At 43.0% G+C, this 144,179-nt stretch overlaps 2 protein-coding genes, 1 long non-coding RNA gene, 1 other non-coding gene and 1 pseudogene across 8 annotated transcripts in view; 2 read left to right on the forward strand and 3 right to left on the reverse strand.

Annotated features, from left to right (window-relative positions):
• Nucleotides 1–37,799: 37,799 nt before the first annotated feature.
• Nucleotides 37,800–90,861, forward strand: POLD3 (DNA polymerase delta 3, accessory subunit). 3 transcript variants are annotated; one of them, XM_086678303.1, is made up of 12 exons: nucleotides 37,800–37,965; nucleotides 39,261–39,316; nucleotides 49,671–49,773; nucleotides 58,145–58,184; nucleotides 59,655–59,787; nucleotides 65,494–65,749; nucleotides 67,051–67,123; nucleotides 72,084–72,249; nucleotides 75,089–75,195; nucleotides 82,603–82,715; nucleotides 83,870–83,945; nucleotides 88,462–90,861. In XM_086678303.1, the coding sequence occupies exons 1-12, from the start codon at nucleotides 37,906–37,908 to the stop codon at nucleotides 88,662–88,664; spliced, it is 1,386 nt and encodes a 461-aa protein (XP_086534429.1). In that variant the 5' UTR covers nucleotides 37,800–37,905; the 3' UTR covers nucleotides 88,665–90,861. The 3 variants fall into 3 exon arrangements, with proteins under 3 accessions (XP_086534429.1, XP_086534430.1, XP_086534431.1); XM_086678304.1 differs by lacking the exon at nucleotides 37,800–37,965 and adding an exon at nucleotides 37,988–38,693; XM_086678305.1 differs by lacking the exons at nucleotides 37,800–37,965; nucleotides 39,261–39,316 and adding an exon at nucleotides 39,518–39,775.
• On the reverse strand, nucleotides 57,142–57,788 carry LOC112865050 (GTP:AMP phosphotransferase AK3, mitochondrial pseudogene; annotated as a pseudogene).
• Nucleotides 90,862–114,899: 24,038 nt separating the features above from the next.
• LOC147576750 (U6 spliceosomal RNA) lies at nucleotides 114,900–115,004 on the reverse strand. The gene has a single exon (XR_015241478.1). It is a non-coding gene; the product is annotated as a U6 spliceosomal RNA (small nuclear RNA).
• A 22,834-nt stretch (nucleotides 115,005–137,838) lies between these two features.
• Nucleotides 137,839–144,179, forward strand: part of LOC147576751 (uncharacterized) — an 11,392-nt gene continuing 5,051 nt past the window's right edge. The window contains exon 1 of the long non-coding RNA XR_015241076.1: nucleotides 137,839–137,893. This is a non-coding gene — a long non-coding RNA (uncharacterized LOC147576751). The remainder of the gene's footprint in view (nucleotides 137,894–144,179) is intronic.
• The window catches only part of CHRDL2 (chordin like 2), a 32,578-nt gene continuing 26,855 nt past the window's right edge, over nucleotides 138,457–144,179 (reverse strand). For 2 of the 3 annotated variants that reach the window (XM_086678307.1, XM_025928533.2), the window contains 3 exons: nucleotides 143,742–143,915; nucleotides 139,349–139,441; nucleotides 138,457–138,619 (listed from right to left, as the gene is read on the reverse strand). In XM_086678307.1, coding sequence (XP_086534433.1) covers nucleotides 138,540–138,619; nucleotides 139,349–139,441; nucleotides 143,742–143,915 — 347 coding nt within the window. In that variant the 3' untranslated portion in view covers nucleotides 138,457–138,539. Of the gene's footprint in view, nucleotides 138,620–139,348; nucleotides 139,442–142,867; nucleotides 142,923–143,741; nucleotides 143,916–144,179 lie in introns of all 3 variants that reach the window. The other variant, XM_086678306.1, reaches the window with a different exon arrangement.

Below are 144,179 nucleotides of genomic sequence, written 5' to 3' on the forward strand. Positions count from 1 at the left end.
GTATATGTTGAGTCACATATTTAGACAAGCTAGACTTGCTCTTCTTAAAAGAATAGGCCCTTTAATGGCAAAGACCATTCCTTATACATCAATTCTCACTCTCTCACAGCCTGAGAAAGAGTACACAAAAGAAAAGAATGGAAGAGCTCCATCAGTTGGAGTTTAATCTCAGCCTGGACTCTTAAGAGCTGAGTAGCCTTGGGGAAGTTACTTAACCTCTCAGAGCCTCAGATTTCTCAGGTGTTAAGGACAGGATGGCGGTACTTACACTGTAAGGCAGATGTGAGGCTTAAATGAAATAATGTATATAAAAGTGTTGAGTGTTTACCAGGGACTGGGGGAAGGGGGAATGGGGAGTTATGGGTACAGAGGCTCAGCCTAGGATGATAAAAAAGTTTTGGAGATGAATAGTAGTGATGGTTGTACCACAGTGTAAACGTAGTTAATGTCACCGAACTCTATACTTAAAATATGGCTGAAATGGTAAATTTTATGTAATGTATATTTTACCACAATATAAATAAATAGATAGATAGATCATTTGACAGATGTCCAGAGCAAGAGAAGCCAGACCCCCTTTCCCTCACACAAAAAAATCATGGTCTCAGGTACACAGTGGCCGATTTCTATGTCTGAGTTTCCTTCTTCCTTCCTTCTGGATTTATCTTCACCTGGGTTCCAGGACCATGGCCAAGAGGCAGGATGAGGGAGAGCAGGATGGGTGTTGAGAGAGGAAGTGATTAAATGTTGAACGAGGATCTGGTGGTTGTGGGGTCAAAGCCAGGACGGCCTGCTGGGAAGGCCTGGCTTGAGGAGTCGGGCTGCCTTTCTCCCTGGAAGGAAGAAGGATATCCGGGGGTCAGGGATGACACTAGTGTTTTGGCCATGGGAGAGAAGTGAGATATCCAAATTAAGGAGGAAAGGTGGGTGGGAATTGCAGGATGTCCGTATTGGCCCTTGCTGCAAAAATAAATGCTTCTGGGAGTAACTACTACGTAAATAAATAAGTAGGGTTTTTTTTTTTTTTTTTTTTAAGCGCTCAAATCCACTTTTTTTCCTCCACTTTACCAAGGACAAGGGCAGCATAATAAACTGAGAAGGGAAACAAAGAGAATTTAGACTCTGGCTGCTATGGGGAAATTACAAATGAGGCCAGATGCTATTTTTGTTTCTTTTTCATTATGAAAAATACCTTGCCTGACATGGGCACCCTGCCACCATTGGGAGAACCGTGAGAATCCAGTTTGTTCCCAAAACACTGCCATGCGGAGGTGAGGTCACAGGGAACATGGCTTTCCCCCAAGGCAGACCTAACCAAAAACAAATAAATGAATACATGATAAATAAGTAATGTTTTCAAAATGAGAATCAGAGCACATGGCTCTGATCTAGCGCTTTCACATCCTAGCTGGGTTCCCTGGGGGCAAATCATTTCCCCTCTCTGCATTTTGGTTATGTTCATTTCATTGGGTGCTTCCATCTCTGATACTCTGAGTCTAGGACATATTCTAGGACATATCATAGTAGGAGTTGAAGAGAGGAAAGAAAATGTTGAGCTGGATAGTTGAGCTGAATATCCCAGAGCTGGAAGAGAGGTCGTCTAACTCATTCATTCACGCATTCATTCATTCGTCTATTCAGTATTCCTATTTGAGCAAATACCCTGTGCCTGGCCTTGTGTAGGGAGCTGAGAGCCACAAAAGGCTCAGACTCAGTTTCTACCTTCACCAAGCTTATAGTCTAAAGGATGGGGGAGATGACGTGGGGGCAAGGCAAGAGGGTAAATGAATAATTTTATCACCAGGGCCTATGGGACTATAGACTAAGCATATGGGGTATGGAAGGGTGCAGAGTGGGCAAGGCTCACTCAGCTTCTAGAAACCAGGAAAGACTTCCAGAGGATGAATCCACTCAAAAGACAAGTAGAAGGTGACAAGGCAGATGGAGGGAAACAGCAGAACAGTATATGCATAAGTGACACAGTCATTCCATTTCCAGGGGACTGATGTTCTACCTTATAGTTCTTCAGGTAAAGACATTCCAGAGTTTTGGAGGTCATTAGACCAGAGTTTCTCACATTTGAGTCTGTTTGAGCCTCAGGGCTCATAGATACATATTTTCAGAGCCTAAAATGTGTCTATGAGATCTTTTAAAGGTTATATTACATTCTGGTGATAATCCAAACAAATTAAAATAAACCTGTTCTGAGTTGCTGGAAGACCACCACCTGCCAAGCCACCTTGGCATTTCCTTTATGCTTGTGATCACTCTGGTGCCCAGGAATTAATTGTTAGAGCCTGAGGAATACAAGGAGGTGGACTTAATGTAAATGATGCTCCTGTGCCAAGTGAAAGTCAAATGGGTTCTTGGTGTATTATCAAAATGAAGGTTTTCCATGAGTTTGACCAGAGAAGCATAATGGGGGCTGCCTGCAGTCGCACAGTGCTGTGAGTATGCCAGACTCAAAAGAACTAAGCCCTAGGTGTTTGAGACACAGTCAGGTTTCGAGCAGCAATTTAATTTCAGCACATCAATGTCTTCTATCACATTCAATAGAAATCTTTTGAGTTTTAGAGGTTTTATAGTTTTATTTTCCTTTTGTGTTGGTTTAGAATTATGGAACTGTGAGCACAAGGAACGTGTACTGAGTTTAGTGCTTACAAATATGTAAGTGGTATTAAAATAAAAAATAAGTCAATTTTGGAGTGAATCTGTGAAAATTAAAAAAATATATTTAAAAAATTTTATTTTTCTCAAGTTCCACATAAGGGGAAAAAACAGTTTCAAACAGAGAGGGAGGCAAACCATAAAAGACTCTTGAATGCTGAGAACAAACTGAGGGTTGATGAGGGGGGCAGGGGAGAGGGAAATGGGTGATGGGCATTGAGGAGGGCACTTGTTGGGATGAGCACTGGGTGTTGTATGTAAGCGATGAATCACAGGAACATACCCCCCAAATCAAGAGCACACTGTATACGCTATATGTTAGCAAATTTGACAATAAATTGAAAATAAATAAATAGGGGCTACCTAGGTGACTGAGTTGGTTAAGTGTCTGACTTCACCTCAGGTCACGATCTCATGGTTTATGAGTTCGAGCTCTGTATTGGGCTCTGTGTTGACAGCTCAGAGTCTGGATCCTGCTTCAGATTGTGTATCTCCCTCTCTCTCTGCTCCTCCCCGCTCATGCTGTGTCTGTCTCTCAAAAATAAATAAACATTACATATATATATAACATATATATTATTTATTATGTACATATATATTTATTATATATATACTTATATATATATATATAATAAATTTTATTTTTATGTATTCTCTACATCCAACATGGGGCTCGAACCCACAACCCTGAAATCAAGAGTCACATGCTCCACCGACCAGACGGAGCCAGCCAGGCACCCCTAGTCTGTGAGAATTTTGAATAGCAACCCATCCATTACCTGAGTTTGAGAAACATTTTATTAGCTGTTTGGTGAACAATTCTCATTTTTAAGAATTTCTTTTTTGAGTCCACTGAGAGTCTTTCTCCCTGCCACCTAAGGTCAAAATGACCTCCAAAAAGATGAACCACAATCTATTATCATGTTGTTAAAAAAAAAAAAAAAAAGTGTGCACAAGGCCCCTAAGGAAATAACTCAAATTTAGACATATCTGACATTTATTTTACCATCTTACCCTGCCTCCCTTCCCCCCCCCATACATACCCATACGTACTCATACGTACCCTTAGCAGTATTCAGTAAGCAACTTGGGGAAAGTCCTTAATCTCCCCAAGCTCTACTTCCCTAATCTATAAAAATGTTATATCTCAGTGCTGTTGTAACGATTATTTGGGCAAGCTCCCGGGATACAGTAATAATGGTTCTAATAGCCATCATTAACACTAAACACTTTTCTTACTTTATCTCACTTCATCTTCCTCAGTCTGCATGGAGATAGTTTAATCTGAATTTTATAGCTCAAGAAACAGGCTCAGAGAGGTGAAAGGAATTTGCTCAAAAGGCTGAATTGGATTCAGACCTAACTCTCAAACATGCAAATGGCCTTTGCTGGTAGACATTGCCCAAAATACACTCTGCTAGGTCCATCTATAGAAATCTTTCCTGCCTTTTAAGAATTCTTAACAGAATTAAGCTCTCCTCCTCCTGTGTGCTCATACCTTTTCCTTATCCTCATGGTTTGCAGGAATTTAATCTAGTTTTGTATTACACAAAGTTAGTTTACCCAGGACCCACCCACTGGGGGTGGGGGATGGGGAGAGATTCTTAGGGTCTAGGAACAATCAAATGTTCTCTGGCTCTGAGCCCCCACCCAGTGAAGTCACTTACATCCAGAGCCCCTTCCCAGCAACCCCCCACCACTCCTTTCCCATGGCCTGGTTCCCAGGGGCTCACTTAGGTGTTTGTTATATTGAATGGGATTGCATGGAGCCAGGAGATTTGGGCTCCAGCCTCTGCCCTGCGACTACAGTGTCTGGTCTGGACAAGCCATTTAAACTCTCTGAGCTCACACTATGTAAAATGGGGTAGGGGTGTGGGTGTGTGTAGAATGCTTGGTGAAGTCCTACCCATCTTTAACATTCTGTGTTTCAAAAGTTATAGCCAGAGCATAGACATGGGACCTATGGCAGATAAAGTTTCTTGATGCAGGGTCTTTCCCGAGACTACGTTTATTGTGGTATCTCTTCATGACTGTAGTGAGAAGGGGAAAGATTGGACATTGAAAACAAAATTTACCATAGTCACGTTTTTTCACTCATGCTCTTTCTGTTATTCTTAATTCATTTTTATCTATGTATTTCATTTGTATAGTTTATATTGCTGTCTTTAAATTTGCAAATCTTTTCTTCTATTCTAATCTACTCTTACTCCCACCCAGTGTATTTGTCATCACAGACATCTGAGGTTTTCATCTCTAACGATTTGATTTGTGTCTTTTTTCATGTCTTCATGGCTCTATTTAACTTTTTGAACATATGGAACATTTGGAATTTCTTTTTTTTTAATGTGTATTATGTATTTTTTGAGAGAGAGAGAAATAGCATGAGCAGGGGAGGGGCAGAGAGAAAGGGAGACACAAAATCTGAAGCAAGCTGCAGGTTCTGAGCTGTCAGCACAGAGCCTGACATGGGGCTCGAACTCATGGACCACAAGATCATGACCTGATTGTAAGTCTGATGCTTAACCGACTGAGCCACCTAGGTGTCCCAAACATTTAGAATTTCTGAATGAAGAAATTGAGTCTAGAGAAGTTATTTATCCAAGGTCATTAAAACAAAAGTGGTGTAGGGGTGCTCAGTCAGTTGGGTGTGTGACTCTTGATCTCGGGGTCTTGGGTTCGAGCCCCACATTGGGTGTAAAGATTACTTAAAAAATTAAAAAATAATTTAATTTATTTTTATTGTTTTTTCAATATATGAAATTTATTGTCAAATTGGTTTCCATACAACACCCAGTGCTCATCCCAAAAGGTGCCCTCCTCAATACCCATCACCCACCCTCCCCTCTCTCCCACCCCCCATCAACCCTCAGTTTGTACTCAGTAAAAAATTAAAAAATAATTTAAAAAAAAGAAAGAGGTGGCTTATCTCTAGCACCCATATTTTATGCCATCAAATTGTACTCTTTCCATATATGTAATGTGTTACTATTTTCTCATTTTATGATAAACTGCTATTAAAACTATGGTGTTGTTTATAATCAATGGCAGTTTAGAATAGAGAGGACTCAGGGGAACCTGGGTGGCTGAGTCGATTAAGCGTTTGACTGGCTCAGGTCATGATCTCACAGTTTGTGAGCTCGAGTCCCGTGTCAGGCTCTGTGCTGACAGCCTGAAGCCTGTTTCAGATTTTGTGTCTCCCTCTCTCTCTGCCTTTCCTCCACTCGTATTCTGTCTCTCTCTCTCTCTCTCAAAAATAAATAAACATGAAAATTTTTTGAATAAAAAAAGTATATAGAATAGAAAGGATTCAGTAATTTTAAAAACTAAGGGCAGGGGCACCTGGGTGGCTCAGTCGGTTGAGCGTCTGACTTCGGCTCAGGTCACGATCTAGCGGTCTGTGAGTTCGAGCCCCGCGTCGGGCTCTGGGCTGATGGCTCAGAGCCTGGAGCCTGTTTCCGATTCTGTGTCTCCCTCTCTCTCTGCCCCTCCCCCATTCATGCCCTGTCTCTCTCTGTCTCAAAAACAAATAAACGTTTAAAAAAAAAAAAAACTAACTAAGGGCAGAGAATAGGAGAATGTGAGGTAATACGTCAGCGGCTAGCAGTAAGTGTGGCTAACATTTATCAAGCACTTGTTGGAGGCCCGATGCTTGGCTGAATACTCTGCCTGCAGTACCTATTTTATCCTCACATTCAATTCAGCAAATATTATCTCCATTTTACAAATGAGGAAACTGAGGCTGAGAAAGATTTAAGTAATTGCCCACTATCCCGCAGTGAGATAGCGGCCCTAGACCATACGCAAGTCTTCTGACGGCTAAAGCCGTGCTATGTACCGTTCCACTAAATTGCCTGGTTTGGGAGGTGGAGACAAAAACAAGTGTGCTACAGGATCGTTGTCCTCTCAGAGTTTACAGCTCAGTGGAGGAGACAGGTGTGAAAACAGTTGCATTATATTATTCTTGTTGTCAGGACTTCCGTCATTGTAAGTGACAAAATTCTACTTTGCCCTCGCAGAGTATAAAGGGAAATTTTTCTCAGTGTAACCCTGAGGGCAATAAAGCAGCCGGGCCCTTTAGGACAAGTGGACCCAGAGGTTGGAATCTCCTCAGGATTCTGTCACTCTCTGACTCTTGTCTCTTCCTTCCTCCCTCCTTCAATAATTTATTATAAAAATTTCAAGGCTGCCTGGCTGGCTCAGTCAGTGGAGCATGCAACTCTTGATCTGGGGGTCAAGACTTCAAGCCCCACAGTGGGCACGAAGCTCACATTAAAAAAAAAAAAATTTCAGGAGCACCTGCGTGGCTCAGACTCTTGATTTGGGCTCAGGTCATGATCCTGTGGTTTGTGGGTTAGAGCCCCAAGTCAGGCTTCTCGCTGACAGTGCAGGGCCTACTTGGGATTTTCTCTCTCTCCCCATCTCTCTGCCTCTGCCCTGCTCTCTCCCTCTCTCAAAAATAAATAAGCATTAAAAAAATTAAAAACAATTTCAATATACAGAAAAGTTGAAAGATTTGTACATACTCATACCACCACGTAGATTTTACAACCGTCCCATTTAATGTATATGTATATTTAATGTACAGGTAGCTGTCCATCTATTTCTGCTTTACTTTGCACATGGGATTTATTTTCTCAGAGTTCTTTCCTTCTGACAAGCAAAATTCCCATCTCATACTTCAACCTGAATTCTGCAACTCCAGCTCATAAACTTCTATGGCAGGACTCAATTTCATCTAACGTAGGTTGGAGCTCCCTTGGACTGAGGGGAAGGTATATTGTAGTTGGCAACTCCCACCAGGACTACACGGTGGGCATGGAGGGAGGGCCAGAAAGGGAGGCAAAGACACAAAACCGTACAGGAGTGATCCATTCTGTGACAAAGGGAGTAGCAGGCGATAGTGGGCATGCAAGGGAAGACCCCCAATCCAGTTGGGATAGTCAAAACACAGCTTTTTTTTTTTTTTTTCCAAAGGAGGTGATTCCTGAACTGTCTTAAAAGACATGGGGAGTTATGCCTGGTAAGAGGCTGGAGACTATACAGATCAAGGTGGACAGTAGTGAGAGAGTCTGGGGAAGCATAGAGTAAGACAACAAAAATAATGTGACCTCACACGTGTGTGCGAGTGTTGAAATACTTAATAGTGCATGGCTCGCAGAGCTTGTTGTGTGCATGCATGTTGCAGTTTGAAATTGGCCATTGGTGGGAGTATTTACACCACGGAGATCTGCAAACATGACTCCCCTCCCCCCACCCCCCCAGAGATTGGTGTTAAACATCGAGAGAGACAGAGACAGCATGAGTGGGAGAGGGGCAGAAAGAGAGGGAGAGACAGAATTCTGAGCTGGGCTCAAACTCAGAAAACTGCAAGATCATGACCTCAGCTGAAACAAAGGGTCTGGCGTTTAACTGACTGAGCCACCCAGGTGCCCCAGAGATTGGTTGAACATTTACCAGCACCACTGGCCCCAGGGTATAAAAGCCTGAAGACGGCTATTATGTCTTCTTCTGATGTTTTCTCTGTTATAAAAGCTTCTTTGACAGATTCTGTTTCTGGCCTTGAATTATTTTGTTTTCTCTTGAAATTTCATTCATTCATCTCACAAACCTGCCTAAGTGGTTCCATGCATGTTCTGGGTCTTGACACCACTAAGAAGCCATAACACCTGCTGTCAAATGTTCCCAGGGGCCCAAGGCCAATGCCCTTGTTCCTGTCTGGACTTCGCAGAGCATTTTATCAGGAACTTAAGTAGACAGATTGCTATCAGTAGAGAAAGATTCCTTTGCCAGTGGGATTGTTTTTTTATTTTTGAAAATAATCCATTAACATTGGTGGAGCCATAGCCGGCTCCAGGGTACTCCCGTCTGGCTCCCACAGGAGATTACAATAGGGCTTGGCAAAGTCTCCCAAACCATGTGTAACCATTCCCCTGTTCAGATCTCCTTTCCCCATAGTGCTGTGCTCAGGCTATCTTCACTACCATAATTATTGTCAAAGTAACCACTGAGCTATGTTAAAATAACTAAGACACACTTCCTGCTCTTGAAGGGAGTCAGGACCTATTCATAAATATATAAAAACAAATAAAAAGCAGAAATAAATAAGAAAAGTACTTAAATTAGAGAATCATAAGCATGGAAGGAACTATCTTATGCCTCCATTTTGTATACTTGTTTTTCCTTTTTTTAAAAAAGTAATCTCTCTGTCCAACATGGGGCTTGAATTCATGACCCCGAGATCAAACAGTCACATGCTCTACCGACAGAGCCAGCCAGGAGCCCCTGTTTTCACTTTCTTGATGATATCTTTTAAAGCACTGTTTTTGGGGCACCTGGGTGGCTCAGTCAGTTAAACCTCTGACTGCAGCTCAGGTCATGATCTCACACCTTGTGGGTTTGAGCCCTGTGTCAGGCTCTGTGCTGACAGCTCAGAGCTTGGAGCTGCTTTGGATTCCGTGTGTCCCTCCCTCACCCTCTGCCCCTCCCCAGCTTGTGCGCACGCTCTCTCTCAAATATAAATAAACATTAAAAAAAATAAAGCACCCAAGTTTTAGATTTTGATGATGCCCAGTTTATTTTTTCTTTTGGTGTTTTAGCTTTTTATGTTATGTATAAGAAATACATATATTGCTTTATACAATTGCTTTTTTTAAAAAAATGTTTTTTTAATGTTTTTATTTATTTTTTTTTGAGACAGAGAGAGACAGAGCATGAGCAGGGGAGGGGCAGAAAGAGAGGGAGACACAGAATCTGAAGCAGGCTCCGGGCTCTGAGCTGTCAGCACAGAGCCCGTACAATTGCTTTTAAAATCAGTTAATAGATAAAGGAGAATTACGCATTTATATCGTCTTTTATAATTATAAAAGGTAACATAATTACCTTTACCAGTGTTCTTTGTTTTTTCATTTGGATTTGAATTACTATCTGGGGTGAGTTACTTTTGGGTTGAAGAACTTCCTTCAGCTTTTCTTTCAAGATGGGTCTGCTAGCAAAAAACTCCTTCAGCTTTTTTCTTTGAGTTCTTTGAACTTTGAATCCTGAATGTTGAATGCATGAAACATAATGGCTACTTTGAAGTCTTTGTGTATTAAATCTGACATCTAGGGCTTCTCATAGGCAGTTTCTGATGCCTGTTGTTTTTTTTTTTTTTCTTAACCTGTGTATGGGTCACACCTGTTTCTTTGTATGTCTCATATTTTTCTGTTGAAACTCATCACTTTAGGTAATATATTGTAGTTTCTTGGATCTTGATTCCTTTCTCTCCTCTCTGAGGCTTGTTTTGGTTGTTTGCTTATTTGCTTAAGGACTTGGCTGGACTACTTAATTTTTTAATTTTTTAATTTTTAAAGTTTATTTATTTATTTTGAGAGACAGAAAGAGAGAGAGCATTCAGGAACAGGGGAGGGACAGAGAGAGAGGGAGAGAGGGGATCTCAAGTAGGCTCTGTGTTGTCAGCGCAGAGCCTGATGCAGGGCTCGAATTCATGAACTGTGGGATCGTGACCTGAGCTGAAATCAAGACTTGGACGCTTAACTGACTGAGCCACCCAAGCACCCCTTGGCTGGACTATTTTAGTGAAGTCTATTTCCCCCACAATGTGAAGTCCCTGATGTCATTCCTCAGAGGACACAACCTTGAACATGCACACAGTCACTCTGGGATACCAATAGTTTTAGTAGGGCTCCCTTTGTCTCTTTCCCTGATCTCTCTGTTAAACTGTGTGCCTTGTTTGGTATCACACCCAGATATTAGGCTTCTCTAATTGTTGGCTGATTGCTTTTCTGTTTTCAACAATGCTCTGGGGCATAAATTGCTCTGCAGCCTAACTTAACATCACAGATCTGCAGCCCCAGATTTTACTTCAAGGAGGATTTTTGCCCCAGTTGCTAGGAGTGGTGCCAGTAGACAACTTCTAGCTATCAGTTCCTTCAGGAGTTGCCTCAGGTGTATAGAGAGCTACTTCACCCAAGGCTTTGCCCTTCCTGGGGCATCCCATGTTAGGTGACTGAATGAGGCAGGGGTATAAAGGCTTGGCCATATTGGCCCACAATGGGACAAGGCTGGTGGGTTACAAATGCTCCAGAGGTCCTCATGGGTTGGCTGAAACTTTGTCAGATTTGTATGTCATTTGGGCTTTCCCCTCTGCCCAGTTTTCTTCCTTTTCCTCCCTTTCAAAGATGTGGATGCTTGATAAATATTCTGCAGACCATATTCTTGTAGATATCAGTGCCTGCATCTGGAGAACCCAACCTGCAGAAATTGGTACCAAGAGCAGTCCAAAGAAGTAGGTGGTAAGATGGGATTTTAAAGCTAGATCATTCCTACCACCCGGTTGGCAATGAGGATCTGATCATTGGTGATACATGGAGCAGAAACACTATGTGGCACAAGATGGTAATCCAATTCTTAGTGGTGAGGAGTTAGGGTGGTATGCCTATGGAGGGGAATGTACTAGCTGGTGCAATGTATTTAGCATTTGAGAAGTATAGGAGAAATAGTAACTGCAAGGATAATGGGACTAAGTAACTATCTAAATCCATGGATATTCCTTGCTGCAAGCAAGGAAAGCCAAGTGTGAAAACTTACCAAAAAAGGTTCCATCTCCTGCAGCAGGAGGGCAGAGAAAACTGAAGGCACTGGGGTGGGACTTAATAGGGTAGGAAAGCTCCAGAGAAGATTAAGTGACCACCAAAGGCAAATCTAATATGCCAAGGCTAATGGGACTCTGATACTTAGGATGGGGATATCTGGGTATATTTTGAACTCCCAGACTCCTCTAAATCATCTGAGCATGCAGAAGTAGCCTTCCTCTCCTTTTAAGAGCTAGCATATCCTGCTTTCTTAAAGGTAATGCAGAGAACTCAGACCGTCAAGACAGGGTCTGCCCTGCACCTCCACTCCTGGACATTAAGTCCATAATTAGGGTTAATTCATAGCATAGTACAGCTGGGGGTGTGCTGAGCCTATAGTAGGAAGTAAAGGACTGTTCACCAAAGGATCTGCAAAGGAGCTACAAGGCCCAGCCATCACTTACTGGCATGAGCCAGGACATACACATGGCACTGGACTCTGAAGAGGCTTGATCAAGAGAACCAAAATGTAAGACTGGATAGAGGAGAGTTTATTTTAGTAATGGGCAAACTTGCTATTAGGTTGGAACCTAGAAGCATGGGAAAAGTGAAGGCTCATACTAAGTGAAGCTAAAATGCCAGAAGTGTCAATGCAATGCATTTGGTGGAGGAAAGGATAGAAAGACTCAGGAAAGTGAGTATGTCATGTAGGGCCAGAAGACTCACCAGATAACTCTGCCCCAAGGGAGGTTTACACCATTTACTGAAGTTACAAGGAATATGCTGGTGAGAGGGGCACCCGCTTTACTAAAACTTCAGTGGTGGCCCTCCTTGGTACACCAGGGCTAGTGGTGAGAGAATCTGTTACTAGGCACACTAAGTAGCCCTGGGAATGTTAGAAATACAAAATGATGGAAACCAGGTAGCAGTGCTTAGCCACTAGATTATTTCTGAGTCGCTAGAGACAGCTAGAATCCAGGTGGATGCAATTATCATAATTAGCAAGTGTTGGAGTGTCAGCTAAGGAGGCTTGATCCATTAAGAGTTAGGGACCAAATTAAAATTTGATAATCCCAAGCCACATCTCAGACCAGAGCCCACTGATTGAAGAAGAGGCTACGTCCCCAGGAGGAAGAATCCTATAATGTTCTGACAAGTATGCATGGTAATAATTCCCTCTCAGTCCTTCCCCCCACTGCCATATGGAAAGAGAATGCCAAAATATTTGGGGGACTTTGGGCATAGGGTCTAAGTTGGCATTTATACCCAGATACTCAAAGTATTATCATGGCTCCTCTTTTAGAGCCAGGGCTTATGGGGACCAGATAATGTGTGATTCAATTTACAGAGGGTCCACTAGGTCTGCAGCCATACTCAGTGAAAATATTCCTAGTTCTCAAACATATAATTGAGGTTGGCATACCTGTAGTTGATGTAACCCTACACTGAGTCCTGAGCCTGTAGGATAAGAGCTATCATAGTAGGAAAGGCCAAATGGAAGTCTCTGAAACTACTCCCTATCCAGTCAAGATAGTAAATAAGGAACAATATCACACTCCAGGGAGATGGTGAAAATTAGCGCTACCTTTAAGGATCTAAATGATGTGGGGAAGATGGTCCCCATCATATTTCCATTTAATTTACTTGAAACAATATGATCCTAGAGAATGATAATAGTCTTCACAAATTCAACCGTGTAGTAGCTTCAATTAGAGCCATCATGCCAAGTAGACCTATTACAACCTCTGGGCAGAGCAGATTAACAGGGCCTCAGGTACATGATATAAACCCATTGACTTGGCAAATGTATTCTTTTCTATTCTGATTAGAGAAGAGTGTCAGAAACAGTTCACATACACATTGACAGGGCAACAATATACATTTACAGTTTTGCCCCTTGACAGTGTTATGCCTCTCTTCTCTCCACAGGTGTTGGCCCTAATAAATATCCAGCACATCAGACTCTATCTCAGCATCTGCCTCTGAAGAACCCAACCACCAGCAGCAAGAATCACAGAAGTATTAGTTCTGTTCTAGTCAGAGGTCCTGATTTCCTCAATTTTAACAGTACCAGCTCTAGCTCAGCAGAGAGGGGTGAATACCCCACTAGTTGGTGTGGTTAATTCTTAGTGGAGTTGTATTAGTTTTCCATTGCTGCAAAAAAAAAAAAAAAATCATCAAGGGGCGCCTGGGTAGCTCAGTCTTGATTTCAGCTTAGGTTATGACCCCAGGGTCATGGGATTGAGCCCTGCATCAGGCTCCAGGCTCAGCTTAAGATTCTCTTTCTCTCTCCCTCTGCCCCTCTCCCTGGCTCTTTCTCTCTCAAATTAAAAAGAAAAGAAGAGGGGCGCCTGGGTGGCGCAGTCGGTTAAGCGTCCGACTTCAGCCAGGTCACGATCTCGCGGTCCGTGAGTTCGAGCCCCGCGTCGGGCTCTGGGCTGATGGCTCAGAGCCTGGAGCCTGTTTCCGATTCTGTGTCTCCCTCTCTCTCTGCCCCTCCCCCATTCATGCTCTGTCTCTCTGTGTCCCAAAAATAAATATAAATGAAAAAGAAAAAAAAAAAAAAAAAAAGAAAAGAAGAGAAGAGAAGAGAAGAGAAGAGAAAAGAAAAGAAAATCACCACAAACTTGGTAGCTTAAAATAACAGAAAATTTATTTTCTCACAGTTCCGAAGGCTGGAACTTCAGTTCAGTTTCACTGGGCCACAAGCAATGATTCAGGGCAGAGTCACACTTCCCTCTGAAGGATCAAGGGAAGAATCTGTTCTTTGCCTCTTCTGGCTTCTGTTGGCTGCCAACATTACTTGCCTGTGGCCACATCACTTCAATCTCTGCCTCTTTGGTCACACTGCCCCCTCCTCTTCTATGGGTCATCAAATCTTCCTCTGCCATTCTCTTATAAGGTACTCATGATTACATTTAGGGCCCATCCTAACAATCCATGACAATCCCCCTACCTCAAGATCTTTAATTTAAATTCACATGCAAAAGCCTTGTTTCCGTAAAGGTAACATTTATAGGTTTCAAGGATTAGGAGCTGATATCTTTAAGGGTCATTATTCAGCCTATGGTAGGGGCAAATCTGAGTTTTCTCTTTCTGTTGTTCTAACAGGGAAGGATGGTCTTTGGAAAGGAGTAGAGACACAGAGACTTTGTTTGCATGGTAACACAATGAAGTTATGTTCTGAGTAATAATCAAACTTTAAGAGAAGGTTTTGTTTGTCTTATGGGTTTCTCATTCTATAGAAGCTGAAGGACGTGAAGATTTTTCCAAAAATGTATACCTTTTCAAGGACCTGATGCTCCCTCTTCCATGATGAGGGGACCCTACAAAGAGGTAGAAGATTAAAGAGACTTAGAAAATGGTCGAGGAGGAGAAAAAGGGAGGGAAACCAGAGGGAAGGAAGAGAGAGGATGGAGAGAGAGAATGCCAATGGTAAACATGTTTCCAAGTACTGATCTGTATTCACACACCCTCCCAGACTATATATTTACTCTTTGGAGGGGACAGTGAATTGTTCCTGTGGGTGGCTGTAATCGTAGACAATAGGAGAATGGAGTACAGATAGATAGTGTTAAAGTCAGCTCTGTTTTACTCAGTGGAAAGGACAGATCACTATATGCCACTATTTCACACACTGGGGAGATTTCAAATATTTGGGAGCTGGGGTTTGAGCTAGACTGTATAGATCCCGGAGGATGACAGAAGATTGGAAGAATTCAGAAGAGCCATGAGAAGGGTGCTCAAGCAAGGCCAGTGGCCTAAGTAAAGAAAATTAGAGCTACTTTTTCTTGGGTATCCTGGTGACTTCCAAAATACATTCCTAGTGCCTAGGATAATACACTAGAAGTACAGACAGGGGGTAGGAGATTAATCTACCCTCTCAGTCTGATCACCCAGTTCCAAGCACTATTCGATAAATACATTACATTAAGTAGTCAATAAAATTCCACACAACATTTCAATTTGGTAGGTTAACCATAAGTGTGAATTTTCTTATCTTTCTTTACTGCCTCTGCCACTTTTAATGTCTTTTTAATAGCCACGATCCAAATAAGAAGTTTTTAAAAATTTTATTTTTCTAAGTAATCTCCACACCCAATGTGGGGCTTGAACTCACAACCCTGAGATCATGAGTTGCATGCTCTTCCTGCTGAGCCAGCCAGGTACCCCACCATAGTTTTATGTATGTATTTATGTTTTTAATTATTTTAAAAATATAAATGTGTCATATATGAAATTCTAAAGAAGTCTGCTCATTTCCTTTGAGAAATCTCCTTACCCTTGTACCACCAACCAACTTTATAAAGTACCCAGCTAAGGGGTGCCTGCGTGGCTCAGTGGGTTAAGTGTCTGACTTCATTCAGCTCAGGTCATGATCTCACAGTTTGTGGGTTCGAGCCCTGCATTAGGCTTGTTGCTGACAGCCCACTTTAGATTCTGTGTCTCCCTCCCTTTCTCTGTCCCTGCCCTACTCATGTTCTGTCTCTCTCTCAAAAATAAACAAACATTACAAATAAAATAAAGTACCCAGCCAATTTCTGTTCAGAACAAAAAGTTGGTACATTACTTATGTATTGATCACTTGCTTTATTAGCTTATTAATTATTCCTATGATTATGGGCCCTTAAGAGTTGAAGCTTGGTGGTATTTTATCTTTTTTTCTGGATCCATGGTATAGAACTTGTTAATAAATGTTAATTGACATTTAATACCTAGGTTGGGTCAAAGTAGCAAACTCTTTAATGTCAGGGTGCAGATTTAACCTAAATGCCCTAAACATAGCCTCAGAGTCATAAAAAATCTAACTTTTTAGAAAACCCATTTTTAGTTTACTAATCTTTTGCTCACAGCATAGGCAAAATTATAGAATGCTAGAACTGTGAGAAATTTTAGGGCTAATTTAGCCTAAAATTATCATTTGATACCAGAGGAAACTGAGGACCAAAGATTAAAGTGACCTACTCAGGGTCACACAATGAGGATCTGACTTGGAGTGAAGGGCCAGTTCATAAGGGGCACCAAAACCAAAATACTGCAGGAAATTGAACAAGGTGAGAAAAACTGAGTATATGACAACTCCTCTGGGGCAGAGTACTCTAGTTTTTGTAAGGAACATTTTGATTAATAATCTAAGATGGGGATGAATAACAGTGAACACTTACACAACAGCTTCCTAAGGGGTCTTTTGTTTTGTGGAATGGGATATGCAAATCTGGGTCATAACTGAATCGCCCTGGAAAATAAAGGTGGAGATTAGCACTACCACCTCTGGATGTCCTTCCTGCCTTTTCCCTTTATAGCACTCAACTACCTTCTTCAAGAAAGTTGGTTTGAAGAAAGTGTGCTAGTATCTCTTAGCTGCAAACCTACCCTTCAGAACCCTGGGGTGCTGAGGCTGGGACTCTGCAAGCCACGTTTTCTTTTGCCAGCCCCATCCCTTGTCCACCTCCCCCTACAAAGGGCACTGGAGGAAGACTGGAACACTGGAGGAGGGAGATAGGACTTGTTCCTTCCAGTTTGCTTCCTGTTCCTATCAGCGTCACCCCAGCCAAAGCCATTCACCTTGACAGCAGCAGTTGGGGTCAGTCTCTAGATTTGGGGAGCTGTCTCAGAACGAGTCCAAATTCTAAGCTTCTAGATCTCCATGAACCCCATCCTCTTTCCTCTATTCCCTAATCTCTGGTGGAGGTACCTGCTAATGTAGTTATTCTCTCTTTTATCTCCTTTCTCTCTTTTTCAATTCTCTACTACTTGTTTAACTAATTACTTACATTAAATTCTCTCTGTTAAAATACCTAGTGTAAATTCTGTTTCCCTAAAGACCCAGCTGCTGGGAGGTGCCAAATCATTAATCTTCTCAGGGTTTCTACAAGTCAGTGCAATCTTGGTTGGGGCTGATAAGAGCTACCATTTATTTGAGGACCCACTATATGCTCAGCACTTAAATACATCATCTTGTGGGGTGGTTGGGTGGCTCAGTGAATTGAGCATCCCACTCTTGATTTTGACTCAAATCATGATCCCAGGGTTGTGGGATCGAGCCCCATTTTGGCCTGAGCATGGAACCTGGTTAAGATTCTCTCTCTCTCTCTCTGCACCTCCCTCGCTAGCGCCTGCACATATGCTCTCTTTCTCAAAAACAAACAAACAAAAAAACAAAAAACAAAAAAACCCCACATCCTGTTTAATCCACACAGTAACAATTTACTTTAATTATTTTTCACTTTTTTTAAGTTGATTTACTTATTTTGAGAGAGAGAGAGAGAGTGAGAGAGAGAATGCCAAGCAGACTCCACACAGCACAGAGCCCGGCATGGGGCTTGAACTCACAAACTGTGAGATCATGACCTGAGCCGAAATCGAGAGTCAGACACTTAACCCACTGAGCCAGCCAGGTGCCCACCCCCATTTTAATAGATAAGAAAATAGAGGCTCAGAGAGGTTTAAACAAGTTGTTCATGGTTACCCATCCAGTATATGATAGAATGGGAGTTCAAATTTAGATTTCTCTGGCTGCTTTTTCTTATTCCTTTTAATTTTTAAACATACTTTTTACTTTTTATTTTATTTATTTTTTTAATATATGAAATTTATTGTCAAATTGGTTTCCATACAACACCCAGTGCTCATCCCAAAAGGTGCCCTCCTCAATACCCATCACCCACCCTCTCCTCCCTCCCACCCCCCATCAACCCTTAGTTTGTTCTCAGTTCTCAACAGTCTCTTATGCTTTGGCTCTCTCCCACTCTAACCTCTTTTTTTTTTTTTCCTTCCCCTCCCCCATGGGTTTCTGTTAAGTTTCCCAGGATCCACATAAGAGTGAAAACATATGGTATCTATCTTTCTCTGTATGGCTTATTTCACTTAGCATCACACTCTCCAGTTTCATCCATGTTGTTACAAAGGGCCATATTTCACTCTTTCTCATTGCCACGTAGTACTCCATTGTGTATATAAACCACAATTTCTTTATCCATTCATCAGTTGATGGACATTTAGGCTCTTTCCACAATTTGGCTATTGTTGAGAGTGCTCCTATAAACATTGGGGTACAACTGCCCCTATGCATCAGTACTCCTGTATCCCTTGGGTAAATTCCTAGCAGTGCTACTGCTGGGTCATAGGGTAGGTCTATTTTTAATTTTTTGAGGAACCTCCACACTGTTTTCCAGAGTGGCTACACCAGTTTGCATTCCCACCAACAGTGCAAGAGGGTTCCCGTTTCTCCACATCCTCTCCAGCATCTATAGTCTCCTGATTTAAACATACTTTTTAAAAAAAGATTTTATTTTTAAGTAATCTCTACACCCAATGCAGGGCTCAAACATACAACCCCCAGATCAAGAGTCATACTCTCCATCTACTGAGCTAGCCAGGTGTTCCTAAACATACTTTTTTTTTAAAATAAGGAGTATAATGCATACTATTTATAATATGTCAAACAGTGGGAGAGTTAACATATAAAGCACATGTTAATAATCTTTCCCTAATTCCCTCTAATACCTTCACTACTCCCTCCCTACCATTTTCCACCCCACCCCTAATTACCAATATTAACACTGTGTTGTATAACTTTCTGCACCTTTCTTTTTGCTAATAGAAATATATAAACCTAAAAAAGGGGGTTCCTTTTTTTTCTTAGCAAATATTGAGACATGTGATACACACTACTATGCAACTTGCTTTTTCATTTAATATTCCATATTCATTCTTCCTTTTTGGTATATAAATTTAACTCCTATTTTAAATAGCTAGATAATATTCTGTAATATAATGTAAATGCACAAAAATGTACTCAATAATTTCTCCACTATTGGACATTCAGGTTATATCCAGTGTTTTGTTTGTTTGTTTGTTTTTGACACTGTAAGCAATGTCCCTATAAATATCTCTATCTATATCTGTATCGATATCACTATCAATATATATAGATATCTATAGATATATAGATAAATAGATCAATATCTCTAGATATATAGATATCTGTAGATATTGATAGTGATATTGATTCAGACGTATTTATTTATTTTAGGTACTAATACATTTGCTCCAATAATATAGAGTCTTAAAAGAGAGATTACTGGACCAAAGGGTACATACATTTTAAATTTTAATAGATCCTTCCAGAATACTTTCCAAAGAGATTAGGGTATAAAGTTACACCTTCACCAACAATGTGTAATGATGTCCATTTTCTTACTCTCTAACAACAGCTGGATGTTCTCAGACTTTTAATTTTTGTCATATTTTGTAAAAGTGTGTCCTATTTTTATTTCCATGATTTATTTATTTATTTATAAATGTTTATTTATTTATTTCTGAGAGAGAGAGAGAGAGAGAGAGAGAGAGAGCGAGCACCCAGCAGGGGAGGGGCAGAGAGAGAGGGGGAGAGAGAGAAAATCCCAAGCAGACTCCATGCTGCCAGCACAGAGCCTGACATGGGGCTCAATCTCACGAACCATGAGATCATGACCTGAGCCAAAACCAACAGTCAGATACTTAAGCGACTGAGCCACCCAGATGCCCTGCATCCTATTTTCTAAAGTTTACATTTCCCTAATGACTAGTAAATTTGAACATTTTTTCATGTTTCTTGTCCATTTGTATTACCTCTTCTGTGAATTGCCTATTCATATCATTTACCCATTTTTCTCTGTGGCTTGTTCATCTTGTATATATTCCACATTGCAACTAAAGTGGTCAATAACAGAATCAGGACTACACCCCAATCTCCAAACTTCCAAATCATGATTTTCTCTACTCTGGCCACTTCCTGAACTATCACGCATAGTTGTTGTTCTGTATATTTGTTGTATTATATTTATGTCTCTTCTCTTACAATGTTAGAGTAGATAGTTTGGTGAACAAAGTGAACTCATACTGCTGTAGACAGAAAACCATATTTTCTCCCACCAGTTTCTCTACTGAATGGTCTTTCCTTGTTACTAAATGAAATCTTGGACGGACCCCATTGGGTTCTTTGTTTGCTTGTTTGTTTTGGTCCTCAGGTAATGAGAGCTCTTCAAGTGCTTTCAAATATTATAAAGAAGACAAAATTAGAAAGATACACTGTGCCTGGTCTGGAAGAAAGCCAACATTCATGTTGTAAACTGCATACGGGATGTATTAGTCAGCTCAGGCTGCCATGACAAAATACCACAGACCAGATGGCTTAAACAGCAGAAATTTGTTTTCTCACTCCTCTGGAGGCTAGAAGTCTGAGATCAAGGTGCCAGCATGGTTAGCTTCTGGTAAGAGCTCTCTTCCTGGCTTGCAGATGGCCACTTCCTTTCTGTGTGCTCACATGGCCTCTCCTCACTGCACGTGCATGGAGAGACAGAGAGTATGCTCTGATGTCTCTTCTTGTAAGGACACTAATCCTATTGGATCAGGGTCCTACCCTTATGACCTTACTGAAGCTTAATTTTACCTCCCAGAAGTCCCATTTCCAAATATTGCTCACATTGGAGATTAAGACTTCAACCTATGAATTATGGGGGGGGGGGGAGACAGGAGGGGAGACACAAAAATTCAGTACATAACAAGGGGCCACATGGAAAAATATTGGAAGTGGCCTCTAGGAGCTTAGAGTGGTCCCCAGTTGATAGCCAGCAAGAAAACAGGGACCTCAGTCCTACAACCATAAGGAACTGAATTCTGCCAATGATCAGAGCTTGAAAGAGGATCCTGAACCCCAGACCTGACCAAAACTGAATTTATCCTGGTGAGACCCTGAAGAGAGAATTGAGTCATGCCATGCCCAGACCTTCAGCATACAGAACTGAGATAATAATTCTGTATTGCTTTATGTTGCTAAGTTTGTGGTAATTTGTTACACATCAATAGAAAACCAATGTATCTTTAAGAAAAAGAATCCAAAGTTGTAAAGGGGCCTAAAGGGACCCATTCCAGGGAGGGGTCCGAAAACACAAACTTTGTTAGTTTCAAGGTATACCCATCTCTGGCTCCAAGGGAGGACCACAAGGCATCCACTGCAGTGTAATGCTGCTTTGTGGGGTGGTCAGAAGTCCTAAGCCAATTCTTTCTTTTTGGAAAGCTTTAGCAGGCCTTTTGGAGATCCTCCCCTAGAGCTCCTGCCTGGACTTCCCTTGATAAGGCAAGGCCTCTCTCCCAGGTTAGCCCCTGAGCTTCTAGCAGTCCATCCTCTTTGTTGGGATCACAGTACCCTCCATGCGATTCTTTGAGGGCAGTTCACTTTTAAGAAGATTTCAAGCATCTCCCTTCTTCTAGGTCCACATCAGTCCCTAGGACGGACCTGTCTTTTTCCCATGGCCAGTGGGAGAACAGTTTGTTCTCAGCATAACCATCTCTCTCCTTGTCCTACAGGTTTCTTTCGATCTCTCATCACTAAGTTCCTCAAGCAAGTGTGAAATTATGTTTTATGATTCCCAGACTCCAGAGTCACATGTCAAGTTCTCCGAGTGGCTTTCTGGAAGTTGCCTATCTCCCTTGTCTTAAGGAAGGAGGAGAATATACACCCTCCCCCCCCCCCGACACACACACACACCGCCACCCTGTGCACTGATTGCCATTCAGTAGAAAGAACATTGATGTGGGATTCAGGAACTCTGAGCTTTAGTCTGAGTTCTGTTATTAACTTAGTGTATCCTTGGGAAACTTCTTTTCCATTCTGGGCCTTGCTTCCCTGGGTCAGTTAAATGAAGATGCTGGATTAGATTCACACATTTATTTAGTAAATGGCTGTTGAGCCTCTGCTATGTGCCAGGAGCTGTTCTGGGCACTGGGAAGCTGCAGAGAACAAACTTGATGACCTCTGAGGACACTTCCCGTCCTCATATTCTCTGACGCTCCTCCCCACACAGTTCCCATTCACCCCCTACTCCTGATGGGCAGTCAGTACTGGCCTCCCACATGGCCACCTTTTCCACCCCAGAAGAGCATAGCCTCTTCTTGCTGGGACCTTTGATGGAACTAGGGGTGAGCCTTCTCTGAAGGCAACATTGTTGTCTCTCTGTTACTTCCCATCAGTCTGGTCTGTCTAGGCTGGAAGTGCTGCCTGGCCAATGACAATGGAAAGGTTTATTTGTAGTGATCAGGAAGTCCCCCATGACCCCTTTCTATCCACCTCTGGGACAGGAAGCCCCAGGAGGAAAAAACAAAAGATGAAACACTGGCTGATTTCCCAGCTTCCAAGTGTTCAGTGATACTCTGGTCTGGAAGATCCCTTCTGACCAGCAGACAGTGACCTCCCTCAGAAACTCCTTCCTCGTCATTGGGCCCCAGGACCTCAGTTCCTTCCCAGAGGATCCAGAAGGACTTAGGTGACGTAAAAGAGGTACAAGAAATGAAGACAGACTCTCTGGGAAAGGATGCGTGATGTCTTATCCTAAGCTAAGTCTCTGTCTGGGAGGGAAGGAGGCTTAATTCACAGAGTGGGAAAAATATTCTCAGTGTTTAAGGAAGCAAGTGAGTCACCTGCTCTGACTTTCATCTATGCTTTCTCATGGCCAGGGTAGTTTCAGGGAGAGGGTGGGGATGGAAGAGATTTCCAAGCCTCAATTTTTGCTTCCTGAGTTATTTGGGGATCCTTACCTGTGACATTGCCTTCCATCCATCATTCTTGTCCCAACAGCTTAGCTAAACCTGCCTGGAAGAAAGTTACCATTGATAGGATGTGACCTGTGTAAGTGCCCAGGGCCTGTGCTTAGAAGGGCCTCATGCTTGGTTTAATGTCTGTTGCTGCTACCTTGGAAGTCTTGATAATTTCTGAATAATAAGCCGATGTTTTCATTTTGCAGTGGGCCTCGCGAATTGCACAACTGCTCCTGATTGAGAGTGTCCCATGTGTTCAGTTCTAGGCCAGGTACTTGACATACTTGTGTCATTCCAGCCTCTAACTGTGCTGAGCTAGGTGTTAGCTCCTGGTTACCATTGATGAAATTTAGGCTTAGGTAAATAACTTGCTAAAGGCTACATACCAAGTACAGGGTGGAGCTAGGATTCAAACCCAAGTCTGATTCCAGAGTCAGTGCTCATTCTTGTCCACGGCGTCTACCAGAAGAGATGCTTTTACTTCCACTGTATGGGAGAGCTGAGTCTGGAAAAGCAATTCAGGAGAGTCAGGCAGGGGTGGGATGAAGGGCTTTCACTAAGCTGGAATTCCAAGCAAGCCCTGAGTATGTTTTTTGAGAACAACCTACATGCCTACATGTTCACACAGTCGCACGCCTTCACTCTCACTCCATCTCTCATGCACACATACTCTCACATGTTCACATCTACACACACACCAGCAGCAGCAGCAGCAGCAGCCCAGAGCCTGCCTTCAGAAGCAGTTCAATTATGTGTATCATTACAGAGTCCTAGAGTGTCAACACAAGTACCCCTAGGGGAGCACCTAATGTGACAATCTGATTCCTTCATCTGACAGATGATAAAACTGAACTCAGAGGGAGAAGAGATTGTCTGGGTCACACACATTACTAGTGGCAGAGCTGGGGGCCTTGTGCCAGCCTCCCAACTCTAGAGTCAACGGCATAGCATAGGACAAATTGATGGGAGGTAAAATGGGGCAATTACAGACATATCTGAGCAGAAAGGAAGCATAATGTTGAGGTTAACCAGGCTTTCTTTCCCTCCTGACTGCCATTCCTATATACCTCAAGCAAAATTTGCCCATCAGCATCTGATAAATACTTTGCTTCTGACACTGGCTGGGCACAGAAATCTCTACCTCCATATAAGTGTTTATAGCAATGCTATTGCTCAAGACCCAAAAACACCTGCTTTAAGGGGCTAGATGGTTTGGATTAGCAATGTTGATTGTTCTTTCATTCATAAGCAAAACAAAACACAAAGGCAAAAATATAAACAGGATAAGGCATGAGGGTTTAATTACCCTGTAGAAGCAGGAGAGTTTCTATGAAGTAAAAAACAAAACAAAGAACCATGATCTGCCAGGGACTGTCCTGGAAGAACAGGTGACCTGGGGTTGGGCCAGCTTTTGGCGTTCTCTGGGCAATCTCCCAACGCCAGCCCCTAAGACCAAACTGGGCTTGAGATGGAGTAATGTAGCTAAAGAGTAGGGTTTTGATCCTCTTTCATTCTGAAGATCCTTCTCCTCCCATGTTTCCTCCTGGACAGATCTGGGTTCAAACTTTGACTTTGCCATTTACAAATGTGATTTGGGCATGTTGTGCAATCTCTCTAAGCCTCAGTTTCCTAATGTGTAAAATGGGCATTATACTCAAACCTATGTCCAGGTCTCAGGGGATTCCCAGGATGTAGGACTTTCAGTGCTACACCCAGTAGAGTCCCAGGCAAACTAGGAAGGCTGGTTGCCTTAGGTTATTAGGGAGATAATGTTGATAAAGCATTTATCAAAGTGGCTGGCAATAGTAATTGCTCCTACAGTAATTATTATCCTTTTTTCTTCAAACATTTAAAGAGCACCTTCTGGTTGCCATTCTTCGTGTTAAGCACTGTTAAGATAAAGTAGAAACATTCACAGAGTTCATTTGATAGTTTATAAAGCATTTTCATACCTATTTTCTCAGTTAATCTTTACAACAGCCCTAAGGGGGAGGTAAAACTCAATATCCCCGTTTTATAGGTAAGGTAACTGAAGCTCAGAAAGATGAATGACTTTCTCAAGGTCACTTGGCTACTAGGTTGCTATGGAATGAATGTATCCCCCCAAATTCATATGTTGAAGTCCTAATCCCCATTTTGATGGCATTTGGAGGTGGGGCCTTTGGGAGGTAATTAGGTTTAGATGAGGTTGTAAGGGTAGAGTTCTTTGTAAGGGATTGGTGCCCTTATAAGAATAAGTAGAGACTAGAGCTGTGTGTGTATGTGCGTGTGTGTGTGTGTGTGTGTGTGTGTGTGTGTGTGTGTGTGATGTGAGGATGCCATAAGGAGGTGGCAATCTGCAAACCAGAAAGGGCTCTCCCTGGACCTCACAGCTTCCAGAACTGAGAAATCAATGTTTATTTAAACTAGTTCATCTACAGTATCTTGTTACAGCAGTCTGAGCTCACTGACATGCAGGTGAAGGGCTAGGACACAAATATAAGTCCATTGGCTGCAGAGCTTAAGGATTTTCACATCATATCACACTCTCTCTCCTACTTCCCTTCTCCATCCTCATTCATTGAGGCTGCTGATAGTTCCTATTTCTTCCTACCTTTACCAAGCAGGATTTTTTACTGCAAACAGGAACCATATTCTGGCTTATTTAAACAGAAAAAGAATTGTTGAAGGGATATCAGGTAGCTCACAGAATCTCCGGGAGGACCGGAGAAGCTTTCACCCCAGGAACAACTCCCAAATTCACCACATAGAACTGGCCCAGTAAACACGTGACAGCCACTGCTCTAGGGAGTGGGTTCCACCGCCTACACCATGAAGATGACCAATGACAGGCCTGGACTCTACTACCACAGCTGCTGGCTCTGCTGCTGCCAGCCGTGGCTCATGCTGATTTGCATGCTGCTGCTTCTTTGCCTCACTAGCTTCCAATTCAAAGTGGACCTAAGGCAGGTCTATCTGACTGACAGGGCTTAGGTCATGTGCCATGCCTTAGTTGCAGGGGTTGCTGGGAAAGCAAGTCTGGCATTTTCAGTTTCTATAATGCGAAGCTAGTTCTGTCTACCTCATAAGATGGGGAACTCTCCAAACATGAAAAGGTCCAAAAACTCAGCAGCCCAAAACAATTACAACTATTTGCTATCCCATCCCTTCTCCACTTTCTCCACGCCTCCAGGCCAGCCACCTTCAAACTTCAAATTTTATTTTGTCTCTATATACCTTACTAAAGGTAACCCAGGTGTTGTGAATTCATCCAGAGTGAAGTCCAGAGTTCTTAAAGGCGTTATACTTTTACACAGGTGTGTTAATCCAGGTCTTCCAAGAAACAGAGCCAAGAGGGGATGAAACATGCAAGGATTTTACTCATGTAACAACATGTGAAAAAAAATGAGAAGGGAGAGGTTGGTTGAACCATAAATCCTCCATGCGAGTCTGACCCTAAGTAAGCAGAAGGAGAGGGACAGTTGGGAGGACGTGTACAGTCTAAGGAAGGTTGGGCTGTCATGAAGCCAGACTTAGCTGTCAGAGGAGTCCTTGTCCCTCAGGAATATGTCTACTTAGCCTTCCTGCTGCCCACAGCCCTTGGCTGGGAGCAGCTCAAAGGAGGTGTGGTTTCAGCACAAACTGAGCAGCAGCAGACTTTACAGAGCAGTGTCTGGGGCCATTGGTCTATTACACTCCTATAGTTGGAGACCTGCAAGGCACCTTTTCGTGGCCCCATAACGTGCTCTTCTCTACATCTGCAATGCCTCTTTTCCAGCATTTTCTTTTTGGCTAACTCCTCTTGGTCTCTCTCTTTCTTTTTAAATGTTTTGAGAGAGAGAGAGAGGTGGGGGGGAGGGAGGAATAGAGAAAGAGAGGGAGACAGAGGATCCAAAGTGGGCTCTGTGCTGACAGCAGAGAGCCTGACTTGGGGCTTGAACTCATGAACTGTGAGATCATGACCTGAGCCCACGTCAAGAGTTGGATACTTAACCGACTAAGCCACCCAGGCACCCCCTAAGCCCCTTTCTTATATATGGAGAATTCTGCACCATGGGATTCTTGGAGAGGCAGATCTTGTCTCCTATTATAGAAGTAAAAAAGGCCAGAAATTTGCTTTCCAGCCCACCCTTACAGCTAGGGTATGCACGTATGATTTAGACTCAGTCAATCAGGTACATTCTCCTGGAACTTAGAATAAGATACTTGTATTGCAAAGAAGCAGGGACAGTGGAGAGTTTGGCAGGGGTAGGGACAATGGTAGTAGTGTGTAGGTTTCAGGGCACCAATGCCAGCAGAGTGAGTGGTGGCCTCTGGGTCCAGTGTTCAGGGCAGGGGTCAAGATGGCTTATTGAATTGGTTCTGTAGCATGATAGATTAGGGATGAGGTTGTATCTGTCCTGGCTCCCTTTGTTTCTGCCAATTTTTTAAACATCTTTATTGAGATATAATTCACATACCATATAATTCACCCATTTAAAGTATGCAATTCACTTAAAAAATTTTTTAATGTTTATTTTTGAGAGAGAGAGACAGAGTGCGAGGTACGGGAGGGGCAGAGAGAGAGGCAGAATTCAAGGCAGGCTCCAGGCTCCAAGCTGTCTACACAGAGCCCAACATGGGGCTTGAACTCACGAGCTGTGAGATCATCACCTGAGCCAAAGTTGGATGCTTAACTGACTGAGCCACCCAGACGCCCCTACAATTCACTTTTTAGATTATTCATCACCATCAATTTTAGGACATTTTTATTGTCTCAAAACGAAACCTCACGCTCTTTGACTATCATTCCCATCCTCTACCCCTGCTTCTCCCACCCCATCTCCCCCCAGCCCTGAGCAACCACTCATCTACTTTCTGTCTACAGATTTCCCTATTCCTTTCATGTGAAATGGAATCATATAGTATATAGCTATTTGCGACTGGCTTATTTCATTTAGCATAATTTCTTCAAGGTTCATCTGTGTTTAATCTTATGTCAGTACTTCATTCTTTTTAATGGCTGAATAATATTCCACCGTATTCCAGATCTTGTTTATTCATTCATCAGTTTATGGGAATTTGGTCTTCTCTCCTTTTTGACCATTTTGAATAATATCACTATAAACATTCATGTACAAGTGTCTGTGTGGGTGTATACCTTCATTTTCAGCCCATTTTTTAGCCTAATTCTTCAGTTTTTCTGGTGACTGTATGAGCTTTAGAAGATCATCAAATATATTTCTTATTCAAATCAGCAAGAGCTGACATCTATTCTTTATCACCATGAGGTCTTTACTCCTTTTGCTTGGGGGCCAAGTTTTTAGCCCCACATCAAAAAGGCTATAGTTGGCTAATGTGACATACTTCCCAATTAACCTTCAAAGTCTTGAGTTTAGCTTTCTCTATACTTTGATGTTGATATTGAGGTCCAAAGGGAGAAAGTGACCTGCCCAAGTTCACACAGCCAGTCAGTTGTACAGCTAGGACTGGAATCTAGGACTCCCCAGCACAACTTAATGTTCCTTCCTTTGTACTATGCTTCCTTTCGTCAACTCAAGAAATGTTTGTCAAGCTCTGTGGCAATAGGATATATGGAAGAAGTAGAGGATATAGAGTCCAAAGACATGATTTCTATTCCCAGCTTTGCCACTTCCTACCTTTGTGACCTTGGACAGTTTATCCAATGTCTCTGGGCCTCAGCTAGGCCATCCATAAACAGGCAGAGGAGGTTTGGGGGAAGAGATTGAATTAGACAGAATCTGAAATGCTTACACCCTCTGTAGGGTGATGCTGTTTTACTTATTCTGTTCTATTTTATTCATTTATAATTTACCCCTCTTAATTACAGTTTATAGCAGAAACACTTATCTGCATTAAAAAGAATCAATTCTGTTGATGTTTTAGTCCTTTTTTCCATTTTGTTGCTTTTTCATCTCACATCTTTTCCATCTTCTTCTTAGGTCTTATTTATTTTCATAATAATATTTAGGTTGTATTCTTTAAACATAGACAACACTGTGATTACTTCATTTTCACAAAAACTGGGTTCTTTCCCCCTCCTTTTTTGAAACTTGTGGTCCTCTCAATCTAGCTCTTTCTTCGTTTTGTTGAATACATCGTCAGGAACTATTCACTGACAAGAAAAGAGTTTAAGAAAACTAACAGTACAAATACTTTGACCAATGACAAAATACCCTTGGCAGAAGACGGCAGCTAGATGTTTGGGTTAATAAGACCTAAAATCTGATTTTTAATGTGAAATTCCTTGCCTTTACATTCAGGCAATTAATTCAATTGAAGTTTGGCCCCCAGAGTGTTTTCTTCTAATTAGTTGTTGAGGTCCTTAGTCATTGTTACTCTTCCTGTGAGAAGGAGCACCAGCGCCTCCTAATGGTAGATGACAGAAGGAGAGGGGACTCTGCCATCTGCTGCTCATTGACAGTACCAGCACCACCCTGTGAGTTCCAGCACCACCCTCTGAAAGGGTCAGATCTGGAAGACCTTGTCATGGGCTCCTTTTTTTTTTTTTTTAACGTTTATTTATTATTGAGAGACAGAGAGACACAGGGCGTGAGCAGGGGAGGGGCAGAGAGAGGAGGAAACACAGAATCCAAAGCAGGCTCCAGGCTCTGAGCTGTCAGCACAGAGCCCGACGCGGGGCTCGAACTCACAAGCTGCAAGATCATGACCTGAGCCAAAGTCGATTGCTTAACCAACTGAGCCACCCAGGTGCCCCATGGGCTCCTTTTTTTATGGATGGGTATCAGAGGCACATGGAGGTCTTTCTTTCCAATACCCAGAAAATGCCTAGCCAGCTCCTGGGTAAAACCCATAACCAGAGTATCCTCTGGTAAGCATCAGGGATGTACTGGCACAGAGCACAAAGTGTGGCTGGAAAAGGATGCAGGGAAAGGAGAAGGGATTGGAGCAGGAGATATCAAAGGAAGTTGGAAGCTGTCACAGATCTTCAGGAATGGCTAAGGTAAGAAAATTAGAGAAAAAAATGATTTCAGAGAACAGGACGGAAGAGAAACAGACTTGGGGAGACCTAGGATCCAGAGAATGAAAGGATGGGACTACTAATGTCTGTCAATGAGTTGTACTTTGTGCTACTAGATTAATTTTTATAAAACTTCAATTTGATCATTTATTAACTCCAGCCTGTTTTGGCTTCATACTGAGATCAGACATATAGCAATCTGTCACCACATGGACACTGAATGCCCCTCCCCACACCCAGCCTTCTCCCCAACTAGTCTATCAGGAATCCTAGGTTGGATGGGAATCAAGAAGTCCCAGTGCAAGTCCCAAGTTCAGTTATTTTCTGGTGTATGAGCTTGGGGAAAGTCACTAAACATCTGGGACTTAACCTTTTTCATCTCTAGTATACCCATTTGAACAATGGCTCCCTCTATGGGGCAGTTCTGCTGAGCCTGCGTGTTCACTTGGTCTCTACTCTAGTTGTGAATGTTGTCTGAATTTACTCTTCTTACACAGATACCAGTCTTATGGATTAATGTCCACCCTAATGACCTCATATTAACTTAGTTACCTCTTTAAAAGCCCTATCTCCAAATACAATCACATTCTGAGGGACTGAGGGTTAGGACTCCAATATATGGTTGGGTTGGGGGGTGGACACAATTCAGTCCAAAACAGAAGCCATACACAAATAACTACACGTTGTAGGTTCCATCTATATGAAAAGACAAAATTATAAGGACAGAGAGCAGATCAGTGGTTACCTGCAGTTGGGGGGTGGGATCAGGGATTGATTGTGTAAGTGGGGAATTAAGGCACATGGGAATGTTTTGAAGGTGATGGAAGTATTTTAAAATTGAGTTGTGGTTGTATGTGGTGGTGGTGGTGGGGTAACATCATCAGATCTGTGTTTTAGAAACATCATCCTGGAACTGGAGTTAAAGATGGACCATGGGGTGGATTGGAACCGAGATGAAGCTGGAGAAGATGAGGATGATGCTTTCCTTTATAAGCAGAAAAACAAGTTAAGAAAAATTGACTGATGATAAGGAGAGTCTGAAATTGGACAGGTACAGAGAGATCAAAGGTGTGATGGAGGCATCTTCTCATGGACAGAGAAAGGGGAAATGAGAATTTGTTTGGGTGAAGTTTACCCCCTTGTTTTTGTTGTTGATCTAGAGTCTTGGGAGAAAATACTGAAAGGTAAGATACTTCAGGTTACTCAATCCATGGAGTATTCACTAGATAAATGTGTATGTGTATGAAGTTTATATATATAGGAATGTAGGAAACCTCACTTTGGAGTCTCCAGCAACAGTGCTCTCTGCAATTCTCAAGCCTGTTTAGGACCTGTGCTTAGTCCTAGCTTTTGTCCATAAAAGCTTCCCCCCGCCCCACCCTGTGCCCTCATTTCTGATCTCTGGGCCTTTGAAGGAAGCTGGATTTCCCCAGTTAGCTTATCAGTAATGCTCACCTTGATAACAGACTATGTAATAGTTCAAGTGGTGGAAGGGAAGGTAGACAACACCTTCCACAAACAATATTCTGTAGATCAACAAAGGGATTATAGAACAGAACAATATTTAATTCAGTTTTATCCATCCATTGATTCTTTCAGCCATTCAGTTTCCAGTCAACACATATTTGCTAAGGGCCTACCCTGTGCCATCTATGGCCATGCTGGGTGCTGGGAATCCAAGAATGAAAAGACCTTTAAGAAATTTCCATTCTTTGGGAACCGAGGATCTACCCTACGCCCTCCTCCTGCAGATTCTGGCCTGAAGTTTCTGAGGCAACCCTACTGAGGACATTCTAGATGAAAAAGGCCCCAGAATTCCTGTCCTACCTTTTTCTAAGACAAATACCCACCACCACCTCCCACCCCTATCGCTTAGGCACATATGTTGTAAAGTTCATGACCACCCTCACTCCTATTTCTCCATTTCCACATACTTAATTGGCCAGAGTTGCCTTTACCCTCCATCTTCAGTTTCTTTTCTTACATTTCCTCCCTCCTAACTCACTGCCATCTGGCTTTTGTGTCTCACACTCCTTTTGTACTTCATCAGAGGCCTCCTGACTGTCAAACCCCTATGTGTTCCTCTCAACCCCTATCCAACACCATTTCACATTTTACACTGTTGCAAACTCTCATCTTCAAACTCACTTTTTTTGTTTCCATATGGAAACCTACCTGTTTTCCTTTTCTCTCTCAGTTCCCTTTTTAGGCCTTTCCTTCTTTGCATGTCCTTTCTGTGCTGATGTTCCTTGGAGTTCTGTTCTTCAGCTCTGTCCCTGGGTGATCTACTCTCTCTGATGGCCCAAATAGAATGTTGTGGATCCCCAAGCTAACTCTGCATCTGGGCATCATGTATTCTACTGTATCTCATGTGTATAGTGGGCTCATAGAAGGAATTCAATGAACCATTGAGGATTAAGTAAAAGAGCACCTATCCAAGAGGAACCTGTACATGGCTGGTCAGTATCCTGAGAAAGATATCAATACTCTGAGATTTTAAAAAACCAAAACCCTGAGATAAGCTGAGCAAATCAGGTTCAACCATTTAGGAATTACAGGATGGGGAATTGTCAAAAGCATCTGTAATGATGCGGTAAAAGCTGGAGGTAGTGGTGTAGATGACCCTTGGTAACTTATGGTTGTGTTTAAACTAAAATTGTGAGGAAGTAGAAACTGTGATTAAGCCAAAGTCAAACAGAATAGTCGTAGAGACAGAGAAGCAGTAATGCCAGGAGAGAGACAATGAGGCAAAGAGAGCAGCCACTCCATCCACTGTATGTAGAATGGCCTTTGCCCCTTCTTTACTCCATACCAAAGTGAGGCCACATGACATTTCCTCAGGAAGTCTTTCCAACCAGCAGTGCCGGAAGCCAGACAGCAATGGTGTCTAGAGAAGGATCACGTTTCTTTCGAGCCCTGAATGCCAAGTCTCCCTCACCTTCCCGCTCCCAATTTAATAATTCATAAATGATGTGCTTAAGACAAAACTTCTCATCATCCATTTCCAGTTATCTTCACTTTTACCATCACCCTTCTGGTTTTAGGTAGTTTTGCCATAAACATCTTTGCCACATAACTAATTGGCTCTAAGGCAATTCTGCCATAAAAGAGAAAAGTAACTGGTTGGTAGTTTGGTTTGACAGTTTGTTGGTTTCATCAACTGGTTGAGTTTGGTTTCATTTCTTCATTAACACAGTACTCCCATTTTTATATTATGTGAGTCTTAGCCCTCATAATGGTCTATACAGTGGCACAGAGTTTTGACCCCACATTTCCCTTAGAACTTTGTAACATCTACCAATGGACATATGCCAAGAACAAACAACAGTGTAGAAGGCAGTCACAATGCAATACAAAGTTCAGTTACAAATATGCATCCTCCTATTTGGAAACTGATACCTCTATTAATGAAGGAAAAAAATTTAGCAAAAAAAAGTCTGATGTCCAATGAAGAAATGAATCAACAAGCAAAAAAATATATATAATATTATGAACAAAAGATTTTGAAGACAAATGCTCAGATACAATCCACAAAATAAAGTCAGTTATTTACACAGTATTGCCATGAATCTATACTATATATTTTGAATGCATTCAAATACTTTGTATTTTGCCATAGTGTCTTTTTAATTTTGTTATTCATTCTTCAGTATGTCCTTTTTAAGATCCTTTTTTTGTGATCTTACCTTTTATGGAAAAACTGCTTTTTGGCCAATTATGTGGCTAAAATGCTTACAACAAAAATGCTAACAGCGAAAATAGGGACACACACTCCTCCAAAGCACCCTTCCAGCCCCCAAAGGGATTGAGAAAGGAAAACAATATACAAAGTAATTGCAAGATGGGACCGGGGTGAGATCTTCCTGCTCTTTTTCTGTGTGACTGAGGCAACAAAGGTAGCAAAGTGAAACTGTTGGTGATTGAGTTGAGAAATAAACAGGCTGAGGTGTAAGTTTGGGTTGGGGGTATGGTGGGGTGGCAGTGGGTATAAAACAGGGGAACCAGTGTCTGATTGCCCTCTTGGCTCACCCACTTTGTTTTGGTCACAGAGGGGTTTTACATTGATTTTTATAGAACTGATAAGGTGTGTTAGAACAGCATGTTATTTTACCCTTCCCTGGGCTCCTGCCTCACCAGCTGTCAAGAAGGTTGATGTGCCCTGGCCTTGATAGCTGTACATTCCACAAGACAGCCTGCACAAGGTACACATGTTCTCATAAAATACCTTTTATTATATTGGCTCGTTGTATGTGTTAATAACCGTGACAGCACTCTGATTTCCTATACATTTCACCTAAAGTAAAAGGAAGGATTACATGCTATCTAGTCCTGGATACCTAAATCCAGTTTTCTCCACATTTCTTCTGAGCTCCAGGCGGGGTTAGTTGCCTCTGCCAGGTTCCCATGGCACCCTGTGCTTTCCCCACATTGTATTGCTATTTACTCCCCACAGACTAAATTCTCGGAGAGGAAGACCATGCTCTGTTCCCAGTAGTCACACAGGGCCTGGTAGACAGGAGGCCTTGAGTAATATTTGATGAATGAATGTATGAATGATCTAATGCTAATAGCATGGTATTAATAAGTTCTGGGTCCCTGGGATCTGGAACAACCCTTGGACAGTTATGTGGCCCCTAAATTATAGCTCTTAATCTTGTATTCCTTGGTTCTGACCTGTTCTTCTGCCTGGAATGCTATCTCCCAGAAATCTTCAGGAGCCCTGTAGCCCAGTTCTCTGGTGGGACTCCTGAGCTGCTCCCACAGGCCCTGTTTCCTGGTCAGAGGCCTGGTGTCCCTCCCCTACTCTGAGTCTGGGGTCCTGCCTGCATATAGGTTGACCACTCCTTATTCTCTTCCCGATATTGATTGAGTCCAGTCTAGATTCACCATCCCATGCCTCGTCACAATCATTAGCCTCTCTGATGTTAATCATTTCTGGGATGAAAAGGAGGAAAAAGAAGGATTAGTCTTCTGTTTCTAATACCAACCTCTTTTGAAACATGAAGGCTGAAGAGTCTTGATCCTATGGCTCCCACTTCTGGTATCAGCTGACACTGCCATCCCCAAGTTTTGTCTGGCCTCATTTGTTTAGAAATACTTTGGTTGATTGGTTGTTCAGATTCCTGGAGAACTGCTATTGTTTTTGACGTTTTTATTAAGCTTCATCTATAAGGAACAGGGACTGAATTTTTTTTTTTTTTAAGAAGCAGCATTTAAGGTAGAAATGGTGGTACTTTTCCTTTTTGGAGGTTTGCCTGTTACATTTCAAATAGGGAGAATGTTACAGATGCCTAGAATAAGAAGATGAGTTAATTTTACATTGCTAAACGCGCCAGGCACAGAACCTGCCCAGTTGGGTCTGCAATTGACAAGGAGTGGTAGGGCTTGAGAGCTCCCCCTGCTGGCCTCCCAACTCCATTCTAAACTAAGTTTCCTTTTTTTATCTTTTCACAAGAGCCATTACTAAAAATTAAATTATATAAATTTACAACTAAATAAATAATAGTAAAAACAAAGACAATATATATTTGAATATCATCACTTCCTAATTACCTTACTGCCATATATGCTCTTGAGGTTATTTGTTTATTCTATGTGTATTGAGGAAATAATGGTGTGATCTCATGATCTTGTGTGTCTCCACGTACTTTGCATTCAGTGACATCAATATCACTAGCTAGAAATCTGCCATGATGGGAGTATTCACACCACATAAGTTTTCAACTCAGGGCTATTTATTTATTTTTGAGAGAGAGAGAGAGAGAGAGAGAGAGAGAGAGAGAGGCTGCATGTGTGCACACAAGTGGGAGAGGGGCAGAAGGAGAGAGAGAATCTCAGGCAGGTTGCATGCCCAGCGCAGAGCCCAACGGACAGTTCAATCTCACCACCATGAAATCATGACTTGAGCTGAAATTAAGAGTTGCGTGCTTAACTGACAGAGTCACCCAGGAGCCCCAAATCAGGGCTTTTTAAGTTTGGTTGTTATACATTTTATTAGTACACCAGTTTATTGCTCCTTCTTTTAAAGATCAGGAAACTGAGGGCTAGAGAAGTTAAGTTGATTTGCCTAAGTCCACACAGCTAGGAAGTGGTTAAGCTGGGATTCAAGCCCAGGATTTTGTTTGCTTGCTTTAAAGAAAAAAAAAATTTTTCCCCAAAGCCCACATGCATTCCATTCAGTCCCTCACCCCTGAGGTAGGAATGTTCAAACTGGGTAGGCCTCCCAAGGCTAACTACTAATCTGGCTTTTAAAAGTCACACAACCCTTTTAACATTGACATATCTAGGGCCATGTTGTTTCAGGTATATTATCATCTGGTCCCTTAGGTGTGGGGGTAGTGGCAAGACTCTGGTCAATCATCTTACTTCCCATCCCTGTGAAACAATGACAAGAAGCTTGAATTCCAAACCTAGTACTACTACTCAACACTGTGACCTGGAAAATTCATCTCTCCTCTCTTAAACCTCAGCAATCTAATCTATAAAATATGGACAGACACAATTCATTTGCAGGGTTGCTATGGGGATTAAGTGAAATCTCACTCTCATTACTATACACCAGGCATAGTATATAAGTATATAGTAATGTAATCCACTGTTCATTGTGTATAGTAATGTAATCCACTGTTCATTGATTTTATTGTGTGTAGGTATGGTGTGAGGGATATATATATATATATATATATATATATATATATACACACACACACATATATGTATATATACATACATATATATGTATATATATATTCTCGTTTATAACTATGACTAAATAGAATTCTTTGATATTCTTTGATATTTTCATCTGCCCTTTCTCTCAGTCTCCCACAGCCAGTAGTCAAAGGCATCACCATTTGCCTAAATATTTAGATTCCAAATCTAGGTACTTTCCTTCATTCCCACCTTTCCCACACTCTATTCATCTACTCATCAGCAGGTTTTGCTGACTCTAAAAAGAAAACCCAAGTCATTCAGTTCTTTCAATTTCCCACTATCCTATTTTAAGCCCTTGCCATCCCTCACATATCTTTATGAGAATGTAAGCTACATGTGAACAGGCTCTGTGTATTGCTGACCCCAGCACCCAGAACAGTGCCTGGCCCTTAGTAGGCTGTTGCTATGTCTTGAATCAGTACTTGTTGCAACAAAACTTTGAAGGGGATGCTATTATTATTTCTATATTATAGATGGGGTAAAAGGCTTGCAGTGGTTAAATAACTTACTTAGGGTCACACGACAATTATCAACACCAGGATTCAAATCCAGCGTCTAACTCTAGAGCTTGCTCCATTTTCCACCATGCTGCCCTCTTGAACTACACTGGCTTATGTGGAAGTCAGTTATTAAGGGTTCTTTAGCTGATGTAAGGAGAAATTTTAGTTGAAATCTCCCGACCTGAAACCTTTTACTGAGAATCAAGTTCATGTGCCCCTTCACATAGCCTTGTACGTGCAGCATGATTGGCCTTTTCCCAAGTCTCATCTCTCCTCATTGCCCTCTTCTCCCAACATTCCAGCTGCAACAAACTCTTTTTTTCTTCCCAGCAAATGTTCCTGCCTCTTTCTGAAACATTTCTCTTCCCATCCCTTCTTGAAAACTATCTCTAATTTCTCAATTTTGAGGGATTATAATCAGCAGTACTTTATCCCAGCTGGCATCATTCTACTAAAATTACTGGTTTATTTCTGTCTTTATCATTCACTCCTGTGTCCTCAGTGCCTAAGAAGTGCCTGGAATAGGTACTTGATAAGTATCTGTTGAGTAAAGGTATGAAAAGGCAAGGATTATTTTATCAATTTACAAAGTGGAAAGGCTGTGATTCCCAGAGGTGAGGTATTTTGCCCTGGGTTAGTCATTAAACTGCAGATGGGAGATTTGAAACCACAGCTCCAAGAACAGCCCTGACACCTCACGCGCACGCTCTTAGCTCTACACTTCCGCCTGCTCCAACTTACTAGCTCCGCCTACTTGAGCCTGCGCCGTCTCGGAGACTAGTTTGACCCTCGGGCGGCCGCCGTAGCGCGTCGGATTCGTTGCTGTGGGAAACGACCCGGGACCTGGGAGGGTGGAAAGACGTTTCCCGCCGGCGGGAGCTGCGGTTGTGGCGGCGGGGCTCAGCGCCGCAGCACCATGGCGGACCAGCTTTATCTGGAAAATATAGACGAGTTCGTCACGGACCAGAACAAGATCGTGAGGAGCTAGGACTGGGGAATGTGGGCATGCGATTGAGTCTTGGGCCAGGCCAGGGTTGCGGGGGGCCTTGACCCCTCTGCGCGTGGCCTGGTGGGGACCGGCGGAGGGGAGACAAGTCCCCACGCCTCGTGCCCCTGGGCGAGCGAGGACTCGCGGGGGACTTTCTCTGCCGCGCGCAAGTCCGCGTCCCTTGGGTGGGCGTGCTGGGGACTTTGCTAGGAGCCGGGGCTTAGAGGACAGGCGCGGAGGGAGGGGCACTGGTAGATAATAATTGTAAGGCGTTTCTTCACCTGTCTGATAAGGTGGCTGGCGTTTAAAGTCCCAAGTTTACTGTTGAGGAAATTGTGCCTTAATTGGGTTAGGTGACGAATTGTTTAGCCTTTCAACAGTCGATTTCCTCCTCTAGGAAATTTAGTATTAATACTTCATAGGGTTTGAGTAAAAGATCAAGTGAGCTGATGAATGTGAATGGACTTTGCAAACCGTGATAATTGAGTGCTGTGAGCTTGGGATATACATGACTGCATTTGATCTTTACAGGACCCACCCAAAGGGCGGTGGAAGTAACCCTAAAAAAAGGAAGTTGAAGCAGACGAGCCAAATAACTTCTTGGTAGTTAGTAAGGAATAGGCAGTTTTCCAACCTACGTCTGTCTCTTTTGCTATTGCTTTCGTCTATGTCTTAATTATTGGAAACTCAGCATTTAGAATTGAAGACTTTGAGAGGTGAGGAGCATACAAGGAAGTGACAAATGACGGGAAGTTCAAGGAAGGGTGGAAGGAAAAACAAAGCTTAATGCCTGTAGTTTCCAGTCTAACCCCAGATACAGTATTCATCCACTTTTTTCATTCCTGACCCCTACACCATCTGTGCCTGTTAACGTTTGTATGGCTGCAACTTTCCTTAGAAGTTTATGGTATACACTTCAAAGTAATCTAGCTCCTGGATGAGTTTTAGATATTTATCAGTGGCGGCCACACAAAAGGATGGAATGTGAATAAAGGGCACTAGTAAAACAGAATGTAAGGAAAATGAGAGCTTTTTCTTTGTATATTCAGCCCTTCTTTTTAGACTCTTGCATTAATTAGCCTGTGAAACAAATTTTTTAATATTTGTAAGATAAATATCTCAGTCCTACCTGCCCAGATGGATCGTTCTTGCCAAAACTAGGGTGGCAGCTACTGTAATTTATAAGGCATTATCATCAGAGTAGGAATCTCTAGGAACCCTTGGGACTGACCTGCACTCTGGAGTTATCTAATAAAATGTTAAAAAAAATTTTCTTCTTGTAGGTGACATACAAATGGCTGAGCTATACACTAGGAGTTCATGTTAACCAGGCTAAACAGTAAGTCCAATTTACTAATTTTATTCACTTTGGAATTTTTTGTTTTGTTTGTTTTGCTTCACTTTTATTTAAAAAATTAAAAAAAAAATTTTTTTTTAATGTTTATATTGAAGCAGGCTCCAGGCTCTGAGCCATCAGCCCAGAGCCCGACGGGGGGCTCGAACTCACGGACCGCGAGATCGTGACCTGAGCTGAAGTCGGATGCTTAACCGACTGAGCCACCCAGTCGCCCCTAAAAATTTTTTTTTAACGTTTATTTATGAGAGAGAGAGCGAGCACTTGCACAAGTGAGCATGAGCGGGGGAGGGGCAGAGAGAGAGGGAGACACAGAACCCAAAGCAGGCTCCAGACTCAGCTGTCAGCACAGAGCCTGACACGGAGCTCAAACTCATGAACCATGAGATCATGACCTGAGCCGAAGTCAGATGCCTAACCCGCCTAGCCGACTGAGCCACCCAGGTGCCCCTGTTTTGCTTTGTTTTTAGCTTTACAGTTAGCCTTGAGGTAATTTTTTCTTCCCCTGGAAAATGGGAAAGAGAACTATTTTTTATACTTTTTACTAATTTTGCCTATGATTTAGGAGATAGGTGGACTTACCTACTTATATACAAATGTGTGGTGATACATTTACTGGATTTATTTGTAGTCTTGGCTTCTGATGAACATCACTTTGTCATTTCAAATTTATTAAATGGGCTAGCCAATTCTGTTTATGTCTCAAATTTATATGCCTGTTATATCTTTGTTACATTTTCACACCTGTTCCTTAGGCCCACATCTGGCTGTTACTGAAGTACTTTCACAATGAGGTCAACAGGTGTTTGATACAGGCTGTGTAACAATATAAGCCTGGGGAGAGCTATTTAAGTGAAAGTAAAAAGGGAGTGTTCAGGATGGCACAGGGCATTGTCCTTGAATTTTGCTGTATCTCCTTTGCTTGCTGAAACTTGTAGTCCAACTTGAGGCCAAAAGGGAAAAGGCAAGGTTTTGAATTAACTTAAAAATTTCTTAACTTAAAAATGTTGTCTCTGTCCCAAGGGGAGGAATTGGTGAACAGGCTGAGAGAACGTATATTGAATTAAATGCCCATTTAGTTCAGTTTATTCCTAAAGATGGTCTGATTTTTTCCCCCATTCTTTGAGTCATAGAAGCTTTCTTTGAGTTAGGGAATATTCCATGAGTCTTAGAAAATTCCTGATATATAGAATGGGTCGGTTTGGCTTTATGTGGGCTGCTGTTGGACAGATCTAGAATCTGGTTTTGACTGTGATTTTTATGCCTGCAGGACCTGAAACTCTTGGCCTAGGGATTGATTTGGATTGATTTTGACTCTCTGAGATTTCTGTTGCTAATGCTAGTCAGGCCCAAACCCAAGAGTTTCAGGTAACTTTGAGAATGGACATATATAAGAGTAATTGTTATGGTTACAGATGTTTATGAAATAACTATTACGATATAAGCCTGTTGGGGCTTAAAGGTGCATATTGAGAGCTGGAGATGAAATAAAGTTGCCTGCCGTTTTATTGTAGTTATCTTGATGATCTGTAATTTTTATAGAATCAGCATACTGTCTAGCCCCTGTCTCTCAAACAACTTCATCCCATGCTACTGTCTACCTCACTTGTTCCTCAAATATCCTGGGCTCATTTCCACCTTTGGACATTTGCACCATTCCTTCTATCTGGAATGCTCTTCTCCCAGCTGTCCTCATCCTTCAAGTTGTAGCTCAAATGTCACATGTTACTTTTTGCAACAACCCTTTATAATGCTCTATTTCAGGTATCCCCACCCTTTCCTAACTTTCTGTCGTATCAATCTGTTAGTTCTTTTCTTCAAAAGAAGAAAGAGATATAAAGAGATATGCTTTATTGAGATATAATTCATATACCATGTAATTCACCCATTGAAAATGTACAACTTGGTAGGTTTTAGTATATTCACAAAGTTATACAGCCATCACTATAATTAATTTTAAAACATTTTCATCACCCTAAAAAGAAACCCTGTATCCATTAGCAGTCACGTACCACTTTCTCTCCATTCCTTTCTCATCCCCCCACCCTCTTCTTCCCAGTATTAGGCAACCACTAATATACTCTCTGTCTATAGATTTACTTATTCTGGTAATTTCGTATGAATGGAATCCTGTAATATGTATTCTTGTGTGTCTGGGTTCCTTCACTTAGCACCATGTTTTCAAGGTTTGTCCCTGCATGTATCACTACTTAAGTCCTTCTTAGGGCTGAATAATATTCCATTATATGGCAAGTTAGTTTCCTAAGGCTGACATAACAGAATGCTATGAACTAGGTGGCTTAAAACAACAAATTTATCTTGCAGAAGCTAAAAGTCCAAAATTAAGGTGTCTGCAGATGCTCTCTCTGAAACCTGTAAAGAATCCTTCATTACTTCCTAGATTCTGGCAGTTTGCTGGTAGTCTTTGGCATTCTTTAGCTTATAGCTCCATAACCCCAGTGTCTGCCTTTGTTGTCACATGACATACTTCTTGTGTGTTTATGTCTTCACATGGCCATTGTATAAGGATACCAGTCATACTGAATTGGGAGCCCACCCTCTCCGGTATGACCTCATCTTAACTAATTACATCTGTAAAGATCCTCTTTCCAAAGAAGGTCACATTCTGAGGTACTGGTGGTTAGGACTTCAACATACCTTTTTTTGGGTGGGGGGGGGACACAATTCAACCCATAATATTGAAAAAAATTTTTTTTTCATTTTTAGAGAGAATGAGCTTGAGAGCTGTGAAGAGGGGCAGAGGGAGAGAGAGAGAGAGACGGAGAGACAGAGACACTCTCAAGCAGGCTCCATGCTCAGTGCAGAGCCTGATGTGGGGACTTGATCCCACGACCCTAGGGTCACATGACCTGAGTCGAAATCAAGAGTCAGATTCTTTTTTTTTTTTTTTTTAACGCTTATTTATTTTTGAGACAGAGACAGAGCATGAACGGGGGAGGGTCACAGAGAGAGGGAGACACAGAATCTGAAACAGGCTCCAGGCTCTGAGCTGTCAGCACAGAGCCCGATGCAGGGCTCAAACCCACGGACCGTGAGATCATGACCTGAGCCGAAGTTGGACGCTTAACCGACCGAGCCACCCAGGCGCCCCAAGAGTCTGATTCTTAACCGACTGAGCCACCCAGGCGCCCCAACCCATAACATACTTAAATAGTACATTTTATCTATCATCGTCAATTGATGGACATTTGGGTTGTTTCCACATTTTGAGTATTATGAATAATACTACTATGAACATTTGTGTACAGATTTTTGTGTGGACATGTGTATTCAATTTTTTTGGATATATATACCTATTTCTGGGTCACGTATAACATTTTGAGGAACTGACAAGCTGTTTTTTAAAGTGGCTACACTAATTTAAAATCCCACCAGCAAGGTATGGGAGTACCAATTTCTCCACATTCTTGCCAACTCTTTCTATCATTTGTCTATTTTAGCCATCCTAGGGTGTGTGAAGTGGCATTATGGTTTTGATTTGCATTTCCATAATAACTAATAATGTTGATCATCTTCTCACGTGCTTATTAGCCATTTGTGCATCTTCTTAGGAGAAAGATCCTTTCCCCATTTTTTCACTGGGTTGTTTTCTAATCTTCTGAGTTATGAAGATTATTTTATATATTCTGGATACAAGACCCTGATCAGATATATGACTTGCAAAAAATTTCTCTCATTTTGTGGGCAGGTTTTGCACTTTTTTGATGGTACTTTTTGAAGCACAGAAGTTTTTGTTGTTGATGAAGCCCAATTTATTTTATCTTTTAAAAAATATTACTTTAAAGTTCTGTGCCCAACATGGGCCTTGAACTCATGACCCCCCCCAGATCAGAAGTCCTATGTTCTACTGACTGAGCCCGCCAAACACCCTTATTTTTTTTTATCTTTTATTGCTTGTGTTTTTTGCCCAACCCAAGGTCATGAAGATTTACTTCTATGTTGTATTCTAAGAGTTTTGTAATTTTAGTTCTTAACATCAATAATTATCACATATTCAAGGTTTCTACGTATGCTTGTTAACATATAAAAATGCTTGAGTCCTCATAATACAAATACACTGTAGTTTTCAAATTAGGTGTTGGCTCAAGCTAATTTTAAATTCCTTTTTTTTAAAATGTTTATTTATATATTTTGAGAGAGAGAATCCCAAGCAGCCTCCATGCTGTCAGCTTGGAGCCCAATGTGGGGCTCGATCTCATGAACTATGAGGTCATGACCTGAGCCAAAATCAAGAGTCAAATGCTTAACCAACTGAGCCATCCAGGTGCCCCAGCTCAAGCTAATTTTAAATGAAGCACTAAAATGTGTAAATAGGCACTTTTTCTTCCAGGAATCATTTTGTATATGGTGTAAGGAAAGGGTCTAATTTCATTTGTTTGCATGTGAATGTCCAGTTGATCCAGAATTTTACAATTCTTATTACTATCTGACATTTTCTAGGGCGCCCGCCCCAGCTATCATATAAACTCCATGAAGGTAGAGAACTTGTTTACCACGTTGATCACTTTTCCAATTACTATTGCTGTATAACAAATTATCCCAAAATTTAACAGCTTAAAACAACCATTTTATTATGTTCATAGATTCTTTTGGCTTAGAATTTGGGCAGGACACAGAATGGTTTATCTCTGCTCCATCACATTTGGTGTTTCAGCTTGGAAGCCTCAGTGGTGGGGGCCTTATCATGTGTGGGCATCTTTATGCACGTGTGGCAGTTGATGTTGGCCATCTGCTGGGACTTCAGCTGGGGCTGTTAATCAGACATTGCATGTGTCTTTCTATGTGGGCTGGGCTTCCTCAGAGCATAGTGTCTCCAGGTGGTTGGACTTCTTTTTTTTTTAATTAAAAAAATTTTTTTTAATGTTCATTTTTGAGAGAGAGAGAGGGAAGGAGTGGGGTGGGGGAGAGGGAGAGGAGGAGAGGAAAAGGGAGAGGAGAGAGAGAATGAGCAAGGAAGGAGCAGAGATAGAGGAGACACAGAATCCAAAGCAGGCTCCGGACTCTGCTGTCAGCACAGAGTCCAGTGCTAGGCGCAAACTCCCAAACCATGAGATCATGATGTGAGCTGAAGTCAGGCACTTAACGGATTGAGCCACCCAGGCGTGCCCAGGTGGTTGGGCTTCTTACATAGCAGCTCAGGACTCCAAAAGCTAGTGTTCCAGCACAAGGCAAAAGCTGATTGCCTTTTCCAACTAACCTCAGAAGTCAGGCAGTGTCATGTCTGCTTTATTTTGGTTAAAATGAATCACTAGCCCTCATATTCAAGGCATGGGGATGGACTTCACCTCTCTATGGGAGGGTGTAGAAGAACATGTGGGGTGGGAGATGTTGTTGTAGCCATCTTTGGAAAATACAGGATGCCACAATCGTCTCTTCAGCGTCTGGCTCATAATATGTGCCAATAAATATTTGTTGAGTGAGTATTAAGCACTATGGTAGGTATTTTCACATACATTTATCTCACATAATGTTGTCACAGTCCAATGTGATGGGTGTTATCAACCTCTTATAACAGTTGAGAAAATTGAGACTTAAGTGTCCTGTCATATTTAAAAATTTTATCTATAGGGGAAGCATTTTAAGTATTGGCGAAGGGCCCCTGGGTGGCTCAGTTGGTTAAGCATCTGACTTCCATTCAGGTCATAATCTCACAGTTTGTGAGTTCTAGCCCTGCATTGGGCTTTTTGCTGACAGCTCAGAGCCCACTTTGGATCCTCTCTCTGGTCCCCCTCTCTCTGCCGCTCCCCTGCTTGGTGTGTGCACTCACTCTCTCAAAAATAAATAAAATATTTTTTAAAAGAATTATTTGTGGTACTAAGGGCAGTGACTAGGCTTGGATGTTATTGATTTGCTTGGATTTGTTTTAGATGTTTATTCATCTTAGACAGACAGAGCACGAGTGGGGGAGGAGCAGAGAGAGAGGAAGACACAGAAACGGAAGCAGGCTCCAGGCTCTAAGCCGTCAGCACAGAGCCTACCTCAGGCCTGGAACCCACGAACTGTGAGATCATGACTTGAGCTGAAGTCGGATGCTTAACCTACTGAGTTGCCCAGGTGCCCCGGATTTCTTAAAGGAGTATTTTTTTTCATCTCTTATTGTTAGCATTATTTTAGGCTGTGTCATAAAACCGTAAACCTAACAGATTAGCTCTTTCTCATCATTGATTTAAACAAGATAATTTCAGGGACACCTGTGTAGCTCAGTCGGTTGAGCATCTGATTCTTGATTTCAGCTCAAGTCATGATTGGCTCAGGGTTGTGGATTCAAGCCCTATGTTGGCCTCTGTGCTGAGCATGGAACCTGCTTAAGATTCTCTGTCTCTCAAATTAAAACAAAAACAAAACAACAAGATAATTTCAAGTTGTAAAAGTGCTGTAAAGAATGAAGATAGGTTTGAGGGGCGCCTGGGTGGCTCAGTCGGTTAAGTGTCCAACTTCAGCTCAGGTCATGATCTCACAGTTCGTGGGTCCGAGCCCCGCATCGGGCTCTGTGCTGACAGCTCAGAGCCTGGACCCTGCTTTGGATTCTGTGTCTCCCTCTCGCTCTGCTCCTCCCCACTCATGCTCTGTCTCTCTCTCTCTCAAAAATAAACATTGAAAAAAGTCGTTTTAAATTTAAAAAAAAGAGACAATAAATTTCATATATAAATAAAAAATAATAAATAAAAAAAAGAAAAAAAAAGAAGACATCATATTGTGACAGAGGAAGACTAAAGTGAATTTAATGACAGAATTTAATGATGCTTTTTCATCAATAAACACCATGTAAAGTGAAAAAAAAATAAATAAATTTAAAAAAAAGAATAAAAATAGATTTGGGAAGGCATTATAGACTATATACTGTATTCATTCTAGGGAAAATTAAAATGGGAAAGTATAGTTAATCATGTGTAGGGAAGTGTATCGTTGATATTTAAGAGTATTTTGCATATTTTGTCAGTAAAGGTAAAATGTTTGGTGTAATACAGTTAGATAAACATATCTTAGAGACTTAAAAGATATGCAGAAATTATTGTATTTGTAAAGATTTTAAGTAATCTCTATATCCAACGTGGGGCTCAAACTTACAACCCCAAGATCAAGAGTCACATGCTCTAGTGACTGAGCCAGCCAGGTGCCCCTGGAAATTATTCTTTAATTTTTTTAAAGTTTATTTCTTTTATTTTGAGAGAGACAGAGACAGTGTGAGTGGGAGACAGGCAGAGAGAGAAGGGGAGAGAATCCGTGCTGTCAGCACAGAGCCCAACTTGGGGCTCGATTTCACGAACTGTGAGATCTTGATCTGAGCCAACATCAAGAGTTGACTCTTGACTGACTGCGCCACTTGACTGACTGCGCCACCCAGGCACCCCTGAATAGGGCACATTTTTGTCCTTGGGGAGCTTATAGTCTAGTGGGGATGGCAGATATATAATGAAGTAGTTAGAATATAGTGTGATAAGTGCTCTAATAGGTATGGCGTAGGTTCTGTTAGAACTTAGAAGGCAGGGATACCCTGCTAGCCTAGGTGGTATTAGGGAAGGCTTCATACAGGAGGTGATAACTGAGCTGCTGTCTTGATGAGGAGTTAGGTAGATGAGGTCTGAGAAGAGCATTCTAGGCAGATGGAGGGCATACCAAAGAGCAAGGGGGAACTGCAGAATGTTTCCTAAGGTTGAAAATAGTGAGTGTGGGAGAATGGTGAGAGATACAGGGGCCAGAACAAGAAGGGTCTTACCTGTCATTGCTAGAGTGTTGGAGTCAATCCTTAGGGGCTAGGAAAAGACTGAGAACTTTGGAACAAGGAGTAAGATTTCAGACAAGAGTATCCAATTACCTTTCAACATCACTTATTGACTAATAGGCATTTCAGATTTAACATGCCTCTAAACCCAGCTCCTAATTTCTCCCCCAACACCTATTTTTCCCCATCTCAGCGAATGACAACTTTATTCTTTGAGCTGCTTAGTCCAATCATCTTTGACTCCTTTCTCTCATACCCCACAGTCAATCCACCAGCAAATTCTGTTGTTTCTTCCTTTAAAATGTACCCAGAATTCACCCATTAATCACTACCTCCATTGCTAACGTCCTGGTCTGAGCCCACCATCACCTCTAGCCAGGATTACTGCAGTAGCCTCCACACTAGTCCCTCTGCTTCCTCCCTTTCCCCTCAACAGTATATTCTCCACACAGCAGTGAGGAATCCTTCTAAAAGGTGAAATCCTGTTATTTCTGTTCTAAAGCTTCTAATGACTTCCGTGCTTAAAGTCCTACGTAGGGTCATAAAGCCCTGCAAGTCTGGCACCACTCTTCTTCCTCCACACTTGCCTCTTTTCTGTTCTTGAACTTTGCTTACTTATATTCTTGCCTCAGAGCCTTTACATTTTTAGTCTGTCTGCCTGGAACATTTTTCCCCAAGATATCCACATTGGTGGCTCCCTTTCACGAAGGGTTCTGCTATGAGGTCTTCCCTAATCATCTTATATAAAATCACAGAACTTCTCAGGCTAGTTATATTCTCCTTACCTTTATTTTTTTTTTCATAGATTCACTACTGCCTGACATATATTTACTTATTTGTTAGTTTATTGTTTGTCTTTCTTTTCTACAGCGTAAGGGTAGGAATTTGGATTCCTCTGTTCACTGCTCTATCCTCTAGAAATAGAACATAAAGTAAAATTTTGTTGATCAGATTATTTGCATTTTTAAAGCTTCACCATGGTGGCCTTGTGAATAATGAATGGGAAAGGGGCAGGGCAGAATTAACACTTGAAATAGTCCAGTTAAGAGATTTGGAGCCTGGAGTCAAGAATTACTTAGGAGGAAGACCTAATGAGATCTGGTAACTCACTAGACAGGGAGAAGTGAAGGATAATGACTCCAGATTTCTGGTTTGGGTGGTTTGAGCGGATGATGTTGTTGTTAGGAATAAATGAAACCATGGGGTGAATGAAATAGACCAAAATGAGAATATGTAGTTAGGTGACCAACCATCCTGGTGTCCCCAGGACTGTCTGTCTGTTTTAACACTAAAAGTTCATGTCTCAGGAAACCCCTCAGATCCAGGCACACCCAGATCATTGGTCACTCTAATTTTTAGAGGGAAAAGATAGCTGACAACAGAACTCCAGCAGCATGGAGTAGGAGGAGATGGTCAAGTCTGTGCAGGAAATGGGGCAGAGGCAGTTGAAAGGGGTAGCAGGAGACTCAATGGGGCATGGGATCATGGAGGCTAAGAGAGCAGATGCTTCAAGAAGTGTGGTCAACAGTGTAGGTTGAGTTTCCCTTGGAATTTTTCAGTATTTAGCTGTCCTTGGCAGAAGTGTGACATATCAGAGGCACAGTAAATGTTTCTTGAAATAAAAGACACAAATGCTATGCCTCTGTTGTTTTTGTTAAATTATTTTGTTAAACTAAGTTAAGGGGAGTTAACTTCGGATACTTGCTGGGACATAAAGATAAAACTTAGTTTAGGGATACTACTAAAAGCAACATTGGGGCATCTGGGTGGCTCAGTTTGTTAAGCATCTGACTTCAATTCAGGTCATGATTTCACAGTTCATGAGTTTGAGCCCCGCACCAGTCTTGTGCTGACAGCTCAGAGCCTGCAGCCTGCTTAGGATTCTGTGTCTCGCTTTCTTTCTTCCCCTCCTCCATTCATGCTCTGTGTCTCTCTAAAAAATAAATAAACATTAAAATTAAAAAACATTAAAAGTGATTTTCTACACTGAGTGGCAATTTCAGGTTAATGAATATTCTGAATACTGGGCAGTGTGAGTAAGCTGTTACATTCTGCAGTTCTGAAACAGCATTGTGTCTGAGCGAACATAAAATTTGAATTTCAGAATGAGACACTTATGATCATCTACATAGTGGTTCTTACTGTTTTAGAGTAATCCCTTTGAGAATCTATTAACCCTGAACTGTCTCCTTCCAAAAACACATGTGTATCTTGCTTTCAGTTTAGGGAGTGGAGGGTTAGAGATGGCCACAAGAATCCCAGGCTAAGAGTCACCGATTCCCCTCGTTTTATATCTTAGGGTTAAGAGGCCTAGAAAAATTAACTTATCCAGGATAGTTAGTGACTGAACTTTTTCTTGATTCATTGTTGTATCCACTGTGTTGTTGTTACTGTGCCAACTCCATACAAGTTGATCCAAACCTGTACGTCCTGTTTAAAGTCCATTTTTTTTTAACTGTCTATGGGATGGATCAAAATATTCTGTAAAAATTTGATGGACCATCAGATTTTATATATTTAACTCTTAAGTCATGAATTAAGAGTTGATGGGGTAAAAACTTACTAATAATGACTTGTGCCTTTTGTTTGGAACAGGATGCTGTATGATTATGTTGAAAGGAAGCGAAAGGAGAATTCAGGAGCCCAGCTGCATGTCACCTATTTAGTGTCTGGCAGTCTCATTCAGAATGGACATTCTGTAAGTTGTCAGAATCTTATGAGCTGGAGTATGTTTGAGTTATAAACCATGTTACATAACATAACACAAGGGAAAACAGTAGGATTCAGTATTACGGAAATTTTAAAGGGAAACTTCAAGATGCTGATTATTTTGGATTTTTAGACTGAACCTAAAACTCTAAGTTTGGGTAATATCTTGGCTGTGATGCAGAGAGAGTATCATGATTATTCAGTTTTCCTAGGCAACAAGATTAGGAGACTGCTCTGCTATTCCTTTCTTCCTCTTCAAAGTGTACTGGGGACAGTGATGGTTAATTTTCATCCTGTTCAGATGTCCAGCCACAACTTGGGTGTTCAGAAAGTCCAATTTTATTTATTTTTAAACTGAGTTTGATTTCAGTTTAAAATTTTGAAAAATTTCATTTTGGTAGGCTTATGTCTGAGTGGCTGAGGGACAGAGGTGTTAATAGGGGACTGAGCTAATGCAGTGCAGAAGCATAGGCCAGGAACACCTTTATTCTCCTGTATCTATTTATAGTCCCATCTGGTATCTGGTCATTCATCAGCACAGGTCACTGCTGTGTTTTTATCATCCAGAGCACAAAGCTTTTTCAGGTCTGCTGACTTCTCTTAGCTACTTCCCTGTCCCTCTTGAGGGCTCAAGGATCATTCTATTCCTGTCATGCCTGGATGAGGGCATCAGAAGCTCTGCTGAGATAACTCGTTCCTTCTTCTTCACTAGACTGATCCTTGGGAACTTTGATAATTTCTCCTCTCTGTCTTCCTCCCAAAAGTAAAGGACACCTTTTCTGTTCTCACTTCCCCAAATCTCGAATCTGAAAGTTCTTTTGCTTCCACTACCACCACCATCAGCTCCATAGAACTTAGCCCAAGGATTAGATTTCCTGCTCAGATATCCACTAATGTTTAAGTTTTTCTCTTTCTTTTGACTTTCCCTTAGAGCCCTCAGCTCAGAAAAGCCTGATTTATCAATATATTGACTGGGGTCATCTTGTAGCAAGAGTCCCAAGCATGTGAAATTTAAAACTTGGGGCGCCTAGGTGGCTCAGTCGGTTGAGCATCCGACTTCGGCTCAGGTCATGATCTCGCAGTCTGTGAGTTCAAGCCCCGCGTTGGGCTCTGTGCTGACAGCTCGGAGCCTGGAGCCTGCTTCGAATTCTGTGTCTCCCTCTCTCTCTGCCTCTCCCAACTCATGCTCTGTCTCTGTCTCTCTCTCTCTCTCTCTCTCTGTCAAAAATAAACAAACATTAAAACTAGATTGGCAATTTAGTAATTTATAAGGAGAAACAACTGCTATGGGATCAGATCCTTCTATTCTGTGACCAGCATATTCTTTCCTCATTGGTAAGCTATTTGGCAAGCCAGGTAATAACAAGGTGTTTATAAGTGTAGACAGAATCAGATGTCGTTATATATCAGAAACACAAAATTAAGCAGACCTGATTTATTTGCTTTCAGAAATAAACCTGCCACCAGAATCCTTTCCACACATAGCTTTAGAGTGAATACTGCCCAAGTTTGCATCTGAATGTCTTCTTTCCTTTTGTTTCTAGGTTTAACTAACCCCCCCTCTTTCTTTTCTTTTGTTTTTTCTATAAGGCAAAGCCCTTTTATTTATTATTTTTTTAAATGCTTATTTTTTGAGAGAGAGACAGAGACAGAGTGCAAGCAGGGGAGGGGCACACAGAATCTGAAGCAGGCTCCAGCCTCTGAGGTGTCAGCACAGAGCCTGATGCGGGGCTTGAACCCACGAATTACAAGAATATGACCTGAGCCAAAGTCAGACACTCAACTGACTGAGCCACCCAGGCACCCTGCCCCCCTCTCTTTCTTTAATTAGTTGTTGCCTTCAATCTAGTCATGTCAATTTTTTTTTATTTTAGAGAGCATGAGCGGGGGAGAAGGGCAGAGAGAGAGAGAGAATCTTAAGCAGGCTCCATGCTCAGCACGGAGCCCAACATGGGGCTAGATCCCATGACCCTGGGATCATGACGTGAGCCAAAGTTAAGAGTCGGATACTCAACTGACTGAGCCACCCAGGTGCCCCTAGTCTTACCATTTCTTTACCTTAGAATAATTGTGTTCCTTTTTTTTTTATTATTACTATTTTAATGTTTATTTGTGAGAGAGAGACAGAGAGAGAGACAGAGTGTGAGCAGGGGAGGGGCAGAAAGAAAGGGAGACATAGAATCGGAAACAGGCTCCAGCCTCTGAGCTGTTAGCACAGACACCAATGCAGGGCTCAAACTCACAGACCATGAGATCATGACCTGAGCTGAAGTCGGATGTTTAACCGACTGAGCCACTCAGTCACCCCTTGTGTTCCTTTAAAGCAGTGGTTTTTATTCTTTTTTTTTGATCACTGATTCCTTTGAGAATCTGAAAGAAAAATATGTATGTTGACATATTCATAAAATTTTGAGTGAGATCATGACCTGAGCTGAAATCAGATGCTTAACCTACTGAGCCACCCAGGCACCCCACCCCTGTGTCCATCTTAAGAGGAACCCACTGAGTGGGACAAGGTGGCCGAGTGGTTAAGGCGATGGACTGCTAAGAGGAACCCACTGAATCAGACCTCTACCCTGGTATGCATTGTTTAGCATAAGCAAGTTGGCATTTCAACTGCCAGTATCCCCTCAGGCAGCATTTAGCCACACTGAACTCTCTAGGCCGTCCACATTTTCTCCTGAAGGTACCCATTTTTGTTTGTAGGGCCTTACTTAGAAAGTTGCGTAAGTTTGAGTGGTTAATTCCTAATGCTGCTTTTCTACTTAGCTCTATAATTTTTTTGGTACAGTTTTACAGAACCTAACATTTTTTGGAATGACTTTTTTTTTTTTTTTAAATGTTCGTTTATTTTTGAGAGAGTGAGCGAGAGAACAAGTTGGGGAGGGGCAGAGAGAGGGAGACACAGAATCTGAAGCAGGCTTCAGGCTCTGAGCTGTCAGCACAGAGCCCAACATGCGTCTCGAACCCAAGATCATGACCTGAGCCGAAGTTGGACACTTAACCAACTGAGCCACCCAGGCACCCTGACCTTTGTTTTTTTAAGGAGAAAATGCATTATGAAAACATACTAATATACCCAGTTTATAAAAATTACACTTTTGAAAAAAAAATTTAGTTGATTTTATACTGCTTTTTACGGGGCGCCTGGGTGGCGCAGTCAGTTAAGCGTCCGACTTCAGCCAGGTCACGATCTCGCGGTCCGTGAGTTCGAGCCCCGCATCAGGCTCTGGGCTGATGGCTCGGAGCCTGGAGCCTGTTTCCGATTCTGTGTCTCCCTCTCTCTCTGCTCCTCCCCCGTTCATGCTCTGTCTCTCTCTGTCCCAAAAATAAATAAACGTTGAAAAAAATAAAAATAAAAATAAAAAAAAATATACTGCTTTTTTCTCTTATGTTATATGAGTTTTGGTAGTTCCTAACATTCATAAATATGTTAAAATACTGAAAAATATTTGCTTTAGTAAAGCAAAACTATCTTTAATATGATTACCAAAAACAGGTTAAGATTTCTTTGCAGTTCCTTTTGTCTGTAGGATATATCTTACTAGGGATGCACAATCAGCTAGTATTTTATTTTTTTATTTTTTATTTTTATTAAAAGCTTATTTGTTTTGAGAGAGAGAGTGTGTGAACAGGGGAGGGGTGGAGAGAGAGAATCCAAAGCAGGCTCTGCACTTTTAGTGTAGAGCCTGAGGTGGGGCTTGATCTCACAAACTGAGATTATGACCTGAGCCAAACTCAAGAGTCAGATGCTTAACCAACTGAGCCACCCAGGCACCCCAATCAGCCTGTGTTTTAGAGTCACTTGCAATAACTCCTCTCTGTGGATAAGCCACCAATTAAGTATCTAGTTAAATTCAAATTTTTCCCACTTTCAATTTTTAGGTTCCCTACTTTTCCTTACAGGTAATTATTTTAATAGATTCTGCTTCTATTCCATTGTTGTTGTATATATTTTTAATATATGCAAATATATATTCTATTACTCCCCCCTCCCTTTTTTTTAAGAGAGAGAGTGCAAGTGTGGGGGAGAGGGGCAGAGGGAGAGAGAATCTTAAGCAAGCTCCACGTTCAGTGCGGAGCCTGACATGGAGCTTGATCCCACAACCTTGGAATCACAGCCTGAGCTGAAATCGAGTTGGATGCTCAACTGACTGAGTCACTTAGGTGCCCCTTTATTACTCCCTTTCTTAGATAAAAGTTTTCATACTATACTCCCTATTTTACATTTTGCTTTTTTACCTACAGTAGATCCTGAACATTATTCCATAGCAGTTATAGAAATATTCCTTTTTTTTTTTTTTAGTTTATTTATTTACTTAAGCAATCTATACACCCAACATGAGGCTTGAACTCATGACCTGGAGACCCAGAGTCACATGCTCTTTCAACTGAGCCACTCATGTGCCCCAAAATATTCCTCATTCCTTATTACAGCCACCTGATGCTACATTGATAATACTTTAGGTTTTTCAACAGTCCCTTATTGATAGTTTTTGGAGTTATTTACAATACATGGCCTTTACAAATTGTGCTATAGTTAACGTGTGTTTTTTTTTTTTTTAATATTTTTGCCACTTTTAAGGTTGCGTTTCCTAGGATTCTTAGGATGCGTATGTACTTTTGTTGGGTAATTGCCAAATACTTCTCCATTTTTCATTCCTACCAGTAATGTATGAGAGTCCCTTTTCTATATAATGCATGTTGTCATATGTTTCGGGGTCATTTGTGTTTCTTTTCCTATGAATTGTCTTCATACCTCTTGCCTATTTTTTCTAAAGGAGTTTATTTCCTCTATTTTAGAAGCTATATATTAACCCTTTGTGATATGAGTTGCAGGTATTTTTCCCACTTTATCATTTCTCTTTGTACTTTGGCTTAAAGTTTATTTTTGTCATCTAAAAATTGTACATTTGTTAGTTTTTATAGATTATTTAAATTCTTCTTATTGTTTATAGTTAGGAAACTTTTCCTCATTCTCATATCACTTTATAGTAGAATTTATCTGTTTATAGAAGAATTCACCCATATTTTCTACTAGTATATGTATGGTTTTATTCTTTACACTTAAATCTCTGCTTGGTTTAGAATTTATTCTAATCTGTGAGAGACAGATGCAATTTTTATTTGGTTCCATATGATTATATATTAATTCTCTTTACAAAACTTACTAAGAGGTTCTTTTACTCACACTATTTGAGATGCTGTGTTCATTTTCTTGTGTTTATTTTTCACTGTTTTAAAATTTAGTTTTATTCAAAGGGGCACCTGGGTGGCTCGGTTGGTTAAGCGTCCAACTCTTGATTTTGACTTAGGTCATGATCTCACAGTTCATGAGATTGAGCCCCACATCGGGCTCTGTGCTGACATCATGAATTCTGCTTGGGATTCTCTCTCTCCCCTGTCTCTGTCCCTCCCTGGCTCGTACTGTCTCTATCTCAAAAATAAATATACTTAAAAAAAATGGAGTTTTATTCTACTACGTTAATAGTAATGCATGTCTGATAACCTAGTGATAATTCATAAGTTTAAGAGTTCACAGCATTTTTAGAAAGCACATAATGTTAACATTCAAATAAGGCGTTATAGAAAATTTTGTGAAGAATGAAATGTCTACTATAATCCTTAAAAGCCTTGGTCCATTTTGAAAGATCAACATTGAAGTTTTAAAAATCAGAAGAAAGGAAAGTAAGTTTTTTTCCTCCACAAAATACATAAGAACCACTTGCTGGCATTTGTATTTTGAGTGCCTGGAATAAAATGGGCTACATTTTCAAAGGCAGTTAATAACAGCTTGTACAAGGACTTGTTCCATTTGATTTAGCACCAAGTACATTAAGAGTAAATACACCATTCAAGAGTCATGTTTCTCCTCTAGCTCTCATATGCCCCACAGGACATAAGCAAGCATCCTTGTTACCCCACTAAGGGATCAAATCATTTTCATTTTAATATGGCAACTCAGATTATACTCACCGGTAGAGTTTCTTCCTGCCAAATAACAGTGGCCATAAGTATGGCAGTGAATGCTAGCAGGTGTCAACTTCTTTGATTAGGAATAAAGAACTCAGCAAACTCAGTTATTTTTTGGTCTTTTTCAGCCTGTCATGTAAATGCTTTTAATTGCTATAGCTGTTTACTAATTATGATTGTTATATATATCAAGGGAATTTTCCTCAAGCATACGTGATCTATTTCTTGTGCCATGGGTTTTCTTTTATTCTTCTTCTTGTAATTAATTTATTAATTACAAGGCAGATCTTACATTTTGATTACAAAGCAAACTAGCAAGTAGATCCTAAAGCACAAATTTTTAAACTCAATAACATTTGAAAACATAAGACTTTACTTACATTTTCTGTTGAAAATTCAGCTTTGGTGTTTTTGCAAGAACTTCTGTCTGTTTCTGATGTAAATCATCCCTCAGTGCACATGTATTTTCAAAAGAACAGTCTTAGGAAAATGAACTTTCTTATGTGCTAATTAATACTTTTTTTAGTAAATTGAAAATTCGAGTAAACTGAAGGTATGTTTAATGACAAAATAAATACAGCATATGTGACTAGTTTATAAGTGTCTTAGCGTATAGGTAGCAGTGAATTTGCATCCTGCAACTAATCTGTAAATCCAGTTTTTTTTTTTCTTGGAATTTTATAGACATAATATCTCACAAAGCCATATACCACAGTGCTGAAGATGCTTTTTTTTTTTTTTGCATCAGTCTATGCAAAAGCCCCTTATAAGATACTTTCCCCAAATAATATGGAATTTTTTTGTTTCTTTTCCATAAAGTAAGGAAACTTTATCAACCACTTATTCTTCTGAACAAATGTTAGGTTACTACCAATTGCTTTTTTAATTTACTCTAAAAGATTTTTTTTAGGGCCACCTCGGTGGCTCAATCAGTTAAGCATCCGACTCTTGATTTTGGCTCAGGTCTTGATCTCATGGTTTGTGGGTTCAAGCCCCACTTCTGGCTCCGTGTTGACAATGTGGATCCTGCCTGGTATCCTCTCTCTCTGCCCTTCCCCACCTCATGCATGGGTGCTTTGTTTCTCTCTCTCAAAAATAAATAAACTTAAAAAAACATTAAAAACGTTTTTTTTTTTAAGTTTAGACATTTCTGATGTTTTTCAATTGCACACCCACAGATTACTGGATAAAACACTAGATAATTTCAAAAGATGAATCTTTATATTTCACTCATTTGACACATCCTTAATTTCCAGATAAAATCAGTAGAAATGAAACTAATAGAATTCTCAAAGAATTCATACATGCCAGTCTTAGGATAAGGAGCTTCTAAATGCATGGACGAGGAGCTTCTGCTCATCTTACTAGGTAAATGTGGTTTTCCTCATGAAGTAACTGATGCTTTCTGGTTCATTTGTGGAACTTTTGTTTGTAGGGAAACATATACATAGGGCCAGATCTTATCAGTTTCTGTTGTGGAGAATGTATCCTACACCCCTTTTGTCTGGTAGGTAATATTCCAGGACCAGTTCTGTTTGGGTTTTGTAAGCCTTCCATCTCTTGAGAACCATTTCTGGTCTGTTATTCTCACACTGGATGATAGGTGCTCCAGTCAGATCATCACGGTTTTGGGAGGGATGAATTTGATGTTGTAGGCCGGATGGCTAGGTGGATGAATTTAGCAAGGAGTGAGGTGTTGTTTAATGACCTCAAAGGGCATGTTCAGATTAATCACCGTGTCTATCTGATAAACGATCCAGGGCTTCTGCTTATGGAAGTGTCCTTGGAAAACTATCTAATACCCAGCTGTGTTGGGTGAGATTTTTCAGTTCATGAAGGGCCAAGCTGAGTCATGACATTGTCTGAAATGAGCTTCCCTTGTTTAGTGAAAGTCTTGGCTAACCAATTTCTGTGTCCCAAGCCCATTGTCTCAGAGTGGGTCCCTGTGGGAGAGGGGCTTCAGCTCAAAGTATTTTGTGATGTGCAATGACACACCTTGCCCGAGCTCGGTGCCACCATGATCACTGCGTTCAGGAGGCCCGGGCTGCACAGAAAGAGGGCTTTGGCCTGGTTGCACACTCACCCTGTTCTGTGGTTTGGGACCTGTGGGCTGGCAGCACTGTGAGCTGAGGGCTGCCATTTGTTTGGTTTTTCATTGTATTGTTGATATGTATATTCTGTCACTTTCCTTAACCCGATGAAGTTTTAAAGTAAACAGCTTAAGTTAAAAAATAAGCCTGACTTTATGAAACTGTAATACAGATTTTTATGGGTACCTAATGTTCGTAATTTCACATCAAGGTGCAATTGAATTATCAGCAAAGAAACTTTCGAATTGGAAGTTGTACTACTACTTTAAACACTAATGAGATGTTATTTCCTTACAGTGCCACAAGGTTGCAGTAGTGAGAGAAGATAAATTGGAAGGTAAGTGTTTTAGCAACTTAGCAAGATTTTCTTCTTTTGGGATCAATGTAGGTACAGAAAAAATCTGCCCCTAGCATCTGCGTACAGTATATTTAGCTATTTAACTGAAGAGCTGAATATTCCTTTTTTTTTTTTTTTTTTTTTTTTTAAACGTTTATTTATTTTTGGGACAGAGAGAGACAGAGCATGAACGGGGGAGGGGCACAGAGAGAGGGAGACACAGAATCGGAAGCAGGCTCCAGGCTCTGAGCCATCAGCCCAGAGCCTGACGCGGGGCTCGAACTCCCGGACCGCGAGATCGTGACCTGGCTGAAGTCGGACGCTTAACCGACTGCGCCACCCAGGCGCCCCTGAATATTCCTTTTATTAGTAGTTTCTGAAACATGTTAAAATAGGATACCACATCTGCCTAACTTCCCATTTTTAAGACCAGTAGCTGCTGACATTTATAAAGCACTTTTATCACAGGATTTCAAAGCTCATGTGATTCTTGCAAAAAAACTATCATAAATAACATGTGGAACACCTCATCAACTGTAAAAAGACAGTAGTCTCTAAATACTGTTTTGTGTTCCAGGACAGTTTTTTAGGAAGAAAATTAAAGATTGCTTTTCCAAAGTCAGAAAGACTTAATAGAACTTATAAATTAAATTTATCTTCCCATTTCAAAATTATTAATGCTATGGTTCTATTTAAAAATCCAGTTCAAAGGAATTTTATGACAGGGTCCACATGATCTGGACCTTTGTCTCAAGACAAAACTTGTACTGTTGTACTTCCTATACAACACCACCAGTGGTGTCATTTTCTTACAGAAGAACTCTGAGGTATATAGGGTGGTGGAGATGTCCACTTTTTTCTTTGTGAATTCCCACCGTGGTAGGCGAAGTGAGATTTATTCATTCAGTAGATACATCATGAGTATTTATACTCTGTCAGGCTCTGTGCTACGTGCTGGAGACTCAAGCACATTCCCTCTCTTCGTGGAATCTAACATTTGTTCTTGTGATGTTCTTCTGTGTTTCTCCTCTGCAGACTTATCTGGTTAGTATTTTTGTTATAGAGTTGCTTTGTCTGCACAAAAATTGAATTACATAATTGAGTCTTCTCAGGTAGAAATTATTCTTCAGTTATATGCTAAAGATTCTTCCCTGACTGAAAAAAAAAAAACCCCAAAACATCATAGTCATCATCAATCATTCATTAATGTTTACCGAATGTCCACTGGATGAGTGATACCCTCACAGGTGTGGTACTTAGGACTGACTCACCACTACCTACCTTGTCATTATGTCCCTGTTATAGAAAAAAGAGTTGATGTTATACTGTGTATGTGACCCTTTGGCCTTTTAGGGCTTTTTGGACCACCACAGATTGCAAATGGTTTTAATGCAGAAGGGTTTCTTGTTCAAGTCCCCACATGCTATGAAGTTTGTGTATTAACAGACTGCTTTTCCTGTTGACTTGTAGCAGTGAAGTCCAAGCTAGCTGTGACTGCCAGCATCCATGTGTACAGCATCCAGAAAGCCATGCTAAAGGACAGTGGGCCTCTGTTCAATACCGACTATGACATCCTTAAAAGCAACTTGCAGAACTGCAGCAAGTGAGCTCCTTAATGTTCCTTGTGGGCTTCTTTACGAATTGATTTTGTAAGATGTTTACACAGTGGCTGCCTCTTAAGAGTGAATGCCAAGTCTAGTAAAACCCCATTTATCTTGCAGTAAGACACATGCCTGGTTTTATTAGTACATCATAAGGTGAAAAATAGCAGCCACAACCCATATTGAAAACCCCAGTGGACTCCCCATAAATCTATTTCTCATGTATTTATCCTGTCACCGCCACCAGAAATGTTTGTTGTGCCCCCTCATTACTCCCTTACCCCAGTCTCTGCTTGTCTGAATCCTACCCATTTTTCAGGAACCAGTGTAAACGTCCTTCAAAAACTATTTCTAATTTGTTATCCCTCTACCTTCCATCCAAAAGCAGTTGATCTTCACAGCCAGGATCACATCTTGTTTGTTTTTGTACTTTATATCGTTTTCAGTGAGGTGATGGACCATAATGCACAGGCTTGTGTTGTGGCTTTGCTGCTTAATAGCCTGGTGGTTTTGGGCCAATTACTTAAACTCTTTGAGTTTTGGCTTTTTCATTTTTAAATTAAATTCATTTTAAAACTTTTTTTTTTTTTTTAATTTTTTTTTCAACGTTTATTTATTTTTGGGACAGAGAGAGACAGAGCATGAGCGGGGGAGGGGCAGAGAGAGAGGGAGACACAGAATCGGAAACAGGCTCCAGGCTCTGAGCCATCAGCCCAGAGCCTGACGCGGGGCTCGAACTCACGGACCGCGAGATCGTGACCTGGCTGAAGTCGGACGCTTAACCAACTGCGCCACCCAGGCGCCCCTAAAACTTTTAAATAGTAATACCTACTTTGTGGGGTTGTATTAAGAGTTCAAATCAGTTCCCCAGACATATTAAGCACCTACTACTTTGATAGGTACTAAGTGAGATCATTTGAATTCATTCCACAAAGTTCTGATGAGTACCTATGACATGCCACACACTGTAGAGTGAATATGGCCCAGTACCTGCTTATGGAACTGATGGTCCTATGGTAAACACTTACATTATAGCGTGACAGTGCTATAATAGGAGTAATACTGAGGGAGGCTATTTGGGGGGCATTTGTGGGAAATCAAATAGCTAGGGCCTGTGTTAGGAGATTATAGGGAACGCATTGCAAAGCAGAACACTGCTTTCTGGCCTGCTCTTCTCATAGCCCTCTGAGTGATCTCCACTGTAGTGGCCTCCTCAAGACGTCATGAACAATGACTCATTACCCTCCTCAACTCCCATGAGCAAGAAGATTCTTCAAACAAAAAAGGGGGATAGGTGGGAAATCAAATAGCTATGTCCTGGGTTAGGAGAATGCATGCTTTCCTTATAATAGCCTAACCCAGGACATAGCTATTTGATTTCCCACAGACACTCATCCCTCACTTTTGGGTGGGGTGGAGTGATGAGGCAAAAGAGAGAAGGCTTCCTAGAGGGTGTGACATTTAAGTCAAGGCCTTAAGGCCCAAGTAGAAGTAGCCAGTAAAAGGAGAAGTAGAAGAGTGAGGACAGAACTGTGAGGAAACATGGTGCTTGTGTGGAACCAAAGTCATTTTCTATGGCTGGACTTAGACTGAGAGGTAGGAAGTAATGAAATATAAGACTAAAGTAGGACTCACAGTCTACACTTTGACTAGTAGGTTAAAGAGTTTCGACTTTATTCTGAGGGCACTGGGGAGCCACTGAAGATTTTGAAGCAGATGGGTGAAATGATCAGAGCTGCATTTATAGAAAGATCACTTGGGGCACCCAGGTGGCTCAGTCAATTAAGTGTCCAACTCTTGATTTTGGCTCAGGTCATGATCTCATGGTTTGTAGGATCAAGCCCCACATCAGGCTCTGTGCTGAAAGTGCAGAGCCTGCTTGGGATTCTCTTTCTCCCTCTCTCTCTGTTCCTCTCCTGCTTGTACTTGTTTTCTTCCTCTCATTCAAAAATAAATATTAAAAAAAAAAAGATCACTTGGCTGCAATAAGATGGTGAACATTGATCAGAAGGGAATAATCGGGAGACAAAGCCATCAGTGAAGAGAGATGTTGCAGTGATTCAGGGTGGAGATGACAGTTATCTGAAGTATAGTAGTTGTATTGAGGGTGAAGAGGTATGAAGGTTAAAGAGTCATGCTGTCAAAACCTGGATGTTGTCACACTTGGAGACCAGGTGTGTGTATGTGGCTGGGTGGGGGTGTTCATGATGTTAAGGATGATAACCACATATCTGACTTGGTGGCTGAATTGGGTGATGGTGTTATCAGTAAGAAAGGGAATATGTGGGGAGGAGTAAGCTTGCGGGGAGAAGGAAAAATGGTGAATTGGGTTTGGACATGTTGAGTTTGAGAAGCCTGTGGGGAGTCCAAGTGAAGATGTCCATGCAATAGACAGATGAGTCTAGAGCTAAGGAGAGAAATCTGGCATGAAGATAGAGATTTCGGAATCAGAGAAAATAGGTAATTAATTGGGACACAGCAGTAGATACAGTCATTCACAGAGAATGCGTAGAATGAAGGAGGGCAGAAAGTAAAACTCGAGGCCATGGTTACTAGCTGTATAACCTTAAGCAAATTATTGAGCCTCTCGGTGCCTCTGTCTCCTCATCAGTAAAATGAAGCTAACAACGGTACAAAGCTCAACAGGTTATTGAGGAGTAAATGAATGAATATATATAAAACACTTAGAATAGTGTTTGGTATGTAGTAAGCGCTATTTAAAGATAGCCACTTTTCAAGGGGTGGGCAAGAGAAGAGGAGCCTAAGTGGGAGCAGCCAGAGATGAGAGGAAAATCACGAGAATATAGGGGGCTCTAAAAGCAAGGAAAGAGTTTTAAGAGGTAGGGACTGATTGGCAATATCATATCTTACTGAGAAGCAAAGTAGAATAGGAACTGAAAAGTGTCCATTGGATTTAGTGATGGCCTTGGTAAGAGGCTTTTCCATGGAGTGGCCAGAATCTGGTGAACTGAGTAAATGGGAGCATGATAAAGTGGGACAGCAAAAATGGACAAGTCTTTTCAGGAAATTGGACTGTAAAATGGAGAAAGAGAGAGGTAGCTAGAGAGGATTTGAGACTGAGAGAGAATATATACATTGTTGAGAATGCCCTGAACTTGTACTATTCAGAAAGAGCCATAAGAGAAGAAATGGTTGAAGCTACTGGGGGAGATGGGGTAACTGATACAGCCAGGTCCTTGAGGAGAAATAGAGACTTGCCAAACATAGTTTCTGTAAGTTCCATGAGAACAGGGATTGTGTCTATTTTGTGAGCAAAAAATGGTGCCTGGCAAATGGTAAGCATTTAGTAAGTAACTGTTGAGTGAATTGATGATAGATAGACATTAGTTCTTTTACTCTACCGCTCAAACCTTAATAGGCACACAAATATTTATTAAATAAATAACTATAATTCTATAGCTAGAGTAATAAGTGGTGGGGTTTTTAAAAATTTTTTAGTGTTTATTTTTGAAAGAGAGACAGAGCATGAGTGGGGGAGGGGCAGAGAGAGAGGGAGACACAGAATCCGAAGCAGGCTCCAGGCTCTGAGCTGTCAGCACAAAGCCTGATGCAGGGCCTGAAGCCACAAATTGTGAGATCATGACCTGAGTCGTGATCCGAAGTTGGATGCTTAACCGACTGAGCCACCCAGGCACCCTGATAAGTGGTGTTTCTTAGGGAAGGACTATAAGAAAAGATGAATATCCTGATAGGTTTATGTAAATTGTACTATTAGATTTCAAAAATAATCTGTATTAAAATCTAGTTGTGGCATGTCAAGCTCTAAAAATCAGTTCTTCTATTGTATCTGAGTAGACAAACAGGAATAAAGGGGACCCAGAAGTTCAAAATGGTGTTTACTCAGGGACCACTAAAGTAAACATGGCAAAGTAGAAATGTGGTAATAGGAAGCACTTTAATGAAACCTTACTTAAATACTTAAAGTATAATGGGTAGAAATGTGAAGAATTTATCTCCAATAAAGAAGTTTGTAATTGCCCTTGAGAATTATGGGCCAACTGAAATCTGACTCATTGTTTCGTGTGTTTTAAGAAGTGCTGTGACAGGAAGAAAGTTGAAATTTTAGGACTGAGCAGATTCTTCTCTCTTCGGACATGTTCCCAGCCTAACTTGGTCTCTTCCTTATTGCCAGTTCTGGTCCTGACCCTAAGGTGTGGAATGTAGACCAAATGGAGAAAGAGTTGTTTCAGGGCCAACTTCAGATGTTGACAATGAAATAAACCATTGCTTTTTTCTGTGTACATGGAAGCACTGCAAGGCCAGAGAGGAAGACTAGTGGGTATAAGGAAATGATTTCCGTCTGTTCTTAACTCTGATGCACAAAATATTTGTGTTAGTGTGGGGTTTTCTGAAGTGGACTCTAATAAATCAGGGGAAGATTTTGGAGCTATAGACTCAGCTTTGGGGCTGCTCAGTCTAAGGTTACTTCTGAAATTAAATGATGTATCAGGGACTTTTTTCTTAGGCCAGTTAATCTAGAAGTTGTGCCTGGTTGATCTCTCGAATGATTACTATTACCACATAGTTTCTTTCTTAACTTTTCCCACCTCAAGTGGAGGTGATACATTAAAGAAGGGAGAGAAACCAGAAGTGTCACTTCCAGGGACTTCAGTTCTCATTCTTTCACACGTATTTCTATGTGCCAGGCCTTGTACTGGGTACCTAAAATACAAAAGATGAATAGTACCCTTCCCTACCTCCAAGGAGCTCTCACCTACTCCCAGTAAGCTAAAGACTGGGGGAAATAAAATGTTTTTCTTTGTCAGAAAAGTTGAGGAACTTTGCTTTAAGCACAACTGGGATTTGTGTGAACAAGGCACATCTACAATGATTATAGAAGAGATGAATGCTCCCTTTAATATGCCATGCATACCATTCCACATTTCTTCACTTGGCTTTGGGCATACTTGTCTGGTGCTGTTAGTGGGTGTTATTAGAAATTTTTAACAAATGACAATAAAGGACCACGGGTCATAGGAGCCAGTGGCTCTGTTCCCAGCTTCTTCCTTGTTTTAAAACATGACCCACTCTGGCCAGGAGAGTTGCCAGGAATTTTATTAATATTTAAAGCTCGTAATTTTGGTTCAGTCAATATTTATTGCATACGTAGCTCTGTAAGGTGAAGGTCTTTAAACACAAGAGATAACCATTTGATTTCCCAAGGATGTTGACATTACTAATCTTTTGTTATTTTTTGGTATATTCTTACTGTTTTGAATTGGGGTGCTTTCTTCAAAAAAGTAAGATGTTCAATATGGTATGGTAGAAGACCTCAGATTCCAGTCCTAGTTCTGTTACTGACTAGATGTATAATCTAGGACAAGTCTCTCAACATCTCTCCAATACTTTTTTCTCTATCTAAATTAGAGTTTTTATTTATTTTTGAGAGAGAGCAAGCAAGGGAAGGACAGAAAGAGAGGGAGACAGGAGACAGAATCCCAGGCAGGCTCCACACTGCCAGCACAGAGCCCGTGGCCAGGCTCAAACTCACGAACAGTGAGATCATGACCTGAGCCAAAATCAAGAGTCAGACGCTTAACCGACCGAGCCACCCAGCCACCCCTGCACAAAATAATTTCTAAAATCCATTTTAGTTCTAAACTTTTCTAATTTAATAGTGTTAGAGGTAGAAAGTATTGTGTGGAAGAAGCAAGACTTTGAAATTAATGTAACATTTCCAACTTCAGGTTTAGTGCCATACAATGTGCAGCTGCAGTTCCCAGAGCTCCTGCTGAATCCTCATCTTCTGAAAAGTTTGAGCAGTCAGATCTTCAAGTATCAAGTGAGACACAAGCCAATAATGAGTTGACAACCAATGGTCATAGTCCACCTACCTCCAAACAGATTTTACAGCAGCCCAAGGGAATAATGGGAATGTTTGCCTCTAAAGCTGCTTCTAAAACCCAAGAAGCCAACAAGGAAACCAAAACAGAGGCTAAAGAGGTAACAAATATAAGTTTAAAGATGTCTTTATAGCTCAGAATGGGTAACTAGAAGAGCATTGTAGTTTAATCACATAAGGTTCCAATATATAATAATATAGTCTAGTTTTTCCATTGTGGTCTGAATCCTTTAATTCTTGATATTCTCGTCTGAAATTGTCCTTTTTCTTTTGAAAATGCTTCTCACCAAGCTTTGGATTCTTCTGTAAAATGGTCCTGTGCACATCACAAGATTCTTTTGCAAGCCAATTGAAATCATGCATGTGAGAACACTTGAAAACCATAAAGTGCCAGGAATCGTATATTAGCAATATGTCATTTTGGGAACATCTTATATTCTGAGCTTTGCCATGTATGCCTTTCTTCCTAGTGTATTTAACATTCTCATTCTGTTTTATGAATTTTGCTTGTTTTTTTCTTCATCTGCTTCCCTTATTTATTGTTCACACATCTGAACTAAAGTGCATTGACTTAAGAAAAGTCTCATTAAAAACTATTAAAAAATACTCCAGAAAAGCATAATTATTGTTATTTTTTAAAGTTTAGTTATTTTTGAGAGAGAAAATGAGTCAGGGAGGGGCAGAGAGGGGGACAGAGGATCAGAAGTGGCCTCAGCAGAGACCCTGATGCGGGGCTCAAAGTCACGAACCAGGAGATCGTGACCTGAGCTAAAGTCAGACGCTTAACCAACTGAGCCACCCAGGTACCCCATAATTATCGTTATTATTGTTATTACCATCGTGATTTTTGGCCTCTGCTTTGGAAAAGGAGAGGGGAGTGGAGGGAAACCCCCTAACATTTATAGAACTACTGTGTGCCAGTAGTTTGATCTTTGCTTAAATCCTCCTAACTATTCTGTGAGGAAGAGATCTCCGTTTGTAGGTGGTGAAACTAAGGGCTAATTGCCTGGATATCAGATTGCTATTACAGGCACAACCAGAATTCAAATCCACTTCTGATAATAACAAATGTAACATTTTGGAGGTTCCCTTGTTGTGTATCATACTGCCTCTGATCTGTTTTAATTCTATCAAACTAAGCAGTTTTTAAGTATACTCAAAGTTTAGACACATTCATGGGTAATAATTCTGTAAGAACTATGAGTAACTAAGCTTTGGAGATTAACATCAGATACTCTAGTGTGGATTTGTTCTTATATCTCACGCTGACACATTTTGGCATGACTATATAGGGACTGTGCCATCGTGACAATGTGCCCTGCAATTGAAGAGATTGTTTAAGACTCCGAGTTGAAGAACAGCCTAGACACTAAAAAAAATCATATGTGTTTTCTGCTTCTAGGTATCTTCTGCAGGCAACAAGGCACCAGGGAAAGGGAATGTGATGAACAATTTTTTTGGAAAAGCTGCTATGAGTAAGCATGTTTTTACCTTCCTTTGATTAATACATGAATGGTAATATAATAACATATTTGAGGTGAAAGCCACCTTACCCAGTTTTTACCCATCTGGTGTCCCATGTAGACTTGCTGCATCCTAACATAAATTTGCAGTCTACTGACCAATATATTGAATGGAAGTAACCCAACTGAAACAGTGGATTTTAACGGGTGAGCTGAGTTCAGTTTACCTTGGGTGGTAGTTTACTATTCCTGTTTTTACTTCCTGCCTTGAAAAGACAATTATTTGTTTCATAGGGCTCTTGAAAATGGGTGATAAAATAGAAGGGAGGCTGCTTGGTTAAACAGTATAGTGTTGAGGTTAATATCCTAGATGCTGGGGTCAGTTTGCCTGGTGTGACCATTATTAATTATTACCTCTGTCTCCCAAGGGGTTGCAAAAACAAATCTTTTTGACATTCTATAGTTATTTTTTACAGATTATTCATGTTAATGAACTAGACCTCAGTATGAATTAGAAGGGCACAGGTGATTGTAGCCATTTAAAAATAATACTTTTTGAGAAAGCAAAATTTCCTTTATTTAAAAAAATTTTTTTAGTATTTTTATTTTTGCGAGAGAGAGAAAACCAGCAGCAGGCTCCAGGCTCCAAGCCGTCAGCACAGAGCCTGATGTGAGACTCAAACTCATGAACAAGATCATGACCTGAGCCAAAGTCAGAAGCTTAGCCAGACTGAGCCATCCAGATGCCCTTAAAATTTTTGTTTTAATTAGAATTCTTTCATATGGAAAGAACCAGTAGTCACATATTTTCATACTTCTCATACCAAGTACACCTCCCCTAAGGGCTATGTGGCATAATACCAGAAAGCATTCAGGAGCCACAGGACAATTATGGCACACTTTCTTGGAGCATCAGTTTTACAAAGATCTTGTGGGAAGGTGTTTTGTTACATGCTTGTGCAAGAAAAATTAGTCAGAATTCTGCTTTCCTGTGATGGTCGGATTAGTGGTTGGAGGAGGCGTTGGGGTAGATAGTGTTTATTTGCCATAAAATCCATCAGAGAAGGTTTTTGTCTTTTGAAAATATGTAGAAAATTTGATACTTCAGGTTATTGGGAAGCGTGTTGTATTGTTGCAGGCAGAATGCACAAGGAGGGCTCCCTACTTCTGTGAAAATAGATAGTGCTAATGTCACTGGCCTGCATGGCTGGTACTGGTCCACTGAACCCAATCAGAGTGTGTGTGGTTCCTTGGTGACTTTTAGGTCCACGTTTTTATTTTTGTTTTGTTTTCTTATGCATTTGTAACCAGTGAATTTAAAAAATTTTATTATTTCTAAAATATATAAGCTGTGAATATTTGCTAGTTGTAAAAAAAAATCAAGCTATACAGAAGTATATAATTTATTCATGTGTTTATTTCAGAAATATTTATTGAGCAAGTACTGTGTACTTGCAACTATTATCCATGGTGATACAGTGGAGGAAATGTAGACAAGCAAGGTATCAGCCTTCATGGTCCTTACATTCTACTGTGAGAGACAGACAAATCAATAAAGAATAAAATAGTTAATTATTTTAATTGCTAGGCAGACAGTGATAGAAGGAGTAGGGAAACTGGATAAAATAAAAGAATTAAATACTTAACCTAATAAAAAGAATGGCTTCTAAAGTTGATTTATCTAACGTTTTTTCAAGGATGAATGTTTAGAGTAAAATGATGAATGTTTTATCGGATGAATGGTTTAGTGGGTTAAGTGTCTGACTTGGCTCAGGTCATGATCTCATGGTTTATGGGTTCAAGCTCCACGAGGGGCTCTGTGCTATCAGTGCTGAGCCTGCTTCAGATCTCCTGTCCCCCTCTCTCTTTCTCTCTCTCAAAAATAAACATTAAAGAAAAAAGTAAAATGATAAATATTTTTATTGTATTTGAGACATGACAAGATCATTGTGATGAAAGTGAAGAGAGTTGGATGAAAAGAGTTGAGGAGACTTGAAACATTTAAAATTTAATGCCGGGCAATAACAAGTGTTGGCAAGGATGTGGAGAAGTCAAGCCCTCATATACTGCTGTGGGGAATATAAAATAATGTGCTTGCTCTGAAAAACAGTATAGTAGTATTTCAAAAAGTTAAGTAATTATCCAGTGCTTCCACTCCTACATATCTACTCAAGTGAATTAAAACTGTATGTCCACATAAAAAATTGTACACAAATGTTCATAGCAACATTATTCATAATAGCCAAAAAGGTGAAACAACCCAAGGGTCCATCGTCTGATGAATGGATAAACACAATGTGATATAACCACACAATAGGATATTATTGAGCCAAAAAAGGAATGAGTCCTTGAACTATAACATGGATGAATCTTGAAATATGTGAAATGAAAAAAGCTGGACAGAAAAGGCCACCTGTTATATAAATTTATTTATACAAAATGTCTAGAATAGGCAAATCTAGAGACAATGTAGATTAGTAGACTAGTGTTACAGGCTAGGTTGGGATTGGGGAGTGACTGCTCATGGATACAGAATTCATTTTGGGGTGATGGAAATGTTCTAAAATTGGATAGTGTTGATGTTTGCACAATTACAAAGCACAGAATTTTATACTTTAAAAGGATAAATTTTCTGGCATATGAATTATTAACAAGAACCGTAATGCTCCATATGTGAAAAAAATTACAGCATTGGTGACAAAATTAAAAAGTCATCATCTGTATCTTGCTTCTAAAGGTGTTTCATATTTTGAGTATAAAAAGGAGATGCTTTTAATTAGTCAATGATACAAATGATTTGATCATTCAGAAAAAAAGAAAATGTGGTTAAATTTTCCTTAACAGTAGTCTGAAAGTGTTGCAATGAGGTGCCTCTTTACCAGCTAATTGGCCATTTGTAGCTGCATATGTAAATAATTTGGAGTTCCCCAAATACTGTGAAACCACGACAGAGTGAAAACTCTGGATGCTGAATCTCTTTGGTCACTGGTATTTTAATTAAGATCAGTTTCCTGAAATTGGTAGACTGTATGCAATAGCCTTGCTTTCCTTACCCCAGGAGTGAGGTAGGAAATACTTGGAGGTTTTTCCTCCTAATTATTTTATTTTACTTATTTTTATTTTATTTTATTTTATTTTATTTTATTTTATTTTATTTTATTTTATTTATTTTATTTTCTACTTTTTTGAGAGAGTGGGGGAGGGGCAGAGGGAAAGGGAGAGAGAGAGAGCATCTCAAGCAGACTTCCCACCCAGTGCATAGCCTGACGTGGGGCTTGATCGATGGATAGATCTCATGACTGTGAGATCATGACCTGAGTCAAAATCAAGAGTTGGACGCTTAACCAAGTGAACTACCCAGGTGCCCCTATTATATAATTTTAAAACAGTTGCTGTCAATATGATATAAATTCTGTAACAATGCAAATTTTGCATAAACTTTAAGGATATACATGCAGCTTCAGAGAACTGGTTTTTTGGGAATCAGTTACTGACTCTGGACCCCCTAGAGATACATGTTTACTCTCCTGTACTATTTGGTGGAAAAACTTGAGAAGTACTGATACTTGAGAACAACAGTTTTGAAAAGGCAAGAGAAAATGCCTCCATTCTCTGGTGGATTCCACCAGATTTCTCAGTAAAGTCTTCAAAAAATAAAGTATAAACAAGCTGCATGTTATACTTTTATCCATCATCTATTCTTTCAAAGAATATACTTTGTTTATAAATTATTATACTAAGCCGTGTGTAATGGCCAAGGCTAAGCTATCAATTGGTCTTTTTCCTACACTGTAGCTGGTTTTAGCCATTTTACATATAACCAAAGCTACTTATTGAAGAGCCTCATGCTGTTCACAGCTAAGAGTATTTTATGACTTTTCTTGAAAAAAACTGTCACTGAATATAGCACGAAGGCTATTCTTCTATGATTTCTCAGATGGCTAGGCCCATCCTGCTTGCATTTTTTAATCCTCTGCATGGCATAGTAGTTGCAGCTTGGTGTAGGGAAAGAGGTAAGGATTTTGAGGAGTTAAACTGACCTAGGTTCAAATCCTGTCTCTCAACCTTTTCTGTCAGTGTTACCTTGGGTAAGCCATACAACCTCACATATTAATCCCTTTTAATCCTTACAGTAATCTCATAAATATTCAGTTTTTACAGAGAAGATTGACTTTTTTTTTTTTAATTTTTTTTTCAACGTTTTTATTTATTTTTGGGACAGAGAGAGACAGAGCATGAACGGGGGAGGGGCAGAGAGAGAGGGAGACACAGAATTGGAAACAGGCTCCAGGCTCTGAGCCATCAGCCCAGAGCCTGACGCGGGGCTCGAACTCACGGACCGCGAGATCGTGACCTGGCTGAAGTCGGATGCTTAACCGACTGCGCCACCCAGGCGCCCCAGAAGATTGACTTTTAGGTAACTTATCCTGAGTGAAAAAGTTTGCATCAAACTTTTCTCATTCCAAAGTAGTCTTTTAATTATATAATTAAGATAATACTGAGATGATAAGAGTATCCAGGTTTAAGAAGATAGAACGGAATAGGAAATAAGATTTTGGTACGAATTTCTGTTGTCACTATTTGTAAACTGTATACTCAGGAAACGTCTTTTATCTCTCAGACTCTTAATTTTCTCATCTAATAAGTGATACATAAATGAGAATGATGATACCTCATATAGTTGTATTTGCTTTTTCTAAGCCCTGCTTTTACTATTATTTGGCCTGGGAGTTGTGATATAATGAAGGATTAGCAAGAGGCAGAAATGAAAACAGTTACTGCTAGAGTGGTAGTTGGAAAGGAGAAATGTTCTCTGACTAGACCATGAGTTCTGTTAGGACAGGGACTGTTTTTTTATCCCTTTAGCCCCCTGCTCCTAACCAATTACTTGGCACTTAGTCGACTGTCAGAGGAATAATAGATTGATATTGCACGATGAGGTTATATATCATCTGTTATACTATACTTGTAGATAAACTGAAAGTCAATTTGGATTCAGAACAAGCAGTGAAAGAAGAAAAAATAGTGGAGCAACCTCCAGTGTCTGTCACTGAACCAAAGCTGGCAGCCCCTACAGGCCTGAAGAAACCCAGCAAAAAAGCAGAGCCTGTTAAGATGCAGCAGAAGGAAAAAAAAAGGTAGGAAAATTTTGTTGCCTGTGAGGGAAGAGTGTCTCTGCTGGGGGTGAGAAGGTCTGTTTGGGCTTATTGACAGTGGGCAGTTTTCAGTTGAGTACTAAATCCTACTTAATGCCTTAGGGATACAGCTGTATAACCAAAATGAAGAGAGAAGCTCAGTAGCTTATCTAGGGAAGTAGAACTGTGGAACAGCCAGTGTAGATGGTTTAGAGCCCAAATCCAGTTTTTTGGGCCCCATTGAACTAAATTGATTATCCTTTTTTTTCTTTACTTCATTTTAAATTTGTGGACATGGCATAAGTGTGCCTGATTGTGTCTGTGTCTGTTTTTCACTTTAGATTGCCAAGTGAGGGGTTACTATTTCCAGTCAAATTTAAGAGAAAAAGTTCTTTGTTTTCTTTTTATATCAATGAGTTTATTTTTCAAGTGGTAAAATGTAATTAGAAAAGAAAATAAAAAGCACACAAGCTGTTAAAAATGGATCCAGGAATTTGAGACACTACCTCATAGTTGGTAGGAATTAGTCTGTTGAAAGAAATTCTAAAGACACTGTCAGCACTGATAGGCCCAGAAATACTTGACTTTTGTAGCAAGGCTGGGGCTACTGTAGTAGAAAACATCAACAAAATGCTCAAGTTTCAGAGGGTCAAGGCTCTGTCCAGTGGGCCTTACCTCCTAGGAATATGTGAGATTGGTAGGTTAAAATGTCCCCAGCCCATGGGTATAACACTCATTGTTGACAGTTATAGTCAGGAATGCGTTCAGTATTTCATTACCGAGTGTGATGTTAACTGTATGTTTTAAGTAGATGCCCTTTACCAGATGGAGGCTGTCCTTTTCTGTTTTTTTATGGATGGATGCTGAATCTTGACTGATGCTTTTTCTGCATTTATTGAGATGATCTTTTGGGGTTTCTGTTAGTGTGGTGAATTACCTTGATCGGCTTTTAAGTGTTAAACCAACCTTGCATTCTTGGGATAAACCTAATTTTTTGTCATGATACATTATCCTTTCTATAAGTTGGTGGATTTTGTTTGCTAATATTGTAAGGATATTTTGCCACTGCATCTGTGAGGCTGATAGATCAGTTATTTACTTTTCTGATAATGTCTTTATATTTTAGTACGAAAGTTATGTAACTTCATAGAATTAGTAGAAAACTGTGTTTTCTGAGTTTGTGTAAGATATGTATTATTTTTTTTCTTAAAAGTTTGATAGGGGCGCCTGGGTGGCGCAGTCGGTTAAGCGTCCGACTTCAGCCAGGTCACGATCTCGCGGTCCGTGAGTTCGAGCCCCGCGTCAGGCTCTGGGCTGATGGCTCGGAGCCTGGAGCCTGTTTCCGATTCTGTGTCTCCCTCTCTCTCTGCCCCTCCCCCGTTCATGCTCTGTCTCTCTCTGTCCCAAAAATAAATAAACGTTGAAAAAAAAAATTAAAAAAAAAAAAAAAAAGTTTGATAAAATTCAGTGAATCTGAGCCGAGTTTTCTTTGTGGGGAAGTTTATTTTATTAATTTGATTTCTTTAAATAGAGCCATCCAAATTTTCTTGTTCTTGTTGGGTCAGTTTTGGTTGTGTTTTTAAAGGAATTTATTTCATCTAAGTTGTTGAGTTCATTGGCATAAAGCCCCTACTATAGCCTTATTCTTTGAGGATCTGTAAAATCTGTACTTATCATTACAGATTCCTTTATTCTTTTATTCCTCATGTTGGTAATACGTTGTTTTGTCTTTTTTTTTTAAATTTTCTTTTTAATGTTTATTTTTGAGAGAGAGGGAGACACAGAATCCAAAGCAGGCTCCAGCCTCCGAGTGGTCAGCACGGAACCGCGAACCCATGAACCGCGAGATTGTGACCTGAGTCGGAGTTGGACACTTAACTGATTGAGCCACCCAGGCACCCCTGTTTTGTCTTTTTTTAATCAGTCTTATAGAAGGGTTTATTAATTTCATTAGTCTTTTGCCCCAAAATAACAATTTTTAACCTTGTTAGTTTTTTTCTGTTTTATTTCATTAATTTCTGCTCTTTATCTTTTTTTGTTGTTTTTTGTTTGTTTGTTTTTTACCTATTTGGGGTTTGTCTTTTACTAGCTTGAGGTAGAAAAATAAGTTGATAAAGTTACATAAGGAATAAGTTACTTGAAGATAAAAACCACATTTTATACATATCTGAATAGTGTGATAGAGTATCCAGAGGAGCTAACTAACGTTAAGATGGAGTCTAGGTTTTTTTTATTATGTCATTAGAATCACCTTAAGGTCTTATGTCTATGCCTTTGCACATTTTTTTTCTTCTCTTTAAAATATTTGTCTCCCTTTTTTTACCTGATGAATTTCCACTTAGTTTTTAGTTTTCGTACAAGAGTCTTGTCCCATAACATTTTATTTGTCCAGTAGTCTTTATCACATTGTCTTACATTTGGTGGTGTTTATATCTATTTCTCCCACCAGAGCTTCTTGATAACAGTATTTTCTTCATCTTTGCATCCTCGGTGTTTAGCAAAAAGCCTGTGTATGTAGTAGCTGCTTATTTAAAGCTTGTTGAATGATTGAAAGGTCAGTAGGAAAAGTAAGAAGGAATTTGTAATGATAATTGATGAGCTGGTAAGTAGTTTCCAGTGAGCTATATAGAGAGCTAGAAAAATGTTTCATTCTGGTCACCCCATGGAATGACTTAGTTGTGGTCAGCACAGTATCCTTAAAAAGAATCCTTATTGGTCTACTTTGACTCTTCTGTCCTCTGGAATTAAGACCAGGAGTTATGAAGCAAGACCCATAGTAGCATATGAATACTTATATTTTTATTTTGTGTAACATGATTAAATTATTCCTGGATGGCAACAGGGGGAAGCAAATGGAGTTATCTGATGATGAGACAAAAGAAACTGAAAGTATGAAGAAAAAGAGGAGAAGAATCAAACTTCCTGAGTCTGATAGCAGTGAAGATGAAGGTGGGCTATGAAAGGTTGCTATTAATTTTTGGCTAGTGTCATTGTCTCTGTTACTTGGGTTATAGCAAAAGTACCATAGACTGGATGGCTTAAGCAGGACAAATTTGTCCTGTTCACAGTTCTAAAGGGTGAGAATTCCAAAACCAAGGCACTGCCTGATTGTAGTTCCTGGTGAGAGCTCTCTTCCTGGTTTGTAGGATATCTCCTTGCCATATCTTCACATGGCAGAGAGAGAAAGTGTTTCTCTTGCATCTTTTATAAGGGTGGTAATCTGATTCCATTAATTACCTCCCAAAGACCCCACCTCCAGATACCATCATGTTAGGGGTTAGAGCTTCAAATATGAATTTTGGGGGAACACAAACATTTAGTTGATAGCAGGGGTCAATTCTTACTTTGACGCTCAAGGAGTTAAAAAGTAATTTATTACAGGTCACAATGACAATAGTAATTGTAGTATTGAGAGATAAACAATAGCACCATTAGAGTCTGCTTTCGCTTTTTGATCAGAACCATTGTTTTTTGGTAATTTAGCAAAATAACATAAAAGGAAAGAGAATAAGGATTATTATTATGTATATTATCAAAGAACTTTTCTTGGGGCGCCTGGGTGGCGCAGTCGGTTAAGCGTCCGACTTCAGCCAGGTCATGATCTCGCGGTCCGTGAGTTCGAGCCCCGCGTCAGGCTCTGGGCTGATGGCTCGGAGCCTGGAGCCTGTTTCCGATTCTGTGTCTCCCTCTCTCTCTGCCCCTCCCCCGTTCATGCTCTGTCTCTCTCTGTCCCAAAAATAAATAAACGTTGAAAAAAAAAAAGAGCTTTTCTTTTTCTAATTTATTTTTTACTTTTTTATTTTTTTATTTTTTTAATGTTATTTTTGAGAGAGAGAGTGTGAGTGGGGGAGAGGCAGAAAGAGAGAGGACAGAGGATCTGAAGCAGGCTCCACACTGACAGCAAAGAGCCTGACACGGGGCTCAAACCCATGAACCATGAGATCACAACTGAGCCAAAGTCAGAAGCTTAACTGACTGAACTGCCTAGGTGCCCTGAAGAGCTTTTCTTTTTAAAAAATGAAATGGAGATATTCCTTTGGCTACCTTCATGTGAATCTTTTAAAACAGGTAATGTTGTAGGTATCAAGGGTGTTGGTGATATGATGTTCCACGCCACATAAATAAAAACATGCTAAGATTGAGAATCTATAGTATCATTGTTGAAAGGGAATGATACTATGGACCCTTCTAGTTTTATGCTGTGGGCTCTATTGTAAGATAAACAAACGGAATAAGGGCAAGATTCTTACCTGGAAAATTCATATGCCTTTTCAAAGAATATCAGGTGTTCGAAGAGCCAAGATCTCTTCCCAAATTGTGTAAATGAAGGTATATAGAAAGAGGATGAGGCTGGGGCACCTGGGTGGCTCAGTTGGTTAAGCGTCTGACTTCAGCTTAGGTCATGATCTCGAGGTCCGTGAGTTTGAGCCCTGCGTCGGGCTCTGGGCTGACAGCTCAGAGCCTGGAGCCTGTTTACGATTCTGTGTCTCCCTCTCTCTCTGCCCCTCCCCTGCTCATGCTGTGTCTCTCTGTCTCAAAAATAAATATAAAAAATTAAAAAAAAAATTAAAAAAAAAAAAAAAGGATGAGGCTAACGAGAAACATGCCTTGGTCAAACTGCTATGCCAGATGACTTCTACCCTGCTTTGAGAACGGTGGTGAGAAGCTTGAGTTTCTATAATCCGTTCTCTATGAATTTATGCCATAATGGGTATAAAACATTTTGAGGGGTCAGGCAAATCTACTCCAAAGGAATTCAGCATCAGATGAAGGTAGAATGACAAAACAAACAGATGCTAAAAGAAATTAAGAATAACGAATGCAGGAAAAGGAACCTGTTCTGCTGGTAAAGGACAAAATAAACTTGTTAGGCTCTACTCTTACCAGAAATTTCTGTAAGAATTGAAAATGGCAACAGAGGCACCCCGAAAGCAACTCAGCGACTGTACATGTACAAATGAGTGAGAAAGCCATTTATATATACAGATGACAGTAATGCAAAAGAAATGAACAGACCTAAGAAATTGTACAAGGAAGTTAAATCTATGATGTAGGTATATCTTTGACTCTTCCATAGGTTTAGATCCTACCAGTCATGCTTGCATGTAGGAGTTTATAAGCTCTGATATCCTATAGAGGTATTGTGCCCACCAGAGCTGTGGTTTTTTTTTTAATGACTCTTTGGAATAGGTAGGGATAGGGCATTGTGAGCATCCTAGAGGAGCTGTCACTATATACTCATTCCATGTCATTTATCAAAATGCTTTGACTAAGACACCTGAAAGGAAGATACCCAAGTGTGTGGCTGAAGTAAGAGCCATCAAGTTAAGAATTAAGGAAATAGAAGCGACTCCATGAAGATACATGGGAAAATAATTAGGAAGTAACAGGAATATTACTGTGCTATTGAAATTGTCTTCCCTATTTCCAACCAGGAAAAGGATTTGGGGAAGAATCTGGAAAAGGCTTTCACGCCATCAACCTAATGTACTTTGAAAAGGTAAACTAGGTACTCCAGTGAAGGAGTCAGCTCTAAGTCAGGGAATTACTGTGGTTGATTAAACACTCATTACATATTTCTGAAATATTCTCTGGAGTGCTGATCATTAGTGCACAAAAATAATACCTGTGGGTGATTAGAAATATGAGTGGGGTTATTAGTTTAGAAAGAAGTGAGAAGAAATGTGATAGAGGTGAACAACCTATAATAATAGATAATATAAATGAGAGGCTCTCAGATTTTTTATCTGGCAGAATAATTTTTAGCATCTGACTAAATTTGCAAACCTTTGCCATTTTATTCCTAAATTTCTTCTTCATCTCAAAGCTAGAGGGCCTTTATTTTAAACCTTTACACAAACTCTAATCTATTACCATTTTATTCCTGTGACACTGAATATACACTATTCAATGTGCTGTCTTCAGATGGAAATTAGCAAATGAGCAGCAGAAGTGGAAGAAATGACAGGGACTTTGGAGTAAAACAGACCTGGGTTTAAATCTTACTTCTGCCACTTAACTGAGTACATGGCACCCCAATGTTTATAGCAGCACTATCAACAATAGCCAAAGTATGGAAAGAGCCCAAGTGTCCATCGATGGATGAATGGATAAAGAAGATGTGGTATATCTGTACAAAGGAGTATTACTCAGCAATCAAAAAGAATGAAATCTTGCTATTTGTAACTACGCAGATGGAGCTAGAAGGTATTATGCTAAGTGAAATTAGTCAGAGAAAGACAAATATATGACTTCACTCATATGAGGACTTTAAGATACAAAACAGATGAACATAAGGGAAGGGAAGCAAAAAGAATATAAAAATAGGGAGGGGGACAAAACAAGAGACTCTTAAATATAGAGAACCAACAGAGAGTTGCTGGAGGGGTTGTGGGTAGGGGGATAGGTTAAATGGGTGAGGGGCATTAAGGAATCTACTTCTGAAATCATTATCGCACTATATGCTAACTTGGATGTAAATTAAAAAATTATTTTTAAAAATAAAAAACCTTACTTCTGCCACTTATTGTGCAACTGGAGACAGATTATTTAACTTCTTCAATTCCTTGTTTCCTCATCTCTAATGGGGATGTTATCACACCGTGTAGACTTTTTATCAACATCAAATAAGATACGTCAGCAATGCCAGGACACTGCTTGACATAGCAGGTTTTCTTCTTATTCACCCCACTTTTTCTATTGACGTGTTCCATAAGTATTTAACAGCAGTCTCTTCTCTCAGAAAATTCCCTTCAACTTCATATCTTTAACTCTCTACCCAAGAGACTTTTCCTTTATTTCTCTTCTTGGCAGAGTCATAGCACCATTAGCAGTTCTACATACTCTCTTTGTAAAGCAAGAAAAAGCCAGACCCAGATAGAAATCACATTAAGAGTAATGTTTTCATTGCTAGGAAGAGGGGCGCCTGGGTGGCTCAGTCAGTTGAATGTCCAACTCTTGATTTTGGCTCAGGTCATGATCCCAGGGTAGTGGGATCAAGCCCCACATTGGGCCCTGTGCTGAATGTGGAGCCTACTTAAGATTCTCTCCCTCTTCCCCACTCGTGCTCTGTCTCTAAGATAGAATTTAAAAAAATATATTGCTAGGAAGAAATAGTTTTAGCTGATTAAGTTTTTGCTAACATTTTCAGTTTTTGCAAATTACTTATGGAGAATGTTAAGCAAATGACCCCCCCCACCCCACCCTTTTTAGGTTAAGATAGGTAGTTTATAAATTTTCCTAGGAAGCTATGAGTGATTTCCAAAATGACCCATCTCTGCCATAGCACTCTGGTAAACAGTGGTTACTCTGCTAGTAACTAGTTTTACTACAGTTCTTATTCTGCTGTCCTGGGGTAAGTGTTAAATTACACTTCTTGAGTACCTTTCATCTGAAAAGCTGTAAATTCATTATAAATATATTTAAAATACACCAATGTATGAAACCCTCCTTATGCTTATGTCACTAAAAGTATGTCGAGGATATATTTACCTTGATGGAAAATCAGACACATACGGATTCTAGCATATGAATGTGGCCAAATTTTTTTTAGTCTCTTTGAACCTCAGTTTTATAAAACAGAAATAATAGTAACAGTGACTTTGTGGGGAATATTATGTGAATGAATGATTAATGTTTGTAAAGCCCAGAAAATTCTAGTTGTTTTCTGTATCCTTCCTTCCTTCCCTTTTTTTTCTTTTAAAAGTTTGTTTATTTTGAGACAGAACAAGCAAGGGAAGGGCAGAGAGAAAGGGAAAGAGAGAATCCCAAGCAGGCTCTGTGCTGTCAGCACAGAGCCCCATGTGGGGTCCAGTCCCACAGTTTGTGGATTGAAGCTGAGCTGAAAACAAGGACTGGATGCTTAACTGACTGGGCCACCCTGACACGCCCCCCCATCCTTCCTTTCTTAAAAAAAATTTCTTTGTGGGGCGTCTGGGTGGCTCAGTCGGTTAAGTGACTGACTTTGGCTCAGGTCATGATCTCACAGTTTGTGAGTTCAAGCCCCACGTCAGGCTCTATGCTGGCAGCTCAGAGTCTGGAGCCTGCTTCGGATTCTGTGTCTCCGTCTCCTCTTCATACTCTCTCTCTCTTAAAAATAAATAAACGTTAAAAAAATTTTTTTTTAAATTTCTTTGAGAGTGTGCATGCACGGGAGGGGCAGAGGGAGAGAGAGAGAATCTTAAGCAGGCTCCATGCCCAGCTCAGAGCTTGACGTGGGGCTCGATCTCACAACTGTGAGATCATGACCTGAGCCGAAGTCAAGAGTCAGATGCTTACCTGACTGAGCCACCCAGGTGCCCCAAAATGTTTTATTTAAAAAAATTTAAAGTGATACACAACTTGAAAAATCAGATAAAATAGAAGTTTTGTAATAGATTGTAAGCTCTCCTATTGGACTCAATCTAATTGATGCTTCTCCTGTCACCTTTCTCCCATCTGCCTTCCATCTTCTGGGGATTTGTTGAAAATTCTTATTCATTACAAGTTCTTGGCTCCCTCTTCTACTCTCTTCCCTGTTATGGCAGGGATAGGGGTGGCAGGCAGGTTTACAGCATTTCATTCCTTAGTCATCACTGTAATGTGTCTCTTTGGGTGGATGTGGAAGGGAGGGGGAGGTATATGCTGACTCTTCCTTGACCTAGAAGCCCCTCATCCCAAATTCCAAAAATGATTGTTTTCCTTTATTAAAAATATCGTTACTGTTTGTTCAGTGCCAGGGAAATTGTGGTGTCTCTGCCTCCATGGAGGTTAGAGTCAGAGGAGGATCTAGATAAACACTTGTATACAGTGCAGTGACAGGGGTCTTAGAGGGTGCCGCTAGGATTAAGTGTCTTCATGGTTACAGAAGTGGAAATAGAATGAAAACTCCTAAATTAATTGTGAGGACTCAAAATTCCTTTTCTTTGGCTTCCTCACTGTGTAAACTTTCCTCCTGCCCCTGTAACGCATGTGACACAGCTTTCCTGATTGCTATACCTTCAAAGAAATGGGAGCTTGGCTCTGTGGTTTAACTTTTCTCTTGCTTACTTGAGCTCCCATCATGTTCTATTCTCCTAGAGCTGGGTTACTAGCTGGACCACTTTCCTCATATGTTTCTGACTCTTGTTTCCCAGAGCTTATAAAGTTTTGGGGCCCATTTCATACTTGAAGTGTATAATTTATTGTTTCGTTCTGGCTCTTGTTTTGCTTCACCTCTTTAGGTCATTTGGCCTTGAACCCTCCACTGTCATAATTTTTAACACTGACCTAATCAGTTGGGAGAATTTCAGATCCAAGACTTGTGCTAAGAATTTGAATACAGCCAGGAGATTCAGGGAGCAGGTGAGGCTAAGCAACTACCCAGTCTTTTTACCAGCAGTTTCTCTGTGGTGATTAAGCCGTAGGTCAGCTGAGGATTTTCACTTCCCCCTCTCATGGGCCTTATACCAAGACCACTGTTTCTGGAACTGTTCAGGAATGATGGGATCCCTCTGGAGATGCTCTCTTCTCGGGTGATACCACTTCCAGAGCAATATTGCTTTCCCAAAGTGTTCTTTCCGGTTACTCTCACTACAACAAAACAAGCCTCATCAGTGAGCAATCACTAGAAATAATTCCCATACAAAATAGTAAGCCAGTCTTAGTTGTAAGAGCTATAATTGTGATGGTTTCAAAGGTGATTTTTCCTCCAAAGTTTATGCTCTTAACATCAGCTGGAATATTTCAGTCTAATAAACATCTCAGGTGATTGCAGATAATCCTTGGATCATAGTCATGAAGACTCTGGCATGGAACATTTGATATAATCTGAGAATTACATCTGTTTGTTTAACCTTAAAAGAAAATGTCTGGCCCTGAATGGTAAGGCAGCACAGAATAGTTGGAATGGTAAGGCTGTGGCATCAGACTGACTTGGGTTTAAAACCTCCTGCCTCATTTGTAAGCCCTGTGACCTTGGCAAGTTAATTAACCTCTTTGAGCCTCTTTTTACCCAACTGTAATGTGTGAATAATATTTGTCTCTTAGGGTTGTTATGAGGATAAATGAAACAATTGTAAGTGGAATACATGACACATGTTAGATGATCAGTGGATATTTATAAAACAACTTTAGACTTTCCTACAAAATAAAAGGTTTAGCTAAGATAATCTCTAAGGTTTATTCCAGCTTTAATAACTCTTAATTCTCTGGTTTTCTTTGTATAAAATTAGTAAAATGTGTATTTTAAAGATCTATAACTGCAAAGTCCTTGGTTGTCATGAATTACTGCTTGCAAAATGTCCTTTGCTGGATACAGACATTTAAAAAGTCACCAGAGAAGGCGTTGTACCAGATAGCGCCACAGTTCTCTTAGCTAAGCTTGTTTCATTATTTCAGTCATACCAGACTCTCCTGGGGATTATGAAGCTGAGTCACCATCCCCACCTCCTCCTGCTTCTCCACCTCCTGAACCAGTGCCTAAGACTGAACCAGAGCCTCCTTCTGTCAAGGTAAAACTTTACTGGGATGGTTGCCTTTCCATGTGTCTGACCTCCCAAGGACCTGAAACTATGCTGAACCGGCCACTGCTGTATAGTCCAGGGACACCAGTAGATGGCTCTTTTCTCATTCCACTCTCTGTAGGTACTACAGGATGGACATTCCCTCTCCTCACCTGCGGTGAGAGCTCAGCTATAGGGCGCATCTCAGGAAGGTTGCAGAGGTCAGGCCTGGGAGTGGTTTTGTTTTTCATGACCTCCAGCATCAGGGCTGCTGTGTTACCCAACTCCTATTGGAATTTTGCAAAGTAAGGTCTTGCCTGCATCAGAGCAAAGTTTGGGAAATAGAGTGAACAAACAACTTACGCACATTTGTTGTTCTTCAGAAACTCTTCTGGAAAAGGGAAGGGTGAGAGAAGCTGGCAATAAATGGGGGAATATAGTTCTGAATGGTCTTCAGCTGCATCTTGTCTATTAGTGTAGATAATGAAGAGTTGAGAAGAAAGGTGCTAACAAGGTTTTTTTTCCTTTACAACTATTAGTTTTCCTTTAATTCATTGTATTAAGACTGTCATTTAAATTTTGCACTAATTTCCTCATTAGCTGACAGGAAAATGGGATGAAAGACCACTGAACATAAAAGGAAATTGGTATTAGTAGTATCTGTGTGAAACTAAATTAGACAAGGGTAATGTTGCAGCATCAAGGCTAAAATAGCAAGTATCTACAGCAAGGGTACATGCCACGGACCTCTCATCTGATTTAGCTTTCCTGTGTGCTTCCATAATGTCTGCCACAGCCCTCCATTAAAGCCCTTACCACAGTGGATTGCAGTGGTCTGTCTCCTTGCTTCTCTCATCCGCTAAGGTCCTTGTCCTATTGGTCTTTTTAACCATGGTGCACTGCTTACCAAAAGTTTGTTGACTGAATGATCACAGTTATCTTATAAGCATTAAACATCAAGCTTCCATATATAGGAATGTAAACTTGTCTGTATAGTAGGACTGGTCCGTAAAAGGAAATGGATAGAGTTTCACATTCAACTTTTTATCATCATGGAATATTGGAGGGTGATTATTGTAGATTAAAAAGCTCTTGTTATTTTTCTCTATAGAGTCATTGATCAACTGAATGTTGTAACCTCTGATCTTCCTGTGATCTTTTAGAGCTCAAATGGAGAAAAAAGAAAACGAAAACGGGTGCTGAAGTCTAAGACCTTTGTGGATGAGGAAGGCTGCATAGGTAAGAAGAGTTTCTGGCTCCGTGATCTCTTACAGAGCAGTGTGCTTCAAACTTGAATGTGCACATGACTCACGCCAAACATGGCACGCACCCTGAGTAGCAGAGTAGAGAACACTACAACGAAAGGCAGAACATGGGTTCTTGTTTGGACCACATCCTGTAGAAATAAGCTTTGAGGTCTTGGATAAAAGTCCTGTCACCTCTGGTAGGGAGTTTCTTGATGTATGGAATGGAGGTAAAATATCCATTTTGCCTATATGTGGGATTGTTGTGAAAATTCAGGTGAGGTAACGTTTAAAGGCACTTTCGATATGGAAACCATAATACCAACATAAAATGTTGTTACGGACATTGAGAAACTTTTTTTTTCTAGAATGGTTGTTTTATACATTTGAACAGTGGAAAGGAAGCCCCCACTGATGATTAGACTCTGAAGAGAGTGTCAAGAGTCTTCTTGGTATTTTGTCCCATCTCTCCAGAGGGGTTTGACTCTTCCAAATCACTTCATGTTTCCCATTTGTAAGTCATGTTAGATAAAAACGTGTGCTTTTTATGGTGACCTAGAGGGGAATTAGAATTTAGCTTTTCAGTTATTTATAGGTTGAATTCTTCAGCCATGTTTAAGCTTGTTCTACCCTTCCACAGTTGACTCAAACTTCTGTGGGGCTTTCACACTTGCAGGCCAATAGGATGCTCTGATCCTGGTACTTTTTGTGTTTACAGAGACTTGTGGGCTTAGTCTTGGAAACCTCCTGTTAGTTGGATAGACTATAATTGTAGTTTCTCCCTTCCTGTGGCACCTGCTCTCCTAAAGAAGTATCTTTTCCCTTTCTTGACTCTCCTTTTCTGGTTCAAACTTTCATCTTAAAAAGATTGATCAATTCTGAAGAATCTACTTTTCCTAGGTTGTGTGGTTGTTAGAATAAGTGCAAACCCTGTCCCATTGTTCCCTACCTTCCACTCCTCTGAAAAGGCCTCTGCCATTTTTTTTAAAGATTTTTTTTTCAATGTTTATTTTTAGGAGAGAGCATGCCGGTGGGGGAGGGGCAGAGAGAGAGGAAGACACAGAATCCAAAGCAGGCTCCGCACTGCCAGCACAAAGCCCTATGTAGGGCCCGAACCCAGAAACCAGGAGATCATGACCTGAGCTAAAGTTCAGTGCTCAGCCAGCTGAGCCACCCAGGCACCTCAGGCCTGTGCCATTTTAATTGTAGCATATTATCGGGGAATAAAATTCCTTACACTGGAAATTGGTCTTTTCAGTGCCAAATTTTTTGTGAGCCTATGAATTCTGGACTTTAAGTTAGGGTTGTTTTTTTGTATTTTGTTTTGTTTGCTTTCAGTCTTCTAATAGTGTGTTTTCAAGCCTTTTGGTTTGACTAGTGGTGATAATATGTGCATTTACTATTGAAGTTCTTACTTTTTCTTTGTTTTAAATTTAAGAGGACAAAGGCATCAGTGCCAGTTTTTCCCTCCTTCTACCCCAAAAGAAAAATGTCAGATATATCATTGTGAGCATTTACTGGGAGTTTGTGGCTAATTACCTGTTGCTTTGTTCAAAACACAGTACTCAAGTTTTGGCCAGGTATGGGATGTGGACTTTTTACACTCCTGTCTCCAGACAGGACTATTAAGAGCCTTGGATGCAACAATGAAAACCGTGCTCACATAGCACTTTTTTTTTTTTTTTAAGGTTTGTAGTCCAAGCTCAACCTAATGAATCTTGGCTCCTGTTACCAACAAAGGAGTTGTGCTTTCCTTTCTGTTTGGACTGTTCCAAATGTACCAGCACAGGGGGATTGTCCTGTCCTATGCTGGATGAGAGCTGGTCTGGGGGTTTTCAAAACTGATCTTTCCTTTTCTGTGACTTTGCTTCAGGGACTGGGGAGTTGGGCCCCTGAGATTAGTGTGGGGTAGACTTTTGGACAAGTTAGAATTCTAACAGCAAAACATTGAGTGGAGAATAATTCTGATGTTATCCATGTAAACTGGGCTCTTTTTTTTTTTTTTTTAATGGCAGCCCAGAAAAGTTGCATGTTACTCAGTTAAAATAAAGGTTCTGTATCTTTAAAGTTGAAATCTCCTTTGTCTTACAGTTTGAAGTAACTAAAGCTTTGAATATAGAAATCCTTCTTTTAGCTCTTGAGGTATACTCAGTGTGCTGCTGAAGAAATTTTGTTGGTGTTGCCCTGACTGGTTTTAACTCCCCCAAGCAATGCATTGCACAGAATTGGCAATGAGACAACCAGTGGTTTCAGTAATAAGTAATGAAATAATGAGCTAATTGATGTTGGAGTTTTACATTATAGACCTGCTGCCATTTGAATACAAAGTATAGCTTATGAAGGAGCAAGTTTTATACCACCAACTAGTAGTAAGTTGTTTCTTTTCTATGTCTGCATATAGCTCTTCAGACTTCCCTAATTTGAGATATTGAGTAAATAGCAGCTCATAAGTTTGTTCCAATAATCCAGTTGCATAATGCGTTTCAAGTTGCCGATGAGATTGGGCTAGTGTTCAGGGATCATAATTGCTGAACTAATAGGTATGCCATGGGAATTCCCTAAGTACCTTAGAGCAGCATTTCTCAAACTTCACATTACTTGAAGATCTTGCTAAAATTCAAATTCTGATTCAGTAGGCCCTCAGGTAGGACCTGAAATTCTGCATTTCTAATAAAATCATGGGAGAGTCTAATGCCTCTGGTCTGTGGAGCACAGGTGAGTAGTAAGGCCTTTGAGAACACTTTATATATGTAAATATATATATCTACATATATATATTTAAAGCTTCTCAGTGATTTGTAGCCTCTAAGTTGATAGGAATCAGCAAAGTGAATTCTAGGCTCTTAAAAGTAATGACAAATCCTAGGAACTCTTAGTGAGGGAACCGTTAATTATGTACCCTTAATGGGATTAGATGGGTATGGTGAAGGAATGCTCTACCGGCAACAGACCTCCAGCATGGCTTTGCCATTGTGAAGGGAAAGACCAGCATTGATGGGTACTTGCTAATAAGATCACTAGGTGCATCCATACCTTCTGTGAGGCAGTGTTACTCCCATTTTACAGGGGAGGAGAGAACAATGATTCTCAAGGTATAGTCCCCAGACCAGCAGCATCAGCATTCCCTGGGAACATGTTAGAAAAGCAAATTCTCAGGTCCATCCCTCACCTACTGAATTTGAAGCTCTGGAATTAGAGTTCGGCAATGTTTTAATAAGCCCTGCAGGTGATCCTGATGCACATCAAAAGTTTGAAAATTTATAAATGGCAGACTACATATTAGTATGCAGATATAGTTGATTTCAAAGCCACTGCCTCTGGAGTAGTTTGTTCTTAATCGCTAATTAAGTGCTTAAAACTATTATTGTTCTTTAATAGGACAAAAATGTTCTTTAATCGTTTGAGCATTTATGATGCATATTAGGTTACTGTGTTCAGCCAAGAGGAGATGTTTTCCTTTACTCTTCATCTTCCTGCTGCAACCGGGAAAGCTGAGAAAGAATGTAGATGTTGGTTATACAGCTGCTGCAGCTCTCTAAAGTCACAGGAAGGTGGCATTGTACTGTTTCTCATGATTGGTTTGTGTGCTGCAGTAATACTGAATAGACCCTCATCAGTTCTGTGACATCATTGTTGGAAGTTATTGTCTGTGCCTATGCCCTTTTCAGCTTCCTTATACTGACTGCTCACTGGTAAAATTATTTTCAAAGGGGGAGGGGGTCAGTGAATTTTATTGGTATAAGAAAAGGCAAAAGTATGCCTTTGGTTGATAGGGCATTAAGAGAATTGGTAACTTTGTTTCTCATTTTATCATTGTCTTAAAACAATCAAGTTTGTTATATGATTGAGTTTGCTTGGGGCAGTTATCTTCGCAATGCAGACCACTAGTAAGTGTTGGGTCATTTAGAACTAAGAACTGAAAAATTGAGTAATCTGCAATTCTTGTATTTTGGATGTGCAGAGAGTGAGTGGGTGATGTCAGGATATAGCCAGCCAGGAGGGCCCCTGACTGTGAACCTGGTTAGACAAGATGAAGACTGGCAAATAGAGCAGAGATTAAGATCCAGAAAAGCAGCAGTGGAAGGAAATAGGCAGGCACTGTGGGTCAGGGAAGTGAGATTGAAGAAGTCAGTCAAAGCGTGGAGGTAGAAGTGGGTATTTGAGATACAGACAGTTCAATGTAGAGTTCAGGAAGTTAGCTAGCATTGACCAGGACCCAAATGCAGAATTTGGGCAAAAGGCATGGGACATAGCAGTGAGACAGTAAGGGTAAATGTTGGCTCTGAGCCCCAACTAGACACTGTATGAGTTTAAGATAAATAGTTCCTATTGGTGGCCTGATCTGATCTCCCAGTGGGAGAAGGCTCCAGTATTAGGTGAGCTGATCAGAGGGTCTCCCTTGATCAGAGGGTCTGAAGGAATTGGAGTGAACAAGACATCTCATTCTCTTAATAACAGTGTTCTAAATGACTTGACCCACTCCTTTCCCATTTTTTTTTTTATTCTGCCAGTGACTGAAAAAGTCTATGTGAGTGAATCCTGCACAGATAGTGAAGAGGAGCTTAAGATGAAGACCTCCTCTGTACATAGACCCTCCGCCATGACGGTGAAAAAAGAACCCAAAGAAGAACGAAAGGGCCCAAAGAAAGGGACTGCTGCTCTGGGCAAAGCCAACAGACAAGTATCCATTACTGGCTTCTTCCAGAGGAAGTGAACTGCCATCTCTGTTAGTTCAGAGACGTGGAGTGGTCAAGGGAGAAGACCAAGACAGACAGACTCTCACTTACTGTGTAAGTTCATCCTGTGCCTCACCTTGCCTGTATCAAAAGACTTATTCCATCCTGTGAGGTTTATACTGTTTCTGGTTTTTAACCAAAGGGAAATCACCTGGAAGCAAGAGGCAAAAGAATATTTAAGAAGCTGTTGTGTTTTAAGGACATTTTTTTAAGCACAATCTTGACCTGTTCTGGAGAAGAATTCACTCCAAACATAAATTGGAACAGGTTTCAGAATTATCACTGAAGCCATTTAGTTGCTAATTCACTGGTCCCTACCCAATCCTGTGTCCTGAGCACTTATGGCTCAAGAAGTATTCTTCTTTGTTCCTTTGTATTCTGTGGACTTGTGTGGGTCTTCATTTATCCCTGAATTTTACTGGCTGTGTTTACCACTCTCCCCATAATCCCTTCCCCACTACCATACTTCTATGTGAAGCCATTTTCGGTAAGTCTTTTAAATCTTTGTTGGACTAAAGGCTGAAACAAAAATCTCCCTATAATCCTCTAATCCTCTCTTCCTCCGTTATAAAGTACACTGACACCTGGCTACAGACCAGCACATTGCTTATGTTCTGCGCCTTTCACAAAAGCTCTCTCGACCTTCACTCGCAATTAGTAGGTAGGGAAAAGCCTCAGGCAGAGCACAAATAGAAATGTAATGATGTATTCAACTCCACCAGAAATTACTTAGTGTCAGCATTGACGATAGTAGAGGCCTTGCCATGTTGCTGACACAGGGCATGTTTTACGCTGCTCTTTGTGATTTTTGTCTCCTCCTCTCTCCCTTTCCCACTGTTAGTACCTAGAGAGTGAAACCCAGGCAATGAAATGGAGGCTAAAAAGAGAAAGCCTTTTCTGTATGCAGGGTACAACAGTTAAGAAAAAGTTCTCCTTCTCAAGGAACCTGAATGTTCAGAAACAGCAATTTTCCAGGAAAGTAACAAGGAAGAAATAAAGCACACATTTTTATACAGATGTTGCTCCTCTGTATTTTAACCCTCCCATTTGCCTAAAAGTATAGGCTGCCCAAGAAAGGTGGAGAGACTGAGTTGTTAGTAGGACTAAACAGCAAGTAACACATTCTCATTTGTTGCTTATGGAAAATCATCTATTCTATTGATAACTTTTAAGTGATTTTCATGATAGCTGGACAGTGACCTTGGTGGGTCGAAGTGGTGAGGTAGTAATCTGGTACAGTGAGCTCTAGGGAAAGAACAGAGGCTCATCTGCTGGCATGACTCACAACTGACAGACGAGGGATGTCTGACTTAGCCTGCGTATGTCATGATGCAGTCAGCATCCAGTAAACCTACTGTTTAAGGTTAGGATTCTAACTGACCTTGGATTCATACGAACATATTTAGCAGCCATCATCCAGGCCTCTCCAGCCAGGCACCCCATGGACTTGATTGAGACCAGAAGTTTGGGAGATGAGTCCTGGCATTACATCTAGGACTTGAGAAGGCAGACGCTTTGTGCCATAAGCAGAGTAAAGGTTGACGTATTCCACAGCCCTCTTTCTTTTTAAAATGTAAAAGGATGGAAAGCCTGGACTTACCTTTACAAAAAACCTCTGGAGAATGATCTTTAAAAAATTTTTTTAATGTTTATTTATTTTTGAGAGAGAGAGGGAGGGATACGCAGAATCAGAAGCAGGATCCAGGCTCTGAGCTGTCAGCATGGAGCCCAACGCGGGGCTCAAACCCACGAACCGTGAGATCATGACCTGAGCCAAAGTCGGATGCTTATCCAACTGAGCCACCCAGGCGCCCCTGGAGAGTGATCTTTTAAATGGTTATTTTTGTCATTGCCTCTAGTAATTTTTCTAAATAAGAATTGGAAAAATTAAAAAAGCAACAATCTAGTTTTTTGTTTTTTGTTTTTTTAATTCTGCTGGGCTCTCTATTGAAACTGAATTTTGAATTGGAAAACTCCAGTGGTAGTTGGAGTTCCATCTTTGAAAGGATAATGCAAATCCTGTGATCACCACACCCAGTATGCTGCCTGAACTCAGCTGTCTGCAAGGCTTAGGAGGGAGGGAGTGGTGGCCTTTTTTTTCTTATACAAAACTTTACCATGTTATCCACATGAGTTAAATAAATTTGAGAAGTTGTTTTAAAACAGTGCTTCAAACTGAATGTCTGATGAGTCTGTTATTTGACAGGACGGCAGCAGTGTGTGCAATTATTCAAACTCTGAACAGGAACAAGGCTGGTTTTCAGTTCATATTGTTAAAACTGCACACCCATAGTCTGAGATGAACAAGTCATTTGCTGCCTTCATCATTTTTTCAACCCAGTGGGAAACCTTAGTTTCAGCCAACATCATTTTTTAGTTCATTTAGGAGAAAATGTAGTCCTGATCTTGCACATTGTGTTAGTTTGGCTTCATCACTTGCTAGCCATGTGACCTTGGGCACATTTCTAAGCCTCAGGTTCTTTGTCAAAATAGAGCTAAAACGAGTTACCATAGATTGTCAAGACTGAAGAAGCGTATACATGCAGCCTAAATTTGGTGCACAGTTGTAGCACATAGGTGCTCTACAAATGGTGGCTTCCTTCCTGCTGTGAGAAATGCAGTCAGCCACCAACTTCCTGAAACATTTTCAAGGATATGAGCCAGATGTTCTACTTTGAAAGTCGTCATTCTGGCGGGAAATGTGATCAAAGGTGGAAGATACTTGTTCTATATTATGAAAAATTTTAAAGAGAGTAGATACTTTTCTATTGAAACAAACTGAGGTTCATTGATGGCTGTATTTACTATACATGAAAATACGTTTGTCAACTCATGTGTCAGGCCTCTGACCTGGACACAAGAGGATATAGGTAGCATCCTAGAATTTAGCACTTGTCTACAGGCTCTAATGGAAGAGACAAGCCACTAAAATGAAATTATAACATGATATGGTGAGTGCAGTGACAAGTAAGCACAGGGTTCTCTGAGAGCTCATAGGAGTGTGGGCATTCTTCTTGGAAGAGAGAAAGCTAAGTGGATATTTGAAGGGTGAGTAGGATTTTACTCCAAAGAGAAATGGAAAAGATTTTCCAGGTAGAGGAACATGGCTTTGGGGGGAAATGGACAGTAGACTTTGGGAAAAGGGATGAAATGTATTGAGAAATGAAGTCGGGTCCGGCTAAGGAGTTTGGATTTTAATGTAAAGACTGTGAAGACCAACTGAAAAATTTTAAGAAGAATAATAACATTAGAAGTTGATTCTCATTTAAGAGGGCAGCTGGCATATTCTTTAATTTTATGTGCCATATAGTATTTCTGCCCATGCATGTACATTGTATCCTACTTCTAGTGCTATTAAAGTTTTAATGGGATTAAAAAATGTCACAGCTAAAACAAGGCTGCTTCATTCTGGCAGCCAGCATAGACAGTTGCAGTATTTCCCTCGTCTTCCCCTATCGACACAGATTTCTCTTGCAGAAGGCTTTTCAGTTTTCCGAAATTGATTTCAAAAATGGGGTAGTTCTCAGACACTCTCAAAGATATGTGCCTCCACTCACCTCCCTGAAAAGAACTGAGGAGGGGAGGGAGGACGGGTGGAACAGTTCTATTTCTTTTCTATCTTTGTTTCTCTAAGAAGACATTAGTTATTTTACAGGAGAGAGCTGAAGAGAAGGGCCATATAAGGAAACTAAATAGTTTCGCCAGGACATGAGTAGAATGAGTGCATAATAATGTATTTGCCAGAAACGTACTCTGTGTCAAGACTCGTTTTGGTAAACTTGTTTCCTTTCATTGGTTCCGGGATCTAGTATGCTGTAATGCAGCTTTTTACCACCATGAAACATTCTGGGGCTGCCTCGTTTTGTTGTGAGAAGGCAGTATTGCTTTCTGAATTATTGCCCTGGCGGCTCTGTAAATTAGCCCATGCTGTCACCATGCCCTCTCTGAAGGGCACATTGTACCCAAATGACTGCATTTAGGATTGACTCTTGCCACTCCCTGCTTCATGACACTTCTCACCACTTGTATCTGTGTCCAGTTTTTTTCTGTGTGTTCTTAAGTGTGGGCCACCCACAGATTGCCACCCAGGCTCTTTAGCCAGAGAAACTTGGTAAGGCTTCTGATCCAAACCCACCTTAATTCTAGAATTGCCCTTTCATTTCAAGCTCTAAATATTGTCTGGCTCCCCCACACCATTCCCTCTCTTTTTTTTCATTTGCTCTTGCCAGACTCCTTGTTTCTTGAGGCTTCACTTTGGCTTCTACCCCTCTCTTATTTTTTTTTTTTTTAAATACTTAAAAGTTCCTCATTGCTAGTCCTACTTTAACTTCTTTCTTTTGGTCTTTCAGGCTTTCTTAAGGTTCTTCTTTCACATCTTTTACTAGACTGCTCTTGAAGAATGGAAAAACCATGTTGTTTAATATCTGCTTTGGATCATGCAAATCCAAAGTGTCAAGCAGTTGTTGAATGCTAGTTCTGTTCATTCCTGGATAAGATACTTTAGAGACTGCAGGAGCTCAGAGGTTACCATTTTGGAGTGGCAGGACATGCACCCTAAATAAATAGCATTATGTAGCAGTGGAGATGATGCTTACATGAGGGGTAGACAGGAACTTAATAATCAGAAAAGTACCAGGATAATCATAATGGGCAACATTTTATAGTCCTTTGTGAAAAACAACAGAGGATTTAATGCAAGAAAACAGGCTGAGGGACGGTTCGCCATTTTAGTGGATTTTATTCAACTGTTTGAATGTCACTCATCATTTATACAGTCATGGTATAGGTAATCTATTAAGTGAACCCTTAGTGGAGTTATTTCTGTCCTGTCTTAAGAATGAGAATACTGACAAGAAAGAAGCAGGTACCAAGGACTATTCCAAAAGGTACTTTATGGGATATATATATTGGATTAGCATGAATTCAGCTCCATTTTATGTGTGCTCAATTTTGGCACAATGGGGAAGCAGGATGCTTTGAAACAGCACAAGTTGGGAGGCAGAGGGCTCTGGATTCAAACTTTGTCTAAAGGCACTAACCTTAGGTGAGGAACTCCTCCTTTGAGAACTTGTTTCCTCATCTTTACGATGAGCTACCACCTACCTTAAAGGGTTGTTTTTGTTTGTTTGATTGATTGATTGATTGCAAAAAGAGTACAAACTGGGGAGAGGGGGAGGGAGAGAGAATCCCAGGCAGGGATTTGACGATCCCACAACCCTGCGATCATGACCTGAGCCAAAATCAAGAGTCAGATGTTCAACCAGCTGAGCCACCCAAGTGCCCCAAATGTTGTTTAAGGCTTTTATGAAATGCTGCATGGGCAGCTCCTAGTATTTGGACATACAATAAACTCACACAAAACAGAGTAACTCACATTTTTTGAGCACCCACTGTGTGTCAGGCACTGTTCAAGTATGTTAAGAAGTATTAACTCTTAATCCTCATAGTAACTCTATGAGATAGGCACGTTTATTCCCATTTTACACATGAGGAAATGGAGGCAGAAAAGTTGAGTAACTTGTTCAAAATCACAGAGTTAGCAAGTGACACAGAGCCAAGGTATAAATCTTGACAATTTGGCTTCAGTGCCTGTAGTCTTAGCCACTATGCTATCTTGCTCTTGGCTCTGTATTAGTTCACACTTCGATACTGCCCAGTGATGATTGATGTTCGTTTTTATAAGTGAAAGTACAACTAGTTGTTCGGTTCCCAGATTGTGAGATGTGAAGGCAATCTTAATGTTTATCTAACTCAACCACTCATCTGCTGCTTGAGTCCTTTCTACAGCATCCCTGCCAAGTGGTCTTGAATCTATAAACAAAGATTCCATTATGCTCAGTATACTGTGCTTACTAAATTACCAAGTTAGATAAGTGGACTAATAAATGTTAAGAAGAATTTAAAGAGAGGCTGGAATAAAATAAAGTTTTCTGATTAATTTTAGATCACCAGGAAGCTCGTCTAAATAGAGCCTGGTTCCCTAAGCAGTGCATTTAATTGGTTTCAGTTTAAATCAAGAACACTGTTTTTCTTTGAAACAGATTGTCCAGTTCTTGGCCTTGCCTTTGACTTACCCATGTAAGAAAATCAAGAGGAAATTTGGTATTTCTTTATCCTATTTAAGCCATACTGTAGGTTCACAGGTAGAGAAGTAGCCCCTGAACATTTGTTGCCCACTGATTGCTCTGGCTTAGGCCAAAGCAGTGTTTTCCATTTTGAATATCAAAACCAGGTTTTTCTAAGAGATGTGTGAAGGTTATATACACATAGCATAACCATGGTATTCTGTTTTATTCTATCCTGGAATAAATAGGGCGTATAGGAAGCAGAACCATTTTCCTGCCATAAAGCCTGATATGAAACTCTCAATTATAGGCTACCTTTATATGGTGTTTTACTTTATCTTATTTCATCCTTGTGATAACCTGCAAAGTTTTTCTCTTCTCTGTTTTGTAGAAAACAAGCCTAGGTTGTTTAGCTAGTGTGCCCAACATCTCACAGTAAGGGGGAGTGAACCAGATGTTCTAGAACCTAGGTTCAGATTTCACATTGTGTGACTCTTCCACTATATAGCAACCTTTAATAAGAGGAAGCTGTTGGTCTGCCCATAAGTATGCTTTGAAAATGCTTCCTGATTTGCCCAACAACCATGATGGCTGCTGTGAAAAATAGAAAAGCACATGACAAGTTCTCTGCTTGCCTGGGACAGACCATCATTGGAAAGGCAAACATGTGCATGTTTGTGCATTTCACAGACTTTTGTTAAAAGGTTACTATGTGCCCAGCACTGTTGTGCTAGATGCTGGGGATATAAAGATGAATTTCTTGCCCTTGAGGAATTTAGCTATCTAGTGCAGGGAGAGATGTAGACCAATACTTATAATGTGCTATAATGCTAATATAATACTTGAGTGCTTACCTAGGGCCAAAATTCATGCAAGATATCTAAATTTACTTTCTCTAATCCTCACAACACTTTCATTTACAAATGAAGGTGGGGAGGCTCAGAGAGTTTAAATGCTTTGCCCAATAAGTGCCCAATAAGATGTGTCTTTTTTTTTTTTTTAAGATTTTCTTTTTAAGTGATCACTACACCCAAAGTGAGGCTTGAATGTATGACTCCACGATCAAGAGTCACATGCTCTACCGACTGAGCCGGCCAGGAGCCCTGAGATGTGTCTTTAATAATAAATTTATAGTGGAAAATTGGAGGAACTGGAATACTTGAATGGTTGTGATTAGCAAACCTGTATAGGAAGCTGACTTCCTGTCAGATAGGTGTGTGAGTGAACGTGGAAGTTGGAACAAAAGAAATAAGATGAATTACACCTTTAAATTGTTGATCCCAGATAGGGATGATCTTGCCAGTGGTTCAAGTCACTGACTCTTTGCTATGATGCCCTGCATCTATCTTTACCTAAGGAAAACCATGCCAGTGGGTATTAGGCTAGAGACTGAGGCTTGCTCTCCTCTGGTTGGCCTGGAGGGCCAGAATTTGAACTCTAGGCCTTCTGACTTGAAGCCTTTATTCTTTCCACCATACCATGTCCTTCCTTCTCTGTGTAAGGGAGGTATGTGGCCACGAGTTGCTGTGGGCCCCAGGAAGGGCTGTCTGCTACTGCCTTAGAGATTAAGGTTTTGAGAATAGGAGTTTGCCGAATGAGAACGTGAAGCCATCCCATGCAGAAAGGACAGGGCATGCAGCATAAGGGGTGCACAGGCACAAGAGAAAGCTTGGAGTACTTAGAGATTATAAGCGGATTGAGGAGAGGTGGAACAGTGGGCTATGAGGGCAAATAAGTGATCAGGGGCCAGATCACAGTGAAGTTAGACTTCACTCTATGGACAATAGGAAACCACTGAAGAATTTTAACTTGTCTGGATTGTATGTTAGAAAAATCACCCTTTGTAGACCGAAGAGAGAATTACCTGGAGGTCATAAGTCAGAGCCAAGTTGCACCTGCATCTTGCAATAGAGCAAGCAGAGGAAAATAATATGAAATTAGGTTTAGTTCAGTTTTAGGCAAGTGACTTCTTGATTTCCTTGGAAACTCATGACAGGAGAGAATTGGGAGTGGCTTCAAATCTAGAATGATTAGCCTTTTGCTGGGTCATCTCAAGCTTGGAAATCCTCTGGCTCTTGCCTGAGCCATGGTCCTAGTTAAACCATGGAGATGGGATTGGTTCCACAGTTCCACTAAGGATACATGTAGGCCATTCTCTGACGCACAAACACAAACTCTGATTTAGATCTGGAACTTACTGCATCTCCCTGGAATTCTTTGGGCCAAAATGACCCATAGTCCCAGAATGGTCAATTAAATTCATCCAAAGTCATATTTATTGTACACCTATTCCCCACCAAGTGCTTCCATATACTTTATTTAATCCTAATAATTTTGTGAGGTGTAGATATCAGCCCAATTTTGTGAATTAGGAAGTTGAGTATCAGAGAGGCTGCCCCGTTAGTTCATGATAGAGCTGGGATTTGACTGTGAGTGTCCTATCATTGTCCATTCTTGACAGGGGATGTTTTCCAGGGGTATGGAGCACAGTAAGCAGTACCGCGTATCATTAGGGTGCATATCAGCCACTCACTGAACAGCCATGATACCCAGGACCGTTCAGTGATAATACTTTTATTCCAGCAGTAAGTTTTTTGCTGCAAACCCCAGAGCTCACCCCTAAAGTGTAACAGCCAACCTGAATAAAGCTGCATGAAGCCCCCTTCCCCTTAGAATTGTGCATAGCTCACGATATGAGTTGCATGGCTTCTCAGCCTATAGAAGCAGCAGAGCAGCTACAGGCAGTTGGTTTTTTGCAATCAGGTAGGTAAGTGGTTGTCACTTCTTGGGTTTGTAGAAAGTACCGGATTTTAAAGTTGGACAGACTGGGGGCACCTGGGTGGCTCAGTTGGTTAAGTGTCTGACTTCGGCTCAGGTCGATCTCACAGTTCGTGGGTTCGAGCTCCGCGTCGGGCTCTGCTGACAGCTGAGAGCCTGGAGCCTGCTTCAGATTCTGTGTCTCCCTCTCCCTCTATCCCTTACCCCCCTCACACTCTGTCTCTCTCTCTCTCTCCCAAAAATAATAAACATTAAAAAAAAATTTTTTCTAAGTTGGATAGACTGGTGCTGGGTGCCTGTTGACTACCTGTTTGACTTCTAGAAAGGCATTTAACTTCTCTGAACCTCAGTTTGCTCATCTGTAAAATGAAGGTAATACCTACTTCAAGATTGTTGTCAGGACTAGAGATTATAAAAAAGTGCCTGGTTTATTGTGATTGGTCAGTAAATGATAACTTATTATTTTCAGAGCAGTGCTTTGGGCTTTAACCTATGTGGAAAAAAATGAGTTGTCATCATTTATTTTCTTTCCTTTTTTTAAATATTTATTTATTTTTGAGACAGCATGAGTGGGGGAGGGGCAGAGAGAAAGACACACACAGAATCCAAAGTAGGCTCTAGGCTCTGAGCCATCAGCACAGAGCCCAACTGCAGGGCTCAAACTCACGAGCCATGAGATCATGACCTGAGCTGAAGTTGGACGCTCAACCAACGAGCCACCCAGACGCCCCATCATCATTTATTTTCAACTGTCCTTTATTAGAATGTCTACTTTATGTTATAGACAACACATTAAACTATCAAAAATGATGTTATGATAAAGCAAGGAGGGAGTGCTAATAGACCCAGTGTTTTGGTGGGCTTCCTTGTGATTCTGCCCACCTGTCAGAGCTCCCCTTTGATCTCCCAGCATGCCTATCTTTCAGGTGAGCCATGTCACGCTGTGCAACCTATACACTTGTTTCAGCATGTTTCTACTTGAAGCAATTTAGAGAAAAACCAGCGGTCTGAGTGTGCATTGTTTCCCCAAGTATAGACATCAGGGGGCGCCTTTATAAATGAAAAGATAAACAGACCTCCAGCAGAGAAGAGACCTCCCCCAACCTCCCACAATGATGTATGGGGTGCTCAGGCAATAGTCATGCCTGCAGTTTGAGCCCATCTGTTTTCTCTGTTCACCTCCTGAGTACTGTCCCCTTGTGGTTTGCATCATTCCCAGAGACCAGCCAACTCCAACCCTTCTCAAGCCACTTGGTCAATAGCTGTCTTATTTAAACACACTCCCTCTCTCTTTAGGTGCCAGATGTGAAGTTTCAAGGCAGCAGAGGCCAGGCTGGCTAACACTGTGACACCTGCTTTAGCAGGCAAGCCAGTCAGCTGCTGCTTCTGATGATGTTGGCCCTTTTTCATGGACAACATGAGGGCTTCACCCCACCAAGCACACACACAGGCAGCTGAGGGAGCCTCATAAATTATGGTTTTGTTTGTTTACTTAGGGCAAGCGGCGTGGTGTAGTGGAAAGAGCCCTGTACTTTGAAGCAGAAAACATGGGTTTGAGTCCTTACTGGTTATGTGATTTTGTCTTCAGAGCACCTCTTTCTTTGTAGATTTATAATGTATGAGATAGTGATAAGTGCTATTTGTTTATGTGCTTATTGGCCATCTCCACCATGATGTAAATTCCAGGAAGTCAGGGTCTGTCTTGGCCATCATTCTAACTCCAGCACCTAGGACAGTGCCTAGAACATAGTAGGCTCTTAGAAAATATTTATTGAATGAATGAATGAACTCTAAAACTACCTTGTCCACTTACTGGCCATGTGATCCTGGAAAAGCCATTTATCTTCTCTGGGCCTAAGTTTTGTCGGCTGTAAAATGAAGGCATTAGATCTCTGTTCCTGGCACCCTAAGATTATAAGGATTCATTCATTTAACAAATTACCTCGGGTCTCTGTGCTAGGCATTCTGCCAAGCCCTGAAAATACAGTCATGAACAAGTCAGAAACAGAACCTGCCCTCATGGAGTTTTGAAAGGGAGAGGCAACCAAATAAATAATGGTGTAAACATGTATTTAAGGACCATTGTGATGAGCCTTACAAAGGATCTGCAGAGAGCACTGTGAGAGGATTAATAGGGAGAACCTACCCATGTTGGGGGTAGTCTGGGAAGATACCCTGATGAAAGTGACATTTAAACTCAGGTTTTACAGATAAGCAGGAGTTGGCCAGGAAAAGGGGTACAGGATTTCAGGCAGAGGGAAGAGCTTATGTGAAGGCCCTGGGGAAAAGTGTGGCTGGAACAGTGACCAACAGGGAGGTTGGCTGGCCCAGAGTATTGGGAACTTTGTGGCTGTGGTAAGGATTTTGTCATTCTAAAGGCAAAGAGAGGCCAGTAAAGACAATTCTGTCATTATGGAGAGCTCACTATTATATACAAAAGGGAAAGTTGGATTCCCTCCTTACATGCCTGTCCAGTGGAGATAGGGCAGTTATTACCCCATTTTGTAGATGAAGAAAGGGAGGTTCGGTGCTCTTGCAAGTCAGAGGTGGAGCTTACCCTTTGGAATTTTATTCACTCCTCTCAATACTCTGCCACATTTACAGAATTGAGAACTTCTTTTTCCTCTCAAATCCTCCAAATGGCTAAATTTTAGATCTAAATATTTTGTAATAACAACTCTCATCTGAAAATTGAATGTCTCATAAGCAACCTTTAAGCAAATCTGATAGAGACAAATTTCTCCTGAGCATTATGCTTGCATTTTGGGTAACTACAACCAGATGTGTGATGCATTTTTTATCCTTAGGATGGATTCCTAGCAAGAGCATTACTGTGTCAAAGGATATAAAGTCTTAAGGTACTCTTGACACATATTGCCCAATTGCCCTGAGATTGTACCAGCTTTGATGCTCATTATCAATACATGAGAATGACTTTTTCACTGCCTCATGGTAATCTAATTTATTAAGCAAAACTGAGGAAAGCTGAGTTCCCAATCATACTTATGCATTTGGAGACAGGAAATACAACTAGGCTTTGGCAATATTAATTAGGGAAAGAAGATGAAGCTATAGAGATGGTAGTACCCAAGGGAAGCAGGAAACTCCCAAAGGCCTAGGAGGAAGCCAAAAAGTACCTCATGTGGGGTCTGTTCATTCACTGACAGGATGCACTCTCGTGTGTGCAACTGCTGCTGTTCAGAGCTTAGTGTGGTTCCTGCAGACTTAAGTAGGCTCTCTGAAACTGAAAGAACCCTTAACCCAGAAAAGAAAACTCTTCTCCAGCAGAAGCTAAACTGGGGGGGGGGGGGGGGGGGGAGAGCAACGGTGAGTTCTCACTGCCAGCAGAATCAAAGGAATATCAGCATGCGCTTGTTAGCTTAGCAAGTGGGGACACGGGCCTAAGAGAGATCTTGGTGGTTGTTACCCGCACTTGGGCTGGTGTGATGGGCCCATATCTTCATCTTCTACAGTGCCTTGCATGGAGTAGATGCTCTGGGAATGTTTCAGAGCCAAGCTGAGTTTTCAGTTTTTAGCTAACGGTATTTTACTGTTGATTCAACACATATTTAATGTGCTAGGCAGTGGAAATGAAGATTAGGACAACATGGTTCATGTCTCCACAGATCTTACAATCTAGTGACAGTTAACTATAAGTTATAAGCAATTACAAAATACTAAGAGAAGGGCTATAAGAAGAGAAATACAGGGCATCATGAAAGTATATAGCAGCCCTCCCAACCCCCCATGGCTAGCTTTGGTGGATATGGTAAAGCTACAGGGTAAATTCAATGAGGACAGAGATGTATACACCTTGTTCACTGTATCCCAGTACCTGCTACATGATGGGTCTCCCATAAACATTTGATGAATGAATCAACAAAAGAATGAATGAATAAAGTGATGTCTAAATTGGTAAGCCAAGTGGAGGATGGGAATAATGTTTCATACAGAGATAAAAGCAATGTAAAGGACTGGATAGGTTAAGAAAGTAGTTCAGTGTGGCTGAAGCAGAGTCAAAGAATCTCGGAGTATTAAGATTGAAGGCTGAAGAGGTCAAAGGAAGTCAGGCCATGGAGAGTCTTCTAAGGCATATTAGGGAGTTTGGATTTTTTCTTTTCTTTTCTTTTTTTAATGTTTATTTAGTTTTGAGAGACAGAGAGAGACAGAACCTGAGTGGAGAAGGGGCAGAGAGAGAGGTAGACAGAATCGAAAGCAGGCTCCAGGCTCCGAGCTGTCAGCACAGAGCCCGACACGGAGCTCAAACTCGCGAACTGTGAGATCATGACCTGAGCCGAAGTTGGATGCTTAACCAACTGAGCAACCCAGGCACCCCGATTTTTTCTTTTTTTTTTTTTAATGTCTATTTATATATATATATTTTTAATTTTTTTTTTCAACGTTTTTAATTTATTTTTGGGACAGAGAGAGACAGAGCATGAACGGGGGAGGGGCAGAGAGAGAGGGAGACACAGAATCGGAAACAGGCTCCAGGCTCCGAGCCATCAGCCCAGAGCCTGACGCGGGGCTCAAACTCACGGACCGCGAGATCGTGACCTGGCTGAAGTCGGACGCTTAACCGACTGCGCCACCCAGGCGCCCCTAATGTCTATTTATATATTTTGACAGAACAGAGGAGGGGCAGAGAAAGGAGAGAGACAGAATCCCAAGCAGGCTGCATGCTATTAGCACAGAGCTCAATGTGGGGCTCAAAATCACAAATGGTGAGATCATGACCTGAGCCAAGATCAAGAGTTGGATGCTTAACTGACTGAGCCACCTAGGCACCCCGGGAGTTTGGATTTTTTCTTAAGGGAAATAAGAAAACAAGGAAAGTTATTAAGCAAGAGAGTGATATAGCCAGGTGATAGAGATGATAGTAGTGATTACATGTCAGCCAAATGCTGGAGACTTTACATATAGTATCTCTTATTTTCAGAACAACCCTGCAAGGTATACATTATTCCCTATTTTATAGATGAGATTATGTTGCCTACCTAAAGTCAAATAACACATCTGGGACTGAAATTCGGGCCCATTTGACTCCAAAGCCTGTGTATTCGTTCCACTAGATCACACTGCCGTCATTGTGCTTGATGTTCTCACTTTCATTTCTTATTGTGAACAATGGCCTTCGCCTGGTCCTTGGCTCCAAGGACACTGTCATTTAGCTGAGCGTGTCAGTAGCTGGTTAAGACACTCCAAAGCCTACAGGCTATGCCATTGCTGCTGAATTTTTGCTGCGTGTGATGGTGAGACCTGAGGCTTCAAGTATGATTTTTGACCCATCTGTGTTGCTTGCCTGTTAGCCTTTTCAATTACATCTGCCCAATACAGATTTTAACACATTATACCAAAACCACAGTAATAGATGGCAGTCATTTGTGGAGCTTCTGCAAATAAATGTTCCAGGCACTATCAGGAATTCATATATATTATTTCTTTTTATCTTAACAATAATATTTTAAAGTAGCTATTATTAGCCTGATTTTGACAGGAAAAAAGAGGGTCATGCAGAGTAACTGATACTAAATCAGCCCTCCCACCACAAACAACTGTAAATTTGGATGCCACACATGAAATAATTGTTTTCAGACATTGGACAACAGGCAGAGCAGGAGTTTGATCCTGAATAGAAAGAAAACAAATGTGGTGTGCTTCATTATGACCCAATTTGGAGGCATTTTCTAGATACTGATGTAGGGAAGTGCAAGCCAAAAGAACATTTGCTAAGATGAGGAAATATTTCAGGACTACCAAGGCAGCTGAAATTTGCAGGGCAGGGTTTCAGAAAGAATGGAGCTGTATAGAAAAGGAGCTCCAGAAATATACATAGGTGTCCTATACACATAGGTAGATAATCCATAAGGCCAGGCAGAGAACAAATGCTGGAAAACTGTAAGCTAAACTACCACTGCATACAGAGAACTGAGGTATGTTTAAATTATAACTAGCCAGAATATAGAGATCTCATTGAGCACTCCAAGTATCCAGTAGAGCTCTCAGAAATTCCAAGCCTTAAGCATAGGGAAAATCTAACCCTAGAGTAAATGCTACTCTAGATGTACAAGCTTTAAAACTAGCCTCAAAAGGATCAAATTCATCCTCAAGTAAGTTATCTGCCTGCCAGAACAAAACTCAACACCCTATTAAGGAAGACAACAAAATCCACACTCAACAACGTAGCATCCATAGTGTCCAGCACAAAATAAAGTATTAATAGACCTGCAAAGAAACAGAAAAATGTGACTCATAATCAGAAGAAAAATAACTTAGTAGAAACAGACCCATAAGTGACATTAATGTTTGGAGTTAGCAGATAATGAGCTTAAATTAGTTATAAACATGTTCGAGGCATTAGAGAAAAGTATAATGAGGAAAAATCTCAACAGGGAACCAGAAATTATAAAAAAGAAATTATAGAACTGAAGAATATAACAATTTTTTAATTCACTGCTTGATCTATAAATTTGATGCAATCCCAGTCCCAATCCAAGCAAGTTATTTATTTTGTAGACATGGACAAACCAGTTCTAAAGTTTATAAAGAGAAGTAGAAGGTCCAGAATAGCTAACACAATGTTGAAGAAGAACAAAGTTCAGAGTCACTACCTGATTCCAAGACTTAACTATAAAGCTATAGTAATCAATACAGTGTGATGTTGGTGAAAAAATAGACAAATAGATCAGTGGAACAGCACACAGAGCCCCAGAGTAGACCCACATAAATGTAAATTTAATTTTAAATGTAAATAAGTTGATTATTGACAGAGGAGCAAATGCAGAACAATGGAGCACAGTCTTTTCAACAAATGGTGCTGGAACAAGTGGACATTCACATGCCAAACAAAAGAATCTAGACACACACCTTATACCCTTCACAAAAATAAACTCAAGATGGAAAGATGGATCATAGACATAAATAAAATACAGCACTGTAAAACTCCTAGAAGATAACATAGAAAACCTAGATGACCTTGGGTATGACAATTACTTTTTAACATCAAAACATCAAAAGCACAATCAGTGAAAGAAAGACTTGATAAGATGGACTTCATTAAAATTAAAAACTTCTGTTTTGTGGAAGATATTGTTAGGAGAATGAGAAAAAAGGTCACAGACTGAGAGAAAATATTTGCAATAGATAAATCTGATACAAGACTTACTCAAAATATATGAAGAACTTTTAAAACTCACCAATAAGAAAATCCAATTTAAAAAAATGGGCAAAAGACTTAGATGCCTCACCAAAGAAGATAATACACAAGACAAACATATGAAAAGATGTTCCACGTCATATATCATTAGGAACTTATAGATTAAAATAACAATGAGATACCACTATATGTCTATTAGAGTGGCCAAAATCCAAAATACTGACAACACCAAATGCTGGTGAACATGTGGAGCATTAGGAACTGTCATTCACTGCTGGTGGGAATACAAAATGGCACAGCCACTGCTTTTTGTTTGTTTTATTTTTTTTAAGTTATTTCTTTATTTGAGGGCTGGGGAGGGGCAGAAAGAGAGGGTAAGAGAGAATCCCAAACAGGCTCCATGCTGTCAGCACAGAGCCTGATGTGGGGCTTGAACTCACAAACCGTGAGATCATGACTTGAGCAGAAAGTAAGAGTTGGACGCTCAACCATCTGAGCCACCCAGGCTTCCCAACAGTACAGCCATTTTTGAAGAAAGTTTCTTACAAAACTGAACAGTCTTACCAGATAATCCAGTAATTGTGCTCTTTGATGTTTACCCAAATGAAATGAAAACATGTCCACACAAATATCTTATGTCCACACAAAAACATACACCTGGATGTTTAGGGCAGCTGTATTCATGCATGAATTAAAAACTAACAGAACTGAAAAAAAGTAGTGGATAAATCCACAATTTAGATGGATATAGAATGATGGGGCAGGACTTCTGGAATGGCAGAGTAAGGAGCTCAAAAAATCCTCTTTAAAAAAACAAAAATCAAAACCCCAAAACATTAAAACTATATGAAATTGTCAAAAACAAAAGTGATCAAAGGCTTACAATAAATTTAGAAGCATTCATTCATGAAAAACTACTGAACCTTTGGGAAGAACAGTGGCAGTCTGTGATGTCTTAGCCGGGTGGCTGCTCCAAACTAACCTTTTTCCCCCACACTACCACCCCAGCTCAAGGTTATCACAGTAATTGTTCTACATAGAGATGTAAGCCATGGAAAACTATGTCTTTATTTTGGGAAGGAGCTTACTTGATTTGAAAAACCCCATGCCCAGGGGCACTGAAAGAAACAATAACAATCTCAGTGACAAAACAAACAGGGAAGGCCAACAACTCAGCTAGCTTGAGGTTGAGGTCCTGGTTGAGGCAAGCAAGGGACCAGAAATTTAATAGGGATACACAGGGAATGAGATAGCCATAGTGGGTCTTGATAAGTTCCCACATATCTATGGCAAAGCACATGAGCAGGACTGACCAGAGTGCCCTGGCTATCCACATATTCCTGGTAGAACTTGAGGGCATACAGACAGGTAGAGGAACATGATAGCGCCCACCAGAAAGTAAAAACTGTGGCAGACTTATAAACTGCCTGAATTTTGAATGTATTCTCTAACCCACACATTAGATTCATCACACAGCCACTGAAGAAGGTGTAAGTCTTATGGGCTCAGTGTATTTGAGCAGAACCTCTCACCAGTCATTGGCCAGCTAATTAGCCATGCAGAATCAGAGGCAATCAAGACTTAAACATAAACACAAGAATTAAAGAAACAAACAAGAAAGACATCAGTGACTGCACACTGCAGACTCCACAGATTTAGTCCAGGCAAGTTACCAAACAAGCAATAGCCCCTAGGGAGAAAATATCAGACTTCAGAATTGCTAGAATATATTACCTAACAAGATTTAAAAAGGAGATATGCAAAGAAATGGAAAGTATGACCCACATATTGGGGGGGGGGGGGAAGCACTCAAAACGATAATATATGAGACTTTAGAAACCTTAACAAATTTGACCTGATTGACATTTGCAGAACAGAACCCTTGATAATTGCATAATGCTTGTTCTTTTTAAGTATGCATGGAAGATAACCATTTGTATTTTAACCCTTATTCTTTTTTAAAGTATATTTAAGTAATACCTACACCCAGCATGGGGCTTGAACACACAACCCAAGATCAAAAGCCACATGCTCTTCCAACTGAACCAGCAAGGCACCCCTTAACACCTATTCTTGATAAAAAGGAAAAAAAAAACTTTCCAAAACATTGAAATAGAACAAAACACCCTCAATCTGTAAAGCAGGATCTATAAAAATTCTATGGCTAAATATGATACTTTATAGTGAGATATTGAACACTTTCCCACTAAGTTTAGGATCAAGGCAATGATATCTACCATCATCAATTCATTCAATATTATATTATTGGAGGTTCTAGCCAATGCAATAAAACAAGTAACTTAAAAGACATACAAATCAAAAAAAGAAGTAAAAATTTCCTTATTTTCAAAGAGCATGACATAGAAAAACTTAAGAAATCTACCAAAAATAAAGAAAAAAACTACTTAAGCTAATAAGTGAATTTAGTAAAGTGACAGGATATCAGGTCAACATATAAGAATCAATTGTATTTACATATACTAGCAATAAGCAATTGGAAAATAAAAACTTAATGCTATTTATGATAGCATTGAAAACATAAAATATTTGCACAAAATATGTGCAAGACCTCAACACTAAAAACTACAAAATACTGAAGAGAGGAATTAAAGAAACTGAAAATTAACAGAGAAATATACCATGTTCATGGATTGGAAGAACACACTATTGTTAACTTGTCAATTTTCCCCAAATTGATTAATAGGTTCAAAGCAATACCAAATTTCTAGCAGTTCTTTCTTTTTTTTTTTTTTTTAGAAAGCAACAAGTTCTAAAATTTATATGGAAATATAAAAGATCTAGAATAAGCAGTCTTGAAATAAAACAGAGGTGAAGAATTTACATTACCTGATTTCTAGGCTTACAAGAATGCTACAGTAATCAAGACATTGTGGTACTGGCATGAAGATATAAAAGACAGACCAATGGAACAGAATAGTTAGAGTCTAGAAATAGTAGTTAATTGTTTTTATCTAAAAAGCAAAACCAATTCAATGTGGAAAGAAAAGTCTGTTCAACATGCAGTGCTAAGAAAATTGGCTATGAAAATTTTTTCTAGAAGATTATTTTCATGATCTTTGGATAGGCAAATATTTCTTAGGATCCAGAAAGCAGTAATCATAAAAGAAAAATAAATAAAATGGAATTCATCAAAACTTAAAGTTTAAAGCTTCTCAAAAGATGCCATTAGGAAAATAAGTAGGAGAGCCATAGATAGAGTAAATTTTCTCTATGCCTATACGTTTGACAAAGGATTTCTATCTAGAATATGTAAGCAACTCCTACAAATCAGTAAGAAGACCCAATTAAAATCCAATTAAAAAATGAGCAAAAGACATGAACAGACTCTGTACAAAGGAAGATATACAAATGACCAATACACACATGAGTATGTGTTTAATATCATTATTCATCAGCAAAATGTAAATAAAAATATTGAGATATCACAACATGTACACTAGAATGGCTAAAATCAAAGACATGCCATGTCTAATGTGGTAAGGATAGTGCAGTAAGCAAAATACATTGCTGGTGGGAGTATAAAGTGTAGTGATGCAACCACTTTGAAATTAGTCTGGAACTTTCCATAAAGTTAACATGCACCTACCAAATGACCCAGCAATTCCACTTGTAAATATTTTCCCAAGAAAATGAAAACATATGTCCATAGAAAGATTTATAATGTCCATAGTGGCTTTATTTCAAAACTGGAAACAACCCAAACATCCACAGGTGATGGATAAACAAGTTAATATTCATGTAGTAGAATACAATTCAGCAATAAAAAGGAACGAACTCTACCAAACATTTAAAGAAGATTTAATACCAATTCTTCACGAACTCTTCCAAAAATTAGAAGAGGAGAAAACACTTCTCAACTCATTCTATGAGGTCATTGTTACTCTGATACCAGAAACCAAAGACATGAAAAGAAAACCACAAATATTACTGATGAATACAGATGCAAAAATCTTCAACAAAATACTACCAAACTGAATCCAGCAACATATAAAATGGATTATTCATTCTGACCAAGTGAAATTAGGCCAGGAATGTAAGATTGGTTTAACATCTGAAAATCAATTAATATTACATACCTTATCAATAAAACACATAAACCACACGATCATCTCAATAGAGTCAGGAAAAACATTTAACAAAGTCCAACACTGTTTCTTGATTTTAAAAACTCAAAAAAAAAATTTTAATAGAAAAAAAATAGAAGGAAACTTCCTGAACTTGATAAAAGGTATCTATGAAAACCCACAGCTAACATCATACTTAATGGTGGAAGACAAAGCTTTTCCTATATGGTCAAGAATAAGACAAGGGTGTCTTGCTCTTACTACTTCTATTTAACATTGTATTGGAAGTTCTAGCTAGGGCGATTAAGCAAGAAAAAGCAATAAAAGACATCCATGCTGGAAAGGAAGAAGTAAAACTAGTTCTATGGCATGCTCTCCTATGTAGAAAATCCTAATGAATCCACTAAAAAACAATTAGACCTAATCAGCAAGACCAACATACAAAAGTTCAGCAAGATCAATATACAAAGCCAGTACAAAGCCAATTATATTCTACAGGTTAGCAACAGTCTAAAAATGAAATTAGAAAATTTCATTTAGAGGGCACATGGGTGGTTCAGTCAGTTAAGCTTCTGATCCTTGATTTCAGCTCAGGTCACGATCTCACAGTTTGGTTTATGAGTTTGAGCCCCACATCGGGCTCTGCACTGACCATGTGGAGCCTGCTTGGGATTCTCTGACTCCCTCTTTCTCTGTCCCTTCCCACCTCAAAAATAAATAAACAAACATTTAAAAAAAAGAGAAAATTTCACTTAGAATAGTATCACAAAGAACAGGAATCAATTTAACTAAAGAAGTGCAAAACTTATATTTGGAACCTCACAAAATATTGTTGAAAGAAAGAAGACCAGGGGCGCCTGGGTGGTGCAGTCAGTTAAGCGTCCGACTTCAGCCAGGTCACGATCTCGCGGTCCGTGAGTTCGAGCCCCACGTCAGGCTCTGGGCTGATGGCTCGGAGCCTGGAGCCTGTTTCCGATTCTGTGTCTCCCTCTCTCTCTGCCCCTCCCCCGTTCATGCTCTGTCTCTCTCTGTCCCAAAAATAAGTAAAAAACGTTGAAAAAAAATTTAAAAAAAAAAGAAGACCTAAATAAATAGATATTCCATGTTCATGAGTCAAAAAACTTAATATTGTGAAGATGACAATACTCCCTATGTTAATCTACAGATTTAATGCACTCTCTATCAAAATCCAAGCTGGCTTTTTTTTTTCTTTCCCAAAATTGATAATCTAATCCTAATTCACATAGAAGTGCAAAGGACCAAAAATTGCCAAAACGATTTTGAAAAGGAAGAACAAAGTTGGAGGACTGATACTTCTTGATTTATTTTTTTTTAAATTTTTTTTTTCAACGTTTATTTATTTTTGGGACAGAGAGAGACAGAGCATGAATGGGGGAGGGGCAGAGAGAGAGGGAGACACAGAATCGGAAACAGGCTCCAGGCTCCGAGCCATCAGCCCAGAGCCTGACGTGGGGCTCGAACTCACGGACCGCGAGATCGTGACCTGGCTGAAGTCGGACGCTTAACCGACTGTGCCACCCAGGTGCCCCTGATACTTCTTGATTTAAAACCTTACTACAAAGATACAGTAATCATAACAGTCTGATACTGGCATAAAGATAGACATATAGATCAATGGAACAGAATTGATAGTCCAGAACTAAACCCTTATATATTTGTGGTCAATTGATGTTTGACAAGAGTGCCAAGACAATTCATGGAAAAAGAATAGTCTTTTCAACAAATGGTGCTGGAACAACTGGATAGCCACATGCAAAGGAATAAAGATAAGCCCATTTCTTAAACAGGATACATAAAAATTAAATCAACAGGGGCTAAAGATAGGGGGAAAGGGGAATTCTTTAATGAGTATAGAGTTTTAATTTCACAAGATGAAAAGTTCTGGAGATTAGTCGCACGACAACATGCGTGTACTTAAAATTACCAAACTGTACACTCTACAATGGTTAGGATGGTACATTTTATGTTATGGATTTTACCACAATCAAAAAAAATTTTTTTTTAATAAAAACATTGAACTCAAAATGTACCATAGACCTAAATGTAATAACTGATGCTATAAAACTCTTCAAAGAAGACAGGGGTAAATCTTTGTGATTTAGGGTTAGACCAAGCCTTCTTGAACACCCAAAGGATAAGTGACAAAAGAAACGGTAGGTAAAGTGGACTTTGAAGGACATTCTCAGGAAATGAAAAGACCACCAAATGGGAGAAAATATTTGCAAATCATTTATCTGATAAGGGAATGGTGTCCAGAATACATAAAGAACTATTACAAGTCAACAGTAAAAAGACAATAATCCAACTGAAAAACAGGCAAAGGATCTGAACAGACATTTCTCCAAAGAATACATACAAATGGCCAACAAAACATGAAAAAAGTGCTCAGCATCATTAGTCATTAGAGAAATGCAAATCAAAATAACAATGAGAAACCACTTTATACCCACCAGAATGGCTATAATAAAGAAGATAGAGGATAACAAATGTCAGTGAGGATGTGGATAAACTGAAACCCTCATACCCTGCTGGTGGGAATGTAAAATAGTGCAACCATTTTTGAAGGCTGTTTTGCAGCTTATAGTTACCATATGACCCAGGAATTCTACTCCTGGGTATATACCCCAAAGAAATAAAGCATATGCCCATACAAAAACATGTACACAAATGTTTATAGCAGCATTTTTCATAATAGCCAAAAAGTAGAAACAACTCAAGTGTCCATGAACTGATGAACAGATAAATAAGTGGTACATCCATACAAAGGAATATTACTCAGCCATAGAAAGGGACAAGTCTTACACATGCTACACCATGGATGAACCTTATAAACATTACACTAAGGAAAAGAAGCCGGACACACAAGGCTAAATATTGTGTGACAGAGGGATACAGAATAGACTGTAAATGTATAGCATACAATTAGTATTTCCTGAAAGAATAAATGACTTAATTAAAAATTAAATACAATACTGGGGTGCCTGGGTGTCTCGGTTGAGTGACCAACGTCTTGATTTTGGCTTGGGTCATGATCCCAGGGCATGGGATCAAGCCCCGTGTCTGGCTCTGTGCTGAGTATGGAGCCTGCTTAAGATTCTCTCTCTCCCTCTGCCTCTCTCCCCCTCTTGTGCTGTCTCTCTCTCTCAAAAAGAAAAAAATAAAATAAAATAATTAAGTAAAATGCCCACGCCAACTGGATTTAGAAGATGAAAGAAACATGAAACTAAGGTAAAGCTGAGTTTTCTAAAATGGGTGAGAGGCAGGTGGGAACATTAAAGAGACCTGGAGAGTCAGGGTAAGATCTAAAGCTCTCAGGTCCCAGAGGGAAGTACAGATGTGAGAGCCATTGTCTTAGAGGTGTTAGGTAAGGAGAGGTGATGGTTAATTTCACCAAGGAAAAAGTTCAGAAATAAGAGCAGAGTGGGGGCAGCTGAACCTTCTGCCCTTGTTTCTAAAAGAAGGTGTCTGCGACCCTGGTCATTCAAGTGGCATGAGGGGTGTGTGGTGCTGGGGAAAGAACCACGGACTTGGGTCAGAGGACCCAGGTTCTTTGCTTCCACTCCATTTTGCTGTGTGACCTTGGGCAGCTGATCTTACTATCAGAGTCTTAGTTTCTTCACCTGTAATCAGGGATAATAATGCCAGCCCTCTTTTGCAAAACCATTGCATGGACCAAAAGGGAGAATGGATAAGAAAGTGCTTTGTAAGCCGTAAAAGACTCATCAAATGTAAGGGGTTATTATTACTGCAGTGGGAGATGCAGAAGGCCAATAAAATGGATTTGGTTGCAGTAAGCACAGGGGTTACTTTCTGTTTCTTGAAGAAAAAAAAAAGGAAAGAAAGAAAGAAAAAAAAACGCAGCAGCAGCAAGTACTGCCAGGTGCACAACGTAGTTTTTCCAACTTTAAGAAGCAAATAACAGAGGGGGGCCAACTGGCTCATCCCAGGAGGCCTGTCTTCACCAATTGAATCAGAAATCATGGCTCAGGGAATAGTTGCAGGCAAGGGCCCAGGACAGCAGGCCCTGTCCTGGTGGGGCAGGACTCAGGGCGTGCAGGGCCAACAAGGGTTGTCCACATGGCCCAGGACTTGGTCCCTCGGCCCCTGCGGCTTGGAGCTTCCTTCAGTCCCCACCCAACCAGATGTACTCCTTCGAGTCCCAGGTGGCCCATGAAGGGTGCTGCCAGCCCCCAGGCCACATTCAGGAGCATCACTTCAGGGTTAGGCAGAGAAGTGACCATGGCTTCACCACAAAATAGGCCAGGCTGGGTTTCTATGGCTCCCCAGGTGGCCAGCCTCATTAGAGCTGAGGGCCGCATTGGGCCTGCCAGAACTGCGAGCCAAGTCCAGAGCAGGAGGCGAGGGGAGGCTGCTTCCAGTTCTTTCCAGGCCCAGAGACACGTTCCCCCAATGCCTGGCTAGATGTGAGTCCCTAGAGTTTGTGTGCCAGCCTGGAGACAGTCCTTTCAAATGGCACCTTTAAGGCAGCTACACTTCTCCCAGATCTTCTTGGCCTGGGCTAGAGAAGACATTAATGACCATCTAGTCCAGCCTGCCTGCCCCCATTTTCAGTTTAAGACTCTGAGGCCCAGAGAGGCAGGAACTTGCCTAAAGGTCACATCAGGGGAGCTTCTCTGAGGCCGAACAATGGTGCTGAGAAGTCGAGTCTCTCTGGCCTCCCAGCTGTCCATCTCTCCCCACCCCTCCATCTCTCCCCATTACTGGTATTTTCCAGTCTCTTCTCCTTGGGGCCACTGCTCTCTTACCTCTCTGAGCTTCCTGGCCAGCCCAACCGGCCTGAGGTCTCCACCTGAGGCTAAGATTCTGCTTCCCGGCCTCTACTGTGCACTGGCCAGCTCCAAGAGCTCACCTGCCGTGCCAGGCCACCTCACGGACACTCCGTAGGCCTGAGTGGGGCTGGGACGTAGGGGAGGTGAAGGTGAGGTCAGGAGCTGCAACAGCAAGCCCAGTTCTGCCACTAATGGTGATGTGCGGGCATAGGAAGAATGTCACCTTTTGAAAAATGATTCCTGCATTGAGACCCTGTGTTGGAGCTTCTCCTATTCCTCCTCTGGTTGCCTCTGGAGCATTTGTTCTTCCCCTCAGCATTCATTCTTTAATCCCCGAATCTTGCTGAGGATTCAGACTCAGAGCCCTGCTTTGGGTGAGGCATCAGGACATAGATACTAACTGACTCAGCCCTGCACTCAGGTGGTCCCAGTCTGGTGGAGGCAGCATCAGAATGGGCATTTGTCCCCAGTGTGATCAGCATATGATATGAAGGCAGCACAGGGGACTCTACAGGCCCAGAAGATGCCCCTCGACCCCCAGCCTTGGCAGTCAGAGAAGGCCTCGAGCTCCAGTGTAGCTTGAGGAGACATTTCCTAGGCAAACAAGGCAGGGAAAGGCATTCCAGGAAGCCCATGCTAAGATGAGAAGGTAAGTGGCTTGACAGGATCAGGGAATGGTGCTGGATTTCATGTGGTTTAAACCATAGGCTGGGCAGGGGTGAGGGTGGGTGAGGCGGGGGGTTGGCAGGGGCCATATGTGAAGGGTGCTGAAGTCAGGTCCAATGTGTATTTTCCAACACCACCAAGCCATTAAGTCAATTCTTTTCTTTTTTTTTTTTAAGTTTATTCATTTTTGAGAGGGAGAGAGAGAGAGAGTGCAGGAGGGGCAGAGAGAGAGAAACAGAATCCCAAGCAGGCCTTGCACCATCAGTGATGAGCCCGATGTGGGGCTTGAGCTTGCCATTAAGTCAATTCTGATGCTGGCTACCTGGAGATACCATCAGATCTCATGAGTTAAGGGCTCGGTCTCACGAGACTACGGCCACCTGTGCTTCTGACCAACTGGTTATAAATTGGAGGTTCCCGCAACCTCCTCTTCGGGTTCAATTAATTTGGTAGAGCAGCTCACAAAACTCAGAAACACTGCCGTTTACCAGTTTATTAGAAAGGATATTACAAAGGATGCAATGAAGAGCTAGATAAAGAGGTACAAAAGGCAGCATTAGGTCCCGCTTTCCCTTTTCCCCCGTGTCCTGGGCGTCCTGGAGTGGTGCTGGGGCAGACCCAAAGAGCCCACATTCTTTGGAGTGCCAGGCCCAGTATTCCTTTTTCTTACTGAACCTTAGCATGTCACCCTTGCACGGGGGCCATGCTAATCTCTGTCTCCTTCAAACTTTAGCATATGTGCTGCCAAAGTGAGCGCTCCTTGCTGAGCCTTAGGCTTCCCATCCAGCAACAGGAAAGATGAAACCCAGTCATATCTCGAGGGGATGCCACCCCTAGATGAATCAGAATCAACTGTGGAACTTTGTACATGACAAACACGTGGGCCCCATCCCAAGCTTATTAAGTCATCCTTTCGTTCCACAAATATTTTTGCACGTGCCAGACACCGTTCTAGGCGGTAGGGATACAGTAGTGGGCAAGCCCCTGGCCCGCCTTCATGGAGTTTACCCTCAGAATCTCTGGGGACGGGCCCAGACAGCTGTATTTAGAAAAAAACTCCGCGAGCAATTCCAAAGCCCAGTGTTACGGGCTGAATTGTGTCCCCCTCAAAATTCGTATATTGAAGTCCTACCCCTCAGTACCTCAGAATGTGGTTGTATTTGGACATAGTGCCTTTAAAGGGGGTAATTGAGTTCGACGAAATCACGGGCTGGGCCACCATGACTGGGTGTTCTTTTAAGAGGAGGTTAGGACACACAGAGGAAAAGACCATGTGAAGCCAAGGCAAGAAGGTGGCCACGTACAAGCCAAAGAGGTGCCTCAGAAGAAACCAGCCCTACCAGCACTTTGATCTTGGACTTCTAGCCTCCAGAATTGTGAGAAAATACATTTCTATTGTTTGAGCTCCCCAGTCTGTGGTACTTACTAATGGCAGCCCTAGCAAATTAAGGTATTCGGCCTCACCCAGACACTGCTGCTTAAAAGACTGGACAAGGATGCAGAATGCAAATGGAACACGCCTGGGTAGTGTGAGCTAGGTAACCCAAAGCTTAGAAACATCTGTATAGGTTTGGCCCTGACAGAAGCCAGTTAGCTTCATGTGCCTCACAAAGGCATGACTTTGTGGGAAATGTGGATCCAATGGAGCAGCCTACTGCTGGAGCCCTGCCCCAAACCCCGACAGGCCAGGCACAGGCTCCTACTATCCACAAAGAGCCACATGCACAGGAATGACCAGCAGATCCCAGGGTTCTTACCTCCATAAGGAGGTTCCACCGGGGACAGGCCTTGGGAACAGCACCAAGGACCCATGCTGCCCAGAGAGACCCAGAATGGGCAAGGATCTGGCCTGAGGTCACACAGCATGATGGATGCAAGCCAAGCTGGAGTCTCACCCCCTGCTGGTGCCAGCTGCTTTCTCCTTCAGCCCCGGCACCTCGCCCAAACCTACTGCCACCCGCTCTGCTTTCCCACCCTCTCCTCCCCACCTCTCTGCCTCTGACTAAGGCCAGGAGCATGATTTCAGAATGATGAAACCTAGCTGCTGAGGTCACGCCGGCCTCTTTCAGTGGCTGTAATTTTGCACGGCCCCATCCCCCACAGTAGGCTGAGGCAGCTGCCAGGCCTTTGGCACATGTCTGGGGGGAATGTGAGGGTGAGACAACCAGAAGAGCCAGGTCAAGAGGAATCATACGTTACAGATCGTCTCCTGACCCAGCACTGGTCTGGGGGACACGCAGACCGATAATACAACCTTGTGCTCACATCATGCCTTCACCCGTCATTCCACTGAATCCTCATAGCATCCCCTTTATACTCAGGCTTTCCAAGTCAATACTACCAAGTTGCTCATATCTCTGTCCCCCGTGCCGTGCTGATTCACATCTCTGGGGGCTTGCTTCTCTGCTGATTGCTCTGTCTGGATTGTTCTTTCTTCCTTCTTCCCTGCCCTCCTTATCTGCTTTGCCTGGATTCTCCTACTCAACCTTTAAGACCCAGCTCTGGTATCACCTTTTCCAGGAAGCCTTCCCTGACTGTCCTCCCACTCCCACCCCCAGCAGGTGGGCCTATATATTTCTCTGTGTACACTCATACAAAACTTTCTGTTCATCACATTGTATTTTAATCACCTGCTTACATGTCTGTGTACCCACCTCAAGAGCAGGGATGGGGTTGGGACTAGGTCTGGTTCATCTTGGTGCTCCAGCCCCCAGCATAGAGCTAAGCATAGAATGAGTCATTGAATGTGGGACAACCCCCCCCCCCCAACCACCACCACAGGGATAGATAAGGCAGGGAATGTTATCCCCCATTTTATAGAGGCCCAAGGCCCAAGGGTCCAGGGTGAGTTAATATCAGAGCAGGGACCAGATTCCAGCTCTCCTGGTGCTTAGATTAGTTCTCTTAAGTTCCAAGGATGGCATTTACAGAACAACCAGCCAAAGAGACCCACTGAGCCATACTAGGTGTATCAGTTTCCTATTGCTGCTATAACAAATCACCACCAACTTAGTGGCTGAGAACAACACACATTTATTATCTTACAGTCCTGGATGTCAGAAGCTCAAAATGGGTCTCACTGGCCTAAAATCAAGGCTTCAGTAGGTCTGCATCCCTTCCTGGAGGCTATAGGGGAAAATCCATTTTCTTTTCTTTTTTTAAAAAATTTTTTAAATGTTTTTATTATTTAGTTTTGAGAGACAGAGAGACAGAATGCAAGTGGGGAAGAGGCAGAGAAAGAGAAGGAGCACAGAATCTGAAGCAGGCTTCAGGCTCTGAGCTGTCAGAGCAGAGCCCAATGCAGGGCTTAAACTCAAGAACCACGAGATCATGACCTGAGCTGAAGTCAGATGCTTAAGCAACTGAGCCACCCAGGTGCCCCGGGAAAATCCATTTTCTTACCTTTTTCAGCATCTAGAGGCTGCCCGCATTCCTTGGACCCATCTTCAAAGCTGGTGAGGTCGGGTCAAGTCTTTCTTACATTGTGTCACTCTGGCATTCCCTCTTTTACTTCCCTCTTCAATTTATTAGGATCCTATGATTATGCTGGGCTCACCCAAATAATCCAGAATGATCTCCCCATCTCAAGGTCAATTGACTGCAACCTTAATTCCTTTTGCCATGTCATCTAACATATCCTCAGGTTCTGGGGATTAGGAAGTGGCTGTCTGTGGGAGGAAGGGGAATTATTTTGCTTACCACCCTGGTGGGCAAGGAGATAATGGATCTGTTAAGAATGGAGTGACCAGACTTCCCAGTGTGCCTGGGATTGTTCTGCATTAAACCTGTCATCCTGAAATGATTATTGATAGTGCCCATTTCTCTCTCAAAAACATTCTGGTTTATATGGTTACCCCAGTCATAGACTATTGGAACAGGAAGTCTAAGCCTACCATTTTGCAGATGAGGAAACTAAGGCATTGGAAAGGGGAGGAACTCGCCCAATGTCACACAGTTGCTGACAGAGTGGAGACTGGGATCCAGATTTTTTTTTGGATCAGGAGAAGGCCAGCTCGGTGCCCAGCTCAAGCTGAAATATTTCTTTCGTGAAGTCAAGACTTCCTAGAGGAAGCAGTAGGCAGTCAACAATGATGATGATAATGAAGATGATGCAAATTTATTAAATACTTCCTATGTTCCAGGCACTGTTAATTCATGCTGAATGCTTTATCTGTATCACCTCATTTGATCCTCACAAAAATCTTGGGTCATTTTGCAAATAGGGAAACTAAGACTTAGAGTGGTCAAGTGCCCAAACCAGTAGGTCACTAAGACTCAGGCCCTTTTCTTTCCACTATAAACCTAGTAATCTTGGGCTCAAGGAACTAAGAGAGCCGAAAGCCTTGCTTTGGAGAAGCATCAGTTGCAGGGTGGGGAGGAAGAGTGTGGAGGAGCTGCTGGCTTATTGAGCCTGTGAACTGATGAGAGGAAGGGCATGAGGATGAGGGGCTCAAACAGTGGTGTTTAGTTTCCACTGAAGACTTAAAACTGTGGTCATAGCAGCGAGAGTTTAAAGGGTTCAGTTATTTTTCCATAGCTGCCCAATATAGAACATTTGGAAGCTACCAAAAGTGAAAAGAAGATAATAACAGTTGTGATAATTCCATTCTCCCAAAGAACCAGTGCGAAGACTTTGGCAAATTCCCTTACAGGGATTTTTTAAAAAATAAGATATGTTGACGCATGAAAAAGTATAATAATAATATTATCAACACCTGTGTACCTGCTCTCCGGCTTAAGAATATGCAGTTACATATATCATTGATGTCTGGTATACCTGTTTCCCATCGTACTTCCTCCCTCCTTCCAGAGGAGAGGTCCTTCCAGGCTTTTCTCTGTGCATATCGCTCTTACTTAGTTGATGTTAGTGTGATTTTGCAATTTTGCACGGAAGAGTTCAGGAGAGACATCAGAAGGTCCCTAGCGCTCCCACAGTCGGTGGTCCTCCATTTTTTTCTTATGAAAAATAGCAAACAGTGTTGCACTGGCTCCACCTTCATACCCCTGGCTCTTGGTGGCCTAGTGGTCACTCCACCCTTGGTGCTTCCTGCCCCAGGTGTGCAGCTGTGGACCTGATTCAGCCCCTCTCCTGCCCGCCTCCCCCCCTGTCTGACCGGGATGCTCTCCATCCTCCCTCTATGTCTCCACCTCTCCCTTTATTCCGCTCAGCCTTCTCCTGTCAGTCTCTCCTCGTCATTCTCATGTCCCCTGCCGGGCACTTCTCCTTATGTAGGTCCCTGTCCCTCCTCTTCATGTTCCTCAGCCAGTCCCAACAGCCACCCAGGTGGAAAGAGCAGCCAGTCCCCAAAAGCCTCCCCAAAACTTCCCCTGCCCATGCCTGGAATTCCTCTGTTGCAGCTAACTCCTTCATTGTCGGGACTGGAAGCATGGTCCCCACCCCCATTTCATGGCTGAGGAAATAGGCAGAGAAAGAACTAACGTGCCCGACATCACTAGGCAGAGTGAATAACAGAATAGAACCAGAAGCCAGGCGTCCTGCCTCTTATTCCAGGGTTCTTGAGACCCCTCTCACTGGGTAGCAGCACCCACTAGGCTGGACCCCTCCCTGCTTCCGGAGAACTGCTGTCTCGTGTAGGTGAGTGGGTTATTGGTCACTGCTCCCGTCTGGAGCAAGGGAGCATCTGCAGCAGGAGCATGAAGGGGGTGGGGGGAGGCCCAGCAGCTGCCATTCAGGGGCAGAGTGTCAGAGCTGGCGAGGTCTTGAAGCACACTCCTTCCAAGGACAGGGTGGGGGTGGGGTGGGGGGATGGGCGGGGTAGCCGGAACTCAGAGGGACTGTGCTTTGCTTTGCCCAGGGTGACACGTACAGTCTGTGGCACTTAGCTGACTACACTGATTGTCTGCCCAAGTGGCATGCAGAAGGGGAGAAAGAAACCCGCTGGTCCTGCTGGCCTCTCTTCCCGAGTCCGTATGTCCTAACTTCCTTGTTTGCTGAGACCCCTTCCTCCCTTCCCTCCCCTTCTAACTCTCCTTCTCAGTCTCCACCCCCCATCCTTTAAGTGCTAGAGTTCCTTGGGAAGGGGAGGAGCAGGAGGACAGCTCCGGTGATGGAGGGTAGGAAGAGATGTTGGGAGGCAGGGGCAGGCCTATGTGGGTCTGGTGAGGAGGAGGCCCATCTGGCTGATGGTTTTGAGGTCATCCTGCTCAAAGTCTTAAATGCCAGACGGTGAATTGGATCTTTACCTAAAAGGCTGCTGTGGGATGTATGGAGTCAAGGGACAAGATCGAGGCCCGGCTCCATCATTTACTAGCTGTGCGGTCTTGGGCAAGTCACTAAGCTTCTCTGAGCCCCATATCCTCATCTGTAAAGTTGGAGAGCAACAACATCTCATGTGCAGATTAAGTAAGACCATGCAGGGCAAGTAGCCCGCCCAGAGTTAGGCACACACATTTAACCATGGTAAATGGCAGCTGTGTGACTCCTGCTGACATCCTGGGCTCACGCTGGGCCCCTGTTGCTAAGACCGTGAGCTGCCCCTGATTTCTTAGACCCATGGGGCCTGACCCCAGGGAAGATCAAAGGTGAAGGGGATTCATTCTCCCTAACCTGTCAAACAGAGAGCTCCCAGTCTTTCTAGCTCCCAGTCAGAGGAGCTAGCCCCATGACACACAGGAGCTGCCGTTCTCAGCAGTGAGGGGACAGATGTGCCAGGGTGGGGTGGGTACGCTGCGAGGGAGCCCCGGGAGACGTGGGGCCAGGCCAGAGCAGACTTCAGGGAGTGACAGTGGGCAGCACCTCCTGGTGCACGCCGACCCCTCTCAGCAGCATCCACGGGCAGCCAGAGAAGCCGCAGAGACCACAGTGCTGATGCTTCACTGCCACGAATCAGATGGCATTGGACAAGCCTCCCCGCCACCTCTCTGAATCTCAGGTTCCTCTTTAGCGGACAGACTACTCGTACCCCTGTGACGGGGTGATCTGTTCAATGAAACATCGTCTACAGAGCACATGGCAAAGTGGGGGCATAGAGTGCCCAAGCAAATGGTGGTGATTCGGTTTTGTGCGTACCTCACCTTCCAGACAGACTGTGAGCCCTTGGAGGGCTATTATGCCGGGGGCTCTTTCTCTTGTGCCTCCCAAGACCCAAATGGCGCCAGGTGCCCACGCGGGGCTTTTTCTGTATCCGTTGACCGAATGACTGAATGATCTGCTAACCTGAGTGAAGGGAGAATGGCGAGGATTTGCCATTTGGTGTTTTCATGCGGATGAGGTCATAAACGATGAATCACGTGTAATTGGATGCTGAGCCTTGGTGTGGTTTCCAATTCGTGAGCTCATTTTATTCGCGCAGCCCCTGCCCTCTGCCAACATTTGGAGGATTTGGAGAAGCTGGGATTGGTCTCCCCAATTTCTAGATGGGAAAATTGAGTTCGGGAGAGGCCGAGGGACTTATCTGGGTCACCTGGCAGTTGACACCATGGTAGGGGCTGCTCCCTTCCAGCCAGAGGGTTTTTGCAGGAGTCCAGTGGGAGGTTTGGGTTGCTCAGGTTGCAAGGAATCGAGGCCCACTGAGGTACTGTGGGAACATGGGGGATGGCGAGAGCGGCACAGCCTTTTCAGTATCAGTGTCTAACCTGCAGCTTTGATGGCCTGGCAGCCCCTCCAGAGGCCTTTCCAGGAGCATCCCCAGCGCCCAGATTAGGCCCTCCTAGTCCCATGACTCAGCCTCCTACTTGTCTCTGCTTCTTTTTTCTGCCCACCCTCTGGGCCTCCTATTTAAACCTCGAAGGCACAGAATCTGTTACCTAGACAAGCGTTTTGGTTGCAAGGAGCATGGGCTCTCTCAGGCCATCTCAGGATTCCTTCTCTGGGTGGGTGGGACGGGAAACACATGGCCTCGTACTGGGAAGGGCTCAGACATCAAGGCAAACACATGCCCCATCCTCCTCCATTTTTATGTGCCCATTGCCACGGTGGGCCTCAGTTCGGATCCCTGGAGGGAGCGTTCCGACAGACTGGGCTATTTACCCCCGGTGAGCTGATCACCTCACTGTACAGAGTCTTCCCAGAGGCCACCTTGGGGCTCTAGGGAAACTGAGCTGCTGCTCTCCCTACCTCTGGTCTCATCAGTGGCCTCCCCTGTGCAAACACCTGCCCAGCTCTGCTTTTTTGAAAGGGGGTGGGGTAGCATAGCTGTTTCACCAGAAGAAAATATTGTGAATATCCTTAGTGCCTTCAGATTGGGTTTGTCTCTACTTACCCTGGAGTGTCCCTCGGGGGCAGTATTCCTGAGCCAGGCCACCTCTTAGAGCACTTAGTCTCTCTTAGATCCAGCCTAGAGATGGGTGCCTTTGCCTTAGGTGTGGCGAGGGTGGAAGGGGTTTATAAACTCAAAGCTGGCAATGTATGTCCCCAAAGTGGCCATTTTCTTTTCTTTTTTAATGTTTACTTTTGAGAGAGAGAGAGAGAGCGAGCGAGCATGAGTGGGGGAGGGGCAGAGAGAGAGGGGGGGACAGAGGAGCTGAAGTGGGCTCTGCATTGACAACAGTGAGCCCGATGTGGGGCTTGAACTCATGAACCGAACCGTGAGATCATGACCTGAGCCGAAATCAGACGCTCAACCGAGCCACCCGGGCGCCCCAAAAGTGGCCACTTGCATCAGAAGGCACTGTGCAGGCAGCAGGCTCTCTGAGGCAGGGGATGCCTCTCTCTTGCAGATGGATCTCAGAGTCTGCGGGCAGAGTGGAACAGCCAGTTACTCCCTGGGCCCGCGGTCAGAGCCCTGTCAGCCCATAAGGTGTATGATAGATGGGGACTCAAGGCAAGCATTGCGTCATGGAAAGTTCTAGGCAGCAAGTGGAAAGATGTAGATGCAGTGAGGCGCCCCTGTGGGTGTTGGGGAATGGTTGGAGTGAATGTTCAGGCCCCGGATAAGCTCACCCGGAATGAGCCCATTAAGGAGTAGAATTAGTTGTGGCATCAAAACAGGAAGAAATGGCATCCAGGTCCATATCCAGCGTGAGCCTGGGGTCTAGAGACCACAGGCGGCCAATGCCCAGAGGCTGTTGTGAGGGACCCAGCACAGCCAGGACTCCCTTGAGGGAGGTCACGTGTCTTCACATCTGCCGACCACCGTGACCCCTCCCTGCTGTGAAGCCCGAATGGGGCCTGTATGAAAGCCAGGAAGATTATAGCTCTGGCTTTCCTTTCCCATTCCAGGAATAAGCATTTGTGTCTGGTTGGATGGATCCACGGGGAGGGCTACGGAGAGCTGGGTAGAAACTACCCAGTAGGGAGCAGCCAGGCTTCCCAAGCCCTCTGTGAGGACCGAGATCTGCCTATATCATGTGTCCGGGGAATGCTGCTGAATCCAATCGAAAGCAAAGCACTACAGGGTAATCTGGTGTTTCTGGTCATGGGGCCTTCCAGTACCCTCTTAGCTCTGATCCATGGAGTCATCCAGAATAGGAGGCTTCCAGAAGCAAGTGACTGGCCTCCTTCAAGCCATCCCCAGTGATTTAGAAGGAATCCGAGGCCTCCTGAGGCAACATGGGAGGCTCTAGTCCCAACTTTACCAGGTGACCTCAGACAAGTTATTCACTGCCTGAGCCTCAGTTTCCTCAACTGCAACCTGGAGAACACAAATATGTATTCTGTTTTGTGAGTTTGCCTGAAGGCAACTTGAACAACACCAGAGCTCTGTGCACACCTGAGCAGTTCTTGCTATTAGATTGGAACGGAATTTACCAGAAATCAGGGCCTACCTGTCCAGTTTACCTTTGTGTAGCCAGTGTTTGGCACATACTAGGTGCTCAGTGAATCTTTTCTGAATAAACCAACATGGAAAAGGACAATTTTGAGACTCATTATTAATGACAGTCATTCCATCAGAGCCAGCAGAGAGGCAGGCCTCTGAAAAGGGCATCAGGTCGGTAGATCCAGTCTTGGAACTGACTTTTCAGCTCAGTCTTTCTTGCAACTGACCTGCTGAGGGAACTGGGGCAAGTCACATCACTAGTCCGGGCCTTAACTTCCTCATTTTGTTCAAAGAAAGGGTTGGACAAGACGAGTTCTCAGGTAGCTTCTTGGCCCTCTAGTCCTGAGGATTTGCTGGGGGTGACCATGTGCCCACCCCCATCTGGGTTCCTTGTGACCAGGGAAACCATTCTCCTGGCCCTGCCCTTCTCCCCGTGTGTTTTCTTTCTTCTTGGTATTTTTTACTTGGATTGGGCTATCTTCATTTGCAGGAGTTTAAATGCTGCTTTGGCCTTTTGTATATATGTACCCTACCTCCCACCCCAATGGGGGAGCTCCCTTGGGCAGCGCTGCCTCCCCCCCCCAGTCCTCCACCGCACCTTATAGGCAAGACCATCTTCCTCCTCAGCCTGCACATCCCACCCCCTTCAGATTGGGACAGGCCTCATCTTCTTGCTGGGTCTCTCCCCACGATTAGACCCAGAGCTGTGGCTGCTGCCCTCACGACGGGTGGGGGAGGGCAGAGTGACATGCTTGCTGACAGACTGAGGCGGTGCTCCTTTGGGAGGGGGCCAGCAGCCGCAAAGGTGCAGCCGTGCCAGGTGGGCCTTGCCAGCCAGAGCTATTTTTAGAAGCCATGTTTGCAAATTTTGTGTTAATAGTGTCTCTGTCCAAGCTCTGGCTCTCAGGACTTAGAGAGGAGGAGAGCCTTAGAGAAACCCTCCCGCCTTGTTCTCCTCCTCCCCGTCATTCGTGCTCTCCTCCTCGCAGGTGGCTGGGGTTAGTGGGGTACAGCTATTTGTGTGCAGCACATGGTGGGTAGCAATGGGGCAGGGGTGGGGGAGAGGTGGAGAAGCTTAGAGCTCAGGTTGCTTGAGTCCAGTCTCAGAGGGGTGGTGGGACCCCTAACCACAGGACACCTCTGTCAGTGCCCACGTCACTGGATGGGAACTCTCAGTTGCCTGGTCTGTCACCACCTTAAGCAGTGAACTTGAGCCCCCACCAAGGTTCTATATGTCTCTGATGACACCCACCCTCACCTGCAGGACTTAACTGAGCCTGTGCTGGTCTCAGTTGAGCTCTGGTCCCAGCGCATCTTCCTGGCACAATCCATCAAGGGAAGGGACTGGCAGGTGGCAGAGAGGTGAGCAAGGCCCACACGGTCCCACCCTTAGCAGCCCTGATCTGACAAGAAAGGCAAGGTCATTGAGCACATTATTACCACTGTGAGGGGGATTCCAAAGGACAAATGGTGGGTGCTGAGAGAGTAGAACTTGCTCTAAGCTGATAACTAAAGTGTGAGCAGAAGTCAGGTGAGAAGTCGGTGGAAGAGAGATCCGCACGGCTGGAGCAAGTCCTGATCACAGGAGGCTAGAGTGTAAAGGCCCAGAGGGCGAGCCTAAGGTTCAGTGATTCTCTGACCATGAGGCAGGGGATCCCTCCAACCACAGAGGCTTCCAAGGAGGAGGCTCCCATCTTTTCCTGGTCCCCACCCACCTACAGACCTGCACCCCACTCCACCCCCAATACCTAGGGCAGCCCAGGATGGAAGGTGCTTCCCCTGCAGGGCAGTGCCTTCGTGCATAGTCAGGGATCCTAAAGACCGGGGCTGGAAGGGACCTCATAGTGCCACCACTGGTTGTGTTTGGACTCTGCTTGAACACCCCAGCGCTGGGGAGCCCAGTCTAATGGACAGCTTGATAGGGAGTGAGCAAACTCTGACTAGGAACATTCCTCCTGCTGAAACCCACCTTCCTGTGCCGAACCCATCTGGCCCTAGCCTTGCACTCCTTCTGCTGGAAGACAGCCTCCTATAACTTCTGGAGACGCAGGGTTGGATTCCAGTCCTGGCTCTCTCATTTAGAGCTGTGTGACCTTGGGCAAGGTCAACCTCTCCAGGCTTCATCTGTAAAATGGGGATATTAATGAAGTTGGGAGGACTAAAAACGAAGTGGAAGAAGGTCTCAGCCCAGGGCCTGGAATACAGTAAAGCCTCAATAAACATTTTCAGTAATGCTACTAGGTTATCATCATTACCATGTTAATACACGGGGAAACTGAGGCCGGGAGCGGTCGGCAGCGGAGGGGGGGAGGGGGTGGGGTCGAGGGCAGCGGAGCGGGAGTGGCGTGCAGCGGGCCGAGCGGGGGCGGGCGGCCGTGGCCTCAGGGGCCCTCTCCCGGCTCCGGCCCCCCTCGCCGCCCGGGCACCGCTCGGCTGCCGCGCTTTACGAGCAAAAACAAACACGTCCCACAAGCGGCCCCTGTGCGGCGCGGCCCCGCGCCCGCCAGCGCCGCCGCCTCCCGGTCAAAGCCGGCTTTGTGCCCGCCCCGCCGCCCCCGCGGCCCAGGCGATTTTAATTAGTGTCTGGGTCTGCGCCGGGAGATGGAAATCAAAGCCCCCGTTCTTCCAGCGCCCCCGCCCCGACCCCCGCCTCCTGCCTGCGGATCCCCAGGCTCCGCGTACCCCTGCTGGCAGCCGCGGGAAGTGGAGCCCTCCCGGAGCCGCCGCCTCGAGTTCGAATCGCGCTTTTTAAGGCGCACGGACCCGGGGCACGTCATGGGCGCCCCGGGCCTCGGTTTCCCCAGTAATACTAGCATTCAGCTCAGGCAGCCAGCTCTTAAAATGTTGCTGGGATGGCTGATGAGGTCTGACTCGGCCAGCAACCACTAGAGGATGGGGAGGAGGAGAAGGCCTTGAGGGGAAAGGCTGCGTTGTGGACAGCTCTCTATGACCCAAGTTTTGAACCTTATGCTCTTCAGGGTTTCTTAATTTTTTTTTTAATGTTTATTTATATTAGAGAGAGAGAGAGAGCAAGTGGGGGAGGGACAGAGAGAGAGGGAGACAGAATCCATAGCAGGCTCCAGGCTCTGAGCTGTCAGCACAGAGCCCGACACGGGGCTGGAACTCATGAGATTATGACCTGAGCCAAAGAAGTCCAACGCTTAACCACTGAGCCACCCCGGTGCCCTTGCTCTTCAGGGTTTCCTAAAGGGGCAGCCTGGACCTCTGAGTCTGCCTGGGGAGCTTGTTTAAAATGCCAAAACCTGGCCCCACTCCACACCTGCTGAATCAGAACCTTGGGGCTTGGAGCCTCAAAATCCACATTTTGAACAAATGCCATGTTGATTCTGGTGCGTGAATGTGGCATGTGCAAAGGATAAATGAGCCATATTGTTAGAAAAATACAGTCTTTGCTTCCAATCCCCACAGTATCCTGACTGAAGTGGGACATTTGGCCCCACTACTTAGTTTTATTCCCCTTATAGAGTACTGTGTCCTCCAGGATATCGGTGTCCTTGCTCACAAAATGGGCACAACCTTGAGAATCAAAGGTGTCCTTGAGTGGGAAAGGCCGTTAGAAGCAGGAAAACTCCTAACAGTCCCCTCTCCCACACTCTGCCATTAACACCTACCTCTAAAGGTATTTTGGTGAATGGCTGCTGCTGCTCAATACTGTGCTGTGGCTCCCAGTTGCCTTCAAAATAAGACTCTGACTTCTTATCATGGTGTTCCAGATTGGGTCCTGGCCACATCTCCTGCTGCTTTCTCACAATCCCTCATCTTGGTATGAAGCCACCCTCCATTTCCACCTCATCCCAACATCTGTGCTTTCCTGCTTACTTGCCTTTGCCCAAGCTGTCCCTTCCATGGAAAAATACTTCCTCCTTGCCACCCCCCTACTCTATTTCAAATAGCCAGACTTTGTCATTTCCTCATGACCCTGTTGAAAGGCTACCTCTCACATTCCTGTCCCACCCTGGTCCCAGTGGGGTGTTCTTTACCTCCCAGGAACTTTTTTTTTTTTTAAAGTTTATTTATTTATATCGAGAGAGATTACGAGCAGGGGAGGCACAGAGAGAGAAGGAGAGAGAGAATCCCAAGCAGGCTCAGTGCTGTCAATCCAGAGCCTGACCTCTGAAATCATGACCTGAGCCGAAATCAAGAGCCGGGATGCTTAACTGACTGAGCCACCCAGGTGCCCCTCCCATGAACTTTTTCAGCACTCTGTTCCTCTGTTAAGGCACTGACTGTCTTTCATTACTGGTTAAAATCTTGGGTTTGGGAGTTTGATAAACCTGGTTTGTTACTCTGACTCCACCACTCTGTGACCTTGGGTGAGTCTTTTAACCTCTCTGAGCCTCTGTTTCCTCTTTATGATTATTGAGGAGGTTAGGGGACATAAGGAAAGGGGCAGTACTTGGGGCAGAAGCTAGTCAGTGCAGGGTCACAGTTAAAAGTGCAGGCTCTGTAAATGTCCATCAACTGATGAATGGATAAAGAAATTGTGGTTTATATACACAATGGAATACTACGTGGCAATGAGAAAAAATGAAGTATGGCCTTTTGTAGCAATGTGGATGGAACTGGAGAGTGTGATGCTAAGTGAAATAAGCCATACAGAGAAAGACAGATACCATATGGTTTCACTCTGATGTGGATCTTGAGAAACTTAACAGAAACCCATGGGGGAGGGGAAGGAAGAAAAAAAAAAAGAGGTTAGAGTGGGAGAGAGTCAAAGCATAAGAGACTGTTAAAAACTGAGAACAAACTGAGGGTTGATGGGGGGTGGGAGGGAGGGGAGGGTGGGGGATGGGTATTGAGGAGGGCACCTTTTGGGATGAGCACTGGGTGTTGTATGGAAACCAATTTGACAATAAATTTCATATATTGAAAAATAAAAAATAAAAAAAATAAATGCACTATAACATTAAAAAAATAATAAAAAAATAAAAATAAAAAATAAAAGTGCAGGCTCTGAACTAGAGTACTCGGGTTGGAAACCACATTCCACCCCTACTCATTGGCAGCATGACTTTGGATAAGATTACTAAACTCCTCTTTGCCTCGGTTTCCCCAACTGTGCGATCAGGATAAAGATAGTGTGGCAGACAGCCCCCATGGTGTTCCCCATGATGTTCACACCTTGCATAATCCCTCTCTTTGAGGGTGGGTGGGACCTGTGATTTGCTTCTGGCCAGTGGAATGTGGCAAAGGTGAAGGGATTTTGCAGAATTGAGGTCCCAAATCAGTTAATTTTAAGTCACTCAAAAGGGAGATTGAGTGGGTCTGATGTGATCAGGTAAGAGCCCTTAAGAGAGGAACTAGATCCTCCATGGAGTCAGAGACTCTGTTCCTAACTTTGAAGAAGTAAGTTGTTGTTGTAAGACCAGCTGGTAGTCGCTAGGAACTGAGAGTGGCTGGCCCCTGGCTGGCAGCCAGCAAGAAAAGAGGGACTTCAGTCCTATAACCGCAATGAGATGAATTTTACCAATAACCTGGGGGAACTTGGAAGTGGGTCTTTTCCCCAGTTGAGTCTTAGATGAGACCACACCCCTGTGGATACCTGGATCGTGGACTGGTGAGATCCTAAAGCAGAGAACCCAGCTAAGCCGTGCCCAGACTTCTGGCCTATATAAACTGTGAGGTAATAAATGTGTTTTAAGCTGCTAGATTTGTGGTAGTTTGTGACCCAGTAATAGAAAACTAATACAAATCATATTCACTTCATCGGGTTCTGGTAAAGATTGAGTGGGGCCACTGAGGTAAAGCCAGCCTGGTGCTGGTTCATGGGAGATACTCAGTAGTAATTAGCTGCCATGAGCCAGCTAATTATGTTTGGAACACAGCACTTTACAAAAATAAATTTTAATCACCAGCTTATTAATTAGTTCGTTTACAAAAAACATAGGATTTGCAAGCAGGAAAACTACATTTGAGCAAACTTGCTGTAAGACCTTCCCCTTGCTATGTTATGACCGTTAGGATGCTTTAGGCTGCAAGTATAGAAAACTTGACTAATAGTGGCTGTCTTAGGTTGGGATTCTTAGAAACAGAACTTAAGGCAAGGAGTCATGTGAAAATGATGTGTATTAGGAAGAAGGTTTCCAAGAGAAACCAGAGTGAGAAGTAGGACTGGAGGTGGGGGGAGGGGTGACATCAAGACAAGTCCCACAAAGAGAAACTTCGGCTCCATCTTATAGAGGAGCTCTGAGGACAGTGCAGGTCACCCCTCAGAGCTGGCCAGGTCAGTGCAAGGCAGCTGGAGGACTGACACCTCCATACTCATCTGTCACTGGTTAAGGGCCTCCCTTGAGGTGGGGCAGGGGTGTAAATTCCCAGGCTCTTCTGGCTTTTCATGCTCATAGGCAAAGTGGGCTCCAGCAGCCTGAAGGCCATCCTCTGACAAGGGAAAGCAGGTGCTGGCTTTTGGGAGTGAAAGCACAGTGGGGGCCGGTGTGTATGAAAATGTTAAAGGGATGAGAGGGTCATTGGCAGCGTTGCTGCAGTGGCATAAGCTATAAGGACATCTGTTGTTTGCCTAACGAGAAACGTAGGTGGTCCCCAGATTGGCTCAGTGTGAGTCATTGATGTCCCTGAGGACTCAGCTCTTTTCAGCCTTCCTTAGCATGGCTGGTTTTCATATCCTTAGCCTCATGGCCACAAGATGGCTGCCGCAGCTCCATATCTCACATCCTTAGCTGATGGCATCTGAAGTAAGAAGCAAAACAGGGCGGTAGCAAAAAGACTTTCTCTTCACAGGACTCTCTCCTTTGAGGAGGAAAATCCCCCCTTCCACAACCCACCAGGTTGGATCACATACCCAGCCCTAGACCAGTCACCAGCAGAGGAGAGTGAGTTGCTAAGGTTCGCTTAGGTCATTCAGTAGTTCACCCCAGGTGCTGAGCACCTGTCCAGTGGGGTTCTGTTAGCACAGAGGAGGTAAGGGAATGACTACTGGGTGGGCACCCAAGAGTATCTGCCACAGCGCATCACTCTTCCTCATTTGCAAAAGGAGAATACTGGTACCTGCCTCTGAGATTCATGGGGAGGATTCACTGAGCAGATTTTAATTGCTCGGTATGTCTACGCCTTTTTTTCTCTGATGTTTCTCTGTTGAGCTCATGGAAGGCAGGGACCATGTCTGGTTTACCCTTGCTTCTGTTGCTTCAACCCTCTAAAGAGTAACTCCATCAATTTCTCTCCATGTGTTGCCACGCCCTAGTCCAGACTGCCATCACCTCTCACTGGTAGCTGTGAGGGCTTACTCATAGATTTCTCAGCTCCCGTTCTTGGCTCCCTCTAAGTCTTTCTCCCACAGAAGCCTGACAGATCTTTGTAAAACACACATCTGATTGAATTATATCCCCGCTGAAAATCCTTCCAGGCTCAAGAAAAAGGGCGGGGATGGGGGTTGGGTGGAGGCTGGGGAGTGATATTCAGAGTAACTACTGGTTTGAGATGGGCCCTGGGCAATCAGAACAGGCACCAACATTGACAGCAATGCCAGCACATCCTTCCTGCACATCGGCCCTGTTCTGAGGGCCCTAGGAGAGCTGGCCTCTGCCTGCCTCTTTGGTTTCTCTCTGGAGACTGTGCCACCCGCCAATCCTCTGCTGCCTGTACCACCCTGCCTGCACTGGGCCAGTGCAACTCTCGCGTCAGCCTGATCTGCTCGCCCTTCCCCAGATGTACGACTCGTCTCCAGGCTTCTGAATGTGTTTCCCAGGACTGGAACATGATTCCCCCACTTCTTCTGGCTACTTCTTTAAAACTTGCATTTTGGGTGCCCCCTCTTCCAGGACACTTTCTCTGATACTCCTCTCCTCCGTCATGGTCTCTCATGGCCCCTGTGCTTTCTTCTGTCAAAGCACGTGTCACTCAATCGCCATTGTTGATGTCTCTTTCTCCCTCGCCAGACTGGGGTCTTTCTGAGGGCACGGTGGGACACACAGGACAGTTGCATCACCTGTGCTGGTAGTAGTGGGTGGTGATAGTGGTGGTGGGGATGGTGGAGGCCAGCACCACTCTCAGACCCAGGCCCCTCTCTGACCTTCTTCCAGCTGCACCCCTCCCCATAGCACAAGGAGTCCATTGGTTCAAGAGGATATGTGCCCCTCCCCTCCTTCCCCACACTCTGGGAACCCAGGGTCCTAGAATTCTCTACCCAAACAGCCCAAGTCTGCTTCCAGGACTGCATAGTCCTCTTCTCCAAGTCTGTTCTTTAAGCCAGAGGGATAGTTTGCCCAGTAAGTGGGGAGAAGGGAGGTGGGCTTGGATGAAGCTTGGACATTTTTCAGTTACTATCCCTAGGTAACAAATTACCCCCAAACTGAGCAGCTTAAGACGGTTGTTTTTTTAATGCTTATGAATTCTGTGGGTCAGCTGAGCAGGGCACAATGGGAATGGTTTTGTCTGCTCCATGATGTCTGGGCCTCCACGGAGAAGACTCAGTGACTGAAGGCTGAAATCATCTGTTTATCCATATATCAGATCATGCTAGTAGTCGGCTGGGAGCTCAGCTGGGGCTGTTGACTGGAGTATCGCTGTGTGTTCTCCAGGTGCTTGGGCTTCCTCACAGCATGGTGACCTCAGAGTTAGTTAGACTTCTTGCCTAGTGGTTCCAGATGCAAAGGGCAAGTATCTCATTAAACAGCCAGTAGCTGCATCACCATTTGTGGCCCAGGCTTGGAAGTCACCCAGAATAATTTCTGCTTCGTTCTATTGGCTAAAATGAGTCACAGCCCACCCAGATATAAGGGGAGAGGACATGGGCCAGACTTCTCAATGGGAGGAATATAAAGGCATTCTGGACGTGTTTTAAAAACATCAAAGACTTGCAGACTGGGGTGTCTACACCTGTGTGTACGAGGCCCTTCACACTACAGGACAGAGTTGAAATAAGAAGCGAGGTGGACTGAAAGGAGGAAGTCAGGGGCCAAAGGTCAGCTCTCCATGTGTTTCCATGTTCTGGCAAAGAAGAGGTCAGACAATTTTAGATTTGAAGTTGGGCTTTTAAGTCATTAAGAAGGTTTATTTGTCAAGGTAGAAAGATAGACTGTATTTATTTAATAGTTTATTAGTTTGATTTGTAACTTTTAAATATGTAGGGTGTGATGTGTAGGCCCCATTTGTTTTCCTTCCTGGACCCTACAATGTGAGGTGCGGCCCTGGTGGTGGTGGCAGTGGTAATGGTGGTGAGAATGGTAGTGGTGATCACTCAAGGGCTCAACAACCACTTACTGAGCACCTGCTATATGTCAGGAGTCAGCCACGTCTCACTGTTGTCTTCACCATTAATGCCATTCTTCCTTCCCTCATTTCCTTCTTCAGTAAGCATACACTGAATGCCTCCTGTGGACCAGGGGCTGGGGATGGAAAGATAACCACCACGTGGTCTCTGGCTCAAGCAGCTTACTGTCCAGTGGGAGAAGGGCTCAGGAACACATCATTGCAATACAAAAGCATGAGTTTGGTTACCGAAGGGCATATGATGTTGGGGCAGCAGGGAGGCCCAGTGAGGGCTTTTTCTGAGGAGGACTTGGAGCATAAGCTGGAATCCTGCAGGAAGGGACTAAGGAAAGGCACTCCAGAAAGAGGGAATAGCATGTGTAAGGTGTGGAAGCAAGGACACTGGTTTCAGAAGTGATCCAAAATTGTAGTGGTGGTGACTGGGAACAGGGATCCCTGCAGTGACTGTGTGTGGGTGCCACCTCCTTATTTGAGGGAACTGCTCCCCACCCTCCCCCAACTCCAATCATGATGCTGATACCTCAGCCCAGACCACCATCTATGTACCCAAGATGGACCAACCAGAGTTGTTCCCCCAGAATCTTTCTATAGGCATTGGAAGGGCAGATCCTTTGTACCCTGTCTGATTGAGAGCTAGTAGGCACCTGAGCAGTGCAGTGTGCTGTCTGCTTCTTGAAAGAGTTGGTTGGGAAGAACAGATTGGTATGCAGGGGTCAACAGAATGTCGTGATGGTGTCAGAGTCTGTGCCTCAGGTCTTCTTGGAGCCCAGATCCATCCCACCTGGGTCAGATAGGGCAGCAAACTGGACCCTGGAGCGCTGCTGGGACAGATGATGGGGGAACTGGGGGCAAAAAGGCAGCAAGAACCAGATCTTCAGGGGTCCAGGAGGGAAGGTATCGAAGAAGGGGCTTAATGAAGGAAACAGGGTAAGATTTGTGTTTCTGAAAGATCATTCTGGGTTGGTGGGTAAGACTTGCTGGGAAGGGGAAGGGGAAGGGGAGGGGGTTGCTGGCAGCAGGGGAGCTGATAGGAAGGCTGATTCCACCCCTAGCCCCAACATCATGGGGCACGGAGAGGGGAGTGAATGTGGGAGTCAGACCCTGCGGGCTCCATTAGAGCCCAACTGTAGGTTGCTGTTGGACTTTGGGCAAATCTTGTGGCTCTGTTTTGTGCCAGAGGTGATAAAGGTAGGATTGGGGGAAGACCTCTGATGTGATATGGTCATTCAAGCAGCCTTGAGCTGGGGCCAGAGATCCAGGTCCTAATTCCCACTCTAGAAGGTCTGAGATAACTTTCTGTACTCAGAAATCCATGCCACCCCACCCCCTTCCAACTTCAATCAGCCTCCTGCAATACCTCCTGTTCATCTTCTATAAACTGGCCTTACAGGAGGAGAAGGCAGGCAGGGTGTCTTCCAGGGACCAGGGTGAGGGGAAGGGGGGTGGCTGGGCCTGCCCTGCCGAGAGATGCCATTGTGCCTGGTGGGGCCCCAGGCCTTCCCTTACCCCCAAGCCAGCCCCAAACCACAGGCCACGTCCTGTTTCTCAGAAATACTGCCATTTCCCAGAGCCCAGGGTTCGTGGGGGGACAGGGGGAGGTGGCTTCATAGCTACTGGAAGAGGAGGAAACCCAGAGGCCAGGCTTGGCATCATAATTGCACTATCAGGTTTGGGGGCCAGGAAGCTACCTGGGAAGGTGGAGGCTCTGAGCCCAGGTCAACTGCACCTGCCCCAGCCCAGGACCTGGCACTTCCAGTGTTCTGGGATCCATCAGGGTACAGAATGACAGACCTTAGCTGGAATCCAACCCCTCCATTTACCAGTATGTGATCTTGGTTAGGTCATTTCCTCTCCCTGTATGTGCCTCAGTTTCCTCATCTCTTAATATGGTTGACAGTCCCCATCTCACTGGGTTGTCCTAAGGATCAGATGAAACAACAGACTTGAATGTGCCTTGTTATCTAATGGCCGGGCATGGGGGAGGGGACATCACTCTTTCATCCAGAGCCCAGCCTGTGCCTAGCCTGGCCACCAAGTAGGACTCCCTGCTGGGATCTCTGGGAGCCTCACGAGTGGAAGTCTGGGTAGTCCTGGAAGACCACCATTTCCTTCTCTGTCATCACACACATGGGGAGACCAGCAGGGTTACACAGTGAGTTAGTGGCTGAGGCAGCGTAGATTTTAACCTGTCCTTAAACCTCCCTTCTTCCACTCTCTTGTTCCTTCTCCTTTCCCCTGTCCTGTGAGGAGGTGATGAGGAATCATCACCAAGACTTGCTTACATCTCTTCCATCTGAGAAACCCGCTTCTTCCATCCATGTCCACTGCCAGCCACTGCTCTGCTTCTCCCCTCTCCTTTACCACCAAGGTTCTTCAAAGACTTGTCTGTTTCCCCGCCTCCCTGACACCACCTCAGCCCCCCAAAACCTGTTCCTGCCTCCCAGCTCTCCTGACATTGCCCATTTCCACAGGCACCAGAAGCCCCCTCACCCCTGGGGGCGGAGGGAGACCCTTCCAGGCCTTGTGTGATTGAACTCTCCGCCACCATACCCTCTTGGCTTCCCTCTTGCCTCCACGGTGGTTCCTTTGCTGATGCTCGTCTGTCTCTTCTCTTCACTCTACAGTCTCTCCCAGGCTGGTGCCACCCACCTCCTGGCTTCAGTTACCACCTGCAGGCCAATGGCTCCCAAACCCCTGTCTCTGGCCAAGCCTTCTCCCAGATCCATAATATACCCCACGAGCCAGGGGTATCTCCTGAGACTCAACGTGTGCTCAGCTGAATCTTCTGAGTTTTTCCCCAGGCCCCATGTGAAACACAGCTGCGCCCTACCCTCCTCCCTCTCCCTCATCCAGTCCTCCATTAGCGTCATTAGCGTGGCCTTCCCTTCTAGCCCCACCGCCTCTCTCCTGCCCAGGCCGTCGTCATCCCTCACAAGGACTCTCACAACAGCCTCGTACCTGGTGTCTGCCTCGCTCGGCCATGCTGGTCTTCACCCAGCAACCAGAGCCAGCTTGCTAACCCACAGACCTGACCCAGGCACTGAAACCCTTCCACGGCTCGTGGCTGCCCTCGGATGAAACCAGAGCTTCTCAGCTGGGTCTTCAGCCTCACCTCCCTTAGCTCTGCCTCAAACTGTCCAGTGAGCTGTTGGTGATTCTCCCTATGACATGCTTTTTTACATCTTCCATGCATGTCTCTCCCTGCGCCGTCTCCCTCCCTCCACCTTTTCTTCACATCCTCCTCATCCTTCAGAGCCTGCTGAAGCGTCCTCAGTCTGGGCAAGCTTGTGCTCCCCATGGCCCTGTTGTCACACCAGGTGACAAGGTGTTGTGATGCCCCATCTCCTCCTCAAGACTTTGGCTCCCTAAGGACAGGCAGAGCCGGGCTGGTTCCTTACACTGTGTGGGTCGTCTAGCATAATGTCCTATCGCAGAGCAGCTTAGCAAGTGTTTTACGAACGAACACACGCAAGGGGAAGACAACAAGTCAGAGGGGTGTAAAACCACCAGAAAGCTGCTGAGCGGTTCCCAAGGCAAGCCTTGTGTGTGCACACTCAGAAACGTCTGGACCCAAAGGAGGAGATGCTGATTTGCTGAACGTGTCTCCCATGGCGGAAAAGGTTTGGGGTGAACCACACAGGCTTCGGATAAGCCCCTCAAAGAAACCAGGAAGGCAGTTGGCCTGCAATACCAGGGAAAGTATACAGGGAAGTCCATTCCTGTGCTGAGGCCCGGAGCCACTTCTGATTACAGAGTCCTGCCTCCAACCCCATTCTCCAGCAGAGGGGAGGGGCCATTGTGCAGGGGCGGGGGTGGGGGTATCCAGGAAAACTTTCCTGAGAAGAGACACCTGAGCCAAGTTGATGGCTGACGGAGTTCACGACGTAAATGGCTGAGCGTTCAGATTCCTGCGCTTTAAATGTGAGATGCTCAGAGTTCATCGTCCCCGGAGTTCCGAGCTAACCCTACATGGTGAGCGAGCAAGGCCAGAATGCTGTCTTCTCTTGGATGGACAGGTGGAGGCTGTGAAGAGCTAACGTCTTCCTACTCAGGGGAGGAGGGGGAGATTCCAGCCATGTTCCTCAAACCCCAGACTCTCAAACCAGACCCGTGGGAGCTCGCAGGGGGAGTTTGGGCAGTGCAACATTGGCCCCTGCTCAGTGAGGGCGGCAGTGATAGGCTGCTTAGCAGACTTCCCAGGCCTCCCTCAGACACCCGGGTACAAAGAGCAAGACTCTGGAAACAATAGTCAGAGCCCTCCAAGTGACTACAGGTGGCAGAACTCCAGCCCATAGGCCACTTTACATCACCTCTCCACAGCTTCCCACAGGCTTGGGGTGGAGGGCAGCTCTGTCCTGGAGCAAGACCATGGGTCTGGGAGTCCGTAGGCTGAGGTCTAGTCCTGGCCTCACCTGTTGTCACTGTGAAGTTTTGAGGGAAGACACTGGCCGATCCTGATCCTCTGTTTCCTTCTCTCTAAGGTGCGGGTGATTCCTACACTGTTCGTTCACCTTAAGTGGAATCATGAGCATTAAAACATCTTTGAAGTTGCAAGTAATGGTACATGTAGGCAGGATAAATTATTAATGTTGTCTTTCATTGTAACTGTTAGGCTTTCTTCCCAGATGGTGGTGCCGGGGTTGGCAATTTGACTGCCAAGTCTTGGAAATCCTCGGAGGTGAGAATATTTGGGTTTATGACATTGGTCACGGCGGACCGGGGGGGAGGGCTAGCCTGGAGCAAGAGACCTGGCACCAGTTTTACCTCTGCCACCGCCCCGCTCTGTGGCTTCAGGCAAATTACTGCTGCTCCCTAAATTCAGTGTCCTCATTGTAGAATGGGGCTGACAATCGTAAGGGTCCCCGGAAGATTTGCTGGCAAAGTGCTTTGAGGCTCCATTTCCCCCTCCACTGGCTATCTAGAGGCAGTCCCTTTCCTAGGCTCAGTGCCAATGAGCTCCAGGAGGGGGGCCGCCCATAAAAGCAGGAGGAGCCATAGCTGGGGGGCCAGGGACAGAAGCAGTACAGAGCAGGGGGGAGGCCACGGGCAGCAGACAAAGGCCTGGGCAGTGAGGCTGGGGGAGCTAGCCCTGGCTCCGGTAACAATTCACCATGAGGACAGGGCCGGTCTCTGCCTCGGCTGCATCTCAGTCTCTAGCCCTGCAAAATGGGGATGGGCTGGCCCGCCTTGTAGTCCCTGTGGGAACATGCGGGGACTGGACATAAAACTCAGCAGGCAGGATTGAGGGGTAATGCAGCTTGTTATTTATTAATATATAACAACAAAAATGATAAAGCTCATATCTGCAACTGTTTAGGTCTTTATTATAAGGTCTTGGATGCTTTGTCTGGACTGGCTGTGACCTTCAGCTCCGGGGTCTGGGCTAGGAAAACGTTCCAGTGACCTGCATGGAGGAAAGCAGAGGGGTGTGTGTATGTGTGTGTGTGTGTGGGGGGGGGCCTGAGGGGGGTGTGTATGTGTGTGTGCAGGGGTGCATGCATGTGCACAAAAGAGGCAGAGTGACTGGGGTGGGAAAAACTTGGGACAAGAAGAACAGTGAGGGCCTGAGTTTGGACCGCATAGGAGGAAGGGGATGGATATTTCCATCATAACCCCACATCTTAATCAGTTCTGGCACGTGACCCCAACTTCAACCAACCAGCATCTGGGGGCTGGGCTGGCTTCCTAACACCTGTTAGTGACACTCCCATCTGTGGCTTCCTCTCCCCCACTTAAAGCCCCACCTGGATCCGTCTTCCCTGGGATACCGTAGAGCAAATTAAGGGCATCAGAAGGAAAGTGGTTAGGAGGGTTTCAGCGGGAAACGTTCCAATACAGAGTGGGTAGGCAGCATTGGGGCTTGAGGGCTCAGGCCTCCCTCCTCCACAGTCCTGTCTCCCTCACTCCCAGGACCAAATCCAGATGGTTCTGCTTCACCTTCCCGCTCCCAAGCTCCCTGAGTTGAGAAATCTCTGGCCCAGACGCCCACTGGATTCCTGTGCCGGGAACTGACGTCTGTGGCTGACAACCACCCTGCCCCCCTCCCAGCACCAGCAGCCTGGAACTCCTCATGAGGCCCTGGCCTCTGGCCGGGCTCTTTTCCCAGGCCCCAGTCCTCAGCCCGACGTCTCACCTTCATGGGTGCTGGGGAGTAGCCGGAAGTTCTGTGCCTCTTTCTGGAAGTCTTGCTTCCTGACTTTCTTGATCTGAATCAAGTGGAAGATTCCTGAGGGCAGAGGCAAGGGCATGAGCAGGAAAGGTAGGGCCGTGCGGTCAGTGAAACAGGGTGACTTGGACCTAGACTGGACCTAGTCACTGCCCTCCCCTCCCCTATTCTGACCAGACATCAAACCCTGTAGACTAAATTTCCTAAAGGTTTTGAATCTATCCTCCCATCTCCACTGCCACTCTCCCCATCCGGGCCCCATCACATCTTGCCTGGGTCACTACACTAGACTTCTGGTCCCTTTTACTCCCCCTCCAGTCTGTGATCCTAACTGCAGTCATTCGAAAACATACGTTACCTGTCATTCCCTTTCCCTGACCTCCCATCACCTCCCTGCTGACCCTGCACCTGTCACCCTCAGCGTCCTGCTCTCACGCTACTCACCTGTCCACAATGTGTGTGTGTGTGGGGGGGGGGGGGGGGCTGTGTGGACAGGTCAGGCTGTTTTTTGGGCACAGAATGTGTGATAAAAATCAGTAGGTGTGTTTATCAGACTCCAAAGAGCATCAGGTGTCAGAGTGGTAGGGCCCCCTTTCAGCACAAGGCTCTGTTTGCCCAACCCCTGAGAGGCCTTCCTGTGCTCCAGCTCTAACCAACTACTTAAAGTCCTTGAGGGGCCCAAGCCTGTACGTAGGCTGCCCCCTTTGCTACAACTCCTTCTCCTATTGACTTCCGTTTGTCCTGCTGCTACCAGGTAAACTCCTGCTCATTCTCTGAGCTTCAGCTGGGAAGTCTTCCTTGATTTCCCTTCCTTGGGGCACCCACAGCTCTTAGCTTGTGTTTGTGATTGGGCCTATTTCTAATGTCCTCTCCTTGTGTCTATTCTTGCCTCCCCTACTAGACTGGTTACTCATGGAAGGCTTTCCTCTCTGGCTCCCCTGAGCCCGGCCCACATTAGGCATGTAGGATAAATGAATGAATGAATAAGTGAATGAATACATGAATGAATAAATCCCTAGATGAATGGATGGATAAGTAAATATATGTGTACCCAATCTAGGCCAGGCCCTAGAGAGGAACAGGGTATCATCTGGATCTCCTGATGTTTGCATCCCATGGGGAGCTCGCCACAGGCACCACGCATGGCACTGAGGCCCTGAGTACATGGGCTGGGAGGTTGCACCAGCTGTTAGCACCAGGGTCTGTGGCCAGAAAGAACAGATGTGACAGCAAGGTCTCTGCTAGGCCAGCACAGCCCTCAAGAAAACTAAGAATTGGCCTTGCTTGTGGAAATCTGAGTAGGATCCCACAGAGGAGAATGGGCAGCACTAAGGTCCAGGAGGCTGGGAATGTCCAGCATTGTTCTCAGGACCCTCCAGTCCAGATGCCAAGGACCAGGATATGGGAGAGACTCACTCCAAAGGCCCAGGCTACATCACAAACCTCAGATGGTTCTTCTGCCAGGCCTGACATGGCACATACCCCAGAACACAGATTGGAGAGATGACAGGATGAGGGAGGGTCTTCGTACCATAGCCTATAAAGCACGATCCTAATGACTGAGCTCTTGGACTTGGAATCAAGAGCCAGCCTGAGGGGCACGGTCATGCCTTTGGAGGGCATGCCAGGTCTGAGGGCAGCTGGGCTCTGTGGACCCCCAGGGCAGAGACGGCACTGGCAGGTGAGTCCCAGGAGACAGGGCAGGCTCAGCTCAATGTGAAAACAAACCCTTTCTCAGTGGAGCCATCCACAGTGGAGATGGGGTGGGGTATGTGCCGTCAGGGGCTAGAGACCATCAGGGAGGCTGTAGGGGGGCTTCCTTCCTAGACAGGGGCTGGAATTGAGACCCCTGAGGTCCCTTCTACTCTGAAACTCCAGAATCTAAAAGGCTCTTAACACTAAGCCAAGCCTCTGGGGACTGAGGCTGGCTCCACGGTGATGTGGCCTCACTTAGCCCAGGTTTTGGTGTCCACCTGATGCCTTTGTCTCCAGGCCAATTCTCCCCTTCCTCTCCCTGCCCCCAAGACCTGCTGTTTCTGCTCCTCTGGGTGAGGAAACAGGGTTTCCCACTGATAGTCAGCCCTTGGAGTGTTTGTTTTGACCCCCGCAGTCTGGGACAGGGAGGTAACAGAGAGGCTAATGAGGCAATTTGGCCGCCCAGGGGGTCAGGAGATGGAGAGGAGGTGTTTGCTAGTGACAGGATGGTACAGCCTGGCATTGTGAAGTTGAAGAGTCCCCACCACCTGTTCTTTCTCTGCTGGGCCTGGTCATAACGAGACCAGCCTTGAGCTACAACTCTCCGGTCTGCCCCATCCTGGACACACCTTGACCTTCCTCAGGCGCCTCTCTGAAAGCATTAGGTCACCTCCGTGGAGGTGGCACTGGGGACAGTCAGACCTGGGTTTGAATCTTTGCTTTACTGCTTAAATAAACTGTGTGACTTTGAGCAAGTCATTTTACCTCTCAGACTCCGTTTTATCTGCAAAATGGTGCATTAATACATATGCCTCAGGTTTCTTATATGGATGAAATGAAACACATTATGCATAGGGCGAGCTCCACACCAATCACAGAGCACGGGGTATGTCAGCACAGGCTCTTGGGCCAGTCTGAGGCTGTCGCTGCCACCTCTGCCTGCAGTGTGTTCCTCTTGCCTTCCTAACTCCTAACCAGCTGCAGGCCCCTCCTCCATGAAGCCTTCCAGCCTGAACAACTCAGCTCCTGGTGAGCTCCTACTGCATCCCAGTCACTAAGTCCTGGGCTCCCAAAGACAGAGGCTGGGGCTTACTACTCCCTGGGGTCCCAGTCCTTGCTGGGGGTGAGGGGAGGTCTGGAGTAAACCAGCACCTGTCCAGGGGCTGATGGAGTTTCAAGGCATAAAATAATTATGAGGTTACTAAATCTAACTCCTCAGCTGTGGCAGAACGCCCACCCAGCCACTGCTTGCACACTCCTGTGAATGGAGATTGCTCCCTCCCTTCTTTGACAGCAACTGTCAAGGTATGACAAACTGCTTCCTCTCATTGGTGGAAATGTGCTTCTCTACAATTCTGAGAGCATGTGGGATGAGGATACTAACGTCGTTAGCACCTACTATAGGTCGGGGCTCTACCTATGTGATTTCATCTAATCCTTCAAACACCCTCCTCTCCAATTAACAGAAGAAAAAATTGAGGCCCAGAGAGGTCAAGTGATTGCCCAAGGCCACACAGTTAAGGAATAGCAGAGCCAGGATTCGAACTCAGGTCTGTCTGATTCCAAAGCCCCTGTTTGTTGTTCACTCAGAACACAACAGCTCCCCCTTCCTGGGGCAGTCCTTCAGAGCCATGAAGCCAGCAGTCCTGTCCCCCTGAGTCTTCTCTTCTCCAGGCTGAACAGCTCCGCTTTCTTCGTCCATTCCTCCTAGGACAGGAGGCAGAGTAGAGCAGGGAAAGAGCCGCATCTGACGTCACAAGACATGGGCTCTAGCTCCCATCCTCCACTTACTGGCTGTGTGGCCTTGGGCCAGGTACTTCACCTCTCTGAGCCTCAGTTTCCTCATCTGTAAAATGGGGATAATAATACCTAACTCTCAGGATCATTGAGGATCAAATGAGATAATGAATGTGAAAGCACTTTGTAAACTCTAAAGTGCTTCACACATTGGTTGTCATTATCATTATCATCGTTATTATCATCCCCTCTTCCACCCCCACCCATTTCAGCAAGACCCATCAGTAGAGAAAAGTGACCTTATAGCTAAACCCCACTTAAAGGGTTTAGTTTGTTTTGCTCTACCCAGGGGATCTATATTTGGCAAGAAGTGCCCAGAAAACCAAATTCTCAGCAATTTCCTCATCAATGAAAACTCCTCTTCACCTTCAGCCGGTGATAGGAGTATCTTGTTGAATTGGGCGAGTTTCTCACAGAATGAGACATATATTCTCATATAGAGGGATAGACTCCACCCAATAGAAAAGGCCAAATGAGCCTGAAGGCCCTCCTGCTTTGAGGAGGCTGTGGATGTCCTTCTGCCTGAAAAGATCTCCCCTCACAGAGTGCTGAAGTTCTACTGATAGGCCTTTGCTTCATGGTTGTAGGCATTACCCTGTCCTGGCTCCTTGCAAGTGCAACAACCCCTTCCCCCCAGGAGAGGGAGCACTGGGAGGCCCTGGATGAGCTTATCAGAACTGCCAGAGAATCACAGACAGAATCTCCAGTCTCCCTCTATCTTGGAATCAGAGACTCAAATCTGGAAGGGTAGCCAGAGGCAGGTCTCCCTGGGCTAGAGGCACCTGATCAACAAAATAGGCCCCAGAGGCCCCTGATAACAGGGGGACAGGCCAGAGGTAAGTCCGACTGGGAGTGGGCCCATGCTCACCTTTTACCAGCTTCCAGAGGTAGATCTCCACCTGCTCAGAGGCCTCATGCTCGAGGGCAAAGCGATGTAGGTTGTCTGGGCTTGGAGACACTGATGTGTGGACGAGGACCCGGCCTGGCACCTTTGGACACCTGGTAGCACTGATCTCACTGTGGCCAGGGTCTGCCTTGTCCTCTGGGAAAGACAAGGAGCTGTGAACATTCTGTACCGCTCCTCCCGACCCCTGCCTGGTATGCCCAGGAAGCTGGGCCCCTGGTCTGACACCCCCCTCCGGTCTTTAAGGTCTTTGGGAAAGTTCTGGTGCCCCTGGGAAACAGATGGGGCATTTCTCCCATTCACTTCCCATTGATTAGCATATTAAAACCTTCTCATCCTTCTGGGCTCAGCTCACCTTCCACCTTCTCCAGGCAGCCGACCTGGAACAGCTTAGCCTACCCT

Source organism: Puma concolor, chromosome D1, assembly GCF_028749965.1.
Source record: "Puma concolor isolate L17-30 chromosome D1, mPumCon1.1.hap2, whole genome shotgun sequence".
Classification (NCBI taxonomy): Eukaryota; Metazoa; Chordata; class Mammalia; order Carnivora; family Felidae; genus Puma; species Puma concolor.

What these genes read in the sequence shown, in the direction of transcription:
- POLD3 (XM_086678303.1), top strand. Translation starts at nt 37,906, where the DNA reads ATGGCGGACCAGCTTTATCTGGAAAATATAGACGAGTTCGTCACGGAC. An exon ending in CATGTTAACCAGGCTAAACA is followed by an intron (nt 39,317 to 49,670) that starts GTAAGTCCAATT and finishes TGTTTGGAACAG; the next exon opens with GATGCTGTATGATTATGTTG. An exon ending in TTTTGGAAAAGCTGCTATGA is followed by an intron (nt 67,124 to 72,083) that starts GTAAGCATGTTT and finishes CTATACTTGTAG; the next exon opens with ATAAACTGAAAGTCAATTTG.